This window comes from Chelon labrosus (genome assembly GCF_963514085.1).
Source record: "Chelon labrosus genome assembly, chromosome: 22".
Classification (NCBI taxonomy): domain Eukaryota; kingdom Metazoa; phylum Chordata; class Actinopteri; order Mugiliformes; family Mugilidae; genus Chelon; species Chelon labrosus.
The window spans coordinates 19,397,942-19,540,084 of NC_140355.1; the positions used below are offsets into that span (position 1 = coordinate 19,397,942).

Here is a 142,143-nt window from a genome sequence, read left to right on the forward strand (position 1 = left end):
TGCTTTTTAGGTATTGTGAGACATGCTGAAAGTGACTTCCATTTGCGTAAATATGAACTCATGATGTGAATGCGGCATTTACTTTGTTTGGCTTGTTAGCATGCTAACATTCACTAATTGAAATTAAGAACAAAGTAGCATATGCTAACAGGAATGTCAGCATCAAAGTACAAGTCAAATAACAGTTAGAACCTGTTGATTGTGCTCGATGGGATCACCAAAGTTTTAGTTTTTGACCCAGATGTTTTTCATGTTAATCCGTCCCTTTTATGCAATCGAAAACAGCTAATGATCTGTTTTAGGTCCCGTCTTTGAGGTAACCACTGACTTCAATCCAATTCAGTGTGCTTTAAAAATCTTCTCACATAGTTTTGCTGTTGCAAGCGGTGGGACAGACACCGGTGGTTCACTCACGCCTTCTCCTTGTCCTTCAGACTGTGAGTTGGCTGCCAGACAGAGAGGCAGTAATGAGCTACGGCATGTTGTCAAAAACATTGTCTGTCATTTCATCCTTGTCTATAAAGCCCAGGAGCTGGTGACTAAAACACTGTATTGGGTGTGTTTGTGTCCATGTAACACAGGTTACACTGTCTGCATCTGCAATGTGTGGAGAGAAAAATAACAAGAAGTACTGGGTAAATTGTCGGAGAATGGAAAGTGCTTCATTTCTAGTCCAGGACACATCTACATGCATTGAAAACTACTACAGTATGAATAGATACCAGAGAATTTATTGACGCATTAATTTTTTTATGAAACATACGTAGGTTCTGGAGATTCTTTAGTGCACTTTACTCAGACTTTAACTCCGGTTAATTGGCAAAGACTAATCTCTCAACTGTTTGTAAATTACTGCCTGCTCGTGTCTGCAGCCATGGTACATCCACTCACATATCTATCGTATGCACGGCATGACAGTAAAATTAAAATGCAAACCAACTGTCCAGTGACAGATTAATTGGGATGTTGTCTTTGCATGCTAATACTGAACTTCACAGTACGTTCAGTCTCTACTGAAACAACCGCTGCTTAGGGTGATTTAATACGAACAGTGAATTGAATAACTGACAGTCCCACAGAGAATTAGCTCTGCTCTTTGCAGCAATTCTGCCCTTTTTTTTCTCTTATTTCCTTAAAGGGGAATTACTGTTTTTTACAACCTGGACCTTATTTCTGGCATAAAATACGATCGTTTACTCACCCACATAACTTTGGTGTCATTTGGAGTCGTTCGGACGATATTTACATCCGCATATGTCCATATAGTGGGAGTGACTGGGGCACCGAAATTACAGGTAAACAAGCTGCGCGGGGTTTGCGCGGCGCTCAGAGACGACATCATCCAGGTCAGAGGTTAGTAGGTCAATCTACAGACTCCGTATGATGATAACAGGTAACTTCGGATTCAACGGGGAATAGCACTAGTGTATCATAACAAAATATTGGTGAAATGAACGAGTTTCGCGGCAGATAATGCTTTATTTAGAGGCTGTGTTTCGGTGCCCCAGTCACTTCCACTATATGGATATACACAGATCTAAATATCGTCCGAACGATTCCAAATGACACCAAAGTTATATGGGTGAGTAAACGATCGTATTTTATGCCAGTAAAAAAAAATGTATCCCCTTTAAATCCTGTCTCCATAATATAAAACTATGGAAGAACCTCTCTTGTTTACACTGCCAAACAGTGGTGACCTAACCTGAACAGGTGGCTTTCATGAACATCTAGCAAGACAAATTATGAATGGGAATGATTCTCTTAAGGCTTCTTGACCAAAGCAGACCAGTCAAAGCTTTCAGTCATGTGTGTCCGCTGGTTGTTTTGCAGAGGAGTAGTTTTAGGCCTCGTCCACACGTACGAAAACGGACTTTTCCCTCTCCGTTTTCGAGGGCATCGTTTCAAGAAATATCCGCGTCCACACAGGTCCGTTTCAGCATGACCGAAAACGCTACTTCATATTCCAGGCCTATAGGTGGCGCTGTTTCAGTTTCAGAAATTCACCAAAAACGGAGAGGAAGAGGCGGAGCATGCGCACAAATCTTGAGCGCTGTTTACAAATCGCCTTTTTTGCTCAGCGTGGTGGCACAGGAGCATGATATTTTGCCCTAGTAACCCTAATAGGCTCAATATCTTCTCCAGTATGAAAACTAGCATGTAGTCCGCCATTGTTGTTGATGTTGTTACGAGACGTCTCGCGGGATGTGGAAGGCTGCTCGGGAGTGTGGCGATGACGTCATCGTTTTCCCCGTTTTCGCCGTCCACATAGAAACGCACGAGCTGCATTTGCGAATTTCTCCACCCTGGGACCCGTTTTCAGAAAAGTGCGTTTTAGGGCTATGCGTTTACAGGATACGTGTGGACAATCGGCCAAAACGATGAAAAACTTATGCGTTTCAGCGTTTTTGCGTTTCCGTGTGGACGGCCCCTTAATCTAATTGCTTAAATTTACTTGTGGAGACTTTCTGTCCCCTTGTGGTGAAAAAACGTGCTTACCAGAAAGTTACTTGAAAGGTGAAAGTTTAACACGTTTATGCGTTGCAGAGAAATTCACTGGTGTCAGATCAGGCCTGTCTCGTCTCGTACAGTGAAGGGGTGTAGCATCTTCACAGAGCCCAACATGAGAAGACCAAGTTGAAGCACTTCCCAGAGAGTGTATTTTTCTGTTATAAAGCCTATCGTTCCAGCCTCTTGTCAATTACGTTGAAGGACAGGTAGTAAGTGGATAAAACATTAAATGCAACGCAACTGGCTGAAGCTCTTCAAAGGTATCTTCAGCCTTTGAAGGGTGGAAGAGAGAGCCGACCAGCTAGGTTGTGTTTCTAATTAAACCTGTATTTTTACTCTCTTTTCGTGCAGGAATCTCTCTTGCTCTTGCTTTTATTTCCTCATCTGAAAACTCCACATGAAAAACAGCATAATCTTACTGCAAAACTTACAAGCTGGCTTTCACTTTAACTTGAACATGTGAATGGGTGAAGACTCCCGTGGTTCCCATATGCGACTCACGCCACGTGACTGGTGTCATTTGTAACTGACGCAAAGTGAAAAACCATCAAGGGACAGGCAGATTGGCTGTGACACTGCCACAGATGGGGATCTGTGACATTTAATGATAATAATAATAATAATAATCTTTATTTGTATAGCACTTGGGCGGCACAGTGGCATGGTGATGCCTCACACTGGTCGTAGGTGTGAGTGTGAATGGTGTTAGCCCTGTGATAGACTGGAGACCTGTCCAGGGTGTACCCCGCCTCTCGCCCAATGACAGCTGGGATAGGCTCCAGCACCCCTGCAGCCCTTCACAGGACAAGCAGTTACAGAAGATGAATGAATGAATGAGTCAGCTGACGTGATTTCCTCAGGCAGATCATTCCACAGCCGTGGAGCCCTGACTGACCTCTGATCTCTGATCTCAAGCTACGCGCTGGCCTGTGTGGCGCTAAAAGGTCAGCGATGTGGTCCGGGCTCATGAAGAGCTTTAAAAGTGATCAGTAGGACTTTAAAATCGATTCTAAAACATACTGGGAGCCGGTGGAGATCTGCTAAAACTGGAGTGACGTGATCCCTTGTCCTGGTTCTGGTAAAAAGTCTGGCCGCCGGCGAGTTTCGGACCACCTGGAGTCGTGAAATTGCTTTAGTGCCCAGACAGGTAAAAAGGCTGCGGTAACCCAGACGTGATGAAATAAAAGCATGTAAATTAGACTCTGTGTCTTTAAAAAGATAAAATGGGCCGGTCTTGGCAGCTCTGGTGGAGAAATAGACTTGGATGAACACATAAGAGAGAGGATAAGTCACATTTGAAACAGCAGATGCCTGTGTTTTGGGTGCACGAGCGTGTATGGCAAGGGCTCTGGCAACTTGCAGATCGTGTGATTTAAACCCCTTGTTCACCTCAAGCTTTAAAGGAAACTGACTGTGAACTACTGTTTTAAAAACTATATCGGCAGCGGCGGTGGCATAACTAAACTAAATAGCTTTGCATTCTGTATAGTCATCAGTTTCTGGACTGAGAAATAAAAAATAAAAGAGTTTTAAGACCTGAGTGAGGAGGGACACTGTCCTCAGCCACAATTATACACATTAACAAAAAGCTCTCCAGCACCACCTACTGGCAGATCCACAATAATACACTTCACGTTCATCAGTTATTATTTAAAGGGGATTTCTCTGAGGGCACACCCTGACCAACATGGAGGTATGTGAATTTAACAGTTAGAATTATGTGGGATTTTTGTTTATCCTTTGATTATACACTCCTGCAAAAGCTACAACACCTATAACTTTACTTTTCCTTGACAATAATAATCAGCAACCAGTGGAGTTTTTGGTAAAATTTATTTTGCAAGGGTTTAAGTGATACATGTTTTCAGGGATTGTCTTAACAATGAAGTCTTCCATCCTCCCCCAGCAATTAGGAGAGCACATGAAAAAGAAAATGCTGTTACTCTTCACACAAACTGTACAACATGTGAATATACTGTAGAACAAGGGATACAAATGTACACCTTGAGTACTCTTGGCTAGACTCAAACTCAACCCGTCGAGAATCGGACACAGACAAAAAGGCATACGTTCAGTACTGGTATGGTAATCCACCGCGGCTTTTTGTGAAACACGTCTCTCTAAAGTCACATTCAGAGATTTTTTAAACACATTTGCAGGGTTTGATTTCTTTAAAACTGTGTGCTTCAGTTCTCTGAACGCGTCCGCCTTTTTGTCGTCAGCAGGTGCTCCTCTGGAGCTTTCAAGAGGGAGATACATACATGCTCCAAAGACATATGAAGGCATTTCATACAATCAAATATACTGATTAAAAACAGTCAGTAAAACTGGTATTTTACATAATATCTGCAGAAGCAATCACAGGGACCAAAGCAGATAAAACGTAAATTATAATTATTGCAAAAGACTAGCGTGATGAAAAGAACAGCGCTATGTGCAGCGAGATGTGTGTTCGTCGTGAGTTATGTAAAAAAAAAAGAAAAAAGCATTTATACATAGATGCTTCTCTCTGTGCGGTCAAAGACCTTTCTTTTTGATTATAAAATAAAGAAACCAATGAAAAGGAATGTAGCAGAGAAAAGGCATGAACAGGAAGAATACAAAAAAGAAATAAAACAAGAGGGCGCTTCTGTTCAACCCTCATCTTTTGTGGTGTTATCCTCTAGATCCTCGTCACTGTCTAAATCACTGTGAAGCCTCTTGGCCATGGTATTTCTGCTTTTCTCCTCCTTAGTCGCCTTCTTTATCTGTACCGGTAACGGTTTCACTGGTTGCAGAAAGAGAAAATACAATGAGTTTGGTGCAAAGCACAGCATTTGGAACTTTGCAAGAAGAAGCAGGTCGTGTTTTTTAATTCCTCGTTTTTGCTTTCGCTCGTGGTCACGTGCAAAAACTCAGCCCTCACCTGCAGATGGAACAAACTGGTCTTCAGCTCCACCGCCATTATCGCTGTGACCGGCGCTAACCGCCTCTTTCTGTTCCTCGTCTGTGACAATTCTCTGTCTGGCACTCTCGAAAACAGACTTAATGACAATCGAATCCTCGTAGATCTGCAGCGGTTAACAAAACACACATAACACACACACACACACACACACACACAGATAATCAGAGCATGGGGTGTTTGTTCGCCACATAAAAAAAAATCCAAACCCGTTTACGAGCAGGACTACAGAATGGAAACTGTGAAAAATAGTGCTGTTGCTTTGCAAATGAAAGAATTCCTCGGGGTTCACCTGAGATCCCTCCAGGTTATAAGTCTGAGCATTGTGACACAGGAGGAAAATATCCTTTTCCAAATCCCCCACGCTTCTGTACTTGTGATTACGCACACGTTCCTGTGAAGCAGAATAAACCGTTTAATACATTCTGCTTCAAGAAAGGGAATTTTTATAAGGAAACAACAAAACCTCCCATCTTTAAAGAATAGTTTAGGGAAATGCGCTTGAAGCTAGAGCCAGCGGCTGGTTAGCTTAGCATAAAGACTGGAAAAAGGGGGAAAATCGAGCTTGACTCTGACCTTAAGTATCAAAATCCCCTTTGATTAAATCCATGTGTCCTTTCTTTATGGATTATCTTGTCAGTATATCCTAAAACTATTTCTTGGCTGGGCACAAAGACTCCCTGGAGTCATTTCTGGCAGCATGGCAGCCTCATGCGGAGGACAGGACTCCCAAGCAGGCTAGCTAGCCGTTTCCCTCCGCTTCAGGTCCTTATGCTAAGCTAACGATGCATTCACGTGTTATTTGGATGGTCACGTTCACGTGCTTTTCATTTACCAACATGGACGCTAAAGACTGAATGTGTTGGTGGATGTTTCCAGTATTTATGACAACCAAGAGCAAAAAAGGAAAGCCATGACGGAGGCACGGGCGGCACAGTGGTGTGGTGGTTAGCAAGAAGGTTCTGGGTTCAATTCCATGTGGGGCCTTTCTGTGTGGAGTTTGCATGTTCTCCCTGTGTCTGCGTGGGTTCTCTACGGGTACTCCGGCTTCCTCCCCCCCGTCCAAAAACATGCTTGTTAGGTTCATTGGTGATTCTAAAGTGTGTGAACTGTGTGTGTTAGCCCTGCGATAGACTGGAGAGCTGTCCAGGGTGTACCCCGCCTCTCGCCCAGTGACAGCTGGGATAGGCTCCAGCCCCCACGCGACCCTCCAGAGGACAAGCGGTTACAGAAAAATTAAAGAATGAATGAATGACGTGGACACGGTGTCTGTACCTTAAGCCGTAGCTTGCTGGGCATGTTGCGGCCACACAAACTGTGATTGGACCGAAAAAACTCTATCTCACATAGATGTATTTTGCAGTGGAGCGCAACACAAGTGACTAGATGCCGGAATAATCTGCCTGCATCGGCTACGACGTTGGGCGCGCCCTGCTTAGCTCCGTTTCTAGAGAACAAACTGAGCTTTAGGCGCTCGTGAAAGCTGGACGTGCTGCTTGCAGGTGACAATCTGTTGCATTTCACAAACATGGGTTGCCACGTTTCTGCAAGACGTTGATGACTTGATAATTTGGGCCCCAAAATAACAGTACCTGCTACACGACCACAGTTAATACCAACACATTGAAGCGGCGTCAATTTGATATGAAAAAGATTCTGCCCTAAGTCCTCAAGTTCAAGCCGAGTGAATCTCAAATCTACTTCCTCGCCTCTGTCAGTCCGACAGTACATGCAGAAATGATTATTCTGTATTTTTAAAATGCAATGCTTTACTCTGGATTCCATAAACCTCCCAAGATACCAAGATAAATGAGCTTCAGATGAATGCATACAGTATTTTATCTGTATATTAAACGCTCCTATCCATCCACCCCTATCCGTTTGATCTGAACGTCGCAGGCGGGATGACACTGAAAGGTGTGAATGCGCGAGCTCGGAGGCCGACACGTACCCTGATCCTCCTGAAGTCCACGGGCTTTCGGATCAGCTCGTAGTACTCGGGTACCTCCTTCTTAGAGGGAAGCTGCACAAAGCCTTTACTGATCTGACGTCCCAACCTGGAGGCACAACGTTAGGTTTCACATATTCCCTTTTTATCAAGTAAAAGGGTGATTACGGCGCCATTGTGTGGGTAACATTTGCAGTTAATAGTTGTGACTTATCTTTCACCCTTTTGTTTTTTACAAGTTACCTGTTAATATGTTATCAAAGGTGCCATTTACGGATATGTTTAATGTCAAAATAACAACTCTATTACAAGCGGAAAGGCATAGATTTGCTTAAAAATGTGTGATTTCTGGCTCGATGCAGGTATTCATTTGGATAAAACTATCCCAACTGTTGTCAGTACGTTGGGATAGTAAAATTAAGTCATGCTTTTAAGGACTTTGCAATGCAACCTTCCCAAAAACAGTCAACGTGCATGCATCTCAGTCCTACAGCTGCACCCGATACGTGACAGCCCTCACCCATCCTTGTAGTTGATGACCATGTCCACCAGCGTGTTCAGCGTTCTCGTGAGCTCAGGCGGGTTCGGGGGCAGCTTCTCGGCCGGTGGGCGTCCTCGCTTCCTCTTGACCTTTTCGCCGGTTTCCTGCGCGCCCTGCAGCTCCTTCTCTCCATGGTGATCGCCTTTACGCTTCTTCAGGCCGATGTCGTCTTCCATGTCCTCCAGGGAGCCGTTCTCTCCTGCCTCAGGCTGCAGGAGGAGCGGTGGAGCAATCTCAAACAAACTTACAAGGGTAAAGGAAAGGGTGGATGACACTCTGGATGATAAAAACACACACACACACACACACACACGGGATAAATTGTGCACACAAAAGCCCGCACCGTCCTTTTCTTTTTTATTGTCGTACTACTTGCTGACAGTAAAACTAGTGAATGGGAGGAAGGGTCCCATTCAAAAACACTTCCTTTGACTGACAGCTCTCTACAGCTGCTGCACACAGTTGTTATTTTTTTTTTTCCAAAGACAGAAACCTGAAGCACTTCAGACAGCAAACTATAGATTATCAGTCTAAAGCTCTCAAATTAAAGCACCTCCTGTCCCCATCTAATTAGCAGCACTGGCTGCAATTCAAGCATTTGGAATTAGTATGGCTGATGAAACAGGAGTTATTTATTTATTTATTACAACAGCATCTGAATTTGCATGGGCGACAGCGTCTCGACTGCTGTGCTGTCCCTGCAAATAATTTCATCTGGAGGCTCTGATGTCGGCGGACGTCAAATAAATAATGCAAACAGACCTGATGAAGGCTAAAGCCTGTAGAAATGCCACAACGCCATGATTATTATGACTATTAATCCATGCTCTGCTGAGGCGGGAGCATGACTCGAGGTGTGTGCTGTTTGACAGAGGGGTGCCTGCTGCAACCATTTGCATCGCTCCTTTTCAAAAGAAAAAATATCTGCAGCAGCAGCAGCCACTGTATTTCCCACAAAGGCAATTAGAGGCCAGAAACATGAGTATGCATGCAGCAAGAGCGGCTCTTGCAGCAGCAGCAGCAGCAGCAGCAGCAGCAGCTGGAAGGAGAAGGTGAAGATGAGGGAGGAAACAGGGGAGACATCATGCCGTCCAATCCGAACAGAATACTGATGCATCAGTCACACAGGATCACACAGTGCACACATCAGATTTCACATCAGATTCCAATAATATAAAAAAAGAAAGAAAGAAAAGAAGCATGCACTTTGAAGCGGGCAATGTATTTCTCAAGGACGGAGAGTGGAACAGCCACAGTACCAGAGTGATTACTGGGAAATAATAACAGGCGCTCCAAAATGCGACTGGTGATGCACTTCCATCCAAGAGACATGGCAGAGGACTGACTAAGAGGAGACTCTGGAGAGGCAACAATAGAAATCCTGCTCATCATCGCTCGGCTCAAATGCAGGCTTTGAAAGCCCCGCTGCTCCCTCTCTCTCTCTCTGTCTCTCTCTCTTCCTCTCTCCCTCTCTCTAAGGGGCTGCAATCGTTCCAGCGGAATACTGGAGGGATAGAGGGTAATCCTCAAAGATGTACAACACAGCTGAGAGCCGCCTGATTGACTTGTGCATGTGCGAGCGGTGGAAGGGTGTCAGCGTGTGCATGTGACGCTCCGTGCCTGCGCTATCTCCTAACAAGCCTGCCTCTTCCCTGACTAATCTGGCAAAGATTCCCTCTCATCTGTTACAACACACACCTACACACTCCCTCTCTCCTTGCTCTCGCTCACACACGCACACGCGCGCACGCTTGTGCACGCACAGACAGACACGGATAAAGTCTCTCTCTCACACACACACTCCTTCACCCCCGCGGCGCGCACACGCACGCACGCACACACATTTTCATCCGTCTCTTCCTTCTCTCTTTCCAACCCCCGCTGCGATGTCACCCCCCCCGGCTGAAATCCTTGAGCCCGAGAAGAAAGACATGGAGGAGGATATTTACCTGAGTGCAATCTGCAGGCTGGCTATCGGGATCGGCTGCAGCTGTGGGGGAGAGAATTAGCAAGCCAGCATAGCGGCGAGCTGCTAGTCTCTTCATCAGCTGATCACTCAGAAGCAGAGCCCAGAAGGGGGGAGAATAAAAGCGCTATGTTTTCATATACAAATCAATGGGCTGGGGGAAAATACAAATGCCATACCCATCTCCTGTCTGCAGCTCTCCGAAGTCTTTTTCCTGACTCTGGAAGGCCCCGAGCTTCTCTCCCTCTGCATGTTTTTAATATCGACTGTTGCCAGACAGGCTTTTTTTCCCCCCTCTCTCTCTCTCTCTCTCTTTCTCTTCCTACCCCGCTGTTAAAGTTATCGGGTCCATTTTTATTCCTCTAAATGTTGCGTTGCATTTTGGAGAGAGCGAACCATTTTATTTTATTATATTTTTCATTTTTATTATTATTTTTTTGTTTGTTGCTGTTGTTCGTAATGTGCAGCAGCGACGTTGGAAACACGAGTCCACCTCGCAGCAACATTCATGGCGCACGGCGAGAGCACGTCTGGAGCACGGTGCGGCCTTAGAATTCCAGCAGGGTGATTAATGCATAAATGTTGACTCGGATTACATTTAATTCCTCTGCCAAGACAGAAAGGAACAAACATCTCTGCAACACTGGGCTGCCGAGCTGGAAACAATTGCAGTAACACAGGGGAGCGTTTTTTTTTTTTTTTTTTTTTTCTTCTTGGGGAGGGAGGCTGATGTTCAAACACATCTGGTTTTCTTTTTCCAACTTGTTGTGCAAAACGCTGCTGGAAAAAACAACACATGTTAGAGCTCACACCACAGGAAGGCACACAAAAGGAGAAAAAGGAAAAAAAAAAAAACCATAGAAGCACTCTCTTGAGTGTTCTTCAAACAAGGCCGTAAAGATAGGCACCGTCCTTTTGTATTTGTAGAAACTTGGCAGACGCGGGACCTGAGCTGCTGCAAATGGAATTTCGGTGGAAACGGAGAGAAAATCAAGAAGCCTGGGAGTCAAACGGGCCTCCGGCGCTGCCCCGGTGTCACGCGGTTCAGTCAATCTTCTAGCAAGCTGGCCAAGGCCATTTGTCACTCTTAAAGCGCGTACGGAGCCTGTTTCTTCCTCACGGAAAGTTGATTTCAAGTGTCTGAAACATTAAATATTCAGGACAGAGTGGGGAACAATCAAAGGGTTGGATATTAATTCATGATTAATGCACAAAACACTTCAGTCTGCTTTGGGCTTGTGTGCGGTTTGCCCCCAATAACTTAAGCAGAGGAGCCAGTAACCCGTCTTTTCAGACTAAACCTTCGAGGATTTATTTTTTTGTTCCTTCTCTCTTTGTTTGCAGCAGAAACATCCCGTGAGCTGACATGTTGCCGCCTTTCAAAGTGATACAGTGAGCTGCAGGGCGGTGCTTGAAAACCACGAATAACAAAAATCCCTTTATGGCCAAAGCACAAGAGACATAACATTTTGACCACCCTCCTAATATTGTGTAGGTCTCCACTTGTGCCTCGTGACTCATCAGAGAATGGACATGGGCCTTCTGAGGGTGTCCTGTGGTGTCTGGCAACAGAATGTTGTTAGTGGGAGGCCTTTGGGTCCTGTGGGTTGAGGGGATGAGGGGCCTCTGTGGATCATCCCACAGATACTTCACCATTCATTCATCTTCTGTAACCGCTTGTTCTGTGAAGGGTTGCGGGGAGGCTGGAGCATATCCCAGCTGTCATTGGGCGAGAGGCGGGGTACACCCTGGACAGGTCTCCAGTCTATCACAGGGCTACGGCCAATTTAGAATCACCAATGAACCTAACCAGCATGTCTTTGGACGGTGAGAGGAAGCTGGAGTACCCATTTTTTTGGTTAAATTTACCAGTGGACAGACAAAAGAGCAGGGAGACTCTGAGGTAACTGCATGTTCTGGCAGCTGCTTCTTTTGCTGCGAGCACGTAAAGTGAAAGGTCGCTGCAATTTAGGAAGCAAGACATGTCTTTCTTTATGTACGTCATCAAACCTGTGTAAGTTTAACAGAGACAAAACTGACAGGCGGTTTATTATCTTATGAGCTTATCTGCTTAATATGCTGTGTTGTAATGTGTTTTATCGCAACGTCTGGCAATGATTGGTTCATGCATAAATCCAAGACAATTTTCTCCCACGGAAAACAATAAAATAACCTCAGTCTTAGTTTCAGTTTTATGATTTGGCACAACACCAGTTATCACTAGTTATCTTTATTACCTAACGTGTAACCTAATATGGGCGAAGGAGGGCTGCTTTGTGTTTTACAGCGAAAAGAAGCAGAAGATGGATCACAATTAAAATTGCAGGAATCTCTAAAGACATGCTGCATATTTTGCAGGGCTTCCATATTAAATCATGCACAACCAAATTAATAACAAGGATATAATAACGATGGATGTCACAAACGTTCAGTAATATATACCGATCAGCCATAACATTATGACCACTGACAGGAGAAGTGAATAACACTGACCATCTTGTGACAATTCAGTGTTCTGCTGGGAAACTTTTGGACCTGGCATTCATTGGTGTGGATGTTACTTAGACATGTAGCATCCACCTAGACCAGACCAGGCACCCCCACCCCATAGCAATGACACTCCTTGATGTTCAGCAGCCATCCCCAGCAGGATGCAGCCTGACACAGGCACACACACACACAAGACGCTTTAGGAAAAACATGAAGAACAGCACAAGGTGTTGACCTGGCCTCCAAATTCACTAGATCCCAAACTGATCGAGTATTTGTGGGATGATCCACAGAGGCTCCTCAACTCAAAGCCCCCCCCCACACACACACACACAGACACACTAACATTATCATGTTGCCAGACACCACAGGACACCCTCAGAAGGCCCATGTCCAGTCCCTGATGAGTCAGAACTCTTTTTGGAGGCACAAGCAGAGACCTACGCAATATTAGGAAGGTGGTTATAATGTTACGCCAGATTGATGTGCAGGCTCTAGCATGAAATTGCAGCATGCATTTCAGCTTCATATGACATTCAATAACAAAAAGAAAAAACAACAAACATATCTAGACTTTATCTGCATCCGATCTAATGGAGAATAAGGTTCTCTGCTCGTATAATGGGCTATATTAAGCGACTGAATTAACCTCAGACCTCAAACGGAGATATCGCGTCAGAATTATGCCGCCAGGAACCACTTGCTCAAAACTGCCAACTGTTACCATGGCAACAGCCATTTTTTTATTTTATTTTATTTTATTTTTTGATGGTGGTGGTGGTGGACCTTGTATATCATTGTGTTTTACCGCCGTTGCTGAGAAATGACTCAGACTGCTCTCACATGCACACAGGAAAGAATGGGACACAGGGATCTGCTGGGGTAGGAGAGAGAGTGACACCATCATTTTACACCTATATACTGCCTTTGAGTGAAATCTTTTCTATAGGCAACACTTGAGCAGCACCTTTAAGAGCTCTGGAAACAGAAATCATGTAGGTAGATGCAGATGCATACGCAATAGTGTGTATTTAACATACAGTGCTCTTGTGTGCAAGCTTGACTGTTCACATGGACCTGCAATAAAATGATCTAATACGTGTTTATATGCCCCGCAACCGTCATTAATCCGTCAGAATAGAATTTTTTCATTTGTGCAAAGGGGTTCTTCCTGCTGCGGATCGTCACATCTGCCAGAAATAGAACGGCAGAAAAGTTTATTTTTTCCCCCCCAGGTTTATTGGCGAGATGGAATTTGTTCCGTCGTAACAACTGGTGGTTTTTCTATCTCTGTGTTTCTGTCAATCTGATGTTGACCCCACGTGGGGAAAACATGCGCAGAAAGAATGGATTTTAACCAGAGAGGGCAATAATCAGATTAGGTGTTTACATGGTTATTAAATGTGAATATACACTGATCAGGCGTAACATTATGACCTCCTTCCTAATATTGTGTAGGTCTCCTTTGTGCCTCCAAAACAGTTGTGACTCATCAGAGAATGGACATGGGCCTTCTGAGGGTGTCCTGTGGTGTCTGGCAACAGGATGTTGTTAGTGGGGGGCGGGCTATTGGTCCTGTGGGTTGAAGGGAGGGGCCTGGAGGGGTGAATTCGGAGGCCAGGTCAACACTTTGTGCTGTTCTTCATGTTTTTTTTTGTTTTTTTTTGTTGTTCCTAAAGTGTTTTTGTGTGTGTGCCTGTGTCAGGCTGCATCCTGCTGGGGATGGCTGCTGAACATCAAGGAGTGTCATTGCTATGGGGTGGGGGTGCCTGGTCTGGTCTCGGTGGGTGCTACATGTTTAGATAGTATCATCAATGACCATAGTCCGGTTGATTCTTCACACGGAGCCGTCGTAGAGTTGTACGGCCTGAAGGACAAACAACCTCCGCAATCTGTCCGTGGAGCAGGACAGAGACACATCTATCCCTGACTATGGTGTTGTGTAGAGGGTGGTGGACATCGTTCATGATTGATCACATGAATGAATTGCAGGTCCAAAAGTTTCCCAGCAGAACATTATCTTGTCACAAGATGGTCAATGTTACTTACTTCTCCTGTCTGTGGTCATAATGTTGTGGCTTCTTCTGTCTGTTCTGATGAAGAGGAATTTGTGTTCTGACCGTGCTATCATTCTGATCAGTAGTGAGAAAACTAGTGTTGATTTAAACAGTCACTGATGAGTCTCTCTGTTGTAGGATTGATGCAGAATTGAGTCATCACCCGACAAACTCGCTTCTCTCTTCACATTAAAGGGCGCAGGTTATTCTGGATGTTTGAGTGTTCAGAGCTGAAATCCAGCCAAGAATACTTTGATTTGCTGGGATCTGAAAGTCAAGTCGAGACATGAAGCCGTGTTCTGAAAAGGTGCTCTAAAATTTAAAGCGGACAGCCCTTACGAAACAGTCGGAGCTCTCTGAAACCAAAGAAACCCTGCTCATATTGAAACCTGTTTAATTAGCCATATACGAAAGGGAAAGTGAAACAGTTAAAACATTTTAATGACAGAAGGGCTTTGCGATTAATGATGAGAAAACATTCAGCTGTCAGACCATCCAATATGACGTACAGGCCACCTTAAAGGAGTCAGTCAACATCTTGGGGAAACAGGCTTATTCTGTTTCTTGCTGTGAGAAGATGAGAAATAAACCACTCTGTTCATATTCTCCTGTTGCTGATTGGAATAGCTTGGAAAAACCAGGTGGAAACAACTAGCCTGGCAGGGCTCAAATGAAAATCTGGCTGCCATCTCCTCTAAAACTCATCACTAATTATATCTTGTTTGTTTCCTCAGTACACAAAGAACGAAGTGCGAACATGCTCGACGGCCAACCAGAACTACTTACACTCTACTGGCTCTAAACAAACAGATGTAAGAATAGCATTGATAATCATCTGACGCGCAGCAAGAACACAGCATTTCCCAACAGTGTTGAAGCGTTTATTAGCATCCCAAACAAATCTCCTGTGAATCTTAGCAACAGATGCACAACACGATATGTTTAACCTCCAGGTATTGAGCTTGATATAAGTGAAGCGTGTTTAAAATAAATATGGGTTAAGAAAGTTCAGCTCCAGTTTTAAAATTGTACTTTTTCAATGAAAACAAAAATGTACAGTCAAAGGGAATAATGACGATATAACATCTTCTACCTGCTATGAATATAAAACAGTACATTTCTCTGCTATGCATAGATAATCCTGCTGAGTTATAGTATAATGTCAGACTTGTGTGCATGCCATTGGAGAGTAAGTAGCCTTCTGTCAAACGGTGAATTTGATTCGGGTGTTTTGACAGTGAAATCACCTCATGGATAAGATACATGAAGCATCCATTCAGGCTCTGACAGGTCCCCCTCATTCAAAAGACATTTCTTCCACCAGAGGAAGGGTGAGACTTTCCACTGTGACGAGCAACGGCCTGTTGACATTAAAAAAATAAAATGTTAATTCTGAATATGCACTTTATTTGAGTGTTAAAGGGGAACTACTGTTTTTTTACAACCTGGACCTTATTTCTGGCATAAAATATGATCGTTTACTCACCCATATCACTTTTGTGTCATTTGGAGACGATATTTAGATCCGCATATATCCATATAATGGGAGTGATTGGGGCACCGAAACGCAGCCTCTAAATAACGCATTATCTGCCGCGAAACTCGTTCATGTCACCAATATTTTGTTATAATACACTAGTGCTATTCCCCGTTGAGTCCGGTGTTACCTGTTATCATCATCCAGGGTCTGTAGATTGACCTACTAACCTCTGACCTGGATGATGTCATCTCTGAGTGCGGCACGCACCCATGACGGTCGGCTTGTTTACCTGTAATTTGCTACTGCTAGTTTTTTGCAACATGGCTGAATATTTTTCAGATTCTGAGGTTGTGGACGACGACTTAGTTTATGATGGACGTCCATACCGTTTTGAGCCAGAGTATACGGATGAGAAGCTCGCTGAAAGGAGGATGCAGAGAGGCAGAGAGAGGAACAGCTGGCCGAAGAACAACAAACCGCTGCAAGTCTGTGAATAGATAACAGGTAACTCCGGACTCAATGGGGAATAGCACTAGTGTATCATAACAAAATATTGGTGACATGAACGAGTTTCGCGGCAGATAATGCGTTATTTAGAGGCTGCGTTTCGGTGCCCCAGTCACTCCCACTATATGGATATACGCGGATCTAAATTTCATCCAAACGACTCCAAATGACACCAAAGTTGTATGGGTGAGTAAACGATCGTATTTTATGCCAGAAATAAGGTCCACATTGTAAAAAACTGTAGTTTCCCTTTAAGAATTAAGAATGGTGCGCTCTTAATTATAGTTTGGACAGATTTTAGGGTGCAAAGTCAAGATGTCGCTGACCCATTCATCCATTTAGACGGATGAAATCATTAAATGTGTTCATCGGTAAAGCTGGGGCTGGGGCAGAGTTTGCTTATCCTGTGCCAATGCGCCACATGAAACACAGACGTAGGGGGGTAATTTCTGAATCACATGACATCCCCAGGTAAAACCAATTCCGTGCGAACAGGGCTTTAGTGCGAGAATGTTAGCACCACATACCCCTGCGTGTCCCCTGGAGAAGTTGGCATGAGCATAAAGGAGCACCGCAATGTCATTGTGTCCTGCCTCTAGTGCGATGGACAGGGCCGTGCTGTCATCCTGTTAACACACAAAATCAGCAACAATATCAGAAGTTCTGCTGTTGGCGCATAAGAAAAACAACTTACACGTCCTTGTTTTTCTCGATATAGAATTAACGGAAATGGAAATTTGTTGCTATTCGTCTGAAAAGTTCTCAGCTTGAAGGCACGAGCGTCACTGGAGCTGCACGGAGGAGAGGCAATGACTCACATACACTGTCAGTCAGGGTGGCGTCACACTCCGGCCGTGCCAGCAGAAGTTTAACGATGTCAGCGTGGCCATGCTCGCTTGCACACATCAGCGCGGTGGAGCCCTCGTCGTCCTGGATATTGACCTCCGCCCCCTGCGCCAGGAGCGCCTGCACCACATCCATCCTGCCGTGGCTCACAGCGAGCATCAGAGCCGTCTGACCAGCCTGAGCAGCAGAAGGCAGGGGTCAGGCACAAGACGTAGGGTTAATTATGCCGAGTCTACACATCTCAAACAGTTCAAATATAGACACAAATTTATATCTTGTCTGTGGAATCAAACACTTTCTGTATTCTGTATATCATAGTTATTTTCATAGACAGATTATTTTAAACTAACTTTTTTTTATATAATATATTTAAATATATTATTATTTATTCAGCAAAACATGAAAATCTCAAAATCTTCTCTATAGAGTAGCCCATATTAGATCATAAATGACAATAAGTCATAATGATTAATGCTAGCTCAGGTTTAAACATGGGAAGTTTTATAATTCTGTACAATTTGGAGCTTTTAGGAGTAAAAACATAACCTAGAAACTGCAGTTGCAGATATTTCCTCCTGGTGTTTTGCCCAGTTTTGGAATTAAATGGTTGTCACGGTGCGAGTTGCAGCATATTAGTCTGTCATTATCTTCACAAATGAGCAAACTGGCCCCAAGTTAGTGGATAAGATAAGCGAACAGCTTGGAGCTTTGCACTGCAAAAATAGCCCAAATCATAAAGAAAATCTGCTTCTATTTGTATAAGCCTGTTTTGTTAATACCCACAGCAGCAACTAAGACACAATCTGGATAAACAGCATCTGCCTAGAGGACGTTACCCCGCCCATTACGTGGGAGCAGGCTGACCTGGCTGGCCTTGGCATTGACGTCTCCTTTTGCGAAGAGCCGCTCCAGCACTCTCATGTTCTCTGGATTTTCCACAGCCGCCAGAGCGGCCAGCATGATGGGCGTATAACCTGCCGTGTTCTGCTGATTCACATTGCACACCTCTGCAGCGACGGTGGTCAGTTGGTGGAAGTGGGAAGACCCGATAGAAAAAAGCAGAATGTGTATTATTTATTTATTTAAAGGAAATACTTTACTGACTGTACCACATCTCAAGTAAGTACAGAAATGTCAATTAAAATCTGCCTACACCAAAGATGAATCTCTTGTAAACGTGTAGATTCACAGAAGAAAAACATGTCAGCACTTTAATTTGAGGATTACTCAAAGTGCTCTCGGATAGCTGTGGTTTTACTGCCGCCGTGCCATTTAAAGCTCTCCAAAACATGCATTTGGAGGGCTGAACTTACACTAAGTGCACAATGTGAAGCATCAAACTGCCTTAACACACTTACTCAAACTTCTCAGGATTTTTGCAGACATTTTAGATGCAGTTTAGCTTGCCTTTTAAAGTCAGCTGTTATATCAATATCCATTTCTATTCAGCCTGCACTTGCCTCAGACAGATTTGGGTCTAACCTCTGAAAGTTGCAGTAGATATTTCAGATAGAAGTAAGGAAATGGGACACCCGTTCTGTGTTTGCCTGGTCAATATATATTGATGAAAGTCTCTGAATAGCCGGGCCCTGAATTATACTGGGTCCCTTGTAAGCCAATTAACAGCCGGAGGGAAGGTCGGCACAGTTCTTTATCATTTAAAAGTGGATATCTCAACTACATATTTATTTCCCATTTTAAAAAGGTGATTTTGGAAAACTTTCACCGTTAACAAGACACACTGTGCATGCCCTTTTCTGGTACGTGTGATATATATTTTTTTATCTTATTCTATCCACCCTGTTGATTGATGTTATGTGTCAGGCAGTGGCCACCTTCCCTGTTTATTAGGAGTTGATTCCACAACTGATTCCACCTGAGAAGTCTGACAGGGGCCTGCCGATTGGTTGGTTCGGCCCCGGATCATCCAATTACGAGCCAGGGCCTACATTAAAAGGGATCCAGCAACAGGACTCCAGTCTCTGCTTCCTGCTGCTTTATTAGTCGACTTTTATTTTGATTTTTGTTGCCTACCTTGTTTGTTATCGAGATGTTTGGACCTTTGAGTGCAATTTATGTTAGCTATGGTGGAAGGTGCAGACTATAGGTGAGATACTGGTACCAAATGCACCTCATCACATAGGTAACCCTTTGTTTATGCACACTAGGATTATTGGTTGGTGCCACCTGTGTTTTTGGTTACACCTTTTAGCAGATGAGATCGTTAGGCCTTCCGTTTGTTGCTTTCAATATGGAGAAGTTTGTGAGCCAGGTCTAGTTTTGTTATATTACTTGCATTTATTTGGCATTACCACATGGTCCAATCCTTCCTTTACATCCAGACTCGACTTCATTGTTTGTCCTGTGTTCATCCCTTAGGGACATAACCGTAGAAGAAGCCATTTCTTTTCATCTATATTTTCAAATTTTCTATTTTATCTCATGATACACAGAGGATTTTACTCTGTGTTGGCACACTTGCCCCCCAGTGGCCACGTGGCAAACATGTGCGCACCAGAGCGTCGACTGGCTGTGCATTACTGCAAAAACTACTAAAGTACTTTTGGAATTGCAGAGGGTTTAAGAGCAGCAGCAGCAGCAGCAGCAGGATCATTCGTCTGCAAACTTTTTATGTTCCAGCTAAGTGTACATGCCCTCTGAGTGTTAATGTACCTGCATCGAGCAATGTTTTGACAACTCCAAAGTTGGAGTGAGACACGCTGTAGTGCAGGGCCGTGTTTCCGTTGCCGTCAGCCATATTAACTATGTGTCGCAGAACTGAGGGGGAAATGACCCGAAACGTAGATAAGTAGTCCCTTAGGGTGTCAGGAGAAGCCGACTTGTGGCTGGACACGGAGAACCACTCTTGCTGGAGTGTGTGTAGACAATCCTGCTGCAAGGGACAAAAGAATGGAACACATAATAATGTTTGTGTTGCCATAAAATGCCTTGCTGTTTTCAGTAATGGACCAATTTGGACTTTGTATAGGTAGGAAAATCTTATAATTACAGGAATAAGACTAAAAGAACACAGACAAACGCCACAATAAAGCAACGACTGTAAACATCTCACAAATAACATCATGAAGGAAGAGAGAAAGCATGTTGACAGTTTTGTTAGTATTTCAAGTTTTATAATGAAGTCTGCCTTGATTTCCCTTTTGAATGTACTTCCATCTATTTACCAAATTACCCTGAGAGTGAGGAGTCTCTTCCACTTAGAAAAGTCATTATTCTCGAGTTCAAGAAAATACCACAGCAGAAAATTACTCCCAACACAATCCTATGCTTTTTGCCTCGAATGCTCCAGCCGTTTATTTCTATTTCTTTGCACTTAAATGCACTTGAAGACACCCTGGCCCAAGTGTCCCTCCACACCCATCAAGGGACGTACGTGCACAGGACCACACATGCTGCGCATGTTGACCCTGAATCCCTTTCTCGCTGATTATAGTGAACAAAACATACCAATTCCCTGCTGGATAAAGCGGCCTCATCACTCAGGTGCATCTTTAAGGCTTGACAAGCAGAAAACATCCTTTCACTTAACTTACACCTGAAAAAAACAAACAATAAAATAAAAATTATAGGTTACTAGGCTCAAACTTGGGAGAACTTGTGAAAGTTTTGGACTCACTCACACACCTCTGTTGCGTATATAATCTTGCAGACCCTTTCAATCCTTTGCTAGAGCCGTCTTTTCCCTTTCTTGCTTGGACTCCATCTTGAGGCGCTTCCCTTATTGTTTTATTTCCTATTCTTTCCACCGCACTGTGCTCATAATCTGACACGGGGTCCAATCTGAGGACGAAACACACAAGTTTAATACACTAAATATATAAGAATCCAGCTGTAAAATATTAAACATTACACACGTACCCTGTAGTCACCCTCATGAACTTCATACTCCTCCTGATGCTGCTGCAGCACTGCTCGCCGTTTTGTTTCTTCACTACAGAAAGTGGCTTCCCGGCGTTAGTTGACCTCTCTAGAAACAATCACACAGCACTTATATAAAACATGTAAAGTAATATTTACAAACCAACCAGGTCAATTAGGGCAGGGCGTGAGGATCATAGACTGCATAAAGATGGGACAGCTTCAAAAGTCAAAGCAAGTAGAGCTCCCCCTGGTGGTTGGCTACAGTATAGATCATAAGCTCCACCCCCTCCATGTTAGCGGATGGGACTTGAGCCAAACTAAAACACTAAAATACATGTCAAATCATTTTTTTTCAAGGTTGGTTTCTGTCATTTTAGGTAGTTAATATAATATTGATGCATGTTCAAGTGTCGAGGTTTCGTTTTAGTTAGTTTCGTTTTAGTTAGTTATTTGATGCGATAAAAACAGGATGTGACATAATGGTGACTACAGGTTGCCATGCCAACTGCTCCGTGAAGCGAGAGTTGTAAAAAAATAATTTAAAAATAAGTACAGTGTATAATCCAACATTTCTTTGTAACTGATGGAGGTAGAGCAGAGCGTATTATTAATTAAATGAAAAATGCGAGTGAGTCTGGTGGAGGTGTGTCAGTTTGGCCAATGCAAGGAAGTGGCAAGACATTGTCCATATTTATATACAGACTATGGTGAGGATATCCGTGCAAATCTGAAAGCCTCATTTGCAAAGGCGAGTATCCTCTGACACCAGTTCCTCCTACGAAGCCGTTCAATTTTAGACCGGCGACCACAAACTACTATGTGGTACGAGGCGCCTTCCAAAACCAGTCAACATTCCAAACATTGCAAGTGTATCCCTCAGAAAGTTAACCCGCCAAGCCAGAGACAACCACTTCCCCTGAAACCTACTGCAAGTTTAAACCGGGGGGACTCGGGAGCGGTTTCAAAGTAAAATATTTTTAAACTACTTTTATTTTTTTTGCAGGGAAGCATTCTTATCCACCTACTGATGTGCTCTTACAGTTGTGCACAAACAGGCCGTGATTACCTTCCTGAGCCGAGGACGCCTGCTGTTCTAACATCTTGATCATTCTCTTCACGTCTGAATCGGTGTCGCCTTGTTGACAGATTCCCGGATTGGCTTTGTCGCTCTTGGAAGGATCGACTGAAAACTGAGATGGGGGCTGAAAGTCTCTGTTGGCTGCAGGGAAATAAGATGATATTGCAGATTTAAATAAATACAGCATACATTTTTTATTAGCACATTTGTGACACCATATGTAGTGTTTGACTATCAGTGGAAATCTGGAGGAATGTTTTGGATGAATGGGCTTGTTCGCAACTGCACAGGTGGTGTGATACGCGTTCCTGCTCATTGCAGCGAGGAATAATTTAAATGTTCATATGGTGTATCTTTGAATGGTGATGATAAAACACCAGGAGACATAGCAGTGTATTAGTAAAAGGATTGGAAAAAAGTCTGTCCAATGTAAGCTCGACTAATTGTCTATATGTATAATTGCCTCAAAGATGCATATAGTACTTTGTGGTGAAAGATGTTAAATTAAAATAACTGCTTATTAAAACTCCACGCCTCTACAGTTTTACCTGTTGGCTGAGAATTGCTGAGCAGCTTGGGGCTGCTGTTATGATCATTGGAGCCCTCCGTGAGCAGGTCCCCATGCTCCCTGAGTATCCAATGCATCTTCTCAATGTAATGGTTCAACTCCTGGTCCCACTGGAACTGTGTGGTTTGCTGGACAGTCGGTCCAGGTGTACTGGGTGAAGCTGACAAATCCCGTATTCTCCCTTCCCCTACACCGATGCTCTTCGTCTTGATGGGGTCGGGTAGGTGAGACGGTCCAGAGGCCATATTTCGAGTTTTCAGTCCGACCAGAAAATTCTCATTAATGTTCGTAAACCCGACACCGGTGTCTCGAGTTACCTTGATCACTGCCTCTTGCGTTTGTCTTGAGATGCTTTGTGCTGGATTTGCGGTGCCTACACCAACCGTACGGGTGTCCGTGGCGCATCTGGTGTCCCTGACCCTGTTCCCCACGCACACGGTCCGAGTGTAAGTGTGAGCGGTGTTGGTGTGCTTGTCCTGGGTGCTGAGGAGTGTATTCGTGCTGGAGTCTGTGCTGAAGGCTTGTCTGGTGTTGGTAAAGCGAGACACTGAACTGGAGACGGTGTTGGTGCGCTGCGAAGCTGTCTGAGGGGATGCCATGATCCCCAGATCAACTCCTCTGACTGGATCTGTGGCCATACCTCGAGAAACAACTTGTTTTGCCTCACAACTCATCATATCAACGCAACAATTCCCACAAGGCACTGAGTGACACTTCATCATTTCTTTCTTAGACCAAAGATTCTCCGCTGGCATCTCGGTGTTGCTTTCTGCATCACATACCTTTGTCTCTGTCCCAACCCCTTGTGTTCTTGTAAAAACCTGGATCCCCACGGCCATTTCCCTGGTCACCACTCGCTCCCTGACCTCCCAGTGGCTCATGGGTTCATCTGGTCCTGTGCAAACATTCTCCATCTTAGGCTCACAAGACACTCCCACTGTTTTTACCTCCGTTGGCTCTCCTGTGCCGGCATCACGGAGCTCTGTGTGATTACCCACTCCTTGGCTTTTTGTGTCTGGCTTCGCCTCTGTGCCTGCGGTGGCAGTGGACGGTCTGGCAGAGCAGGCCTTGTCAATTCGGCTCCTCACTCCTGCGGACTGAAGCTCCAGTTTTAGCCGGGTCAACTCTGTCTGGAGAGCCGATTCTTTCAACTCTGCTTCTAACTGACAAATTCGCTCCTTCAAAGCAGCATTTATTAGCTGTTGGGCATCAAGCTCCGCCTCCTGTTCTGTGTAAATTCCAAGATTAACATCAGACACTTCTGTTGCTACAGACCTTGTCTTTACTTCATCGGTGCATGTGTACTTGTTTTCTTTTGAGGGTTTAGACGGTGTGACAGTAATCTCTTTGTCAGTTCCAACTGCGACCGACTTGACAGGTTTCTCATGCAGAGGGCTTTCACTTTTTCCACGCCGTGCTTGAAACTGTCCACCTTTGATGGCTCTTTCCAAAGCCTGCATCTCTTCTGCGAGTTGCCTGAACTCATTAAGATCACCTTTCCCTTTCCTTTTGAGTTCTTCTTCAGTATTCACCTTTTTGTCAAGATTAGACCCTTCCAAGCTATATGATCTTTTACAGATCACATCATTTATGCCCTCACCGTCACTCTGGTTCTTGAGCTGAGAGACCAGTTGCCTCTTTTCCTCCTGAAGAACAGAGATTTTTACCTGGAGGATAGGGATGATTTTCACCTGCTCCTCCAGCTCTTTCAACCTCTGCAGAGCTACCACCATCTGGTCACGGACGTGCTGCAGGTGCATGGAGCCGAGACTTGAAACCGGGGTAGTTCTACCAGAGCTCTGTGGGCTTAGCCTCAGGCTACCTGTGCTGCCTCTACTGCCCAGGGATGAGCCAAGGTGTGCATGCGTATCAGCTCCAGCGTCGGAAGGCTTGTTCCCATTGTTGTTCTGGTTATACGCACCCAGTCCAGTAAAGGGTGAGAGTGACCCAGGGGAGCTTACACCACCAAAGCTTGCAAGTCGTCGACGGGGAAAGGGTTGAGGTGGGGTCTGGTTCATCGCCTCCTGAGTCAAGTGCCTGTGGGTCTCCACAATGGGCTTCTCCATCACAGGGCTATGTCTTTGTAAAGCAAGAGATCTTGCAGCTGGCTGAGGCTTTGACTCTGTGAGCATCTGTGAGGTTGTTGGGCTTTCAATCCTAGAGGGTTTGTTGTCCGATGAGGAACCATGCGGTGGAGGAAGAGGAGGTCTACCTCTAGCGGTAGATGACATGCCCAGTAATCTTGTATCATCACTGCCAGACGATGACAAGGATTCTGCAGAATACCACAGGCTGGACGAAATGCCACTCTGCGTTTTTTCCACATTATTGACGGCCGCTCTGGGCCTTCTTTTGAGGCTTAGCCGCTTAATGGTGGCGCCGTTCTGGAAACTGTCCACAGACTCGAGGCAATCAACGCCCGACTGAAAACCGCAGTCAATCTCCAGGTAGTTAGGAACACACTCTTCAGAGCTTGGATCTGTTAGAACAACAGCAAAACAGTTTTATTTTATCACTCTTGCAGGAGAAGAGCAGTAAAAAGGAAAAAAAAAATACATGTGATGAAAAGCTAAGAACATCTTGCGTGCATGGTAAGGTTAAATTTAAAATGTATATAACTATACATTAAATTTAAAACAACAATCAACAAATATAAAAAAAAAAACATATCACAGAGAAAAAAATAAAATTCCTTATTCTAAACACTTACCTCAGTATGGTGCGAGTCTAGAGCCGTCACCTCAAAATGTTTCTGTCTATAATCTCCCTGAGCCTGTCCCACAAGAGGAGGAGGGACGGAGGAGGACTTACCAATCGTGTAGAGACTGTTTTCAGTAGCCACTTCTCTCCAAATGGTATGTGTCTCTACATAGACTGAACCCACTCTATAATTACTCTGCAACTCTCCCTCTAAATCCCTGACCATTCCCTTGGCAAGTTATCTTAAGCGCAGACATCCTCCAAGTGCTTCAGTCAGTGAATAAACAAAAGAAAATCTGAGCAAATGCTCAAGACAAGACAGTTAGATTTCATTATATCTCTTTTTTAAAAGCTTAAAGTTGACGCTGAGCTTCCCTTCTTTGCAAAGTTAGGTTGAAATTCCAATATATAACCCCTACTAACAACAAAGCTGGGTACATTTTGTGCATTACATGCAGAAATGTAAAAAAAGCATGTAATTTACTGGAATATAATTAAGAATAGTTACCTGACACACTTCTCAGGATGTAACTGCCTTGAGCCATGAACATGTTTCATCCAGTAAGAGCTTTGAATAAGACTGGAAATAAAAGAAAAAGACAGCAAATGTACTTCTTTTCTTCACATCTTGATTATTAGCTTCTTCTTTTTTTTAATATAAATTCCTGCTGCATCCCCCGTATAATCTCTTTCTCCCTCCGAGCTCAGAGCCAGCAGTCAATAACGGCTAACCTTGGAATGCTTGCATAAAGGAAATGCAATACCGGGTCATGACACATTATAGTTAATTCTGCAAAACTACACAGCAAAAGCAAAAGCCCAAGCCTCGGTGCACAACAGTGACTCGCTGCGACGCTGCATATCGTATCAGTTTCTCATCAGTAAGCACCTTCTGTTTTCAGCATGTGCAGGTTTCAAGGAGGCTTCCTCTGCTTCCGTCTTATTTAACCGCACGGTACCAACTGTTCATAAGTCAGATGAAGTGCACAAAGGGAAAAATATAAAAGAAAAAACATGCCATTGACCAAAATTACCAAATCAAGATACTTTTAAAATGTTATGTTATTTTTCAGCTCTTCACAGACTTAAAGATTAATCATAAATTTGCCAGAGAGATATGAGATATAAAATAACTCTCTACACTGCCGTCTCGAGCAGACATGACATCAAGCCTCATGCAATAAATCCAATAAGTTCAGCAACTTCTCTTTAGTGTTAGCCGCAGTGACCCCGGAGGACTGTTTCTGCAGCCCTCAGATGAATGTTCCAGAGCGATTCGGGAAAACTCATTTGAAGAATGCAGAGTCAAAGACGCATGAAAAACAGAATCTGGAACTAGCTTATAAACTATGAATGGGTCAGCAGAATATTTTAAACATTATTTTTTTTATTTATTTGCGCTTTTTGCTTTCTCTGTTTTACATCAAAACACTGTACTGCTTACATCAATGTAATTGTTTAAACATGTTTTATCTTTTTTTTTTTTATGCAGAGCAGCTCGTGTAATCCCAAACAGCTCAAATATCCTCATTCATTTCACACTTGGTCAAATACAAGAACGTAGCAGCTCTGGCTCTATTTTATGCTGAAGTTATCACGGAGGACAGAGATAGGATACACAAGCTTTTGTGCACGCCACAATTTCTCCCCGTTATGAAATGTTTGGGTGTAATATCTCATGAAACAACAGAGCCAGTCGACTCAAATGAAGCCGCATGTGCCATTTGTTAAACAGTTATTGCCCAGTGTGGCATGTGTGCAGCGTCTATACAAATATTCAAAACGCCGTCACTTATGTAAGCAAATGTGCTTTTGTTTACGGCAGAAATAAATCCGGGTTGCAGTTTCCATCAACATCAACCCAGACTCATAAAGTGAAGAATCTGAAGGATTTCTGACCTTTCCGATATAATGTTATCATTATATTCTATTAGGCATCCGAGTGACTTCTGGATCAAGAATGCTGCTCCAACTAAAACAAAAAAAAAATCATGGCACAACATTGTTAAGGACTGCATTCCTAGTGAATACATTACATGCATGCTTCACTCCAAAATAGATGCTTTCAATAAGGTCTGGGACCCTTACTTGCAGCGTATCGGGCCCACGCTGTCATCCTCCTTGCTTCGTGGATTTCCCAGATGAGCCTGGCCTGTCTTTGTGACTATCTAACAAACACCTTCTAGCCTTCCTATGTTTGTATGCTCTGTATTGATTGTCATCTGGATACTGCCTCGTCTCGCTTTCAGTAGATCGAAAGAGAGGAGGCTGCATGAAAAAATGTGCCCACTGTCATTTATTCTTATTTTCATAATTATTTTCTATTTAATGTACCCACATTCTGCTGTTTTTTCCTCTTCTTGTCGTGTCTGAGCGGCTCTGAGTGTTTTCAGAAAAGACATCTGAGTGAAACTTCATAATTAGAATATGAATTTCAGTAGGTCACAGTCACTCCGACCCCCAAAATCAGTTTAATTAGTTCATCCCCGTGTCCAAGAGGATTCGGCCTTCAAACTAAAGAAATTGCCTCAAGTCGTTCTTGGCATATCGTGTTCACAAGAATGTGCCGGAAGGACAGGCAACCTGAGAAACACTACGCCTCCAGCAACAACCGTCCCGGGTCAGAGAGGCATACTAAAAAGCAACAATGCATTAAAATTGGAGGACAGTCTCATTTTTTAATGAATGTTTTCTGCGTAGTTTAAGTGTCTTCTCTACACTTGAACTCTGAAACAGTTTCATATAACTGTAGATGCTGTTTTAGGGATTTAATGGTTAATTACAGCACATTTGTTGCAAGGCTGATGAGCTTTTTTGTATTTGTATTGCATATTTGTTTTATTGTACGAATAAGTACAATAAAACAAATACTATTTTATTATTTTAATAATTATGTATTGGTACAATAATTGAAATAAGCTCATGCTGACATACTAACTGTGCTTAGGTTTCCAGTTTGGGCCTAGGACAGACACAAAGATTGTAAAAAGAGAATATAATATAATTCACTGCTTAAATAGAGTATAATAACAAAAATAAAAGGTGTTTTGGTACATAATTTTATCTCAAAGACCAACCAAACCACATAACCTTTGGGTTACCTAGTAATATGTAATATAAGGGATATTTTTATATGTATACGGGTTTTAATTTAGCTTTTTTGTAAAGATATTTAGCAAAAACCTCCTGAAACCATGCACTTTACATAAAGTTTCATCCTTAAATAGCTCTACAGAGAGTTATTCCTTAGAAATAAGATATTCTGTCACGCTGAAATACGACATTATAGAAAAATGTGACCATAACACATTGACTGAATGTTGCTTAACCCTGACGCCTTGTGGTCATGCAAAGAAAATAGGCTACAAGACTCAGATGAACATGATGCTGGTTTATAGCTCACACTTTAATGTCAAAACTGACATTTTTTTCTGTTTTCAAACAGGAAATAAATAAAACCACCTGTTAGCCTGCTTTAGCAGCAGCTAGCTAACGTGATGAGAACTCACCTGTGCACCAGGAGAAGGTGGACATTACAGCATGCAGACGTTTCAAGTAATGTCACGCAGTTAGGTAACGTAAAATAGTTTAGTTTGCACATTTTTTTTTTCTACCTTCGGTTTCCAGTCCCCTGTTTTGTTTATGGCCTATAAACGCTGCTCCTGTAAAGTTTTCCCTGTCCTAAGAGGAGAAGAACGGGAACTGCGCATGCGCGGAGAGCTGTCAACGTGCACAACAGGTGCTCCTGGGAGTCAGTCAGGTGATGAAGAGTTTTTCAGTGAAATATTGATGAAGCCTTTTCTTCTGTTGATTCGATTACACAGACAAGAAAAAACTGAAAGCTAAATAATTTGTTTGGTGAAGAGAGTTCTGTCATCCTTGATCCTGCAGTGAAAGTTGTAAGTTGTCTGAGCTGGTTCTGAAAGTTTAAGGTTCAAATAAAGTGACTGATTTCATTTGTGTAAAACTATAAAACACTCAAATGGATTCAGAAAAGTGAAGAGCAGGACATTTTATGTCTCTTTTAGAACTGCATCTAGTCCCAGACTATTAATATTCAACACTTTTAAGCTACACAGCGACATCGTGTGGGCAAAGTGTAGAACTACACCAAGTGGCATTCACAAAAAACAAACATTTTAAAGTTTTGTAAATATTTAAAATATTTTCTGACTATAAAATCTGTTCTGTAATGTTTGAAACTCTTACTAACTGGTCTGTAAAGCTCATTCATTCATTATCTCTAACTACTTATCCTCTAATCTATCCCAGCTGTTATTGGGCGAGAGGCAGGGTACACCAGTCTGTCCCAGGGCTAACACAGAAAGAACAAAGCAACCATTAACACTCACATCTACACCTATGGCCAAGTTAGAATCACCTATTAACCTAACAATCATGTCTTTAGACTGTAAGAAGAGAACATGCAAAGCACACAGAAAGCCCTAGCCTCGCAAGCAACGGGTTTCGAACCTTCTTGCTGTGAGGCATCAGTGCTAATCACTACATCACTGTCCCACTCTGGTCTGCAAATATGTTTTTTTTTTTTTTTATCATTAACCTGAAAAGATAAAGACTGGTGAGTGATTGACCATCACACATTACATCATAGTGGTGGATATCATCATACCGGGTTAATTCTAGCTCATGACGTGACTCCATGTTTTACCTTTTCATGTTTGTGTCTCAGACAGAGACCATAAACTAGGCACACCGACTTGGAGGCAGCATGCACCTGCAAATACTTATTAGCACATGTAAAATTTAAGACATCAAAAAAAAACAGGGACTGTGATTTGAACTTTGCACTTCTTCAGGATCATGCAGGGAAGGCATGTTTGACTGGAGCTGAGGTAGTCATTTCCAGCACAAGCAGACTTTTACTTTCTGAGTAATGGGAGTCTGTATTAGTGTTAGCGACTGCATATTTTGGCCTGGAGTCTTTTACCTTGGCAAAACCGTAAGTAGTTTGGCAGCCGTGAAACTAAACAATCAGAATTTGTTAAGCGCTTGTCGAGCTAATTATTTCAAATATGATCTGAAAAACGGAGCTCTAAGAAAGTGCAGTAAGAAAACAGGAATTAATCATTAATCCGGCGCTGTTTGAACTCTGAGACTCAGACTAAATGATCATTCAGTTCAGAATTCAACTTAAAAGCAGACTGAGAGACGTCACTGAATCGGAGACTTGATCAAGCCAAGGCTATTGTTACTTTCAAACAAAAAAATGCTCCCTATCTTTGAACTTTGCTCTCTTGAACCCACGGTCACAGAAGTGATCAAGCCAACCCCTCGCTGTTTAGATAGGACACCTGTGATTGGCTGGAAGAGTTGCACACCCCTGTACCTTCCCCTATCTTTGTTCTAGAGTCCACCGTTTAAACGCTTACCTATTCCACTTACGCCGGCCAGGTCCCAGTCCCAGTCCCACGCCTGACAGCAACATGTCTGAGAGAGGAGCCTTCGACACCAACGTGCTGACCCTCACCAGGTTTGTTCTGGAGGAGGGCAGGAAGGCCCACGGAACGGGGGAGCTGACAAACCTGCTCAACTCCATCTGCACCGCTGTCAAAGCCATCTCCACCGCTGTCAGGAAGGCTGGGATTGCTAACCTGTGAGTGTTTTTAAAGTTTTATTCAAAGACAGTAACAGAAGCAAAACCATGCACGTACTGCTTCGGAATATGCAGTTTAATATCAGTGTCATTTTACTTGAGCAAGTTTTAACTTCCTTTCTGATTCAGTTATTTGAGTTTAGTGTTTTCTTGCAGCGGCAAGAGAATCAGTGAACAATTTTAACTTAGGGCCCCTGACCAAAGGTAAACCATGCACATGTAGCGCACAATCCCCACAGGTCAGAAGTCAACAAAATAAAAGATTTTCAGAACTTTCTCACTGGAGCACTGGATGATAGCCTTTGTTGTTTATTATCCCTGAATTGTGTTTAAAACGGAACTCCTCTTTCCTCCATCGCTAGCTATGGCATCGCTGGGAGCACCAACGTGACCGGCGACCAGGTGAAGAAGCTGGACGTCCTCTCCAATGATATGGTCATCAACATGATCAAGTCCTCCTTCACCTCCTGCGTCCTGGTCTCAGAGGAAGATGACAACGCCCTCATTGTGGAACCAGACAAGAGCGTATGTTCATGTTTGTCTGATTTATTTATTTATTTATTTGTTTAAATGTTAAAATAAAGTCTGTTTTCTCCCACCACAGGGGAAGTACATCGTGTGCTTCGATCCACTGGACGGCTCCTCCAACATTGATTGTCTCGTCTCCATTGGAACAATCTTCGCCATCTACAAAAAGGTCAGCGCCTCTAATACTGCGTGTAGATTTCAAACACAGTGAAGTCATTACATCAGCCTATTGTTCAGCATTACTTTCAGCTGTGGTTTAAAATTATTTTTTTTTCCTCTAGTCATATTCTCAGTCATGCTAACAGCCTTGTCTGGCAGCTGGAATCTCTTGGGGGTTTTTTGAGATCACAAGCTCACACGAGAATCCATCTTGCCAGGCTTCAAGCTGTGCAGTGGCGAGCCTAGGTTCCTGGGGAGGGGGGGCAAAAACATCCAAGCTAGGGAAATCTGTCCTAGGGAGCCCTGATGCACAGTTTATTCCTCCGCGTCAGCCCAGACCCTACGTAGACCCTAGTGCCGTAACCTGACGTGCACCTCCCCAGAAATGTAACTACATGTCACTGTGACGCAGACCACCAAGAGCTGTGATTGGTCCGCTTGGTAGTAGTGTGCTTCCGCTTTAGTATTTCCAGCTGCTTCTCCATCTCCACAATTTTCAAATTGAGGTCTGAGGAGATTCAGAGATACAAACATTTGTACGACTCGTCTTTGGCGAAAATTTCATTTGCCATTCTTGAAAGCGAAGCAGGAAGTAGAAACCAAAATGGTCCCTACACACCTTCGACTAGCATTTGGGTGGTGTTTTTACAGAGCAAGCCAAACTGACGAGCGCACACGTATAAATGGCTCACATTGGTGTAGGTTACATATGTCCCACAGTACTTTAAATGAGCCTTTTGGTGGAGTTATAGAGTTTCGTCAATGCACTCTAGGGCCTTTATTGCAGGGAAGTCCAGGGAAGGGACGGGAAGTCCGGCTCATTTCAAAGATTCAACTCTTACGGCTCATTTAAATCTGGCTCCCCTGTCTCTCTATCGCTCTGTATGTACCTGGCCTGTACCACTACACTCGCTGTGCCCCTTTTCCTTTTTTAACACAATGGTATGATTCTAGTCTGTCCTCACATCTGAATGGTCGCCTGGGGTGCACATCAAAGTAAGTCCCGTCCCTGTCTGCATTCTCAGGAGAGGCCGAAGGTTCGGTTCTTCCCAAAGGGAATCGGCTCTTCTGGTTCGCTACAAAGAATCGGCTCTTAGAGTCGGCTCGTTCGCGAACGACACATCACTACTTTATTGACTTAAGGGGGATTATGGTTCGTGTCCTGATTGTGGCTGGTCCACAAAGGTGCAGACCAATCAGAATTGTGTGAGAAACTATGCGAGCATCATGATGGTTGCTCTGATATTTCGTTTGTACTGAAGCATAAAATATATGTATGTACATACAAAAGTGAATTGTGAATATTTATAATTGGGAGCTGGTATGTCTGCTGATTTGTTGATCTAAGTGGTTGAAGTTTGCCTACGATAGACGGCGGAAGACAGATGGTTCATCCAGTCACTGTCATGGTTTTGAGTTTTGAATGTTTTCTGTGACCCTGTTTGGTTTTCTTTGGTGTTTCTTGTCTAGTTTTTCTTCCTGTGTTTTCCCCACTATGACTGTTGGATTGGTTTCTCCTTGTGTGCTCCACCCTCACTAGTTTCACCTGTGTCTCGTTAACCCATGTGTGTATATATGTACCTGCCTTTACATTTGTTGGCTATTAAGTCATGTCCGATGTTACTCACTCTTTTGTCTTGCTGTTTAGTTCCTCATGTTCTTGTCTTGGTTTTTCGTCTTCACCAGATTCTTTTTAGACTTGTTACCCTGCCATCCCTGCAAGAGCCTTAAGTTCTGGTTTTTGAGATTTTATTAAAGTCATTGTGTTACCTGCTCCTGCCTCCCCTTAGTGTCGTGCATTTTGGGTCCTCCCTCCTTTGCTACTGCACGTCGGACCAGACAGTCACATACTAATGATGTTTTTGAAAGTACCTGACCTTTTGCACAGTTCCCAATGAACAACTTTCCCAATTGACGTTTGCGATAACGTCATCTTAGCAGCCCGTACCTTTAGGGACAGATACGTGGTCTGTTGGTCAGTTCAGGATTAGATAAGAAGAGTTAGACTGTTGTGAAATTCTGTTCTGAGGTTGTTGGTCCTCAGAGGATGAAACATAATGACTTCGGTGATTGCATGTCTCCTTTGAGTGGAATTGCATGCAAGACACAGTCCGCATTAACAGTTTTATCAGTGTTGGAGCTAATGTTAACATGCTAACATATGAAAGTGACAAAAATGAACCTGCAAAACATCATGTTAGCTTTGTCACTGTACGAGGCTTTCAAAAAGCAGGATTTTTGTCCTCACACACATTTAAATGTTTAAACCCAGATGTTACCTGCCGCAGTGATCGGACATGAGATGTGCGCCACAGCTCTGCAATGCAATTTCGACATGCACTGTTGCACTTGTGCCCATTTATCTGTCACATCTCACTGGTTCCCAATATGTCTTTCTAATTTCCAAATATTTTTCTACATACGTACTCCACAGACCACAAATGGGGAACCGTGTGAGAAGGATGCTCTGCAGCCCGGAAGAAACATTGTGGCGGCAGGTTACGCCCTGTACGGCAGCGCCACCATGATCGTCCTCTCCACCGGTCAGGGAGTCAACTGCTTTATGCTCGATCCTGTAAGACTAGCTGCAATAGACGAAGTGTTTCATGATCGTTAAGAGTTGCTGCAGTGCTATTTTTGTCATTGTGTATTTAATGACATTTCCCCCGTGCGTCTTTCTTAAGTCGATCGGAGAGTTCATCCTGGTGGATCGAGATGTGAAGATTAAGAAAAAGGGGAAAATCTACAGTTTAAATGAGGGATATGCACAGCATTTTTATCCAGATGTGACAGAGTACCTACAAAAGAAGAAATACCCAGAGGTGAAATAGGCCATTCTAGTTGCACAATGTCTTAAGCAATATTCTGTGAAATATGAACTGGATATAACGATTCCTTTGTTTGTAGGACGGTTCTGCTCCATATGGCAGTCGATATGTTGGTTCAATGGTAGCAGATGTTCATCGTACTTTGGTGTATGGAGGAATCTTTTTATATCCCGCCAATGTCAAGAGTCCTAAGGGAAAGGTGAGATGATGGAACTTCTACAAATGGACGTTTTGCTTTTTTTGAAAAAAATAAAAATAAAAATCCAATCATCACTTGTGTTCTTCATCCCCGTGCTTTTCAGCTGAGGCTGCTTTACGAATGCAACCCCATGGCCTTCATCATGGAGCAGGCTGGAGGCATGGCCACAACCGGAGCCATGAATGTTTTGGACATCCAGCCCACCACCATCCACCAGAGAGTCCCTGTGGTCCTGGGTTCCCCCGATGATGTGCAGGAGTATATAAACATCTACAGGAAGCACAACAAATGAGGTACTCAGCTATCATGATACGCCAATCAGGCATAACATTACGACCACCTTCCTAATATTGTGTAGGTCTCCCTTGTGCCTCCAAAACAGTTGTGACTCATCAAAGATTGGACGTGGGCCTTTCAGTTTGGGATCTAGTGAATTTGGAGGCCAGGTCAACACCTTGTGATGTTCTTCATGTTTTTTTGAGTTGTTCCTAAGACATCATCCTGCTGGGGATGGCTGCTGCCATCAAGGAGTGTCATTACTATGGGGTGGGGGTGCCTGGTCTTGTCTAGGTGGGTGCTACATGTCTAAGTAACATCCACACCAATGAATGCCAGGTACAAAAGTTTCCCAGCAGAACACTGAATTGTCACAAGATGGTCAATGCTATTTACTTCTCCTGTCAGTGGTCATAATGTTGTGGCTGATCAGTTTATGCATCAATAATCTAACCGTTTAGGACAATAAATGTGTTTTAAGTACGTTGTACTTTCTTAAGTTCAGCAGGTCAAGTTTGGTGGTGAGCAACATAAATCAGAACTGACGACACAATCCATGGATTCAGTCAGGACATTGATTGTGCTTTTTACTCATTCCATCTTAAAGCACTGATGAAGAAACCAGAAGACTGACTTGATCCCTGCCTCACACTGGGCAAATTCCATCTTGACGCCTGTGTTTTTTAAATAAAGACAAACCGAAAGATGCTTTGTTCTTTACTGAGTTTAGCATGTGTGCGTGGATCGCCCGTTACTGTCTTTATTTAAGGATGGAAAAAGTCACATTCTACATCCAAAACTAAATTATCTGTACGACTTATCACAAGTCCCGTAGAACATTTTGGGCCGAGGTATAATTCATTCCACATACTCACATGTGGAAGACGCCAAGTACAACAACGGTCTGGTCCCAAGTTCTCGCTCGCAATCTTTCTCGGCGACGGTAACGAGGGCAGGGTCTGCCTTTTCACATTCTACGCCCAGATTTGATCTGACACTCTGGGAATGAAACCAATTCTCTTCTCTGCGGGCCCTGATCTCCCTGATTTTCAGACAGTTTATCCAGTTTTCGTCTGTGGACAATGCCTTCCTTTCATAGACATAATGTTATTTGGCCAGGCAGGTCTGGATAGCTCTGAACAAGTAAAAAGGACATTGTTTCCCAGAAAGCTGAATAACCAGATCAGTGCTGTTTTCTTGTTGAAACAAACCAATGTGAACATACTCTATATAGTATTTAAAATGCTTTTAAGATGACATGTACAATTAGTTTCATAGGTTCATTGTTTATGACTAAACTAAAACACTTTCAAAGCACCCTTTAAAGGGAAATCTGTAATAAATTAATCAGTTAGTGCACCTGGATTTCATTATATATACCTTGCACTGATAGTAAAAGGAATAGTAATCTAAAAAGCTTGATATTCAGTAGAATAAAAATCGGATAGAAAAACCCTCCATAGGTGGCCTTAATCTCAGTGGAGTTGCTCTAGAGGCCGAGGCTAACAGGTGACATCTTGACAGACAGCTGAGAACCTGTCGGGAAAAACAAACGTCACAAAATGTGATGCTTTAAACATATTTGTTTCTGTTTTGAAGTTGGGACATTTTCACATTGGTGTCTGTGGCGACAGACTTCCTTTTGGAGCCAGCCTCTAGTGCCCATTTGTGGAAATGCAGTTTACATATTTGTTTTCTTTCAGAGTGGTCTTGGACAAAAATCAACAACCCCGTGTTGGCAAAATTACTAAAACTCCTAGTCTTGATGCCAGGTTAAGGAAGAGCCAGGCAAATAATCCAGAAATAACATAAACTCTTCAGTGTTTGTAGATAAACAAACAATATGATTGAAGGAATCAGTTTTTCGGCGCTATTAGGCAGATGTTTCCCCTCATTATTGATAGATAGATAGATATATAGATTGATACATATACTTCATTGGTTCCTAACCCTAACCGATCAGGCATAACATTATGACCACCTTCCTAATATTGTGTAGGTCTCCCTTGTGCATCCAAAACAGTTGTGACTCATCAGAGAATGGACATGGGCCTTCTGAGGGTGTCCTGTGGTGTCTGGCAACAGAATGTTGTTAGTGGGGGGCCTTTGAGGGGAGGGGCCTCTGTGGATCATCCCACAGATACTTGATCAGTTTGGCCAGGTCAACACCTTGTGCTGTTCTTCATGTTTTTTTGGTTTTTTTGAGTTGTTCCTAAAGAGTTTTTGTGTGTGTGTCTGTGTCAGGCTGCATCCTGCTGGGGATGTCTGCTGCCATCAAGGAGTGTCATTGCTATGGGGTGGGGGTGCCTGGTCTGGTCTAGGTGGGTGGTACATGTCTAAGTAACATCCACACCAATGAATGCCAGGTCCAAAAGTTTCCCAGCAGAACACTGAATTGTCACAAGATGGTCAGTGCTATTTACTTCTCCTGTCAGTGGTTTTAATGTTGTGGCTGATCGGTGTATGTTCCGTTATATATAAGTTAAAAAGTAAATATAAATCTGAAATACGTAATAAGTATGTGAATAAATAAATAAATAGAAGACAGTGCGTAGTACAAGTTGTGGAAAAATGGTAATATGCTAAGCTAAGCTAACATTCTAACTGACAGAAACACAGCAACTAAACATATACACCTCAGGATCAATAAATTTTATATCTTAAATTGTGGAACCGTGTCTTCTCCATTTACAGCGTGTTTCTTTTAGACTCTTTCTCTCTCTCTATATAGTTTTTTTTGTTTTGTTTTTTTAGCTCCTGATTATTTCTGGCATGAGAAGCACAGTCTGGCTTAGCTTTAGCGGTGCCAGAAATGTTTCAGCTCTGCCACGGCACTAATGATCCATAAGAACACGCTGAGAAAAACGAAAAGATCCAACAGAAGGCTCCCAATAAAAGCCTCATTCGCTCAATCAAGTTTATTTAGGAAAGTTAGAATCTGCAGAACGACGAAGCCCCTGCAGAGTCAGCATACGCAGACGTTATTAGGGGAACTGCCCCGTAGCCTGTAGCGTCCAACAGAGATTTAAAGTCTAATATGCATCTTAATGAGCTTTTAATAACACGATAATAACAGAGCCGAGCGGAACACTGACCACTGATGTCACTTGGAAACTTTGCATTGAAATGTAAAATCTCCTCCGAGGGCATGATGGAATTTTTATTACCTCTTTTTACTCACGCCTTGGCAAGTTAGAGGCTCTGGATGTGAGAATATCGTACGTGAGTCACGTAATAGGTTAAACCCGAAGCAGATGTTTGACCAGAGATGGAGGGAAAGCTCTGTGCTTTTGAAACAGCTCTTTTGTGTACATAGAAGATGTAAAATCATGTACGTAGCCCCGGTGCGCTGGACAGGACCCGTACCGCCTGGGGGTCGCCCCTCGGAAGTCGAGCCCCTTCCTCTTTTCTTAACGTCTGTCAGCGCCGGCGCTCGAAGGCCTCGGGTGCCCACGAGACGCCGACACGCTTTCGGGCGCACGTGTTTATTTCGATTTTGTTCAGACTGTGCGTGATTATAGGTTGCAGAGTCAATATTTAGATTTTGCAGGAAAAGCAAATCCTGGGCCTGTTTATTTTCCCCCTCGCTACTGTGTGTGGCTCGTGTGTGTGTGTGGCTCGTGTGTGTGGATGTACAGAGTGTACGTGTGTTGGCTCACGTTTGAGGAAAGGATGAGATGACACATGTCGGTTTGAATAGTCACAGTTTAGGTATTCAAATTCATTTCAGGCTCGCGTTTAAGGAAAAGCATTTCCCCATCCCAGTTGTTGTTTAGATGAATCACTGACTGACTGTCTCTTATCAGATAATAAATAAATCAGTCAATGTGAGTTGATGTGTCATTGGTTGATTGGGACAGTAAGGATCCTTTTGTAATATACGCCGATTGGGCATAACATTATGACCACGGTGAACAGTTCAGTGTTCTGCTGGGAAACTTTTGGACCTGGCATTCATTGGTGTGGATGTTACTTAGACATGTAGCACCCACCTAGACCAGACCAGACACCCCCACCCCATAGCAATGACACTCCTGTCACGACCGTACAAGGCTTGAACCCAAATCACACAGTCCTTATATCCGAGGATGAATAAAAATCGCTCAACAAGAAGAATATAAATGAAAGAAAACACAAAATCAGCTCAAATGGTGGAAGTGGAGGTAGCGGGATCAATGCCTGCATCATCCATATCTTCTAGCAAGAAGGTCCCGGGTTCGAATCCATCAGCCGACTGGATCCTTTCTGTGTTTGCATGTTCTCCCTGTGTCTGCGTGGGTTCTCTCCAGGTACTCCAGCTTCCTCCCACCGTCCAAAGACATGCTCCTTAGGTTCACTGGTGTTTCTAAACTGGCCGTGGGTGTGAGTGTGAATGGTTGTCTGTCTCTCTGTGTTAGCCCTGTGATAGACTGGAGACCTGTCCAGGGTGTACCCCGCCTCTAGCCCGATGACAGCTAGGATAGGCTAGGCGACCCGCGTCCCTCCGGAGGACAAGCAGCGGTTGCAGAAGACGAATGAATGAATGGATGGATGAAAACACAAAATCACTCACAATTAGGAAAAAAACATAATCTAAGGTAAGAATAACAAAGTATCGAGCAATCAAGGAAAATAAGGACCTGGCAAGACGAGGCTGGTTCTACTGGCACGAGACAGGACGAACTGGCAATGACTACGGGAGACACAGACAATATATACACACTGAGGTAATAAGGCATCGGGGAAGACAATCACAACGGCGGGAGCATGCAGGAAGGAAACGAAATAAAAGTGGAAATAACAAACAAAATGCAAAACATGACAAGCCTTACTTTTTCAGTACAACATGCAGGATGCAGCCTGACACAGACACACACACAAAAACATGAAGAACAGCGCAAGGTGTTGACCTGGCCTCCAAATTCACTAGATCCCAAACTGATCAAGTATCCGTGGGATGATCCACAGAGGCCCCTCCCCTCAAAGGCCCCCACTAACAACATTCTGTTCCCAGACACCACAGGACACCCTCAGAAGGCCCATGTCCATTCTCTGAGGAGTTTTGGACCTACACTATATTAGGAAGGTGGTCATAATGTTGTGCCTGATTGGTGTAAATAAACATGTCAGATCGTTTTAGTTCCTGCACCACTGTTAAACGCAGCAGGTCAGCACCTGTAGTCTGTCCCGCTGCAGTCCTTCCCCGTCTGACTGACATCATGTCCAGACAGGCTCTGTTTACTTTACACTCTGATGAAGAGTGTTATAGCGGTGCGTCTGTGCCGTGTCTCCGCAGCTGACAGCTCGTTCGACAACATCAACAACCTCGCCCCCTCGCTACCCATCCCAGTTTGGGTCGTTCCGAAACGGAAATGACGAACGAGACGCTCCAGTTTTTTGCAGGAATGGGAGAAAAAAAAAATTTAAAATGGAAACAGTCAGTAAGCAAGGGTGTTGATAGCCGGTTCTGACATGAACCGGTTGATCCTGTGCGTTTTTATTGACGTCACATGAGCACTTTAATTCATCCATAACTTAAGTTTATAACCGAACGTCTGCAATAGTTCACCAGTCAGTGACTTCTATTATAAACAGGATTTTCTCTGTCCCGTCGGCGTGTGCGCTTTGAGAAGCTTCAGTCACGACGCCACGTAGTAGATCTGCCATCTCGCCCTCCTGTTTAACCGGTCGGAGTGGCTCTTTTTTTCTCGGCGCAGTGACAGTACGCAGACCCAAAGAGCCTATGTTTAAATTAAACATAAACTCTGTCTCTCCCAGACCACCCTGAGCGGGGCCGACTGCTAATCCAAATACCGCCTTAACATTTGTCCATAGAGGGTCCATATTTGTACCTGACGTGTCCTACGTCGGCCGATCTTATTTTGAAAAGTTTTTGTAGCTACGCATCGTAAAACCAAATGTCCTCACATCCAAAGGTCTCAGGTTCAAAGTGTCATGTGAGATACACTAGTCTAAAACTGGAACTTGAACTGATCTTAAAGCAAATTAGATATAGAGGCACCATTAGTGCAATTTACAGTGTAAAGTCCATTATACGCCAATTATAGGCTCTGACCTGGTCCAGTAACCTCTGCTCATGCATGAGAGACCTGTGCTCATGCTCACTTTGTCACTGCAAAAAAATCTAACAATGGACCCGTGCATCCACGTGCACGGAGCAGCCACAACATTAAAACCACTGACAGGAGAAGTTAATATAACATCAACCATCTTGCAACAATTCAAAGTTCTGCTGGGAAACTTTTGTACCTGGCATTCATTGGTGTGGATGTTACTTGGACATGTAGCACCCACCTAGACCAGACCAGGCACCCCCACCCCATAACAATGACACTCCTTGATGGCAGCAGCCATCCCCAGCAGGATGCAGCTCAAAAAAACATGAAGAACAGCACAAGGTGTTGACCTGGCCTTCAAATTCACCAGATCCCAAACTAATCAAGTATCTGTGGGATGATCCACAGAGGCCCCTCCCCTCAAAGGCCCCCCCACTAACAACATCCTGTTCCCAGACACCACAGGACACCCCTCATAAGACCCATTCTCTGATGAGTCACAACTGTTTTGGAGGCACAAGGGAGACCTACGCAATATTACGAAGGTGGTCATAATGTTATGCCTGATCGGGGTAAAACAATCTTGCGCATCCTATAATAAACTCTTGGCTTCTGCGGCGAGAATCTTGTTCTTGCTTGTTACATCCGAGGTGGTCTCGAGAAACAGTAGTAACCGAGCTCTTTTGTGGTATTTGTGTATAAATTTGGGGAAAGTCCACTCCGATTCTCTTGATTTATCACATGGTGTCACGGATGGGGACAGACGGAGCAAACCGCCGATGGCGCTGCGCCTTGCAGTGGGTGGTGTGTTTGGATTAAAAGCATGCATGTGGTTACTGTCACTGAAGATAGCCTCATCTGAGCTCCGACCACAAGAGTCTTCTTGAGCTTGAGTCAGTATTTACTCCGGTAGTAGGACGTGTGTGTGTGTGTGTCGCAGTACAGGCCTCGCTGACATGAAGAAAGTATCCCAGAGGCTTCTCATGGATTTATGTTTACATTTGCATATGTTTGACAATCTTCCTTTTCTCGTCTCGGACCGCTTCTACACTGAGCTCGACTGAGCTACACCTTTCTCAACAGGGGTTACGCCTCAGCGGCTGCTCACATTCGCCCAAATGTCAAAAATCTGCCCACACAGTGTCTAGCCCGAAGCTTCCAGGAATACTCCGCCAGAAAAATCTGCGAACAAAAGTCCTTGAAATTCAAACAGCGTCCTCCGTTATGCGCTGCATTGTGAGCGCTCAAAGGAAAATATCAGAGGAGCCGTATAGGTCGCGTCTCATTTTCTGTCTCCTGGAACAGCGGCTACGCTTCGGGACGGGGCTTAACATTTTTGCCCCAAACTGGCAGGACACCAGACAGACAGACAGACTGACAGAACGACAGGCTGAGGTACAGAATGTACCAGGAAAATGAAAAACTGTCATGTGTCCTTCTTTGCAAATGTTCAACTGCACTGTGTATGTGTTTACATTAACAGCACAAAGACGCTTTCCAACTCTTACAAAAGTATCTGATCAAGTATCTGTGGGATGATCCACAGAGGCTCCTCCCCTCAAAGACCCCCCCACTAACATCATTCTTTGGGCCAGACACCACAGGACTCCCTCAGAAGGCCCATGTCCATTCTCTGCTGAGTCCTGTCTTGGAGGCACAAGGGAGACCTACACATTATTAGGTCATAATGTTATGGCTGATCAGTGTATATTCATAAATATAATGTAGCCTCCTGAGAATGTTTAAAGAACTTCCTGCAAGAGTTACTTGTCTGGTCAACGTACTCTTTCTGTTCAGCTCTTTGGATGTTGGACGGCAGTTTCCTCCTTTTTTTTGTTGAATTCCTTGATATAGAGAACAAGGAGTACTCTGTGTTAAGGTCATGGTGGCATACCTGTCCCTGAGCAGCTATTTCCTCTTGGAGAGATACACGATCACAGTCTGGAGGGGAGAGGTTAAAAAAAAAAAAAACTAAAACCACTGTCTGCCTTAAAGCCTCTTTTTCTCCTGTAATAACTACACACCTCCTTCTTTTTGACACGGATACCCTCGGAGGAATTACCTCAGGGGGAAAACTGTGTCATCTGGCCCACTTTGTGCCGTTATCTTATCAGCGCCACAGAGTTCCTCTGTGCTGCAGGAATCCAGGAGGGATTCAGTTTTTCTGCGAAGGCCTAACACGGATTTTACTGCAGGTGTCATCAGTCTGCTACTATCAATTACCTTCCTTTGTGATGGCAAAACCAGTGTCTGAGTCTCTGTCTGGAGTTCAGGTCTCTGCGCCAATCGGTTTAACATCCCCATGTGCATTCTTCCAGAGTCTTTAAGAGGAAAAAGAAGAACCAAAACATGAATCTTTTGTGTCTTCACTCCATGTCGCGTTAGTGTTTTCCACAAAGCAAGCCAAAGGAATCTGTCCTACTGACGGGAAACCAGTGCAGCAAAACTATTACTATCTGTTCATGCCCTGCTTTTAAATGTTTAACTTTTTAACTGTCTGGGTATAGTTTACAGCCAGAGTGACCCCCGTCTGAACTTGTAGTTCTGATCTCTTCTGTGAGGTTCAAAGACAAATTCGTTTTCCTGCTGTTCGCACGGCTTCCCCCCAAGAGGGATGCACTTAGTCTCAGAGCATGTGGTACCGTCCTAGAACATCTTTGGTGTTTAGAAGAGGAATCTGACAAAAACACGGGCAATGTGCCTGCTGATTAATCAAGCTAACGTGCTGAAATCTAGCTGGAGTTCAGCATCGTGTTTGATTAGCATGCTAACAAACGCTACTCAGTCCTAGACAAATGAAATGGCCCAGGCTGTAGACACATTTTTCTTGAAGGGTAGCCAAAGGAAAAGTTAGGATGTATCCAAAATCCGGGATTAATCGTCCAGGAATGTAGAATAAAAAACAGAACTTTATCAGACATATTCAGGAAGCTTCATCTCCTGGGAGCCGTGAATGCCTTTGAAAACTTTCACATCAATGCATCATATACACTGTCTGGCCAAAAAAAAAAAAAAAAAAAAAGTCGCCACCTGGATTTAATTAAGCAAATAGGTACGAGCCTCCTATTGGATAATTACTGCATGCAATGAGTAGCTTCTCATTTCTTAAACAACCATGTTGAAAGACACATCCTGTGGTCGTGGAAAGTCTCTTTGAGAAGGGTCAAATCATTGGCATGCATCAAGCAGAGAAAACATCTAAGGAGATTGTAGAAACTACTAAAACTGGGTTAAGAACTGTCCAACGCATTATTAAAAACTGGAAGGATAGTGGGGAACCATGGCATCAGGGTAAGAAGAGAGGCAGATGAAGTGATGCACCCATCATGCCTAGTGTCTACTGTACAAGCCTGTGGGGGCAGTGCTGTGATCTGGGGTTGCTGCAGTTGCTCAGGTCTAGGTTCAGCAACATTATGTTGCTCAAAGAATGAGGTCAGCTGACTACCTGAATATACTGAATGACCAGGTTATTCCATCAATGGATCATATTCCAAGATGACAATGCCAGGATTCATGGGGCTCAGATTGTGAAAGAGTGGTTCAGGGAGCATGAGACATCATTTTCACACATGGATTGGCCACCACAGAGTCCAGACCTTAAGCCCATTGAGAATCTTTGGGATGTTCTGGAGAAGGCTTTGTGCAGTGGTCAGACTCTCCCATCATCAATACAAGATCTTGGTGAAAAATGAATGCAACACTGGATGGAAATGAATCTGGTGACGTTGCAGAAGCTAAATGAAACAATGCCACAGCGAATGCGTGCTGTAATCAAAGCTAAAGACGGTCCAACGACATATTACGAGTGTGGGACCTTCTTTTTTGGTAGCGACTTTTGTTTTGGCCAGGCAGCGTAGTTGTTAACATATTTCATGCCACCCTGACTTGCTGCCAATCTTTTGGCTTTGCTAAAATCAGAATAAACCAAGTGATTCCTCTATTCTTTCAGGGGCATTAACTGAAAACCAAACTGCTGACTTAAGGCTCTTTTAAGGTACTGCAGGAACCTAACCTACGTACGTAGCCTACGCCGGTGCGAGCCATTTATCTGTAACCACGCCATCCAAATGCTAGTCGACGCCGCGTCTTTTTTGCCAGTTGGGTTCATTTTTGTTTCCACTTCCTGCTTCACTTTCAACAACGGCGACCGAAACTTTCGCCAAAGACGAGTCGTACAAATGTTTGTATCTCCGAACCTCCTCGGTTAACCTTTTCCTCGATGTGGTCCATCTTTATTTATTGATCCAAAACAATCGAAAACTGCAGAGATGGAGAAGCAGCCTGAAATACTAAAGCGGAAACACGCTGCTACTAAGCGGACCAGTCACCTTACCAGTTACCTTTCTGGGGAGGTGCATGTCAGCTACGGCGTTAAGGTCTTGATAAATCAAATGGTCCACGCTGTAGACACATTTTTCTAAAGAATGGCTAAAGGAAAAGTTCCAATATATCCAAAGTTAGGATTAATGGTCCAAGAATGTGGAGGAAACTGATATATTTCACTAAAAAAACAAAAATCTATCAGATACATTCAGGAAGCTTGATCTCCTGGGAGTGAATGCCTTTGCAAACTTTCATATCAGTGCATCAGACACTTGTTAATATATTTCATGCTACCCTGGCCCGCTGCCACTCTTCTGGCTTAGCTAAAATCACTATATTCCAGGGGATTTGATGATTCCCCCTATTCTTTCAGAGGTTATTACCAGAAAACCAAAGTGCTGCAGCGCTGACTTAGTCCAACGTGATACTTATTATGTTGCATATTCATGTCCCAGCTATGCACAGACCACCAAAATGTTTTCTCACCAAAGTCATATGAATTTTTTCGCTTTCATGTAAGAAAAAAAATGCCAACATATCTGAGACAGACATCTGAGACGTTTCCATGAGCCGCAGGAAAAAAAAGAAAAAAGAAAAAGAGGAAAAAATGCAGGCAGAAAAACACTTGGCAGCTTTTTAATATTGACTCCTTTTCCTTCTCTCCCCCTCCCCTCCCCCTGTTCCCTCTCTCCCTCTCTCTTTCTTTCTCTGTCTGTCTGTCGCTCTCTGGGCTTGGAAGCACTTGAATACGAAGTTCAGTGAATTGTCCTGGCAGCGCAGCTTGTGTGTAATGACTTCTGACAGCAGCGGAGACAAACTGAAGAGCACGTCTGTCTCTGCACGAGTATTTACAAATCTGCTCCGGGGGAAACCGCATTCCAATTCTGGAAACACGATTACATGCGAGGAGTCGCCGTGAACAACCACACGCAGGGGATGTACATGTGGAGGTGCTCGTTTTGAAATAATATACGCGAGGCCGCCCTTCCTCGCGTTTCCTCCGTAGCCCTCCGATGAAGTTCGGTAGAAAAAGTAAAGAATGTACGTGATGCATTGGAGTCGTTTGAGAGGTGCAGTTTAGGGGGGGAAACAGTTGCCTGCTCCATCGTACAGGCCCGCTGGCTCCACTGAATCTGGCCGTTGTTCTTATCTGGCCGCCGTCCAACACTGATGGGATTCTGGTTCTGCTACGCATTATGAACTCCTTCTTAAAAGTGAAATGTGGCCAGGGTGTGTTCTTTAGTTTGCTCTCAAAGAAAGCTTTGTGAAAACCCTTCTGCTTTGGAGAATTAGAGAAACTTTGGGCAAAAACAAAACGTTTAAGACTTCAGCCGAGGCACAGCGCCCATATATATATATATATATATATCTCCAAGTGGTCTGGGATGATGTCAGGTTCTTTATTCTGTATTTAACAGAGACCCTTGAGCAGTTCACCATTTGGGCTTCCTCTAACCTTTGATGTCGCTCCAAATTGAGTCCGCAGTCAGCCTGTTGCACTGGTATGCCAGCTGGGTGAGGCGAAGGAGGGGGGCGTCGTTTTGGCTTGTTTGCCTAAGAAACTCCTCTGCACTTGTCTTGACTCCTCTTTAATCTCTCTAATTGGAAATCGGGGGGTCCGAGGGTTCCCCCCTGAGAGCTGCCAGATCTTTGTGGTCACGGTTTGGTGATGTGACGGGGTCAGACGAGCGCTGTTATCCAAATTACCGAGCGGGGTTTTTTTTTTGTTTCTTCTCGACACTTTGTTCTGGTGCCCTCGGAGCCCCGACTGATCCGTTCTTTCACGGTGCTCGGTGTTTGTTTACACGGCGTGTGGCTGCAGTTGTTATTCCTCTTCACACCTTTCCACTTGCTAAGCCTCATTGTTAGGAAACAGGAAATACCCCTAACCAAATGGCACAGTGATGGATCTCCCACCGCTGCTTGCTTACACTTGCACGGACACAGATGAGCCTTTTTCTCTCGTGTTTTTCTCGTGTGAAGGCCTCTGGTACTTCCCCCCCCCCCCAGTGCTCGGAGTCTGGGAATCGCAGTTCTTAAATCTCCGAGCTGTCATGTCTCTGCTGGTGTGTTTGCACAGCATCCGTGGGTTCGCGCGGCCCGGCGTATAGCATGCTTCGTTTCATGGTGGAAAGGCAGGAGCCCTGCATGTGTTACGACAGCTGTTGTTTCTGCCTGCAGGGAGGCAAGAGAATCCCAGTGTTTTGCAGAGATACTCGGAGTAATTGGATCCAAGTCTCACTGCAGGGATGAGCAATTATTAAAGACTCAGATTGGGAAATATGGATTATTTTACATGCACATATCTATCTATACATCTATTGAATTTAATGATGTGACAGTCTTGGAAAAGGATTTGGGCCTTTTGTTCAGAATTCTGCCTTTAATGTAAGATTTTTCTGAGTAATCCTGAGATTTCTTTTCATTATTTACTTCTTCTTTTGTTCATATTTCATGCCCCGGCCCTAAATAGTACCAATTAGCAGAAAGTTTCCTCTTGCTCCGCTTTAATAACAGCCCTGTGCGTCACTACCCGCCTGTGACGACTGAATCCCAGCAGTTTTATCGGACCAATCGGACGGGCTTGTTGCGGAACCCTAATCAGCCCGACGCAGCCCGCATTACAAAGCGTCTGCAGTCGGGGGAGTGGATGCGGGTCAAAGCGCATGAGTGACTCCACAAACAGCCAGATATCGCGGCGCTCTTTGGGAGAAACATCTCTCGTGTTTCTCTCTCTCTCTCTTTTTTTTCTCCTCTCTCAAGTTTTTCTTTTCTTTTTCCAAAACTTTGAGTCGTCTCTGAGTCTGCCGAGCGACACACGCGAAGCATCCTAAACGCGATCGAGGAGTGGAAACTTCGAAAACACTCGGAAACTTCAGAGATCGCACTATGATTTGCTTGTTATGGTCATCCCTGATGAGCAGTTGCTTACTTTGTGGCGCCTCGTAAAGTCAGCAGCTGTGACGTGCTACGAAACCATCAAGGAGCGACTCTTTTTGGCACGGCTCGGTGGGAACTACAGAAGCTCTTATGAAGTCCGACGCTTTTAAGATTCATTCTTGGTGGAAATGGCAAGTCGTGCCTCAATAATGGGGCGGGCAGTGGCTTTGATATGCAGTGTATTGATTCTAATCTTCGGGTTCTGCCTCGGTTCTCCTAACCACAGCCATCGGCTGGTCTGCTGGAAAGCCATCCTCAAGTGTCACGGGGAGCCGGAGTGCCATTACGCTTATGACCAGTACCTTTATGCATGCGCGTCTGTCATCAGCGGCCATCGAAAGAAGTGCCCCAGCCACTGCATATCCTCTCTGATTCAGCTCAACCTGACCCAGGGCGGCCCGGCTCTGGAGGACTGCGACTGCGCCATGGACCCGGTCTGCAGGAGCACCAAGCAAGCCATCGAGCCGTGCCTCCCGCGGACCAGCACCATGGGCTGCACCGAGGCCCGGGTGCAGTGCGAAATGGACCCGTCCTGCAAATCCGCCATGAGGGATTACTTGTTCCACTGCCGAAAACTTTTCGGGGGGCAGAGGTGCACGGAGGGCTGCCGCAGAGTCATCGCCAACATGCGCTCCATACCGAAAGCGCAGCAGCTGGACACTTGCGTGTGCGACGGCATCGAGAGGAACATATGCGAGTACATAAAAGTCAGCATGAAGACTTTCTGCTCCGATTCCACTGACAGGTTCGCGGGGAGTGGGTTTTCAGACTCCGAGGAGGACTCCGAGTACGATTACATCGACCAGGGAGATAATAATCCATACGTGGAAAGCTCAAGTGACTCCCCACTTCGTCAGACAGCTCTAAATGTTCTGACCACCATTTTGGTTTTAACCAAATTTATGTGAAAAGCTGCTGCCTCTGAGGACAGTTTAAAAACTCAGTTATCTTAATCAATGTGAATCAAAACCCACTCACATCCCTGAGAAGTGTAACCATCACCTTTTTGGACTGTTAAATTCGACTTATGCTACCTGTCAACACAAATTCATTTAAAACAGGTCATTTTCAGTGTATTTATAAGCCTGTGGATAAGATATAGAAGGTTATTAGTTCACATCCAACAAAATGAGTATGTTTAAGATGATGGGGCCAACTTTTGTAAGCCAGCTGCGTAAATGTAAACTGTAAAGTATATGTGTATAGAGCTGTTTATCGTCAAATGTGTGTGTACGAGTGAAATTTGCACTGTATGAAAAGGTGAGCCCCGCTCCTGTACTGCGTAAAGGAAATGTGTTTTGTCTTAAAAGTGCCTAAAATGTGTTTAATGTGATCACACGACAGGGGGGCGGCCCCGAGAGCCGCTCCATCACGAACCAAAGTCGCCGAATAAGCCGCTGTCTTAATCCCAGATCATGCATCTGTTAAAAAGAAAAAAGAAGCTCTTAGGAGAGATACACTTGACCCTGTAAACGTGGATGTTTGCATTAACTCCTGAATGCTGTTCAAACAGACCTCCTCCTCCTCTCGGGAGGTGGGGAGGTGGAGGGAGGAGGGGGTTTGCAGCACAAATGGAGCCAAGGAGTCGGTTTGTTTATCTTCACTCCCGTGTGTTTGTTAGAAGCCCTTAAAAAAAAAAAGACCATAATGATTTAAAGAAAAAATTACATGTCTGTGTTTGGGTGAGTGGGGATATCGAGTGTCCATTGTGAACGCAGACCTCTGAATGTACGTGCACGTTAAATAAATACCACTTTAAGAAAAAAAAAAAACGATCCCTGGTTTGTGATTTGACGGAGCGTGGTCTGTTTATTTTGCTGCACACCTCAGATTGACTCTCTGTACTATTATTTTATCCACGTGAAATATCTACGAATGCTCCGTAGCCTAGCTGAGTCCTCTCCTGCCGCATATTTTCCTCCAGTTTTGACGATTAAACTGTGATTTAAGTAGATTTCCATAATCATTCCATCAATTTATTGGCTGAAGAGCAACAAAAAGTCAAATCTGATGCACTTTTAGTTTAACACGAGCCGTCGTAACAGTTGTTCCAGTAAATAAAAAGTTGGAATAAAAAATTTTGTCTGAATGTGTCTGAAAACCAAACAACTTTATGTGAGAACATAAGCAAATTAAACGTGGAGACAGTTTCAGTCACATTTGCAATCTGATTACAGCGACTGTGCCCGGTGCCTGTGTCTGCTTACATGCATGTTATTAGTCAGTCGGGTCTCGGTTCGTGCAAAAAGAAGGAGAAGAAGAAGAAGAAGAAAAGCCCTCCTCCTTCACTCTAGATGATGGGTCTTGAAGCCATCGGCGGCCGCCATGTTGCCTTTCACTGGAGAGAGATGGGCCCTCCAGCCCATTGATTGGAAGAGGAGTCGAGTGGCACTTCTATTATGGAGGTGCAAAACACACAATGGCGCGGCGGCACAATGTAGGGGCACTTCATTCACTCTGTTTTCCCTGTGTCACCCCCTTTATCGGGGAGCGGGGGGAGCACGAGGAGACGGCCATCCCACAGGAAGACAGAGGAGTTTATTTCTGAGTCCCAACTCCTGCCGACGCCGTGCGCACGGGTTTCGGTGCGACTCGTTTTTTCCCCATGAAGACAGCTTTCTTTATTATAGTTCGAACCAGTCCAAAATAATACACCCTACAATGGCACGGACTGCTTGAAAAGCGCCAGCCAAATGATGCAGTGAAGGCATTTCTGGGCCTTTGTTAGGAGAAGCCAGAGCCTGCCACTGTCCCTTTAAGAAAGCAGGCCCCCGATCCAACCATTAATAATTGTAATGCCTTTTTATTATTGTGGAGGATAATGAAGGGATGAGAGTCATACGGGGGCCCCAGACAATACATTGCCCTGAAATGTTTTCAATTAACTTTTGGCACCAGAGGAAAATAGGAATGTTGTGTTTTCTTTCCCATGCCGAATCAGAGAACAGTCGACCGGGGCTTTTGGTGCAGGGGAGCAGAACCTCATTAAAACTGCCTCATCATAACTCAAAGTGTTGGCCAGCCTCCCCTCGGGCCCCGCCTCGAGTCATTCGTCCTCTAGGTTACACTACAGGAAACTTTTTTTATTTACAAGACCATCTTCCCTCCTCCACAAGCGATGCTCGTGTGTAGTTTGACCAGCCGTGATATGTAGCTCTCACGATTTTCCACAAAAAGATATTATACACAAATACAGGACCGATCTTGGAACGTGACGTGAATTCTATTCATTTTCAGACGTCGCTCCGCGGTGAAAATAGCTCCCTTCCTCCTGAAGTCTCGGTGGAAAACATTTATTTTTATTTTTTTCAAACTGCTCGGCCGCCAGACTGACTTTTTCCTGTTGAGCCTATTTTGATCGCTCTCAGTCTTGGTATATAGAGAACTGCTTCTAATTCAGTTATTCCTGCTGTCTGTTTAACGTCTACCCTAAAAATAAATTTAAAAAAAAAAAAAAAAGAGGAGGAAAAAAAGACAGATTTAAGCTTAGAGAACAACGGCTGGTTCACCGCAGCTTTTTAGATACGCAGCATATTCATTTTAAAGCTTTAATGCAGATGCATGTCTACTACATCGAAAATGTTCGACGTTAAGTGGCGGAAGGGTCAAAAAATACAAACGTAGGCCATGCCCGTGCACGTTTGTGTCATTGTTGGGCCTATACTTTTGCCCCTGTTGCAAAACGACTGAACAAATGGACCAAGCTGTCAGTGTTTCTTTTTATTTAACTATCTTACACCTATTTTTCTTTTTACAAGCTGTTTTCAAGGGTGTTTTTCATGTGCAAGGCAGAATCTTGCAGATGCACGTCGAAAATGTTCGCCATCAAGTGGCGGAAGGGTCAAAAAATAGAAGTGTAGGCCGTGCTCGTGTGCATTTGTGTCATTGTTGGGCCTATACTTTTGCCCCTGTTTGCAAAAAGACTGAACAAATGGACCCGAGCAATTCCCCTTGTGGATCACTAAAGCCTATCTCAGGCTACGTAGTCCACCCTGCACTCCTCCTTAGTATTTAGCAAAATGTAGCTGCAAAATGCACTTTGATGGAGCTAGCGCAGCGCCAACATTATGAACATTGGTGATGTTGCAACACGTGCTCTCAGCTTTGGACGTATTTTGCTGTCTTCAAACAGAAAAGTTGAAAAAATTACTTGATTTGTGCATCAATAGTTGGTCACATAGCTTGTTTTAACAGCCATTTACTTGTATTAAACTCTTATTTTGCACAACGTTTGCTCATTTGAACCTCAGAAGCCAGTTGGAGAAAATTAGGAATGTCTTGCAACCGTGCACAAAAGATAAATGCACTAATTCTAAAAAAAAGAATTGATAAAATATCCATAAACTGTGTCAGATCTGCAAAACCCAAACATATAAACCACAAATTTGGCTGCTGTAAAACACTTTAGCGCAGACTGGGAGAGGTCGAGTGATTTATTTATCTGTTTTTCCAAATAATTAGACTTTTTAACTCGTTTTCGGATTTTGGCGACAGTTCAGTTTCGACCCAAAAAATAAACAAACTTAGCGAAAGCAAAGTGAAGTGAATAAACCCCAGTGACCCACAATAATTGGAGGGCGATGGGGGGGAGGGTGGGGGCTCGTGAAAAAAGGCAGCACCCTCGGCTTTGGAGAGGTGGGAAAGGTGGAGGAGGGGTTGATTTATGATAGAGGGTTAATGGGGGAAGGGGCTGCGCTGGGTTGAATGTCAGGGATTTTCGAGCCTCTCTGAATTATGATGCAAAGAGGGGGATGTTTAATCAGCCAATCGGGCGTGGGCTTTCCAGGGCGGCTGGAAGAGGAATTGCCCCTCGGTTCCCTCCCCTGTTTTACCTCCTGCAGTCTCGCTAAAGACCGAGTTTTCAAGGAGTGAGAGAGGGAACACAAAACACAGCTGACAAGGGGCATAACTTCATTTCCACGGTGCTGGGACAGCTGTGTGGAGTAATCCGCCGTAGCAGGCTTCTAAAACTTCAATGCCTTTAGTGACCCGGGGAAGCGGGGAGGGAGGGGCGCGGGAGGGCAGCTCCAACTGTGTGCAGGCATTTAAAGAGTGCGAGGGGGCTACTTTCACACTCCTCCAAGAGCTTTTGTTAGAAAAATATCCCTTACCTCTTGAAAAGCAGACTCTGTGTTTATGAGATCAGGCGACAATGGCAGGCATTCTGAAAGCAAACGGGGAATTTATCTTCCAGCTGGTCCGAATGTGGAGAAATGAGCTCAGTTTATTTACTCGGCTTCTTTATATTTAACGCATGACGGAAGCAAATTTATTTATGACGCTGCAGTCTTTCAACGTGCACGACATTTAGGCCACACATTTGGATAACAAGGTTTTTAAACTGGCTTTAAAAGATGTATCAGCTCGGCACTATTATTAGAAAATATGATGAATTCATTTAACGTCGCATGTTTTAAAAGGTTAATCTCTGAAATGTATGTTTAAAGCGTCTAAAAGGGGCAAAACATGGCTCTCAGACATGATGGAGAGTCTCCTTCAAGTCCGTTGAAAGTCTTGCTTTTTTACCGTACGCTACGTGTAAATATCTGGAAAAATATCCGGAGTATGAGGCAGTCTATTGATGGAGGGGGGTTCATTATTCTGTGTAAACTGTTCTTCTGAATCCTTAAGAAAGAACAAAACATTTTAGGCTAAGATAATGGCTCGAGGCTGGGTTGCTGTCTGCGGTGAATGGGGTCTCCCTGGAGCTCAATAAGGTCCCAAAGTTTTACTCTATTATAGCTGACAACCCAAAGGCCAGGGGCCACCACCCCCAGTGGTTATTTCTCAAGTATGCATTCATCACGCCCCCCCACCCCCCACCACCACCACCACCACCACCCCACTACACACACAGGCACACACACAATCTTTTGGACTTTACTCTATTTAAGTGATGACAGAAGCTGAGATTCCCAGAAAGCCTACAGAGCAAAGAAGATGTGCTCAGGTCCTTAAAAAAAAAGTACTACACTATGAGAAAGACTGCCGTAAACGCAGTGCAAGTGTCGTTATTTGCTTTATGCATTGTTTGGCTTACATATTCCTAAATGCTATAGCGGTACACTCACTGCCAGATCACTCTCTGCTCCCTGCTCTTGGCTTAGCAAGGCCTTCAGTGGCGCAAGGATGTCTGGTCAAGCCGTGCAGTGTTGGCGCTAAATGACTGAATTTGAAAACGGAAGGCCAAACACGGAAATCAAAGGCTGCTAGGCTCAGCAAATATACAGGTCATCCCTTTTCCCCATTGTCCACCAACGTCAAAGCAATAGCCCCAAGTTGATTTTGATTGATGATTGATTTTACCACTGACAGTGAGTAGAGTCCCAAGTTAGGCAAGAAAGATAACATACACTGCTGGGAAACTTTTGGACCCTCTGTTATCTGTTGCATCATCTCCTCTGTTCTGTTCTCCTATGCTATGCTATGCTATGCTAAGCTATGCTGTGCTATGCTATGTTTCGTTCTAATTTTGGTTTTGGTCTTTTATCAATTTTTGGATTTGTGTGTTTGGATTTTCCTGCCATCCCTGCAGGCTGCGGCGCCTTTTGTTGCTCACATTAAATTCCTTTCATTGCCAACTCCTGCCTCATCCCTCTCCTGCCTCATCCCTCTGTGTCCTGCATTTGGGTCCAACTTCACCAGCAAATGTGACACATGCATTATATGCATATATATATACATATAATAGTGTTTTGTGGATTGGAGCGTATTTTAACCAGCCCCTTTTCTCAGCAGAGTTTTGACATGTTATGGTCGGAAAAGCATGTGTTAGTAATAATATTAACAATGGCTCTTTTCTGTTCAAGTGTCCCATTACGCCATAACATTGTGACAGCGAGCCAGAGTGCACTGGGATCCTGAAACCGAAGAAGAGGAACGGAATTCAGCCATCTTTTTGCATTTTTTGACATTTCTCCTGTTATCTCTGTGTAAACTGAGAGTATGTTTTCTGTAAAGCATGTATAATTCTAAACTAAATCTGCAGAATATTAGTATATAACCATAAGGAAAACAGAGTGCACATACATATAATCTCTTCCTTTATGTTGTGTTCATGTCCACCACATACATCCCTGTCCACTGGATGTCGTGCTTAGTGTCAGTTTTCTCTCCGTCCGTGCGGTTTCTACTCATCTGGTTCTCATTTGCACAGCACAACCAGCTGGAATGCGTCGCTGCTTTTAAAGATGAGTTATTAGCCCATTAATACTTACTTCAGCCAACGCTATATAAGGGAACCAAAGCTGAATATGGGTTGCAGTCTGTAGTCTGAAGGCTTGTTTGGATCTAATGGCCTGGTTCCTGTTTAAATATGTTTTTTTTTCTGTGAATGGCATGATCGAGTTTTGAATGAAACTGTCTTGAAATTTTTGAATTATTATATTATAATGCATTGTTAACTTGATGATGTTCAGTGCAGTGAGGAATGTATAGACTTGTACAGTGGGGGAAACCAAACAACCCATCCACACACACAGGTACCAACACAGGCGAGCCAGTTGATCAGGAGATGACTCAGCGGTCCACCTGCGGCTGAAGGACAAAGGACACTCGTTTGAAGATAACAATGTCCAAATATAAGAGAAGACAGAGGAGTAAAGGAAGCCATCTATGTCAGATTGGAAAAATCTTCTCTAAACAGAGGAGGTGGACTGAGATTTAATCTGCCATCTATTTACAAGCCCCCAAGAAATTTCAACCCCATTCACACCTTGAGACTGGAGACTCTGAGTGATAATGGATCGTTAGAGCACCATTCACTGGGAAAGAGGACAGGGACAAACAGTGCCCCCCTTCAACGACAGGTAAATATCTAACTGTTAGTGGACATTAGTTGCACCAGTTTCTGGTTGTTAACAGAAACAAGTCAAGCAAGTTTCTGATGGGTTATATCCACAGAGTCTCCTATTTAAATCTCAACTTCCCACCAGTCCCTCAGAACCAAAAGAAGCTACTTGGACGAGTGGCGAAACTCTTTTTAGATATACCATTACCTTGGTGACTAACAACCTTCACAGACATATTTCTACGAAGATAGACATGGAAAGAACTTGCAAATGCTCAGGAATTTAAATTGGCGCTGGTGTTTATATCATACAAACAAGTGCACCATATTCTCCACTAATTTAAATTGTCATCGTCGGCTTAACAGTAGTCTTGACTGCTAGACTCTCCTCTGCACGGAGGTCTGTCCTTCAGTCCTTCTGTGTTGCAGCCGCGTGTCCTGGTGCGTTTCCCTTCACTACAGCTGGACCAGGGGGACCAACATAACCAGTTGCCTTCCTGCACAACAGGTGGTCTTGCGACTGCAAAACATTGTTCACATACAGGGGGGAAAAAAATGACCATAAAGTGATATAAATTTTCCTAGTGGATGAGTTGGGAATCTGTGCGTTCACGCTCTTACCTGCGTGATCAGCTTTATCGGTCTTGACATTCTGGCAGGCCCTGCCCTCGTACAGGTCAGAGCACAGACACACACAGCTCCCATCGAGCAGAGTGAGAGTACCTCCGTTGTGACAGGGCTTACACTTGCACGTGCTATATTCTGCCGTGTACTCCGCTGTGGCCTGCTTCAGGTTTGATATCCTGGTGTTGGCATCTGGCATGTCCAGTGGAATTAACATGTGGATCGGCTCTGGCTGTTTAAAAACAACATGATATGAGCATTATGATTAGAGGAAAGAATACTTTTTACGTTTACTTGAGTTCATTTGTGAAGAAGAAAAAGCTACTCTACTCATAGACTGTATAAATATATCTTTATAATATAATATAATATAATATAATATATTATAATATCTATGTTGTATTGGGCTACACGCCATTTGTTACTCTTTATACTAGATATGCCAGTGGTACTTCTTTAGTCTGCGCTGCACGTAAAGATAATCGCCAAAGTTATTAGTTGTAGAAGTTGGGAAAAGGTTTTCAAAAGTTTGTCCAAATTATTCATATAGAACAGTGGAAATCTTACAGCTAGCACTAGATGAAAACTCAATGCTTCACTAAAGTCCCGAGATTCACTTTTCCAGTCTATCATTCCTACCTCACTGCTTAGCAGCGCAGGGGCATCTGGGATGGTCGCGGCCCATGCCTGGAACGTCTCGACATCCATCGTGCCATCCTTATTTAACTTAGCTCTCATAGCAGCAGCCTTTGTTATAGTCCCTCCCTTGACTGCTGTCATCACCTGGTCCACCACTGCTTTTCCTTCCTCGCCAGCTATGTAGGCAGCAACAAGGGTCAAACTTTTAATGACTTTGCATAGTTGATCCATCAAGCAAACAGAGCATCAGTGTACTTTATCGTCATTTAAAAACAGTGATTAGGCGGGTTTGACGTTGAGCAATGGTCGAAGGCTAGGTTGTGGTTGCTTACGCATGGCGCTCCTTTGGTGCTATGCAAAATTTTGCAGATGCATGACTAGTAGACGTTCGCTGTCAAGTGGCGGAAGTGTCAAAAAAAAACAAATGTGGGCCGTGCTCGTGTGTGTTTCTGTCATTGTTGGGCCTAAACTATATTTTTGCCCCCGTTGGAAAAAAACTGAACAAAGCACACCTTTGTACCGAAATGAAACCAGTTCTTAAAACATTTCGTTGCCATTGTCCGTGCCCCCCCCCCCCCCCCAGTTCTTGTGGTGAACCTTGCTGTTGTCATTCCTGTCAGTTCAAGATAGCCTATCAACCAATCAGCATTCCACCTACACATTTCGTCATCATCCAGGGGTTTGCTTGTTGGAGGACTGCATGCGAGTGTGTCCTTGCAGCTTCTGCTTTGATTGAATTCCCTAGTGCTATTCCCCGCTGAGTCCGGAGTTACCTATTATCATCATCCGGGGTCTGTATATTGACCTACAGACCCCGGATGATGTCTTCTGACCTGGATGATGTCATATCTGAGCGTCGCGCGCATCTGCGACAGTCGGCTTGTTTACCTGCAATTTGCTACTGCTATGGTTCGTCCACAACCTCAGAATTGGAAAAATATTCAGCCACGTTGCAAAAGACTAGCAGTAGAACATTACAGGCAAACAAGCCGACTGTTGCGGAGAGATGACATCATCAAGGTCGGACGACAGATTGATTGACCTACAGACCCCGGATGATAATAACAGCTAACTCCGGACTCAACAGGGAATGGCACTAGCGTATGATAACAAAATATTGGTGAAATTAACTAGTTTCGCAGCAGAAACACAGCAGTTCCCCTTTAAATTGACCTTTCGACTACTGAAAGGTTTTTTAAAATTCCCTTTTACATGGAACAATGGTTGTGGATTTTTCCTGCCATGTCTTACAATGTAGCTGTGCAATAATGGCCAGTATGAGATTGTTCTACTAGGTTTTACTAAGAAGTGTGGGTGTGATCATCGGTAACACGGAGAGCAGACCTGTTTCCTTTGTCGTTATATCTGAACAGGGATTAATTGAGATGTTTCCTTTTCCTCCACGCCCACTCACGAGATCAATGCCGGCGTGGATGCCTAATTTGATGCAATCTTGAACCATTCTCTCCGTCAGCTCTGCAAGAATCAAGAAGATAAAGGGGATGACTGCAGTGAACACACACAGTACAAAACAGTTGGTTTGGAGCAGATGCTGGGGTAGACATACTTTTTTCCTTGATGCTGTCCTGGTTGAGAGCGTAAATCAACTCATATTCGCCGCCAGACTTCCCATTTCTGGTGTAGTGGGTTCCGTAGTCCTCCAAGAAGGCAAAATAAATGCCCTTCTCATACAGCAGAGGCAAATACTGGACGTGCTCCAGGAATTCATCCGCCACCTTTAGCTCACGGGAGCGCATCCTGTAAGTGCTCAGCTGCACTGTTCCCTTTACCCTCATGAAGCTCATGTTCTGCATGTGCAGGGGAGAAGCGTGCACATTTTTGATCATCCTTGACTGCACTTTTGCCATAAACTGCTTTCAAATTGTGTTGTGATGTACTTGTTAGTGTGGGACATTTACCTTAACGGTGGAGTACTCTGTGACCTCCTTAATCATTGATTTCCTTCCGTATCCAAAGTTTGCACCCACATTTACACTAGCATTGATTAAGGACTTGCATAAGGACGGCTCAGTCAGGGTGAATTTGAAAGAAAGTCCCACATCAATGTTAAAACTTTTCTCACTCAGCAGTTCCCTTATGAGGCTATTTTTGTCCTCGTAGATTTCTCTGGAAACCGTTTCCTCCACTAGAGTCTGAGAAAGACAGGAACCCAGCGTATGAGGTGACAAGACGGAATTTCCGCAGACTTTGCCGAGATACGCTCATCGTCATTTCACAAACAAGGAAAATGTTGTGGCTTTACCTGATAGTTGAGCACACCGACATTCCAAGGAAGCCTGTCATACTTCCCAGTGGTTGGGTTCCTCACTCGATCACACCTCCCGTTGAAGTAATCATTGTAGAAGGGGTTCATTCGAGGATCTGCGCCCAAGATGTTGATTCTGCGCATGCATTGACATAGTGGTCTGAATTTGGAGGCCAGGTCAACACCTTGTGCTGTTCTTCATGTTTTTTTTTAGTTATACCTAAAGCGTTTTTGTATGTGTGTCTGTGTCAGGCTGCATCCTGCTGGGGATGGCTGCTGCCATCAAGGAGTGTAATTGCTATGGGGTGGGGGTGCCTGGTCTGGTCTAGGTGGGTGCTACATGTCTAAGTAACATCCACACCAATGAATGTCAGGTCCAAAAGTAGGACAGGGCTGTTTTTTAAGATATAGGCAAAATGAACCCAGTGATCTAAATAGATAGTTTCTATTGTTAAAATAAACTCCAACAAAATTCACATTATCATATTGTTGTTATGAATAGGCCATCCTCTTGTAGTGGCTCCCACTTTCTTCCTTCGACCAAGTCTTCCTTTTAGCTTTATATTTGTGTTATCGGCTATTTGGTTCCAACTAAATAAGATCTTATAGGGGAACTACTGTTTTTTACAACCTGGACCTTATTTCTGGCATAAAATATGATAGTTACTCACCCATATAACTTTTGTGTAATTTGCAGTTGCACGGGAGATATTTAGATCTGCATATATCCATATAGTGGGAGTGACTGGGGCACCAAAACGCAGCCTCTAAATAACGCATTTTCTGCCGCGAAATTCGTTCATTTCACCAATATTTTGTTATGATACGCTAGTGCTATTCCCCGTTGAGTCCGGAGTTGCCTTTTATCATCATCCGGGGTTTGTAGATTGACCTACAGACCCTGGATGATGTCTTCTGACCTGGATGATGTCATCTCTGAGTGCCGGCTTGTTTGCCTATAATTTGCTTCTGGTAGTTTTTTACAACATGGCTGAAAAATTTTCCGATTCTGAGGTTGTGGACGAACCACAGCAGTAGCAAATTACAGGTAAACACGCTCAGAGATGACATCATCCAGGTCAGAAGACAGGCAGATAATGCGTTATTTAGAGGTTGTGTTTCGGTGCCCCAGTCACTCCCACTATATGGATATACGCTGATCTAAATATCTTCCGACTGACTACAAATTACACAAAAGTTATATGGGTGAGTGAACGATGGTATTTTATGCCAGAAATAAGGTCCAGGTTGTTAAAAACAGTAGTTCCCCTTTAACTCTTACCCATATCCTGCTGTCCTGCCTTGCTCATTGTTTTCCAGTTGTGCCTGTGCGCAGGGTCTACGCACAGGCTCACAGTCCTCATCTGACCCATCTTCACAGTCGTAGTCCCCGTTGCACATTAATCTCTTCTTAATGCAAGTTCCTGTGCAGAGATAAGGGGGTTCAAATTAAAGGAATAAATACAGGGGTAGTGTAAGTGGCTGAAAAGAAGCTGAAAGTACCCGACTCGCACTGGAACTCGGTGTCTGCGCATATAGGTGGAAGCGGAGGCTCGCATTCATCAGTGGTTGCGCAGGACTCCCTCTCCCCTAGTGATTCATGGCAGGCCTGACCCCCAAACTGGCCAAATATTTCTACACCTCGGGAACGCCTCTGAGGGTCAAAAAAAAAAGAAATCAAACATCACTCAAGCATCTGCCCTGATTTACCTGAGTTGTTGAAGTTTGAACGCCTTTGGTTAGAGGGCCTTTTTTGACTGTAGAAGAAGTCTGAATGGACTCACTCTGGTGCGTGAGCAGGGATCGCAAGAGGTCCACTCTGACCAGGGGCCCCAGACGCAGTCCACAGGTACTGGATCAGGAATTACAGCTCCCCTGAAACACACACATATTAGCTCCCACCTTCAATTCCCAAAGCACGGGATTGAAAAATCCACTTAGTGTTATTCAAATGAAAGAAGAAGCGTACATACACCCCTTGCCAGAGAAGTGCCAGAGTTAGACACAGGCTACAGAAGCCCAGCTGGAGGGCGGTCTCGGTCCTCATGATGCACCTTTGAACAAATTAAAATGGCGTTGTCCCTCTTCAGTCTTTTAAGCTACGTCTCTGTTAATGATCACCAAACTGGACACAGAACACCGAGAGGGAGGTCCCATCAGAGTCAATACTTTAGGTTTCAGATGCAGCAATATTGATTCAGTGCTCTTAAATCAAAAGCAGAGTCAGTTTGAGTCAAAACATCTTACTCATCCGGTCTGTTGTCAGTCACAAATCAAAAAAACACTTTTTCTCATAAAACGCTTTCACAACAGGGTTAAATTACATTTTCTTACCCGTCAGATGAATATACCTCGATTTCTGAAATCCGAATGCTTGTGTGTTACAAGAGGTATTAGAATGGATCTACTTTTTGTACCGTACTTCCCGATTACTGACACACAACGTCGTAAGAAAGTAAATTCCTGTTTTAGAACTCCACCGAGAAAAGGGAAGATGGAAACAATCACGGCGTTTAGCAAAGACAAACAGCAAAACAACTGGTACACAACGTCGAACAGCAAAGACGGTTACATGCTGTGTTGTGTGGGTGAATATTAAGTCTGGAAGCAAGTATAAACACGTAAAGCGTAGATACAAAGAGAAAAAAAATACAATATAATAAAATAAAAATCAAAAAAGCAGGAAGGTGAGATAAAAAAAGAAAGAATATAAGAAGAAAACACTGCAAATTTGGTATTTTGTGATGATATAGGGATAATAGTGGTAATATTAGAATAATATTTCACCACTTAATACAGTATTAGTGTAATAACCATGATTGTCGCACAGATATACAGGAGAAGAAGAAACAAACAGACGAACAGAATATATCCTTAAAGTTTAAATTGTGGAACAGGGAATAAGGTCCATAGGTAGAGATGTATGTGACAACTTCTATATTTTAACAATACATAAAAACAAACAAAAACAGTTTATACTCATGCATTGTGCCTTATTTATATTTTTAAGAAATCGTCTGCTTACTGGAAACCACCTGATTTGTGTGTTCCCGGATTTGGCAAGGTCAGGCAGATCACTGGAGGCAGGACTGCGGTGAAGCAAAGCAAATATTTAAAGAGGTAGTGTTCGACTCCTGGCATGAAGCATTTAGGTCGTGGCCCCAGCTTTGGGGAACTGAGTTTCAAGACTATTTAAACCCATCTACGTACAGAATTTGAGCTATTTGCAAGAACTACACAAGTCTGTGGAGACTGTGCTGTAGTGCAGCTCTTTGTCCACTAGGTGGCAACATCGAACAAGTAACTGCAATATTTAGTAGCGAGGCTGTGTCTTTCATATATTAGCAACACACTAATATGGAGTCTATATTAACAACATATAGTGCTTATGTTGGCGTTAATGCCCTTCTCTGGTGTGTCTGCTTTCTCTTGTGCATATGTTAAAACGAGCCTTGCACAATGCACAGGAAGTTTTTTTGAACTGTTGCACCCAATGATCTGTCATGTGATCCGTGAGGCTTGTGCTGAGTCTGCAGAACGTTGTTCTTCAAAAGGAGGGAGTGCAGTGTGTAAAAATTAGTTTAAGACAAAAAAGAAAAAAAGACGAGTAAAAGCAGGATTGAATTTAAAAGCAGCAGACGGGGCACGTTGTGTTAAAATTAGCCGATCCGGTGAATCATTATTTACGGATACAGGCGCAGGAGAGATCTCCGCTTTTATCCATCTGAAGGGGTGAAGCTGACATTAAATTTCAGATTATTCAGCATACCGACAACTACGTTTGTGCTGACTTAAACAAACACAGCAAGACTATTCCCTGGTGCCTCCAAAGTCAATGTGGGGGCTGCCCTGTTATGTTACTTTCCCTGTATCTGCAAGCAGAGCTGGGGTAGTCTTGGGGCTACGTGGTCACGGCCCGATGGAGAGGCGCAAATATGTGCTGAAGTCACCACTTTTATGAGGTTCGGCAGCTTCCTTCCCAGCTTTCTCAGGAAACCAGAGGGTAGGTAAGGTGCTTGGCCAATATTTCTCCTGACTAGAAAGGCTTCCTGTTTCGTGGGAGGGGGTGGGTGTTGGAACTATGTGGAAACACTATGTGGAACAGCACATTGCCCAGTTTTACTGTAATTTGCACACTTCATCTACATCATAAAGTGTGACATTGTTCGATGACGCTGCTTCCTGCTCCTGCCACCACTGCCTCGCGTCGTATTTTTAGACTGAAATGCTCGGGGAGCCGTGAGAGGGTTAAAGAGCAGAGAGCGACACAAAGGATAAAATCTAAGGCTGCCTCAATTATGGACGGGAGATAAGTGGCTATCTTAGGTTCTGGCTGTGGTGGCAGCCGGTTCCAGGATTCACGCCCTGAAACGCTTGATGTTTGGATTGTGGCCTTCCTGCCATAAACGGAGGAAAAGAACGCTTCCCATTAGATTGTCTCCGTCAGCATTCTGTCACAAAAAATGAATCCTCTAATGTTGCCCGTGCAGACTTGTCCTGTGCCATCTGTTTCTTGAACACCAGAACTCACTTCTGCGCCTCCCATGCAAGCCTAAGTGAAAACGTAGCATCCAGCACGGCCTCCTGTGTGAAAGTGTGCGGTCGCGCTGGGTGAGCCACACACACACACTCATCGGCCGTGAACGAATGGCATTCACAAGAACAGGGAAGTTTTACCAGACATCATCAGACAATGATGCCAAACCGGAGGGACACGTCACCAAATCTTACTGGAACATATTTTGCACTCCCTGATTTACAGTCCAGCAGAAGTGTTGCACAAGAATGAGACAGTGCAAACAGCCCCGCGCGTGCTTGCACGGATTAGTTCTATTGTTGTGCGAGTACAGCCTCACTGATAACTTTTAAATGTTTGAAAAGAGGTCACGAAAAAAATATTTTTTTCGCCAGTGGAATGGAGACTCTCAGCTGTGTAATCTGGCTTCTGAGCAGCTCATCTCCTAAAAACCAGCCTCTGTCAGCAGAACACAGGATACAAAGCCAGGAAAGACATCCTTCCTCTGCCCCTTCTTCTTCTCTCTCTCTCTCTCATTGCTCAGCTCTAAGCCTACAACCTTGTACATCCATCTTCTCAGCATAAGACAACGTTTATTCCTGTTTGCAGTCCTTTCTTTTGCATTGTGAGAATAGGTGCAGGTGTGGTTGAACTCCTCACGTGGTAGCAGGTGAGGCATAATGTCCATGTCGTTAATCAGGGAGAAAAATATTATGTTATAAAACCTTAGAACACGGGAGTTAAACATACGGTCCGTGGGCAAAAAGCGGCCCACCAGAGGGTCTAATCTGGCCAGTGTCTCTGTTGAGCGGCATTCATATTTTTGTGAAATGTGAAGTGAACGCATCATTTTTCCAACTGTGAGCGTGAGTTTCATTCAGTCTGCAGGGAAATAACGACGTTCACCCCCATTCAGGAAAAAAAAAATGGAAGGTTTTGCGACAGCTGCCAGCCGACGTGTGATTTATGGCCGCCTCCGGCACCGCAGAAGCAACGCCTCCGGCACCGCAGAAGCAATGCCTCCGGGCGCCTCCGGCACCGCAGAAGCAATGCCTCCGGGCGCCTCCGGCACTGCAGAAGCAACGCCTCCGGCACTGCAGAAACAACCCTTCCGGCCGCCTCCGGCACTGCAGAAGCAACGCCTCCGGCACCGTAGAAGCAACGCCTCCAGCACTGCAGAAGCACTGCAGAAGCACCGCCTCCGACCGCCTCCGGCACTGCAGAAGCAACGCCTCCGGCCACCTCCGGCACCGCAGAAGCAACGCCTCCGGCCACCTCCGGCACTGCAGAAGCAACGCCTCCGGCACTGCAGAAGCAACGCCTCCTGCACCATAGAAGCAATGCCTCCGGCACTGCAGAAGCAACGCCTCCGGCCGCCTCCGGCACCGTAGAAGCAACGCCTCCAGCACTGCAGAAGCAGCAGTCAGTGGTTATTCAAAAAAGCAGAACAGATCCTAGCGGAAAAAAATATCACGGGCTGGGTATGGATGGGGAGGTCCGTCAGAATGTTCATTTGCCCACTTTTTTAGTTAAAAGGCGACTTGTTGCTCTCCATTGGTTTGCTTTTGTCTTGTTTGTCTTGTTTTATTTTTGCCTCAGGTGTGCGGAGTTGAGCTGTCGCTGGTCGTTATGCTGGGCCTGGGCTGCCCTCTCACTTGAGGACTTTCCACTCTCCCACTCATCGCCAGATCTTCAGTTTACCCCGTGGTAGTAACACTAGAACCAGCTATTGTCGCCTAGCCTATTTCCTTTGTGCCCAGTCCGAATAACCTGCTTTTCTTTGTTTGCTCCAGGTGCAGCCCACGCTCCAGCCTTTTTCGCCGGCCAGCTCCTCCTAATCTTTTTGTGTCTATTTGGAACTCCGCTCGGGTTTTATTGTTCGTTAAAGTCCTTGTCCTTGAGCCTGAACTCTTGAGTCTCGCGCCTGAACATAACACCGAGACCCAGGACTAAACCGCAGACAGCAATGTGCCCAAACTGCAAATTGTATGTAGTAGTTTATGGCTTAAGCAAATAGTTTTGATCACATGTGCAGAAATCTTGTGATTCTGTATGAATGCAAGTTGACGTTGTTCTTCACAAGCATAAAACAGACTGGTGAGCTGTGAACTCGAGGTCAGCTGACTGGCTTTGGGACTGTATGGTCTGTAAGGCTGCATCTATGTACAGGCTCGTCTGGAGTGTGCTCACTGCTCTCTGTGCCTAAAAATTATTTGCAAATTCCTTGCATGTGTATATATACACCGATCAGGCATAACATTATGTGTAGGACTTATGTGTCCTAATATTGTGTAGGTCTCCCTTGCGCCTTCAAAACAGTTGTGGCTCATCGGATTTAATATTCGTTGAAGCTTTGCACTGTAGCACGATTAACGGGATGTTGTCCTGCTGTTACGGTAGACCCATGGATTCATGGTTTCCAGAGAATCTGGCGTCATGCACTGAACTTTGATAATGTATGGACATGTTGTTCTCAAACCAACGATACCCTGAAAACTGCAGGAAACTATCTCGGAGGTGTTGAGATATCTGCATGGGAAAGGGTTCACTGTGTCTCGGTGTCCCCGCGATAAGGTCCCTGTTTACGTCAATACGGCCGGAGCACTGTAAATTTTCAAGGATTGAAACTGTCAGAGGTTCAATTGCAACAAACACCATTTTGATCCACCAGTAAAGAGCTGCGTTTAAGCCGCCACCAGACCTTTAAAAGCTGTCCGACGGCTCACCAGCATATTAAAGAATCCAAGGTTAGAGAAGTGAAACCCTCCACTCCGCAAGAAAACTACAACCCTGACATCAGCAGTGATGTCAGGGTTGTATTTGTGCTCAGAGTAGATTTGATTTCCCAACAGTTTGCTTGTGTCCTCTATCTCTGGCGCGGTGCCCGTCCCCGCCTGCGCTAACTAACTGGGAAGATCTCATTTAATTATCCCAAAACACACATCTATTGATGCTTATGCAAACACGAAACAGAAACTCTTCCTGTGAGACTCCGGGATTTGACTTTCTTGCCTGGGAATATCCACAAAGTGCTTGAGACTGCAAACACGAAAACTGTCATTACGCGAGCAAATCACTACACGGCGTCAAAAGCAAAATAGACATTTGCACGAAGGAAGTTGACGACCCGTTTTCAGACTTTACAGCAACTGAAGTGAGACTAGTGCACAGCAGAGGAAATGTCATGCCTAAACTTTCAGAAATTGTGCTGTGTTAGCAACAGTTCAACTTTGGCTCTGGCTTCTCAGTCCGCTCTCATTCCTACGTTTCATAAAATAAGGCACGGCGTTTTCCTCTCACTCATGTGTAATATGAATCAACAGTCACCTGATATTGAAGACTTTTAGCGTTAGAAGAGAATATCTGCATAAGTTTTGGCCTCCCGGGTAAAACTCCTCACCACAAACGTTGAGCAACAAAGATTTCTTGCTTCATCTCGTTTGCATCGGCCAAACTCTGGCCACTTTCTCACCAGACAGACACAAAAGTAAATGTTTTTCAGATCACATGTTTTACAAAATGTACAATGACTGCACTCTGTTTTTTTTTCTTCTAACAGTTTAAATGATAGGTTATTATAGAAAATGAGCTCTCTGCGAGGACTGAAGAGGTCTGTTTGTTTTGTCGACTGTCATTTAGTTAGCATGGCTCCCCAAAGGAGAACCTGTGTGCCGTGATCCTTTCTAAGGTCCTAGGATTTTTAAAGTTAGTTTTAAAGTAACACACTTTCAGACAAAAAATATATGTTTCGGACGTTTATTGTACGTATTTCCATTTTTATTTACTATTGTAGTCACTGGTAAAAAATGGAAAACAACACTAATATAGTATTTGAAGCTGATTCTTTAGAAGTTAAATAATTGCTCCCCCTGCATGTGGAGCATTTATTTGGACTCGACTTGGAGATTTCTTTTCTTTTCTGTCTTTTTTTTGTCGTCCTAGCTCTTTAGCTGTTGAACGCTCCATTATCTTGATCTGTATCATTAACTGCAGCCGAGGTACTTCTACCTGACCTTATTTTCACGCCACTTTATGCTTTCTGATTTAGACTTTATTGATCCACAAGGGAAATTGTTTGGTCACAGTAGCTCAGTTGCACATAAAAAAACACTCTTGAAAACCATTATTAAATAAATTAAATTAAATTAAATGTACAATATTTACATATGTACAAGTGTGCAAGAAATAGAGACAGAAGTAAATATACACTACATACATGGAGGCTAAATAAGGTGCAATATTTATCACTTTTAATTGTAACTGTTATTGCACTACAAGCTTTGTTCATCTCAGCATGCAAACCATATCAAATTCTGGGCAGCATATAGCCTAAAAAAAAAGTTAGCTGATTATTAAGGGTATTATTCTGTATTTATTTTTTATTTTTGGTACTTTAAGTGCTATCAACCGGTCATACTTTTACTTAAGCAACATTTTCAGCGTGAAAAATGACTTGATTTGCGCAACAAATACTTGTAGAACAATATTTTTTGATTCATTATTTAATTTTTTTTTTGCAGTGTGGAACTTCTACTTGAACACTTCCTCTAACTGCTAACGGCTAACTGTGTCTGTCAGTTGTTTGCTTTATGTCTGAAGTGACTTAGAGCTGCAGGGCCTAAAATCAAAACAACGTGCTGAAAGACAGAAAAACTAGAAAATATTTCAAAATAAAAGCTTCTGTTCTTTACATCCAGCCAATTTAATAAGAACACAGATCTCAGATCTCTTAAATATGTCTTTTTGTCATGGTTATACTTTATGAAATATTAAAATAGTTAAAGTTCCCAAATCCAAAAGGTAAGCAAATGTTGCAATGGGATAAAAATAGGACCCCAGAGACTAACACAGTGTTTCATAATAAAAGCTTCTCTTCCAGACACTTTAATAAGAGCAGACCTAAGATCTGTTTAATATGTCTTTATGTCACGTTTATACTTATTAAAATAGTTAAAGTTCATATACTTGATGAAAGTCCCCAAATCAAGGGACCTACAAAATATTTCAAAATATAAGTTTCTCTTACAGACACTTTAATAACAGCACAGATCTCAAGTCTCTTAAATATGTCTTTTTTTTTTTGTCATGATTACACGTGATGAAATATTAAAATAGTTTAAGTTCAAATACTTGATAAAAGTTCCCAAATCCAAAAGATGAGCAAATGTTGTAATGGGATAAAAATAGAAGCCCAGGGACCTACAAAATATTTCAAAATAAAAGCTTGTCTTTCAGCCACTTTAATAAGAACACAGACCCCAAATATCTTAAATATGTCTTTTTTTTTTGGTCATGATTATACTTTATGACAGGGGTCTTCAACGTTTCCCAGGCCAAGGACCCCCAAACTGATGAAGAGATGGAGCGGAGACCCCCTACTTATGCAAATGTGTATTTAAAGACATTTAAATTTATGAAAAAAAAAATTTCACGACCCCCCTGCAGTACCTCCGCGGACCCCCTAGGGGTCACGGACCCCCTGTTGAAGACCTCTGCTTTATGAGATATTCAAATAGTTAAAGTTAGTGTTGAACGTTCCCAAATCCAAGAGGTAAGCAAATGTTGTAATGGGATAAAAATAGGACCACAGAGACTAACACAGTGTTTCAAAATAAAAGCTTCTCTTCCAGACACTTTAATAAGAGCAGACCTAAGATCTGTTTAATATGTCTTTATGTCACGTTTATACTTATTAAAATAGTTAAAGTTCATATACTTGATGAAAGTCCCCAAATCAAGGGACCTACAAAATATTTCAAAATAAGAGTTTCTCTTCCAGACAATTTAATAAGAGAACAGATCTCAAGTCTCTTAAATATGTCTCTTTTTTTGTCATGATTACACGTGATGAAATATTAAAATAGTTTAAGTTCAAATACTTGATAAAAGTTCCCAAATCCAAAAGGTAAGCAAATGTTGTAATGGGATAAAAATAGAAGCCCAGGGACCTACAAAATATTTCAAAATAAAAGCTTGTCTTTCAGCCACTTTAATAAGAACACAGACCCCAAATATCTTAAACGTGTCTTTTTTGGCATGATTATACTTTATGAGATATTCAAATAGTTAAAGTTAGTGTTGAACGTTCCCAAATCCAAGAGGTAAGCAAATGTTGTAATGGGATAAAAATAGGACCACAGAGACTAACACAGTGTTTCAAAATAAAAGCTTCTCTTCCAGCCACTTCAATAAGAGCACAGACCTCAAATCTTTTAAATATGTCTTTTTGTCATGATTATACTCGATGAAATATTCAAATAGTTAAGTTCCCAAATCCAAAAGGCAAGCAGATGCAATGGTTTGAAAACAGGACCTCATTGTTAAATAGGGCAATGCATTAACAAAAGACCTATGTCTTTTTTTTTTTTTCTTCCTCTTTGGACGTTTTTTTTTTTTTTTTTCTCGAACTTTTTTTCATGACCCACTTTACTACATGACCGGTGGTGATATTTTCCTCGGTGCGCAGAGACAGAGACCGCCCCCCGTCCCTTACCCCTGCCCGTTGAGATCTGCAGCCAGTTAGCGCTGTCAGCCAGTCAGGGAGGGAAGGGTTAACCCGGGAGCTCGCAGCGGTCTCTCCTTTCTGTCCACACGGCATTTAGCGGAAAACATCTGACTCTCGCTCGTTTTCCGAAGCCCCGTTTGATTTTGGACTCATCCTCGTCGCTGCGGACTGGGAGGCATCGCGGCAGCAGAAAGTCACCGTTCTCTCCGGGGCAGGACTTCCACCACGTCGCTGCGCGCTTTCAAACAGGTAGCTCATTGTGTTGTTTCACTGTATTTTCCATCCGTGCATTAATTAAAGACCTGCTGGAGTGCATGTAGTGTTTTTAAAACCACATAAAAGACATTTAAATCAACAAACAGTTGGGTTAAAGTTGTTTTTTTTTATTCTAAAACAGAATTTTTCTCATCATGTGTGAAAGATAAAACTTATTTTTGTGCCCTTTTCTCTTTCTGACTCATTTAAAAGTTATTTTTTTCAGCCTTTGTTGAGATAACAGACCATTTGTCCCCATTTCCAAGTCTCTCTCAGAGTTCTGTTTCTTCCTATGTGCCACGCAAACTTTTAAATCTGGACAAACCTCCCCCCTTTTTTTTCTTTTTTCTTTTGAAACTCCTGCATTATTTATTTCATCCACACATGGTAGTTCTAGAGCAAAAGCACTTTTCATTTCTTGCACAGAAAGTGTCTGCATGCCCTCTGTGTTCGCAGTGGGCCTGTGGTATTTCACCATCTCATTCACTTGCAGTCTGAGTCATTCCCTGATTTCCTCCAGATGTGCAGCAGTTTACGTTTCCTGACGGGGCCCAGGATTGTGACATTTCTGCCCCTCGCGCTGCCGCTATTCTGCTGACAAACATAAATTTACACTTCTGCGGCCGAGTGTTGTTTGTGCTGTGACACTGTGGGGGGGTGTTAGGGATGCTGATTTCTTTTTTTTTTCCCCCCCTTGTCATCTGGTTGAATTTTGAGTTGTTTAGTTGTTAAAACGTAATCCTTTAACTCAAATCTGCAGTGAACCGCTTGACATTTCAACCTTTTTCTTATTAGACTCTCCCCCGGCTGGTGGGACTCTGACACCGCCGTGGTTACTGGACGAGCGCGATCATGTGTCGTGTAGATGATGAGGGGAGGGGGATTGCTTAGGTGCCTTGTCTGTGTGCAACAGGGACGTTCATGTGTGTCAGCGACAGCGCGCCGAGCCGCTGCGAAAGCCGGTGCTGGCAGATAAAGTTTTTATTCTTTTACAGTAGCCCTCGTGATGCACTCCTCTCACCTCACCAGCTATCTCTTGACTGTCATGTCAGACTCTGATAACGGTCCGGATCCGTAGAGGTCTAGGTTTTGGCACAAACCTGGAATGCACCCCTGAGAGTTCACATCTGTTATCTCATCCTGTGCATCTCTCATTTCCTTTACGGATCAAACCTACCATCCAGCTTTAATGATTTCTTCATAAGCAATAACCCCGGACCGGATTAGGTTTTTGGCATCCCTGCACATCCATGATGGTAAATTTGGATTTCTGTGACTCATCTTACCTGAGTTCCCCAGCTATGTAAGAGTAGGTTTCATAAACCGCTTGGAGATCAGAACACATCAGTGGGTAAATTATCTTTCTAAAGGCACCAATTTCCGTTGGTAACTGCTTAGCTGGCCATCACGAGGTCTTTTTGCTCTGCTAGCGTAAGATTAACCCCAGGTAATTGCTCAACCTTTGCCCGTTTCCAACCTTTGCTCCGCCTTGAAGACATTCCCAGGCTGTTTATACGGGTATTCCAGTCGGTGCAGCCTCTGGAGCTGGTCATAAAGGTACGTGGGTCCCGCAGAGGGATAGATCAGGCGGTGGTTGGGCAGAGCAGAAGTCTTGTTTTATTTATTTTTTTATTTGGCTGAATGGTTGTGGCCGTTATGGTCACTCTTAAATCATAACCGTGGAGTTAAACCGGTTTGCTGCATCTATCATAGCTGAGGCGATGTAGGTGACTATTTGCTGCAGTTGCATCCTCTGTAATCGACAGCGTGGCTCATGTGACGGTGCCTTGTGCTTCCTGCATTGTAAGTGTAGATGTATCCATGGCTTTTTTTTCTTTTTTTGTGTGTGTGTATTGTTACTGTTGATATGCAAATGCTGTCCGGTAGCATGATGCTTTTATTTGGAACTACTGACTCATTTTTATTGACCTGACAAGTCACGTGATCCAAGTGCTCTTCTCTCTACCTGTGTGCAGTGATGCCCAGCTACCCTGAGCTAAATTAATAAACAGCTCCCTGTGATGGGTTTGTGTGGTGGCTGGTTTTGCCTAGGAGTGGAACGTAGAGAATAATTTACTCCTTTAATGAGCCAAACAGCTGACACGGTGTGTTTAAAGCAGGGTTAACTATGGGGTTTTATTGGTCATAAGTCTTGCTATGCTTCTGCCTCTGTTTTCTGCCATTGTAAATGTTTACTGTGCATCGTTAAGTAACGTGATCGCTTATGATTTGCAAAAAGAAAAAACAACTTTTCAGCAGCTAAGAAAGTATTGCGTCAGCAGTGCTATGTATCCCCTGTCCAGCTTTAGCAGGAAAGAGTGCCATCAATCTGTCATCTCCTCCTTGTTCTTCTCTCCCCCCACACACGCTGACGCTTTTTTCCTTTTTTTGTTTTACTCTCTGCTCCAGACAAACAAGAGAAGCATGTGTGGGTGTTAGAAGAGTCATATGCTCGGTTGACCTCGCTGCCCCCGTCGTCCGCTTTACCTCTGATCATCCGCTAGTCCCGAGAGGCTCACCACTCCACACCATGTCCGCGGAGGTGGAAAACAGCTCTGCCGATCCCAGCGCGGCCCCGGCCTCCAACACGCCTCCCAACTCCCCCTCGACGCCGTCCAAAGCCCCTTTCAGGAAAGAGAAGAAGAAAGGTGAGGCGTAGCGCACGAGCATCTGGCACATCAGCCACAACATTATGACCACTGACAGGAGAAGTGAATAGCGTTGACGTTCTTGTGACAATACAATGTTCTGCTGGGAAACTTTTAGACCTGGCATTCATTGGTGTGGATGTTACTTAGACATGTAGCACCCACCTAGACCAGACCAGGCATCCACACCTTATAGCAATGGCACTCCTTGATGGCAGCAGCCATCCCCAGCACAGGCACACACTCAAAAACACTTTAGGTGTTGACCTGGCCTCCAAATTCGCTAGATCCCAAACTGATCAAGTATCTGTGGGATATCTGTGAAGGTTCTCAGTCATCCAGGTCATGGTATATCCAAAAAAGGTTCAAAAAAGGCAACTGGACTTGTAGAGTTTTTTGAGAAGACGTTTCACCACTCATCCAAATAGCTTCTTAAGCTTCTGAAGAAGTTCTGAAGAAGCTACTCGGATGAGTGGTGAAACGTCTTTTAAAAAAACTCTACAAGTCCAGTTGCCTTTTTTGAAACTTTTTTTGGATATCTGTGGGATGATCGACAGAGGAGCCTCCCCTCAACCCATAGGACCCAAAGGCCCCCCACTAAAAAGGAAGGTGGTCATAATGTTATGCTTCATCGGTGCATCATAGATTTATTTATTTATTTTCTTCACAGTTTCAGAGAAGACAGATGAATACCTGCTGGGCAGGTTTCAGGGGGATGGTGTAAGGTACAAGGCTAAACTCATTGGCATCGATGATGTCCCAGAGGCCCGAGGAGATAAGATGTGTCAGGACTCCATGATGAAACTTAAGGTATGACATTAAGAGTACAGGAATTTTTAAATCTGTAATGTTTTTCAATTTTGTGCTGGAAAAGTCTTTAATATTTGCTTGAATTCAGGGTATGGCAGTAGCTGCTCGGTCCCAGGGCAAGCACAAGCAGAGGATCTGGGTCAACATTTCCATGTCGGGTATCAAGATCATTGATGAGAAATCAGGGGTGAGTTCCGCCCGTTTCGTCCACCCCTCCCCCGATGCATTTTCGAGCTGAAGGCAACAGGAGTCATTCGCGGTGCTGACAAATTCTCCGTCCTTGTTGCGCAGGTGATTGAACACGAGCACGCGGTGAACAAGATCTCCTTCATCGCCAGAGACGTAACGGACAACCGGGCGTTTGGATACGTGTGTGGAGCGGAAGGACAGCATCAGTTTTTCGCCATAAAGACTGCGCAACAGGTAACAGTTGACGGATGTTAGAAGAGAAAAATAGAAACTGCAAAAGACGACAGAAAATACACGCTTGTCTTTCTGTCACCGTGCAGGCAGAGCCCCTGGTCGTAGACCTGAAGGATCTCTTCCAGGTCATCTTCAACATGAGGAAGAAGGAAGCGGAGGCCTCGCAGAAGGTAGCTGACTCAGAAGCATTTGACTTCACTCTGGAAAAAATGTCCTTTTTTTTTTTTTCTTCCTTTCTGAGAGAAAAGCATGTTGGCGCGGTCATCTGGGAGGAGTGACAGGGCTCAGGCTGCTGAATGTCAACACTGCCTCTCTGTGTTTTGTCAGTGAATCACAGCTTTTACGGAAAATGGCTATGAATCATTAACAGTCTGCCTCTGTTTACAGGGTGAAAATGGCAGCACGGTAGTTGAGGTAAGCACTTGGAAGCTCTTGTTTTCCTAAAACAGTTTCTCTCTAAACCTTTTTTTTTTTTTTTTTGACCTCCTGTTTTTCTTTTCCAAATCTCCAGAATGGAAACGATGCGAACAGTGGAGCAAAAGCTGCCCAAGTAAGAATTCCTCATTCTAGTTTAACAATGAGTGAGATCTCACAGATTTCTTTTTTTTTTTTTTGTTTGGCCTAACACAGTATGCTCCACTTTCTTTTTGACATCCAGCCAATGGAGCAGCTTGACCTTTTTGGAGACATGTCGACCCCTCCAGACATCCGGGCTCCGAACGTAAGTGTTTAGCGAATAGCGCTCTCTTTATCCGGGCATCGCAGTGGAATTAATAGTATTTATGCCAGCTGTTATACTACATGTGCTTTCTGTGTGTCTTATGAATTGCAATATGCACAAGATTTTTTGGAGCAATAGTTTTGTACTTAAATCTGACTTCAAGACAAACTGCGCCTCCCTCCAGATCATTCCGTGTGTGTTTTTAAAGTGAGCTCGATTCTGTAAAGACTCTGTTCGCAAATTCATCTTTTCATTTTCCACATTATTAATAATTATATTAATTTATACTCTTTTACGAATTGTCTTTACCAATCTCATCGTTATACATCGAAACGTTAAAGCTGCTACAAGTGGATTTTTATGCAGAGTATCCAGTCAAGTGTCAAGCGCTGACTCTATAATATTTCCAGTGCAATGCTGCTGTTCAAACTCAGCAGCAAGTTGATGCACTCTGGCCTGTGGCTCACCATCGGGTTTAACATTAAGAGTGATATTTCTGCAGGTAGCAGCTTTAAACGCTCGTGCCTCCTCACCCCCATGTGATTCATTGTTCATTTTGTTAACACGTGTTTTATCTTCTTCTGCAGAATCGATTCCTAAATCTCTTTTCTCTCTCTCTCTCACTGTCCCTCCCGTGTTAACCAGGGCTCTAATGATATTCTCTTGCTGGACTTTTCCGCTGAAGTTGACAGCAATCAGAATTGCATAAAAGGAAACTCTTTTGTCGCTTCCTGTGCCGCCAACTATAAGACAGAGAATCCCTTTTCCTCGACTTTTGGCTACTTCCCAGCCCCAGACAGTGACCCTTTCAGAGACGACCCCCTTTCTAAATCGCCCGCTCGGTTGCCCCCCAATAATGCGCAGATCTCCGGCACTGCTGGCAGCACTAGTAAGACAATTATTAACGGTGGCTTGAATGGAGACTCTGAGCATCTCGGTCAGCAGATAAATGGGTTATCCAGTAAGACCATGATCCTCGCGCTCAGTAACGGACAGTGGCCACTAGGGGGCAAAATAACTCAACCCGGCACAATTACTATGATGGACGGGAACGAACCTGGACTAGCTCTGTCAACGAAAAACCCATTTTTTGACTCGCCTTTGACGACGTCCCCCGTCTCTAACGGCGTAACTCGGCGCCCAGAGCCGCCAGCGACTCATAGCAAGGACTCGGTTGTCATAAGCCCGCCTCCGCAGAGCTCTAAGTCCGGACGAGGTCGACGGAGTGCAAAGGTGAAGTCACACAGCCAGCCAGATGAATCACAGTGCATGTGTGGTGCTGCGCATTCGGAGCTAACACCTCTCGTTTCTGAGCCGTTTTGGGTTGCGCACAGGTGTCTTGGCGGGGGTGTGCACCGGGGTTTAGATGAGACGCAAGGCCTGTGAACGCAGAGCTGCGGGTTTTAAGGACTTGTTTGGTTCGGTTGTGTCTTTGTGCATGCACATGTGGTCACATGCTTCTCTAACCGGCTTGAAAATTGACGTTTTTTTTTAATTGTGCTGCTATCCCTTTGTCCTCTCTGCTTATAATCTGTCTTTCCTAACATTCATGCTTCAGTGATAAAAGCACTGGTAAGTGGCAAAGCATGCACACGCACCAATGTTAATGTAGTTTAATGTATAATCTAACCTTTAAATGAGGTTACTTAATAGTTTTGCTTCATTTTTTTGTTATTAGTCCACATCCAGTGATCTTTTTGGAGCAGAGCTCTTTGCTGCTCCCACTCCATCTGAAGGATCATCTGCTTCAGCTGACCTTTTCAACAGCACACCCGCAAACACCGCTCCCTCCTCTTTAGCTGCACTGGGTAAGACACAATATCAGATCCCTTAAACAAATCAGCTTTATGTTTCATTCCTTGTAAATTTTCAATGTTTTCATATTCAGAGAGCCTTCACTTAGGTGCCCCGGCTACCACAGGCATCCCAGCTGTAAACATGTGGGCCGCGACCACTGCTGCACCCTCCATGTTCTCCATGCCAGGAGTGCAAGCGGTCCCAGGGATGCCAGGGGTTCCAGGCGCTAGACCCGCCTTCCCACAGCCATCTGCCTTCGGTGGGGTACCCATACCACCCACAGCTTGGGGCCACCAGATGCCGCCGCAGTTCGGCGCCGCTCCCCTCTCCCCGCCCCACCTCGCTTGGGGTCAGCCGGCCGCCACCAATCCTTTCCAGCCCGGCGCATTCCCGGGTATGGGTGACCAGCAAGGCCCGTCGCGCCCTCCTCCGAGGCCGCCCGCTAATAATGCCCCTCCGAAAGTAGAGAACAGTGCCTTCACAGCCTTGGACCCACTCGGAGAAAAAGAGAAGAAGACTGGGAAGGACATGTTCAAGGACTTCCAGCTTGCCAAACCCCCTGCCATCCCAGCGAGGAAAGGGGAGCTTGCTGCAGCCCCCGGGGGCAAACAGGAGGGGGCGTTCGATCAGTACTTTTCCAGTAAAGTGGGCCTGGCTCAGGATGTTGCTGATCACGATGACTTTGTTATCAATGAAATCTCAACAGTGGTGAATGGTAAACTACAAACAGCTTCGACTCTACTCATGATTTTGCAAGTCACTGTGTTTTATTCCCTGTTAGACTTCTAACTAACTGTCATCTTGTGTTTATGATGCACTACCACACCAGCTCCTACTCCAGCTGCAGCCCCAGCCCCAGCTTCAAGCTTTAGCTCCGACATCTTTGACGCCGCCTTCTCGAACAACTCTGCGCCGTCCCAGGGACAGGGCCAAAGTCAGGACATATTCGATCAAGCATTTGGGGCCCCGGATTCCAGTCCATTTGGCGTGCCACCTGTAGCTGTGGTACAGAGATTTAATCACTGGCACATTCTGCTTTTAGACGGCTGTACCTTTCAGCGATTTAAACTATTTAATGATTTTCTCTCGATCTTCTGACAGAATGCTTCTGTGGGTCAGAACTCTGCTTCAGCAGCTGCTTTTGGGGACGCTTTTGGAAATCCCTTTGCTTGACCACAACTTTGTCCATAAGTAAGTGTGTGTTCATGTTTATTCCTCTCTTAAGATAAATATAAATTTTAAAAAAGACTGTTTTTAAGTGTTTTTCTTGTGCCCTCACAGTTGAAATGGAGCCACTGGAGCAAACTGAGATCTTCGCATCCAATAACACCTCTGGAAGAGAAGCTGCTCTGTGCAAGACAATCCAAAAGATGAACTTTTCTAACTCTCGTCCCTCGCCCACCCACTTCTTATACACCTCCACCTAAGATGGTGTTTTTTTTTTTCTCCTCCTCCTTCGTTCCAATCAGTAGTTCCCTTATTCCTGAAGACCACTGATCCGAGAAGTAAATGTTTTTGTCATGATCTGCTGAAGAAAGAAAATGCGCTGTGTGTGTATGCGTGTGTGAGAGAGAAGGCATGTCCAAAGACGTCCACTGCTGATGCTGTCTCTGTCTGTTAAAAGAAATAAAAGAAATCGATCGTAACGCTGAGTGGTGTTGGCATAAACGTTGCCTTCTTCGGGTTGAGTTTGTGAGTCTGTTTGTGATGCACCACATGTGAAGGTCACAGGTTGGATTCCATATATGAAGGGCATTTTTACCAGATGCCTGCTGAATAAATGCCATTTATTCATTTTACGTCTGAAGAGAGTCTCTACAGGATCACTCTGTGTCAAGGTAGCAGGTGTCGGTGTCCAGCTGGTGTTCCTTTTGCACCAGTAATTGTATTTAAGTCTTTCAAAACTATGGCTTAAGTTTTCATTACACACTGAACACTTAATTTAGACCTCAGTTTTTCACATTATTGCCTGTGGTGCTGGAATTATGTACGCTTTAGTCCCTGTTTTTATAAGATATCGTGTGAGAAAATGCTGCAGCGTAATTCGGCATGAGGACTCTGAACGCAGCATGGACAGATGAAATGTTAATACTTACACTTGCTTACTTGTAAATCCTGTAATTTGGTTTCCACAGAGGTTTCATTGCAAATAGCTGGATGCGAGGTGCAGAATGCTGATTGTCGCATGGAAACATTATGTAGAAATGAATGACAAAACAGCAAATGCTGGATATGTTGTACATGTAAACATCTGCATATATTTTACTGCTGTTCATTTCGAGGACATGCTCTGAACAGTATATAAGACGTAAGCACGTAAGACGTAAACATACGTCCATACGTTTATTTGTGTAAACGTCCCTACGTATATGTTTACGCCTTACGTGCCTACGTAATTACGTGCTTAAATTTGTGCTTCCAGCGGTTCCATGGTGTAATGGTTAGCACTCTGGACTTTGAATCCAGTGATCCGAGTTCAAATCTCGGTGGAACCTACTTGCTCCGATACCTTTAAGTATCGGTGTTATAAGACTACTTCCTGTTCTTTCTGTGGAATTCTGCCTTCTAGTGGCGAAACAGTGTCATAACCATAACCCACAATCAAACTCTTCCTAAAATCAAACTTTACCATATAGCTTGAGTTGTTTTTTTAATTGTGTGGTTGTATGAATCCTAAAAGTCAAAAAATAATGCCGCATCAACTCAATGCATATAGCCTTCATTCAAAACCCTCTAGCATAGTTTGTGTTTACTCATTCCAAACAACAAGTACAACCAGATTTCTTCCCAAATAAAGTGGCGGCTCCGAGTTTTTCTGATGTCTGTGAACGCGGCACGTCATCCGGGGTTCCATGGTGTAATGGTTAGCACTCTGGACTCTGAATCCAGCGATCCGAGTTCAAATCTCGGTGGGACCTGATTTTGGAAACGGAACAAAAACTACTTAATATAAAAAATAAAGAGCAGTTACTGAACGATGGAGTCCACAATCATATTGTTGCATTTTATATTGGCATAGTTTTGGCAAGAAACAAAGAAATTACATCAGCTGGTCACAACGTGCCTGTTTTGAGATGAGGTTTATTGGGGGGGAAAACATTTAATTAAAGTCCTCATTTAGACTGCCTTTCTACAAAATCTATCACAAATTAATTTCTACTCACGCTTTAGTCCAAAACCTTTAAATTACTGGAAATTTTAAAGCAAACTCAGGCGAACGCTTGCACACAGACAGTGAGCTCTTGCCTCATCGCGTTCTGCTGCGACCGGACTGCATTTCCCAGAACCCCCTTCGCTCACGTAAACACAGCGTCAATAAAAAACATGGCGGTGTAGTGTGTGCATGGGGTCCGCTATTCGCCACTCCTCGTCGATAAAAGAAAGCCGAATTCTCCCCGGGGACGAGCTATTCTGAGACAGGTACGTTGTCAGACGCAAAGTAAGACACGCAGACGCCGAAAAATATATAAATGTAGTTGTCTCAGCTTCATTTACGTTTACAATAGCACGGTGCAACTCGCGGAGAGTCACTTGTCATGCGAGTTGGAGACCAGCTTTCTGGACTTTTCGACTTCTTTCATCTATTATTGGCTCGTTTTGTGAGCTGTTTGAACTAGTTTTAATAACGCGTTTGGGCTTAGTAAACGTACGGTTGATTATATTTGTGTTTTACGATGATTTACTGTCAACGCATGTCGACTGTCAACGTCCCCAGCCCTGTCACTTAACCTCATGTCTGAGCTGTGCACACTAGCTCTTGACGGTTAATTGACGGTTGGCTGCAGAGTTGCTGTAAAGTTTCCAAGTTGCAGGAAAGAGAAGTTTTTAATGCTGCATGTTTATATGTTACCACCCTCAGAGCTAGCAGTAAAGACATTTCACAGTTACTAACCTTAATCTTGCCACTACTTCAATTTGCAAAACTATTCAAATCTCACATAGCATGCACACTAAAAGGATCAGATTGACAAATTCTTTGGGCAATGTTTTTTTAATCACATTACAAACATTATCTTTACATTTGTAGGTCCTGTTTGTCATTATACAGTGAATACGATGTTTAAACATGTTATATTATACCATATTTTCATATCTTGTGTGTTGCACAACATTATGACCACTGGCGCGAGAAGTGATTGATCATCATGTGACAATATAATGTTCTGCTGGGAAACTTATCATTCATGTGGATGTTACTTAGACATGTAGCACCCACCTAGACCAGACCAGGCACCCCCACCCCATAGCAATGACACTCCTTGATGGCAGCAGCCATCCCCAGCAGGATGCAGCCTGACACAGACACACACAAAAATGCTTTAGGAACAAATTCACTAGATCCCAAACTGATCAAGTATCAGAGGTCCCTCTCCTCAACCCATACGACCCAAAGGCCCCCACTAACAATATCCTGTTGCCAGACACCACAGGACACCCTCAGAAGGCCCATGTCCATTCTCTGATGAGTCACAACCGTTTTGGAGCTACAAGGGAGACCTACACAATGTTAGGAAGGTGGTCATAATGTTTTTCTGATCGGTGCATCATAGATTTCTTTATTTTTTTTCTTCATAATAATAGAAAAGACAGATGAATACCTGCTGGGCAGATTTCAGGGGGACGGTGTAAGGTACAAGGCCAAACTGATTGGCATCGATGATGTCCCAGAGGCCTGAGGAGATAAGATGTGCCAGGACTCGAATTCACTAGATCCCAAACTGCTCAAGTATCTGTGGGGTGCTCTGGAACAATTTACACAATTTTATACCACGTGATTAGCAGTCATGTTCCAGTGTCGCCCACCAGGGGATCACATAATGTGTACCTGTATCACAAAGTGGTTGAATTATTCATTAAGTAAAATCTGTTCCTATTTGTCTTTTGTCTCTTGACTGTTTTCCACAGCATGTCCTCTCCACATTATCCGAGTACATTCTCAGGGTTTCCTTTTGTTTGTAAGACTGACGCAGCCTTTACTTTGTGTTTGTTGCCAGGTCGAAATGTTTCGTCGGTCAAGATTTAGTGTGCGTCCCAATGTCAGTACGGGAGGGAGAGCGGCGGCCGCATCTCAGGAAACCCCTTCAGCAAGTCAGGAGGCCGGTGAGACCCCAAGAGACGCCAACGAGAGCAACAGTGCTACTCCTGTGGTAGACAACAAGGCTGATTTGACCACAACAGAAAAATCTCCAGCTCCAGGGTGAGTGACAGGAAAAGTGTCTTCCAGTTATTTTATTACTACTTTTCGTGTGTACGGGAAAAATACTTTTTGTCTTATTACGGTTTAGTGATGGCAGCGACCAGACTGGGGAAGGTTCCAGCTCCTCAGCAGCAGTCCAGAGAAGGAAGCGATTTTCTATTAAGCCCAAAGTCGCCCCTGGACGGGCCGCCCTCGCACGAGCGGCAAAATCCCCTGCCAAGGCAGTAGCAGAAACTCCTGGTTCTGGCTCAGACCTCGACAAGCCAACAACATCCAGCCAAGCAACAGCAGCCCCTCAGGGTCTTCAGTCGCCGAGGCGACGAAGGCCTTCAGAGGAGACCAAACAGCCCACAATACAACCTAAACCCGCCACCCTTTCTTCTGAAAGTTCAGGACTATCATCTGTCCCTCTAGCTGAAGACTCGCTAGCAGAAACCCCTCTGCCAGGGGACAGTAGCAAAGAATTGGAAATTCTCTCAGACACTCAGGTTAAAGAAGTTCCTCCCAGACAACCTGAAGTACCACCATCTCTACCGGACAAAGAAGCTATTGAAATATCAGAGAAAGCCAAGACGCTTGTGTCATCTAAGAGTTTGCTTTCACAGACGTCGTCAGCGTTCACCTTGAGCAGGCTCCTGAATGACCCATCAGATTTACACAGGCTGGCAAAGGCCCAAAAGCTCAGAGAGTTGCTCAGAAAGGAGATGTGCAAAGACAAGGTGAGCAGAGATCATGTCTGTGAACGCAGCGTGTTCCTTCTATCTATCAGTATTTACTTTTAATATTAATATATATTACAATTCATTCAGTGAAAGGAGGGTGTCGTTTCTTGTTGCAGAAACTCAAGAAAATTAAGATGTTTCCCAAGGAATATACTTTAGATCCTGCAAAAATGACCATGAGTGACCTCATCCGTTATCTTCCGACCTCCAACCCCATGCCGTAAGTGACCGTTTCCTTAACCGCGTGTTGCCTTCATCTCTTAGGTTTTATATTGATTGTTATGGATGTTACAAGATAAGAAGACATTTTGCAATTTTTTCCAGATCTAGTTTGGAAGACTCGGCTCAAGAGAATGAGTTTGTGGTCCCACCGTCCCCAGTAAGAGAGGAGTAAGTTTATGATCATTATTTTTTTAAATCGCCTTTCTTTATGGGATTTCCCTTTCTTTCAGTGCCTTATATAGACTTTGTTTAGACTTAGACTTAGATAGACATTATTGATCCACAAAGTGCTTGGTCACAGTAGCTCAGTTGCTGCACATAAAAACAAAACAAAAAAAACAACACTCTTAAAAACCACTAGTAATAAGAAAAATAGGTGTAAGACGGTTAAATATAATATAATAAAATAAAATACAAGATTTGCATAGGTACAAGAAATAGAATTAAAAGTAAATATATATTCTATACACAGGAAGGTGCAATAATATAGATGGAAAAGCACTGACGTGAATAAGATGGAGTGTTTTGTGTACATAAAAAGTTTTCACAGTTGTTTTCAGTGCAGTCTTCCCTTTGATAACTTGTCTTCGTCACCATGTATCACATGTGCGTACTACCCACTCAGTGGCTAGTTTGACACGAATCACGCTGAGCACTTGACCAGAAACAAAATAGTGGGCCTTGCTGACCAATAAAAGCAGACTGGACTTTTTGGAAGAGGGGGTGTTAAAGCGGCTGAGGGTGAAAAGAGGTGCTGAAGCAATGTTTTGGAACATTAAACCATGCAAACGTGAGTCACGTGTTAACAGCATAAATGAAAAATGTCGTTTCTGATTTTATTTGGAAGTTGGGGACAGTTTCCACAGAAAAAATATACCTCCAATAATGTTTCTGATTAATGACATGCAGAACTTAACTGTCTGGCCTGATCACTACTTCTTAAACTCGACCATCTAAATGAGATTTAATGATAGAAAAAGTCTTGAGAACGCATGTAATTTCAATTGATACCTCTTTCTGCAGGTATAACTCATGTGGACATACGGTAGTTTACTTAATGTACATGTTGAGCGCATACCCTGCCTGATGTTTGCCCTGTATTCCCCACAAGGTCCCCAGAGCGAGCACAGGAGCCTGAAGAACTCCCTACCGCAGTAAGCTCCAGAGAGGAGGGAGACGAGGAAGCAGAGGAAGAGGACGACGATGCACTCATGGTTCCTCGGGTCAAAGTAGCAGAAGACGGCTCACTGATCATTGACGAAGAGAGGTCAGTGGAGCTTTGTAGTCCATGTGATTGTACCTTGTGATATTAGACCCTTCTGTGGCTTAATAATACCCTTTCAATCTGTGTCTCAGCTTAATGGTGGAAGTGCAGCGAGCCAAAGGGCCAAACCCAGCGCAAAATCGAGATCCCATCTTTGAGCGTGGCTCCACTACAACCTACTCAAGTTTCAGGAAAGGGACCTATTCCAAACCCTGGTCCACTGAAGGTGGAACAATAATATAGATACTCAAAGCATTATAATATTTTCCCCAGCACATACTGTGATTTTTAATTGATATATTTTCTTTTTTTATGTTGGTTTTCATCAGAGACGGACATGTTCTTCCTGGCGATTAACATGGTGGGGACGGACTTTTCCATGATCTGTCAACTGTTTCCACACAGAGCTCGATCAGAGATAAAGGTCAGTGATGAGTTCCGACATGATAATTAAAACACGACTCTAGAATTGTTGTATACATTAATTGCATTGATTTGAGCTTTCAGAACAAATTCAAGAAAGAAGAGCGAGAGAATGCCTGGAGGATTGACAAAGCTTTCAGTAAGGCTTCAGTATGTTTAGCTGGTTAAATGAGATTAGATTAGATTAGATTAGATTAGATTTTGGTGACTATATTTTAATCCTCCATGTACTGATGATTGTTTTTTTAGAGGAGAGGCGAAAACTGGACATAGAGTACTTCTCCAAGCTGCTGGAGAAAATTTTGGAATATCAGAAAAACAAGAAGAAACTCAAGTCCCTCGCTCGGAAGAACTCGCCCAAGAAGAATAAAAAGAAGGAAAAGGGTAACTATCTCCCCATGCCTTTTAATCTTCCTTTTGTCTGGGCTACAGCTCTGAGCTCTCCCTCTCAATTTAAAAAACATTTTATTGCCATTCCCCCCTTCCAAGCAGTCAAAAAATCTGCAAAGAAGCGAGATGATGTGCAGGAGGGAGGCGAGGCGAATGAGAATCAAGTTCCTGACTTGGAGAAGGAAGGAGAGAAAGAGAACGAGGACCTGTGTAATGAGGGAGAAACCCCTGATTCTAAGCCTAAGAGGAAACGCAAAACGAAGACCAAAGCAGACGCTTTGACTGAGGAACCAGATGGAAAGAAGAAGAAAACGAATGATGGATCAAATGAGCAAGGTACAGGAGCGCAAAAAGTGTTTCTGTTAATATTTTAACATCCCAATTGATTCTTGTTGTTTTCCACATTTGTTACATAATTGTGTTTTGCTTTTATACTCTATTAGGTGAGGCGGGGATCCCTGAAGATGCTGAGGCAGCTCTTCCCGAGGACCACCAGACAAATTCTGACATGTAATTAAACCTCAAATCGTCTTTTGTGTTAAATATTTTTGTTTCGCACTTCTGTTAGCATTAAATTTCCTTCTTTTTTTTGAAGGTCCGAAAAGATTCAGGAGGAGAATACAGACAAGGACACCTCAGTCAAGCCAGCGAAACTCTCACGAGGAAGAGCACCAAAACCGCTCCTGCCTTTGGGGCGTAAGTGGGGTAAAAAGCCTCCACCTTCCACAGAGGAGGCCAAAGACACTCCATCAGATAAAGGGGACGAGAGCGTGGGCGATGGTGCTTCCAAAGAGCAGGTAATTTCATTTTTTCATTTTAGTGTACACCCATCAAACGTTTCTATAAACTGTGTATTTGCATCACTGGGAGTTGCGCTAATATTTTAGGCAAATGATGCATCACCTTTAAGCCAAGCCAATATGAAGAAATCCGGTAATGATGACATTTCCTCTGAAGAAGAGGATGCCACTGTTAAACCTCTGAGACCTACCAGGTACAGGCTCTCTCTAAAACTATATAAAAAACGTTTCCTTTCTGGATTTATTTGTGAGTAACTGCCTTTTTGTTTTAGGTATGGAAGAGTTCCCAAACCCACCAGGCTCTTGAATTACCCTGCCAAAGAGGATGCACACTCCTCAGCATCTGAAACCCTTCCTGCTTCACCAGCGGGGTCCACTTCTTCTCCTGCCAGGCTTAAACCCAAACCCACAGCCAAGAGGGCAGTGTCATCAAAGCAGCAATCGGCCCCGAAGTCCAAAAAGCCCAAACTGGTCACGCTCAGGGCCTCTCAGTCAGAATCCAGCGATGACGAGATTGAAACGCCGTGGTTGAATGAGGAGCTGGTGGAGGAGCAGCAGCTTGCATGTAGCCCCGGTAAAGACAGCAGTGCCCCTGTGTTCGTGCCTGCAAGCCTCCACACCCCTCAACCTGTGATTTCAGAAGTGGATGAGACCATGGTGGAGGTATGAGAGTCTGTTCACACCCCAATCATATCCTGCACAAACCCATACCACTCATCAGTTAAATTTTTTTCCCCCATAATTTGTGTGACAATTATTTTTGTAATTTGTGTTTGTGCATGGTTTTCCATTCCATACTTCAAACCCTCCATTCTGATCCTTTCCTCACCCCAATCTCACTCATAGCTTGATATCTTGGCCAGTATGCCCGATATGTTGGGCATGTCCCAAGATGGACTGTGCCCTAATTCCTCTTGTGAGGAGGCACATGAGGCAGGCACAGCAGAACCATGTGAACATCAGTTGGACCTACTGGTTGTAAGTGTTTAAAATATGATATTAAATGATTTTCCCAGTTACACCTATTATTTTTAAGATTCTTAACATCCAATCGTAGATATTGTGGGACTTTTTTTTCTGGCATTGACTTCCATGTATTTAATGCATGTTTTTGGTTAGCATAATTTCTAATTTAAAGTGGCAACCTTCAAGATCTCCTTCTTCCTCTCTTTGGCGGCACCTATACTCAACAAGTGGCAATTGCAGATGTGTTTTTGAACCTGACTTGCCAGAGATCTTAACAGTGTCACCGGAGTCTTTCACTTGGCACCTGGGCAATATCCTCACAACATTAGTACGATAGTATATCTTCGAGATTGATAACTTTTACAAGGTTTAGCACTTAAAATGTAGGATGAAGTTTGAACAGTGAATCAAGCAGTCTTGGTTTTTCCATGTTTTGCTGAGCTCCATGTAGTCATGGCAACCCTTTTGTATCTAGATGGAATCAAGTGACAAAGATAAAGGAAGCAAATGACAAGGAAGTGTAACTGGGGCTAGTCTATTACATGTTCTATTGTGAGGGAATCTTTTGATGTCGCTCAAAATATCCGTGTTTGCCTTGCAGGATGTTATAGACTTCCTTTCTTCAGAACACACAGAAGGTATGTTGAAAATGCATTTTGAGTACTAATATAGAGCTTCATTATAGATATTCATGGTTGTATTTTCCTTTCAGTAACTGAGGACGAGAGCTATAACGAGGCTGCTCAAACCCTGCTGACCATCGGCAACCTGGCTCACCTGTCACAGTCGGCACAGACTCAAACAGTCATACAAGAAGACGGAACAGGTTAGAGACACCAAATGGTCATGCATTTAAAATATGATTGAATTTATTTTAAATTGTAGTTGATATAAAATGTGCCATTTTATGCCCTTGCAGTGACAACATCAGCTGCTGTGGACGAAACCAGTCAGTTAGAAGAAGAGATTGCATCAAAACCTGTTGCTCAAGAGGGATGTGACACTACTTCTGTGTCTACTGCTGCTGGCCAGGAACTCACAGAAACATCTGTTGCCAGTGTTGAACTGCAAAACACCATAACAGAATGTGGTGACATGCTTATTGTTAACACAAGCGATCCGAAGTGTGATGAGCAGAAGACTGTTTGTGATCCTAGCCCTCAATTGCATTCAGAACCAGAGTGCTTAAATCAGGATTCTCCACAAGCCAAGAAGGGACGCTTGTCTAAGGTAAAACCTAAGCCTAACCTTAGCCGATCCTCAAGGACTGCACAATCAAAATCCCAACAAGAGACATCAGCAGTAAGGATAGCTGAAGAGAGCCACTCTCAAGCTAGCCTTTCTCAAGCCAGTGACGCATTAGCAGCTGCTGAAGAAACAACTTCAAAGATTCCAGACTGTGCTCCAGCTTTGGTGAAAGATGATGTTTCCTGTGCTGCCAAAGTAACTGATGATTCTGACAGTCCGAGGAGGCTTTTTGATCAGGCACAATCAGATGCAGCAACAGCTGATGGGAATTTCTCAGAAATCCATAGCCTCTGTCATTCTGAATCTCAGTTTGATCCCAGCAAGGATGAGACGAGCAGAGACACAAAGCCAGCATCTGAATCCTCAGATGAAAAGCAGAAGTCTTGTATCGGAACACCTGACACTGGTTTTAGTAATCCTGGGACATCTGACTCAGCAGTTATAGAATTTGGACAAGGCTCATACACAGATTCAGTCCCAGTGCAAGAGAGCAGCAACAAACCGCCTGCTACAGAAGATTTGTCTCTCAGTCAAGTAGGAGAGAGTGAAGTTGGCACTGCTTTCCAGTCAAGAAGGGGTCGATTGCCAAAAGGCAGACCCAAGCCAAACCTACCACAGACATCAAGAACTGCAAGGTCTAAACCTCACAGTTCTGTAGAGGAGGACTCTGGTCCAACTTCAAGCCCAACGTCCCACAAAGAATCAATAACAGAAGTGGAACCACAACCGACAGGCACCCCTACTCTTAAAAAAGAGAATGAAAGCACTGATCCTGCTTCACCTTCAAAGGCATCACTTAATTTGGACTCAACTCTTACTGCTACAAAGGAAGCATCTACAAATGAGGAGAAAACTGCATGTGTTGAACTTGTTAATCAGTTAGAATTAGGTGCCACAACATATGAAAACCAGGAACTCTCTAAAGCCCCGTTTGAAGCTAGTAAGGAGCGGGAAACCAGAGACACAGGGTCAACCTCTGAATGCACAGATGAAAACCTGACTTCTCACATTGAAACTATCAGTAATAATGTAGTGACACCTGTCTCAGCCGCCACAGAATCACAAGGTGGACGAGGGTCAAATGTTCTTTCAGGCTCAGTCCAAGAAGTCGGAGCTATGTTTGTCAAACCTGCTGAAGAGTTAACAGTCCGTCAAGAGGAGGGTGAAGGTGCATCTGCTTGTCAACCGAAAAGGAGTCGATTGCAAAAAGTCAAACCCAAACCAAACCTACCACAGACGACAAGAATTGCAAGGTCTAAACCTCAATCCACAAAAGAGGTTGCGGAGAAAGACCCGATCTCAGCTCCAAATCCCCAGTATCACAAGGAAACAATAGCAGAGGTGGAACCACAAACAACATACAGCCCCACTCCTGAAAAAGAGAGTGAATGTGCCGATCCTTCTTTGGTTTCAAAAGCTTCACTGAATTTAGACCCAACTCTTGTATCCATAGACGAAGTGTGTACAAATGAGGAGAAGACGCCGTACGTTGAACCCGCTGATGAGGTAGAATTAGGTGCCCCAGAAAAGCAGAACTTCTCTGAAGCCCAGTTTTTACCCAGTAGGGAGTTGGCGTCCATAGACACAGGGTCAACCTCTGAATGCACAGATAAAAGCCTGACATCTCATGTTGAGACCAGTAATAATGTGGAAACAACCGACTCAGCAGTCACGGAATCACAAGTTGGACAAGGGTCAGATATCGTTTCAGGCTCAGTCCAAGAAGTCGGTGGACATCCAGCTATGTTTGTCAAACCTGCTGAAGAGTTAACAGTCCGTCAAGATGAGGGTGATGGTGCATCTGCTTGTCAACTGAGAAGGAGTCGATTGCAAAAAGTCAAACCCAAACCAAACCTACCACAGATGACAAGAACTGCGAGGTCTAAACCTCAATCCACAAAAGAGGTTGTAGAGAAAGACCCGATCCCAGCTCCAAATCCCCAGTTTCACAAGGAAACAACAGCAGAGGTGGAACCACAAACAACTTACAGCCCCACTCCTGAAAAAGAGAGTGAATGTGCTGATCCTTCTTTGGTTTCAAAAGCTTCACTGAATTTAGACTCAACTCTTGTATCCATAGAGGAAGTGTGTACAAATGAGGGGAAGACGGCGTACGTTGAAACCGCTGATGAGGTAGAATTAGGTGCCTCAGAAAAGCAGAACTTCTCTGAAGCCCAGTTTGTACCCAGTAGGGAACTGGCTTCCATAGACACAGGGTCAGCCTCTGAATGCACAAATGAAAACCTGACATCTCATGTTGAGACTATCGGTAATAATGTGGAGACAACCGACTCTGTAGTCACTGAATCACAAGTTGGACAAGGGTCAGATATCGTTTCAGGCTCAGTCCAAGAAGTTGGTGGACATCCAGCTATGTTCGTCAAACCTGCTGAAGAGTTAACAGTCTGTCAAGAGGAGGGTGAAGGTGCATCTGCTTGTCAACCGAAAAGGAGTCGATTGCAAAAAGTCAAACCCAAACCAAACCTTCCGCAGACGACAAGAACTGCGAGGTCTAAACCTCAGTCCACAAAGGACCAGTTTGTGGAGAAACCTCACAGCCCAACTTCTATACCTGAATCCACTGACCACCCAGAAGTAGAAGCTCAGCCAACAAGCGATACCACCCCTCAAGAGAAATCAAGCCAGATCATAACTCCCGGTCCTGCTTCAGTTTCGGTACCATCACTGGATGTATGCCCTACTCATAAATCTCTCACAAAGGAATTATCCTCAGCTAAGGAGTTAAAGACAGATGTTGGATGTGAACCAGCCTCAAGCTCAGTGGTCTCAGACCAAAATGTACCTCAAAGAAAGCGGTGGTTTCCCAAGGTTAAACCAAAACCTAATTTAGGATCTTCCACAAGAACTGCACTGACAAAAATGCAGTCTGGCAATACCACTAAATCCTCAGAACACAAGGAAACCACCTCTTATGTGATAGCAGAAAACAAAGTTGGGGACAATAACATTGGACAAACAGATCTGGAACTCACAGAGAAAGACATCAAGCACTTGACGATGGTACATTGTTCATTTGATGCAGAACTCTCTTCAATAAATGTTGGACCTGGGGATTGTGAAAGAGTACCTGATAGCAGAAATGATGAAGTTACGTCCTCAGGTATGGTCATAAATACATCAAGGGTTGCTGAAAAGCAGTCTGTGTTAACAGAGTCAGTCCTTGAAAGTAAAAGCACTAAAAAAGTTGAAACGAAATCAACACAGGACAAAATGTCAAAAAATGATCCAGAGGAAGCTAGTCCTTCTTCACAAGAGGATAACAAGCTGGACACGTCCACCACAGAGTCACATACCCAACAAATAAATGATCCCACTCCAGTTTCAGATGTGGAGTCTTCAAAAGATGAATCCACTGCGTCGACTACTAATGCCAACCCCGTATGTTTGGAGAAAGACTCATCAGTCCAGAGGTAAGCCATGAGTTCCGTCTCAACATTCAGGTGTCCTCAAAATGTAGCTGACTGTGTAAATAGTGTTTTAAGTGAATTGCAAGTGGAAATTCCTCTTGTAACTATTTTTTTTTTTTTTTCTCCCCACCTACGGTAGCAATGAAACAGAGTCGGAGTTGACTGACTCCAAGAACTCAAGAAAAGCTCCTCAGGCTCGTAGAGGCAGGCTTATTAAACCCAAGCCCAACCTGGTACGCGCCGGTCGCCCTCCACAACCTCGGAAAGTACAGAACACAACAGCAGAAGAAGGTGTGGCCCCTTGAAAACACAGTGCTGGATTGGCGCCCTTTGTAGCTTTTGTCTGATCAGTCATTCTTCTTTTCCACAGAGTCGAGCAGCTGTTCAGGGGGCGTGGATGCCTCTGTCGACCACAAACCTGTGTCTGAACTGGGACCTGACATTCAGCAACCAGTAGGGAAAGTCATAGGTGAACTTAGAAGCCAGGACTCCCCTGTAAGTGATGCTGGGTCCTCTCTTGGCTGCTTGGCACAGGTTACCAAACATCAAAGTGAACATGACTCCCCTTCAAATGATGCTCAAGCCTCTCTTGGATGTGTCACGGAAGTATCTACTACCCAGGTAAGAGAAATACTCTGCTGTAGGATTAAACTTATAAGCATTTCAGATGACACAGAGCAATACTGATTCATCATGTGTCGGCTAAAGGCTGTCCACATACATTATTCATGGCTTTTGCTATTACAGCTAACTCCACCTAGGGCACTATGCAGTTGTCTGTTTTGTGGAGAGGCTGCAGAAGAGTGATAATTTCTTTGAAAACAAGCATAACTCATTGAAATTGTTAGCTAAAAGCATTAAATTATAGTGGAAATAACTAAATATGTAGAAGAAATGACTGCTAGTAATGTTATTGGTACTTGTACAAATGCCAATTTGACCATAACTGTATGAAAAGGTTCTTTTAGGCTCATATCCACTGGAGTTTAACATTGATCAAGAAGATCTCGCCACTATCAAGGTTCCTCAAATATTTCTCTTAATCCTAGAGTGAATCAACATCAAGCAAAGAAGGGATCCAAAGTTTTCCTGTATTATTCCAAGAGAGTAAGTCAGTCATGTATTATCCTTCAGCCACATCAAATTTATTGTTTTATTTCCTGTGGATTTGGCCTCAAACCTCGTGTCTTTCTCTCAGTGCTGCCTGAACAGGTGCCTTCAGATCCCAACGAACCATTTTTCATCCTCTCTCTGACCGAGATCCCGGTCTCCTCATCGGGCGAGGTGGTGAGCAGTGCGAGCGAGCACTTCTCTCATCTTCCTGTATCGGATGCATCAATACAGCAACCAGGGTTCGTCTTTTTTTTTAATCAGCTAGCCACCCAGGCAGATATTGTTTTAGTTTGGTGTCTGATTCTGCAGCCTTCTCCACCCCTCTGCAGTGTTTCTGGAGAGAGTTTCGCAGCAGGAGATGGGTCTTTCTTCTATGTCCCCATGGAGGACAGCAACATGATGGACCTCATCAATGTAAAGGATACGGAGCCAGACCTATCTACTTCGATAGTAAGTGAAGTAGAAAAGCATTTGTTGCTGCGTTTTTATATAAATTATTTAATTTAATTTCTCGCTACTCCACCAGGTTCCTCCTATGGAGCATCCAGTGGATCCACATGGTAGAATTACTACATTATTTATTGTCATATTTAAGCTAACAGTTAATGTTGTGTTATTTAGAGTTAACTTTGATTTTTTGATGGAACAGGAAGTGTGACAGCGCAGCCACCAAAGTCTCCAGAAGCTGTAGACGAAGGTGAGATTACGAAGCAGAGACGTGCAGGCCCTGGAAGAACAGGTACGCTGATAAATATCTGCTCATGCTGTGCCGCTCTTAGCAAACTGCATTCGAACAGCTTTTCATCCTGTGCCACGTCTCCTTTAACCAGCCAAACTGCAGGTAAAGTCCAGAACTGCACGGAAGAAACAAACCAGCAAGACCGAGACTGCCGAGGAAGGAGAGACGGTCCCCTCCAGGACTAACGCCGCCCAGGACTCGGAGCATCCTGGAGTTTCCGTGCAGCCGGAAGCTTTTGGGCTGCAGAAAGGAAGTCATGTAGACGCTGATAAGAAGACAGGTGGGAAAGACCCTGACACCAGCTCAGGAGCACAAACGACACAGAGAACGAGGACTAGTGTTCGGAATAGGTGAGGAAATCACAATCCTTTACTGGAATCTGAATCATTTGACCAGTGTTTTTGCTGTTGATCCCATAAAGTGACAGTTGCAAGGAGACAGAGTCAAATGCAAATAGAATAAAATAAGTATTCCCAATTTGGTCTGAAGTGTTTTTTAACTAATATCCTACAGAAAACCCAAAGACTTCCCGTCCTTCCTCTCTGAGACAAACAACACTGCTGCTTCAAGCGACCCTCCACCTGGCAAAGCAGCTTCCAATGAGTCCGAGGGTAAAACTCAACATGCAGAATCTTCACTAGCCTCCGAGTCACGTGCGGTCAGCCTTACATTACCAACAAAAACAGAGCTGGACTTGAAACAGACGTCTGACCTCAGTCCCAGCAGCTCAAATCCGAGCACTTCACAGGGTACAGCTGAGGTAAGGAGGTAGATGGAAGCTTTGAGGGAAATACCCACCCACACTTAATTATTTTTATTTTTTTTGTAAAGCTCTTTGTTTGTCCTTCATTCCAGGCTTCAGCTTCCCAGCAGAGCGAATGTGTGGAGATCGGCTCAGTGGAGGAGGAGCCGACCAACGTCTCTCAGTACTTCTTAAGTGACATTTTTACTGAAGTAGATGAGGGATGAGAGCGAGTCAGAGAGAGAACAAGCTTTTTCATTATTGTTTTTGTGTTAAGTTAATTTTGTACAGGCTAATTTATAACTATATTTTCAAAAGCGTCTGTTGTTTGACTGAAAGAGTGGCAGCTTTTGTTTCATCACATGTAAATATTGTACAATATCAGTTTTTTTTTGTTGTATTTGTTCCCAACTTTCTAGAACGCAACATGTGCAGTTGTACATTTCACTGTGTTATTCTGTTAACTCTATGTCTTAATTTAGAAAACAAAACCTGGTTTATTAAAAAGGAGTCCGCTGAAAACAGAGGCGAGCAATCTAGAAAGAAATCTTCCTGCTAATTATCATAGATGTGTTGTACTGTATATAGTGTAGCACTCAAAGAGTACCTGATACAGTTATGGAGCCGACGATAAATATATTTGATAAATAAAAAAATACACACAACGTGTTAGTCTGCCTTAAAGGTTACATCCTCTAATTTGTGAATAAAATTAATTTCTCCACTAAAAACTGACTTTGTGAAACTTGTCATGCACTGATCAGCCACAACATTATGACCACATATGACAAGAGAAGTGAGTAACGTTGACCATCTTGTGACAGTTCAATGTTCTGCTGGGAAACTTTTGGACCTGGCATTCATTCATGTGGATGTTACTTAGACATGAAGCACCCACCTCAACCAGACCAGGTCCCCCCACCCTATAGCAATGACACACTCCCCAGCAGGATGCAGCCTGACACAGGCACACACACAAAAACACTTTAGGAACAACTAAAAAAAAAAACATGAAGAACAGCAGAAGGTGTTGACCTGGCCTCCAAATTCACTAGATCCCAAACTGATCAAGAAGTATCTGTGGGATGATCCACAGAGGCCCCTCCCCTCAAAAGCCCCACCCCACCCCCTTCCCCACTAACAACATTCTTTTACCAGACACCACAGGACAACCTCCATGTCCAGGTCCATGTCCGTTCTCTGAAGAGTCCCAGCTGTTTTTCTGTTTTGTCAAGGGACAAAATATTAGGAAAGTGGTCATAATGTTATGCCTGATTGGTGTACCTTTTATGCGATAGCGTGCTTTCGTAGTACCACAAATTATTGCCTCAGATGTCGTACAGTTAATCTGCTACAAAAAAAGAACAGCCTCCCAATTGTAATAAGCCTATTTATTGCAGGGTGACTGGCTTTGTGAGAAGTATTTGTAGATTTAAAGGTAAATGAATATTTTATATTATTACTTATATTTTATATAAGTAATAACTGGCTCTTTTTTATAATTTTTTTTAAGCCAATATAAATCCATGCTTACATGCAGTATGCTGCATTTAGGACTACAGTGTCTGAATCACTGTACACTGCCACGTGTGGAATAAAAGACTATAATGTTAGAGACTGTAATCCTGCTGCAGCCTCTTGTGGGGAGGCTTAAGACTGTTTTGATCTCTCTGTTGAGTAACTCTGCCCGCAGGTCCACTCTTGACAGATTAGTCCACTCGGTGCACTGAGACCGGAGCAGACCTCTGAGAGGGAACATGAACGACAACACCCAGGTGAGTGAACGGGAAATGACTAAACATTGACTGTGTGTTGTTATTTCGTTTTACTTTCACCAAATCTACTTTATTAATATAGCTGTCTACAGTTTTTAATCTCATTTTAGACATAAGGAAAAAGTCTTTTCTCAAAATAAGCCTCATGTGACTAAATATCTTAACATCACCCAGTAATTGATGCTATTTGAAAGCATATTCTTTGGACAAAAAAATAAACAATCGGCACCCAGAGAGCCTTTAGGACATAAAATAAATGAGTCGTTAAAACGTTTCTTTAAATCACTTGTTATGTAATTATATGAGCTGTTATTTGGCTTTAATTCAAACATACCAACAAGGCTTAGGCTCTGAAACCATGTCTCAGTTATGCAACAGTGTTCTTATCCCTGAAGCTTTACTTCATCATGTATGATGAATGGGTTGATGCACAAGGAAAGCTTCAAGGAGGTGTGACAAAGAGTGATTCAAGCAAATGGTTAAGAAATTTATTGTGCAGCTTGCCTGTAAACGCTATTCTTTAATTAAGTGCAGGCTCTTGAAGCTCATTAGTTGTGAGGCATGTTGTTTGGTAACATGAATCACTCAGTTTTTTTACTATTATTGTTTTGTGCAACCCATGCGTGTCTATTATATATACACTGCCTGGCCAAAAAAAAAGTCGCCACCTGGATTTAACTAAGCAAATAGGTACGAGCCTCCTATTGGATAATTTTTATCTTTCAGCTGGCAACAAGTTATTTAACCCCAACTAGTGCAATGAGTAGCTTCTCATTTCTTAAACAACCATGTCTAAAGACACATCCTGTGGTCGTGGAAAAGATGTTAGTCTGTTTGAGAAGGGTCAAATCATTAGCATGCATCAAGCAGAAAAAACATGTAAGGAGATTGAAGAAACTGGGTTAAGAACTGTCCAACGCATTATTAAAAACTGGAAGGATAGTGGAGAACCATCGTCTTTGAGGAAGAAATGTGGTCGGAGAAAAATCCTGATTGACTGTGATGGGTGATCACCTAAATGTTTGGTGAAATCAAATCAAAGAAAAGCAACAGTAGAACTCAGGGCTGTGTTTAATAGTGAAAGTAAGAGCATTTCCACACGTACAATGTGAAGGGAACTCAAGAGATTGGGACTGAACAGCTGTGTAGCCTTAAGAAAACCACTAATCAGTGAGGCTAACTGGGAAAAAAAGGCTTCAGTTTGCTAGGGAGCATAAAGATTGATCTCTGGAGCAATGGAAGAAGGTCATGTGGTCTGATGAGTCCAGATTTACCCTGTTCCAGAGTGATGGGGGCATCAGGGTAAGAAGAGAGGCAGATGAAGTGATGCACCCATCATGCCTAGTGTCTACTGTACAAGCCTGTGGGGGCAGTGCTATGATCTAGGGTTGCTGCAGTTGCTCAGGTCTAGGTTCAGCAACATTATGTGTCCAAAGAACGAGGTCAGCTGACTACCTGAATATACTGAATGACCAGGTTATTCCATCAATGGATGTTTTCTTCCCTGATGTTCACGGGCATATTCCAAGATGACAATGCCAAGATTCATGGGGCTCAAATTGTGAAAGAGTGGTTCAGGGAGCATGAGACATCATGTTCACACATGGATTGGCCACCACAGAGTCCAGACCTTAACCCCATTGAGAATATCTGGGATGTGCTGGAGAAGGCTTTGTGCAGTGGTCAGACTCTCCCATCATCAATACAAGATCTTGGTGAAAAATGAATGCAACACTGGATGGAAATAAATCTGGTGACACTGGAGAAGCTTACAGAAACAATGCCACAGCAAATGTGTGCTGTAATCAAAGCTAAAGGTGGTCAAAAAAAGACAGAAAAATGTCCAAACAAATTCAACTGGAGACTGTCCAAGCATCAAGAGAGACTGTCCTGCAGTAAGCTCATTAGGAAACATGCTATCAACTGGATTATCAACAAAGAATTCCACGAAAGAATGACATATCCAGTATGTGGACTTTGGAATAAATTTAGTATTATTTTTCCATCAATACAAAAGCAACAAAACCTGTTGTTTCAACTTAAGACAATGGTAGCATTGTCTACTCTTACCGTTTCTGAAAATATAAACCTTGGCATTACTTTGTGTCCTGAAGTCAGTTTCCTCTTAGGGATCTGTTACCTGGAACTACGTCCAGGGATTAAAGTGATGCAGTCTGGGCTCTTTAGTGTGTCTAAAGCTGGAAGGCTCATAATAACACAAATGCGTAGTTATCCATAGACGATAGTTGATCAGATTTTGCAGCTGGGGCGGCTCTGTGACCTGAAAGGAAGCATGCCTCAACCTCTCAGTCAGTTTCGTCCTATTTTGATTGCATTATTATTTATTTATTTATTTATTTATTTTTGCAGGATGTCGAGGTGCTGCAGCAGATCGAGAGGGAGGTGCGGATGCGGGAGGGGGCCAGCAAGCTACTGGCAGCTTGCTCTCAGCGGGAGCAGGCACTGGAGGCCTCCAAGAGCCTGCTGACCTGCAACGCCCGCATCCTGGCCCTGCTGAGCCAGCTGCAGAGGATGAGGAAAGCCCAAATCCTACAGAGAGTGGGACGCAGGTCAGACGGAGTGAAAGCGTTAGGCTGCATGTGTGGTGTATTTAGTAGATGTGTGAGAAGCATGAAGGAAACAGTTGGCATGTTCTTGCAGAGATTGTCATGTCATCTACTCGCCACTAGAGGGCAGATACGATGCCTATTTAAAGCTTTACATGAAGATTTGTGGGTTTATCTGATCTGTTGTGTTTACAAAGCACTTGTGTAGCTTACATTTCCCACATGCATACAAGGATAAGTTCCATGTATAGGCAGTTGCATGTGTATACAACTGATTAATGATCTATGCCTTCTGCTGCAGGCCATCTGAAGATCTAGTTCCATGCACAGGCAAAGTAGCACTCTCAGGTGAGTGTCAACAAAACCCTTTGACACAGATTTATAAAAAGTACCCCAACTTCTATCTGGCTCTTATGTTTTATAATTTGCTCTCTGCAGACCTGCGAATCCCCCTCATGTGGAAAGACTCGGAGTACTTCAAAAACAAAGGGGGTAAGTCAGAGTGGCAGGATCAAGGGAGCCGACGGCGACGGCGTGAACGTCTACTGAACTCCTGGGGATCAAGAGGAAAAACGCTGCTTATAAAGGGCTTGATAGCTCTGATACATATTTTATAACGCAGTCCTTTTATATACAGAGTGACACTCGCTGAATATCATCACAGAGGGATAAAACAACAACACTTCAAACTGCATTTGATCAGTTCTGTCGCCTTTGCTTGCAGAGCTACATCGCTGCGCCGTGTTCTGCCTGCTCCAGTGTGGCACAGAGATCCATGACACAGATCTAGTGATGGTAGACAGGACTCTAACCGACATCTGTTTCGAAGACACAGTCGTATTGTGAGTAACCTCTACTGCAGGGGTGTCAAACTCATTTTTAGCTCAGGGGCCACATACAGCCCAATATGATCTCATAGAGGGCCGGACCAGTAACACAGTTGTGTATTAACCTGCATATAACGACAAAACCAAATGTTTCCCTTCGTTTTTTTGTAGCAAAAAGTACAAGTAAGTGTAATTTCTGTTTAGTTCTAGGTCTCAGTATTGTTATGTCCACAACTCCTACTAAAACTGTGTAAACCTTAGGAATAGCAGCTACTTTTATTGGAAAAATTGCAGTTAATGTCTCCAATGTCATTTTTGCAATTTGACATTTCATCCCGTGGGCCGGATTGGACCCTCTGGTGGTCCGGTTTTGGCCCCCACTTCAATAAAAACACATCTCCATTTGTGCACGAGCAGCGACAGGGTAGGTCCGGGCTTTCAGCTCCGCGTCGAGCTGTACAGCAGCTGCGCGGTGGAGGATGTCCCCCAGGGGCCTCTGGGGGCCCGGAGGCTGAGCCTTCTGGGGAGCTCCCTGGGAGGCTCCTCGGGGAAGAAGATCCGCGCCGCGTTTGAGTCTGCGGGACTTTGCGGATCCGTCCCCTGCGGAGGAGACGCGAGGCCCGGGGGCGTGTCGGCGCCTCTGTCGCACGACCAGTCCACACCGTGAGTGTGACGACCCACAGACTAAGACAACATATTTATGGTGCCTTTTAGGTAAAAATGAATGATTTTGTCAAATGCTTTCTGTCTGAAGGGGGCCTAAGTATAACCTGCTGGCTCACACGACTCTGAGAATTGAGCATGTCCAGGAAGGTTTTAAGACCCATGATTTAATTCTTGCAGCAACAGGTGAGTCTCCTCGTCTCTCCTCTCTTCTCCTCATGAAAGAATCAACAATAACCCTTTTCTTTTTCTGTTTTTTTTCCAGAGGACACTCCGTTCTGGTTGCCTCTATACGGGAACATGTGCTGCCGCTTAGTGGCTCAGCCTCTGTGCATGACTGAGCCGGTGATAAGTGGCCTACTCCAGGTCAAGGTGACTACCTCACCTCGCATATCATCCCATCTTATGATTTTCTTTTGTTTTAAACGTGTACCATTACCATTCACAGTCTTTCCTCCCCGCCCTCACTCAGACTGAAGAGGACTTCAACGACTGGGAAGACGTCCACGGCGTCCTCAGGGGGCAAACCCTTCTCTGCTATCAGAGCCGAGAGGACCTGGAGTCTGAGGACAAGCCTCTGCTTGTGATCCCCATCAAGACGGTTGGTTTCCAAACAAGCAGCGCCTGATGAATAGAGAAACAGATGTGTCTCGTGTCGAGTACAATGGCACGTTAATTCCAGCAGAGTGTACTGAAGAATTAAGAAATGTAGAGGTGGACGATTCAGACATGAGACCAGATAATACAAGGTAGAAAGTATTATGAAGGTCCCCACATAGAGATTATAGCTGTGCTTCACAATATTTTTGTGGGTCTTATTGTACTTTTACTGAATTTATTTGAGAAATGTAGTTGCTAATTAAAAATCAGAGTAAGCTTGTGCTCATAAACAGTGAGTAAGCTTATAAAAATAGAGTGTATAATTGATTTAATTTCATTTTCTGTCACCACTTGTCCTCTGGAGGAGTGGTTTTCAAAGTGGGGGCCGTGGTCCCATGGGAGGCCGCCAGGGGGCGCTAGGGGGGCCTCAGACAATTGGAGGGAAGATAAGAAAAAAAACTGCAAAAACTGCAAAAATAAAATCTAATTATGTTTAATCATTATTATATTGTTATATAGTGAATAAAAGTAAGAAAAAATATTCTAAAAGTTGATGTTTCTTTACATATTTTGTAGCATTGTCTGTGGGTTTGCAAAGGGGGTTCTCGGCCAGACCCTAATGCTGTTTGGGGGGCCTTGGCATGGAAAAGTTTGGGAACCCCTGCTCTGGAGGGTCACAGAGCCTATCCCAGCTGTCATCGGGCGAGAGGCGGGGTACACCCTGGACAGGACACCAGTCTACCCCAGGGCTAACGCAGAGAGACAGACATTTCTATAGTGTATAATAATAAACACAGATATTTTAAACTTGAGATAATATCTCTTTTTCAAAAGGGTTGTGCGTACAAGAATACAAACGTATGTTTTCAGCTAAAGAAAAGCGTCAGGTCCATGTGCAAATACTTCGTATCAGATCTTACCTTGTCAATCTAAACATATTTGCTTTTAAATAAAACTCTCTTAGGTCATTTATCTGTCACCGCCCGAGATAACAAAGTACAGACTGAGCTTAGTCTATGACCCAGTGATGACACGATACCAACATCTTTGTGTCAGTGTTCCTTGACTGGGTGTGTGTGTGTGTGTGTGTGTGTGTGTGTGTGTGGAGGCATTCCTGAACGAAATCACAGGCCGTCTCCCAGCAGTTATCTGGTTTCTGTCACAGAGCCAGGATATCTGGAAAGTCAGGTTCAAAGACACGCCTGCGAATCCCACTCGTTGCCGTTTGTGTCGCCAAAGAAACGGAGATCTCTGAGATCACTGTAAGAGAAAGTGGGAAGACTGAGATCAGTGTGGTACAGTTAATATTAAACAATGGGATTTTATATTGTAAATTTTTAAAGTAGAATATGTAAGTTCAATTATGCCATATCATTATGACCACCTTCCTAATATCGTGTCGGTCTTCCTTGTGCCTCCAAGTGACTCATCAGAGAATGGACATGGTCCTTCTGAGGGTGTCCTGTGGTGTCTGGCAACAGGATATTGTTAGTGGGGGGGTCTTTGAGGGGAGGGGCCTCTGTGGATCATCCCACAGATACTTGACCAGTTTGGGATCTGGTGAATTTGAAGGTCAGGTCAACACCTGCTGTTCTTCATGTTTTTTTTAGTTGTTAAAGCGTTTTTGTGTGTGTGTCTGTGTCATGGCTGCTGCCATCAAGGAGTGTCATTGCTATGGGGTGGGGGTGCCTGGTCTGGTCTGGGTGGGTGCTACATGTCTAAGTAACATCCACACCAATGAATGCCAGGTCCAAAAGTTTCCCAGCAGAACATTGAATCGTCACAAGATGGTCGATGCTATTTACTTCTCCTGTCGGTGGTTTTAATGTTGTGGCTGATCGCTGTACATATTTCTGTTATTCCAAAAAAAAAAAAAAGAAAAAAAAACTCTTCAGGGGAGTTATTAATACAATAGTGTTACAGTCTCACCCCGACTGTTTGAAGCAGACTGCAGTCACAGGTTTCCTCCTGTTAAAAGGAAGTGTTGCTAAGTGTTGGCTCCAGGGGGAATTGTTGGGTTTCTCTCTATAATATTTTGAGGGTTTGACTTGACATACTGTATGTCACGATTTGGCACGACGATGCTAATAAAACTGAGCTGTTTAGAGGAACTGAACCCCACAGAGCGCTGACCCAGGCTCACAGGTGCTTGATGCGATGCAACGTTTGCCCCCATCTTGTGACATTGGTCGATGTTATTCAGTTCTCCTGTCTGCGGTCATAATACCGTGGCTGATCGGTATAGATATATAGATAGACAGATAGATGGATAGACCTTGCATTATAGTTTGGTGCCTAATCACAGCAAGAAAAAAAGAATAAAAGAAAATAAAACTATATTTATGTAAAGTTCATATGCATATAAAGTTTATAACATATATTTAAAATGTGTTGTCTTGGATAAAGGAGCTGTAGAGTTTATGCGGCTTAGTGCAAATAGGAGCCGTGGCATGAGGAAGTGTTCACAGCGTGAAGTCAAAGATAAGATGTTACATAGTCTTGCATGGATTCACTTTGCTCATCAGGTCCTCCACACGGGTCTTAACTTGACACATATTGATCTGAATCTCAAGTTCCAGGTCACCTTCACTTATTTGGAGTACTTCAAGTATAAAGTTTAACGGACTTCTGTTGATAAATCTGGAAATATACTTCGTCTGCTTCAGATTTACTGAAAGATTATGTAATTTACTTTTGTTTTTTTTCAATAGACAACTGATATTTAAGCCGTTCTATTGTTGTGAGTACCTATAATGTCTTAGTTATGCGGATGTGCCACTTCTTTGGTACTTTGCCATTAGTATTTAAGAAAGAAATCCGACCCTATTACCTGTCTGATAAGATTGATGTGTGCTTTTTAAATTTTTTCTTTCAGGATACCCTCGTGTGCGTGCCAGAGGCAGATCCTGACCTCGGCCAGAGTATAGACGTCAGCACACAGAGTCACGGTGAGGACGTGACATACAGGCTGACCACGCGCACGTCTGAAGACACGCAGCGCTGGAAGGACGCCCTCTTGTGGCACGTCTACAACATGAGTGAGGCCCTCAACAGCATTATTTTAACTGTAAATACTCCCGCTGTCCAGTTTACTCTACACTTTTGCAAAGCTGCTTATCTTTGCAGGCTGCGGACGGGTTTCGTGTTCCCAAGTAAGTTATTACAAGAAACCTTTGTATGCATTATGTTTCTTTCAATAAAATTCAGTGTAAGTTTAGACAAGAACAGGGCGTGCACTGAACAGACCCAACACCTTTCAAAACAACGGAAAGAGCAAATGCTTCTGTCAAGGTCGCCTAATCCCCTTAATGCCTTATTGTTGTGATAGCACAATTTTAATTTGGTGATGCACACCTTCACTAGGGAACAGACACGCAGAGCAGAGATACGCAGAGATCTCAATCTGTTCTCGGGTCATGGCCTGATCTTCCTCCACCCCTCGGCAGATTTTTTAAATATCATGACAGTGATTCAGAAACAAGATGAAACGACAGGAACAATACTCATCATCAAGCAGTCTATTCAGGAGCCCTGCTATAAATATCAGCCTATTGTTCTTTCATATTCTGATTCATACTTAATGATTATGGAAGGCGTAATCTGCGCTGTTAATAAGTTGAATTAGTGTTTCATAAAAAAAGGTCTCTGTGTTAAATATGCAGGAAGATGGTTGGCTTAGATAGATAGATAGATAGATAGATAGATAGATAATAAGAGAGATAGAGAGAGAGATAGATAGATAATAAGATAGATAGATAGATAGATAGATAGATAGATAGATAGATAGATAGATAGACAATAAGAGAGACAGAGAGAGAGATAGATAGATAGATAGACAATAAGAAGATAGAGAGATAGAGAGATAGATAGATAATAAGATAGATAGATAATAAGAAGATAGATAGATAGATGGATAGATAGATAATAATAAGATAGATGGATGGATGGATGGATGGATGGATAGAAAAACATATATAAAATACAAAATATATATATAAAACATATATAGATATATATATAAAATACTAAGTATATATAACATATACAAAAGTATATATAAAAACATACATAAAAATACAAATATAATAAAAATACGTGTATATAAAAAAGTATATATAAAACATACAAAAGTATACATAACATTTACAAAAACATGTAAAAATATATTTATATAAAATATACAAACACACATATATAATGTAAAATACAAAATATTTAGAAAATATACATAACAATATAAAATAAAAAATATTATAAAATGTACAAAAGTATATATATAAACTACTAAATGTTATAGAAAATACAAAATTGTATAAAAATACAAAGTATATATAAAATATACAGAAGTATATATAATATTTACAAAAATATGTAAAAATATATTTATAAAATATACAAAAGTGTATATGAAATATACAAAGATATACAACTTACTAAGATATATATGCAATAAATATGGATATGAAGATATGTAGTGATATAAAATGTATAAATATCGCTTACAATAAATCTGTCTAATGACAATGTATGAGTATATGTACGAAACTATACCAGATATATAAATACTGAATAACATATTTGAGATATGTAGGATGTGTAATTTCTAAAATATACAAGCTATTAAATATGTCATACTGTATACAAATATATAGTAGCAGCAAGTCGTATGTAGAATCAGTCAGTCCAGCAGGGCAGAGACAGCAGCCTGTCACTGAAAGAGCTGGTTATGTTGTCGTGTAGAGGGCGAGGTTAGATAAGGGACAATGGTGGTATCAGAAAATGAAATGAGAGGACCAGCTGGAGGTTTTAAACACGTACGGCTTACCAGATGCTTCAGAAGCTGTGTGCCCCAGATACCTTAAAGCCCTGTGTTATTACTAGTCCACATTCAAGACTCACTGAGATACATAGTCTGAATTCTGAAGATATTATAATAACAACCATGCCGCCATTTAACGTGTGATCTCACGTCTCTGGTCTCAGGGTGCTGTCAAGCTGTCGATTGTTTTGAAGCGAACAAACAAACACTCGTGAGCAATCCTAACTGAATTTAATTAAGAATACAGTCGAGTGGTAGAGCAGGACCGACAAACGGAACTTGACTCACGCTCAGCCAAGCTCCCGTGCTCGAAAATGGTTAGAGGGAATATTAATCTGGCTTTGTCTGTATATTTTTAAATGGCACAGAATATTCCTGCAAGGCCACATTCTTTAATGACACGTCTGCATGATCAAAAAAAAAAAATAAAAGCCTGCCTGTCATTCAAATAGGCCATCGCAGGGAGAATATTTCTCTAATGACGGGGCGAGATCAGATAGGGCTTTGTTGATCTGTGCTGCCTTATCTCGTCAACATGAAAACATTTTTATGACCTATTTATCAATCGACAGGTGGCGAATCTAAAGATTATCTACCGTACCTGTAGGTCCTTTCTCCTCAGCTCAGAGTTAACAGACACAAGATGATGAGACGATTTATTAACGGCGTTACGGACAACATCTGATATGTGACGTCTTCTGAAGGAGCACAAAGACAGACTGCTCTGGAAAGGAGGAAGGCGTCAAGGGAGGGGTGTTTACAACTTTAAATAATAGATACAAATATAATGTATTGTGTTCCAGACAATACCTTTTTGTTTGCACCACTGACGTAGCCAAGACTCTTTTACATTTGTGTGTCAATGAATCTCAGTAAACACAAAGCAAAACTGTTTGTGTTTACTGAGATTCATTGTTGTGAAGCCACGCTGGAATGCAACCACGTCCTGTTTTCTTTAATCGTCCTTAACATGCCCACAACCTGTTTAGCTCCACCTGTGCCTTGTACCATATATCTAACATAACCTTTGTAATACGTACACCGATCAGGCATAACATTATGACCACCTTCCTAATATTGTGTAGGTCTCCCTTGAGCCTCCAAAACAGTTGTGACTCATCAGAGAATGGACATGGGCCTTCTGAGGGTGTCCTGTGTTGTCTGGCAACATGTTAATGTTAGTGGGGGCCTTTGAGGGGAGGGGCCTCTGTGGATCATCCCACAGATACTTGATCAGTTTGGGATCTAGTGAATTTGGAGGCCAGGTCAACACCTTGTGCTGTTCTTCATGTTTTTCTTTTTAAGTTGTTCCTAAAGCTTTTTTGTGTGTGTGTCTGTGTCAGGCTACATCCTGCTGGGGATGGCTGCTGCCATCAAGGAGTGTCAGTGCTATGGGGTGGGGGTGCCTGGTCTGGTCCACATGAATGTCAGGTTAAATATTAATAGTAATAATTGCACATAAGTGTAAATGTAAAACCGAGAAAAATGAAAATAGAATATAGACTGTAATATAAAATATAGACTGTAAACTTGAAATGTAAACTTAGAGGGGGGTAGCTCGTATATATATATACACATTTACAGTGTGTATATATATTATCTGTACTATATATATAACGTTTATAGGAGAAACATTTAGATATTGTTTAAAATGTGTTGTCTTGGATAAAGGAGCTGTAGAGTTTATGCAGCTTAGTGCACACTGCAAGCAGGAGCCATGGCATGAGGAAGTGTTCACAGTATGAAGTAAAAGAAAATATGTTGCATGGTCTTGCATGGATTTGGGGTGGAGGGGTGCCTGGTCTGGTCTAGGTGGGTGCTACATGTCTAAGTAACATCCACATGAATGAATGCCAGGTATAAAAGTTTCCCAGCAGAACACTGAATTGTCGCATGATGGTCAGTGTTATTAACTTCTCCTATCAGTGGTTTTAATGTTGTGGCGTAACACTGTATATTAAAAAGGGCGCAGTCATTATGCTAGACATACAGAGACATTAGCCTCAGGCGGGTTTCGTTCTGTGCCATCATCAGGTTGTTGTTTTAGTCTGACCCACATATCATCCGTTTATTTACAGCTAATTGCAGGTAATTGTTATAATTGCCAGATCGCAACAATGCCTCATTTAATGCCTCATTGATACATTATTAAAATTCAAGCGAAAAAAGCTTGTGGTTCTTCATAAGAACCGGTGATGTCACTGGTTCTCGAAAGGTCCTTTTTTTTTTTTTTAATAATAATAAAATTATATTATTAAGTCCCTGCTATAATGCAACAACAGGTATGTGCTCTTATGGCTCCACTTTGTATATAGACAACATACCTTTATATTAGCAGACTTCTCTTTTTTGGACCTTCTTGTTTGTTTGATTTTCGGTAGCAAATTATAATAGATAGATAGATAAGATAGATGAGTTAATTTATTCAATTTTTTTCTCTGCTTATAATATTTATATAGATGGATAGATAGCAAATGCAACTGCAAATTCCTTGTGCGTTCCCCTGATGCTATAGGGGTAGATTCCTTTCTTTCTTTTGCTTTGCATGTCTTATCTTTCCTTGCAAAGGTAACGCAGACAAGTTATTATTATTTTTTTTTAAATTTAGTGTCGGATGGTAGGACCTGAGCAAAAAGACGGTTTGAATTTCACAATCACTTATTTAATTTCTTCAAGTTTGTCCTGAATTAAGGGCGTGACCTTGTGTTTGATAATGCAACATAAATTAGATTCTACGCACCTCAGGGCTCTTACTGTCACTCTTCACGCCTCAGTGACGTCTTACTTGTTACGAGGTGTTTGCAGGATGAAATAGCGTTTCGCGTAATCCTTTTCTGTTTAAAAAAAAGGACTTAAAATGGATTTACGAAATCTCGCTGCAGTTGCCCTTGCAGAGCGCACACAAAGCACGGTTGAGAAGAGGTCCATCAATCTGTGATCACAGCAGTATTGTAAATGCACAGTGAATGAATGGATGAATGTGCCACTCCCTGGCCTGAACTTGGGTGTGTTTGCTTGTGAGCAGCCTTCGGTTTGACATTTAACTGTTTTTACACTCTTCATTTGACTTCGGAAAGAAAGTAGGGTTTGGACCCTAATGCATCCTGAAGATTACAGAAAAATCAAGTTAAATATACAGTTCAATGACAAAGTGCACTGCATTTACTAAGATGTTACTGGTGCAGCAATGCACAAACCCACATTGACAAGTAAAATTAGAGTAGTCTATATACTTGGTATTCACCTGTTTGTATGACAGTAGTTACATTTCCCATTATATCACTCTTTAATTTGTAATAAAGAGATTGTTTAATTGAATTGCAGGTACATACAGTTAAAGATTAAACTACTATTGCTGGTATTACTGATGTGTCTTACAAATTAATCCTTTCTACACTGTAAGAGCTACGAATGTTTGCGAATTGACATTTTTCGCAAACAAATGCAGAAAAAAATCACAAATATTTCACAAAATTTTTATTTCAAGGGGAACTACCGTTTTTTACAACCTGGACCTTATTTCTAGCATAAAATACAATCATTTACTCACCCATATAACTTTGGTGTTATTTTCACTCCTTCAGGAGATAATTAGATCAGCGAATATCCATTTAGCGGGAGTGATTGGGGCACCGAAACGCAGCCTCTAAATAACGCATTATCTGCCGCGAAACTCATTCATTTCACAATATGTACATTTACATATTTTTCGCGCACCCACGACGGTCGGCTTGTTTACCTGTAATTTGCTACTGCTATGGTTCCTCCACAACGTCAGAATCGTAAAAATATGTGTCACAGTCACTACCACTATATGGATATATGGACGATATTTAGATCCGCGTATATCCATATAGTGGGAGTGACTGGGGCACCGAAACGCAGACTCTAAATAACGCATCTTCTGTCCGAATGACAAAGATTACAAAATATTGGTAAAATGAACGAGTTTTGCCGCAGATAATGCGTTACTGAGAGGCTGCGTTTTGGTGCCCCAATCACTCCCACTATATGGATATACGCGGATCTAAATAACGACTCCAAATGACACCAAAGTTATATGGGTGAGTAAACAATCATATTTTATGCCAGAAATAAGATTGTAAAAAAAAAAAAAAAAAGGTAGTTCCCCTTTAACCTATACACTGTTCATGTTGAGAATACTTTGCACGCAGGCAATGGCCATCGGAAGGAGCCCATGGACATCTAGTCCAGCTGTCTTCAGCTGTTGTTTGTCTGTGAAATAAAAGTTTTATTGGGTTGGGATCAGGTGATTGACTTGGCTGTTGCAGAATGTTACCCTCAAAAACTCCCGGTTGCTTTCATAGTATGTTTTGTGCCATTGTCTAGCTGTACTGCGAAGAACCCTTTCTTCGTTTGGCTTCTGTGGTTGAGGTGGATCTGTTTTACATGGCCAACATTACTTACTGTTGCAGAACTGGTTTGGCTTTTCATGTTTTGGCAAATCTAATTTCGCCTTCCTGTTCTTGAGGGTTGTTCTTTGCCATGGGTACTGTCCTGCGATCATCCACCATTTGGATGTGGATGTGGGTATTAAAAACTGAACTTTTCGGCAAACATTCATTATATAACTGTAAGTAAAAAATTTTATGGAAACTACAAAAACATTTTCAGTCATCCATGTCATGGTATACCCAAAAAACAAAGTGAAACTAGGGCAAGTGGACTTCTTGGAAACCTTTCCCCACTCATCCATTCACATAACCGGTTAGACATATTAAAGCTTTCAACTCCCCACCAGTCTTTTCCAACTAAATATACTTCTTGGAAGACTGGGGAAATGTCTTCAAGATTTCCTACAAGTCCAGTTTCAGTTTGAATTTTGGATACAAGCATTGAGATGCGGCAACCTTGCCGTCTGTCGTAAGGGCAACCGGGCAGAGTAATTGCTGATAGTATATTTATTGCTGGGAGCATTTTTCTCATTCATCTTCTTTACAGTTGACTGCTGATACTGTTTGTTGCAGGCCAGTGGAAGCAGTGCTGCGATAACCTCATGAAGATTGAAACGCCGAGCTCCAGGAAATCCATCACGGTGAAGCAGGGATCTCTATACCATGAAATGGGTAACGTAACACAAGCAGAGTGACACCTTTGTCATGTGCTCAGGCTGCTGCTCCCGGGTCACGTCAGTCAACTCAGACCTTAACAGCTTTTTTTTTTTATTGGTTTACTTCAAGCCACCGACATCAGTTATTACACGACACATCTTTTTTTTTTTTTATTTATTTGCAAAAATAGATTCTGTGTTCGCTTTCAGCAGTTTTAAAGTCTGTTTTTGTACCACACACCAAGCCTATATTTGCCTTTGTTCATTCCAGCGAGGTACTTCATCACAGACAACTGTTTATGTTTATTCGTGTCAGATTTAATTTATTAAAGGTGGAGAGAACTTGCAAAGCAGAGGACTGTCACGGTGATGGATTAGAGCTACATTTCAACGAAGGGAGAACTATTGACACAGGGATAATTCTCTTTCAGAAAAGTAGCAGTCAGATGATCCAGTCTTAAGAATAATAATAATAATAATAAAAGACCAGCAACTATAGATTTACTCTGAACTGTGAGATTATCTGTGGTTAATGACTCTGCTTAGGGATTTACACATTATACGGAAATGAAAACAGAGAAACAGGAAATAAAAATATGCAAAAATCTGAAACTGCATACCACGCACAAATAGAGTTGCTGGTTACTAACTATTCAGTGTTCTGCTGGGAAACTTTTGGACCTGGCATTCATTGATGTGGATGTTACTTAGACATGTAGCACCCACCTAGACCAGACCAGGCACCCCCACCCCATAGCAATGACACTCCTTGATGGCAGCAGCCATCCCCAGGAGGATGCAGCCTGACACAGACACACATACAAAAACGCTTTAGGAACAACTAAAAAAAAATATGAAGAACAGCACAAGGTGTTGACCTGGCCTCCAAATTGACTAGATCCCAAACTGATCAAGTATCTGTGGGATGATCCACAGAGGCCCCTCCCCTCAAAGGCCCCCCACTAACAACATTCTGTTGCTAGACACCACAGGACACCCTCAGAAGGCCCAGGTCCATTCTCCAATGAGTCACAACTGTTTTGGAGGCACAAGGGAGACCTACACGATATTACGATATTAGGAAGGTGGTCATAATGTTATGCCTGATCGATGTGTATATAAATATATATAAAAATATATGGATGTATCAATATTCTACAGCTTATTACCACATAAGATAAGATAATCCTTTAATTATCCCTCAGTGAATAGTATGCCATGAATTCTGACAATAGATTTTGCAAACATTTTGTCTTCATGTACAGAAAGCCGGACTGGCTCACCTAGCCTAAATGTAGACAAACTAGTTTGGGTAAATAGGAGGCTCCACAGGACAAATAAAACAGCCCAACAATGACCTGGGACAACAAGCCAGACACTATTGACGTGAATAAGCCATTATCGCAGACACCTGCTGACAAAAAAGTCAGTCATGCCGATCAAAACTTATTCGGCTGAGTATACGGTGCGCGCCGCAGAACACTAAGGGTGATATACTATCTTAGCATCTAAAATGTGGGCGTGTTGTTGGAATAACATGTTCCCTTTGAAAGAACATTCCAATCGTTGAAATATGCTTCATGGAAAAAAAAACAAAATTTCTCGAGTGCAACGAGGTCAAGATGACGCAGAAGGAAATGCGAACATCGGTTATCAGCTTATGTATCGGCTCATGTGTTTCAACTCTCAAATCTTTTAAATATCTGATATAGGGTTTGATAGCTTAGTGATTCCTGTTTCCTTCTTCTTCTTCTTCAGTAACACCCTCCAGTCACGGAGAAGGTCCAGTGGTTCCCGATTTATCCATCGAGATCCGCTCTTTGCTCTCCTCTTACTACAAGGAGAGGTAGGCCTTCCATGACAGAGGACACCCTCCCACTTCTCACCTTTTCACCTCTTGCATAAAATCGCCAGTATGTTTCATCTTCTCTCTGGGTATTAAAAGAAAAAAAAAAAAAGTTTTCTCCTAACACACACCACGACACACATAAATCACTCGTTTGTTGTCACAGTTGAGCGTGCCTTGCGTTGTAAGTACAAGCAGTAACACAATGAATCCTACTGTCAGTAATGTGCCACACAGAACAAAACAAATGCCTGTCTCTATTTGACTCACCTGCAAAAAGAAATTGCTGAGTGAAAAGTCAATTTCTTGCCCTCATCCTTCAGATGTAGGTTTTCTAATGCATATTCTTCCGTCAGTGCTTAAAAGGAAAAAACATGCCAACAAAAGAGATAAAGAGATTAGTGCTATGTGACATCCCGCAGTTTTAAAACTTGTATTACATCCTATTTCAACCCTCTTTATAGCAGCAGTGCTATGTAATATGTGCTCAGTGGAATTATGTCACAACCGCAGCGGAATTTACAACCTGGACCTTATTTCTGGCATAAAATACGATCGTTTACTCACCCATATAACTTTGGTGTCATTTGGAGTCGTTATTTAGATCCCCATATATCCATATAGTGGGAGTGATTGGGGCACCGAAACGCAGCCTCTAAATAACGCATTATCTGCCGCAAAACTCGTTAATTTTACCAATATTTTGTTAAGATGCACTAGCGCTATTCCCCGTTGAGTCCAGAGTTACCTGTTATCTATTCACAGACGTGCAGCGGTTTGTTGTTCTTTGGCCAGCTGTTCCTCTCTCTGCCTCCGCATCCTCCTTTCAACGAGCTCCTCTTCTGGCTCAAAACGGTAAGGACGTCCATCATAAACAAAGTCGTCGTCCACAACCTCTGAATCGGAAAAATATTCACCCATGTTGCAAAAAACTAGCAGTAGCAAATTACAGGTAAATAAGCTGACCGTTATGGGTGCCACCGGCGCTCAGAGATGACATCATTCAGGTCAGAGGTTAGCAGGTCAATCTACAGACCCCGGATGATGATAACAGGTAACTCCGGACTCAACGGGGAATAGCACTAGCGTATCATAACAAAATATTGGTGAAATGAACGAGTTTCGCGGCAGATAATGCGTTATTTAGAGGCTGCGTTTCGGTGCCCCAGTCACTCCCACTATAAGGATATACGCGGAGCTAAATAACGTCCGAACGAGTCCAAATGACACCAAAGTTATATGGGTGACTAAACGATCGTATTTTATGCCAGAGATAAGGTCCAGGTTGTAAAAAACGGTAATTCTCCTTTAAAGAGAGGTTTCCTGCGCAGGTCTTGATTGACTTTAATAACAGGTTGGATATTCAAGTCAAAGCACATTTTTTATTTGTGTGGAAAAAGCAGTTAGTGGCACAGCTCACAATGTTCTCTTTCATGAGCCCATCAAGCTCAGCAGTGATGTGACTTTAGAGGCGACATCACAGCTAAGCAAGATAAATACTTCTTGTGCTCCAACGCATAATGGTCCCCTCATGCAGTGTTGGCTTTGCCATCAAACACCGGCCGATTATTTGACATCTTGCGATGGCGAGCAAACAAATGTTACAAGTTTAAGCCCACGCACAATGCGCCCAGGTGTCAGAAGAAACTGATTTCGCTCTGGAGCGCGGCGGTTTGTGTACCGAGAAAGGCCAGAGATCGGTCGAAAGATGTCTCGGAGAACAGGTTGTGCTGCCGAGTGAGATAGTTGACATATGAGAGGTAACAGCCGAAGATGATGACTCAGTCCGGCTCTTACAATGATGGCTTTGTGTAACTTGTATGTGTTTTGTTTTTTTTTTTTTCTTTTTTCAGTGCCACATTTCCCCTCCCCCACACACAGATTTCAAAATTGAATGTAACCGCAGTCTCAGTGGCTCTTGGTTAGACAGTAGTTAGAAAAACACCTTTGTATGCAGTGAGCTCAGATGGGTCTTAGCAGAGATGATGAGAATTTTTGACAGCCATCTTCAAGTTAAAACAGTGATGCAGTCATTCATTCATTCATTTTCTGTAACCGCTTGGGGGCTGGAGCCTATCCCAGCTGTCATTGGGTGAGAGGCGGTGTACACCCTTGACAGGTCTCCAGTCTATTTCAGGGCTGTTTAGAATCACCAATGACCCTTAAAGCATGTCTTTGGACGGAGGGAAGAAGCCGGAATACCCGGAGAGAACACACGTAGGCACAAGGAGAACATGCAAACTCCAAACAGAAAGGCCCGAGCTGGCCGATGGATTCAAACCTAGAACCTTGCTGCCTTGCTGTGAGGCATCGGTGCTAAACAACAGTGATGTAAGCATTGTTCAAATGTCTTCAGATTCAGAAAACTTTATTTGTTCCCGAGGGTGGCAATACAACACGTAAACATGACTTGTTGCGTGTACCGTAAGATAGATTAAAACAACAAATCAGTTCCCGCAAATGTTGGTTATCAATCACTCGTCCCTGCTTGCATCCTCGCCACAATGATCAGGCGATATTTTGTGCGCCAAAGAACCACGTCCTCATACCAGCCGAGAAAACAAGATAAGACATTCACAGCCCGGCTCGCGGTTTTGACAGACACTCGTATGAATAGTTCCAACAGTTGGGGAGGAGTAAGGCATTCTCAGAATTTTAATCTGGCTGTGTGCCACCAGGAAACAGCGTCCTGCCTAACAATTTTACCAAAACCAAAATAGGTGGGGACTGGTAGAATACGGGCTTCTTTCAGGAAGCTACTGTCTTTATTTATTTGTTTTTTAACCTTGTAACACTGTTTCTTGTTAACTGCCAACTGTTAATTTCTTTTTTTTATTTTCACAGTTAGTGATGGTGCAGTGGCAGTGGAGATGTCAGAAACTCACTCTCATCCGCTGTTCTCAACCACCTGCCTGGCCAAGGAATCATGGACATGACGACTGGTGCTCTTTTAAATCTACAAGGAAGCTACTGTACTGTACTCACTGTTCTGATTGATCTCTTGCGTGAATCTTAACTGATCCAACTAACATTAAAATAACGGTGAAAAGTGAACAAAGTGTGAGCTTGGAGTCAATGAATATCTTGTGCATTTCGAGAGAAACCATTTGAGCATCTCATATTGCAGCCAAAGCCTTCAAAGCCTTTTGCTTTGCCCATTTGCCCATTTGCACCCGGTTATTTAGCCATTTACCCTCACAGCTTTAGTGTGGCACCCTCACCGCCCACATCTTCCATTAGAAAAGACTTGAGGAAGCTACGTGATGCTGTATGAAGAGTGATGACGGAGATGTGCCCAGAGATTTGTGGTGGAAGGATGGGTACATGACCTGAACATGAATGCAATTTCCTTGAGGGAATTTTTTCAACTCTGGCACAAATGCGCACGTCAGCACAAGAATTCTTGTGATTTTTGTGGTCCCGTATCGAGGTGACCGACTTTAAAAAGCACATAATGCCCCCATAAACATAATGTAAGAAGTCCAAAAATATCAGGAGAATTTCCTCAAGTGTCCGTTTCTACTTTGTGATGAGGTTATTAGAATTTGGTGTTGAAAGTCACTGTGACCTCTCATAACTTGACAAGTTATGGGCTAATCATGAAATAGATGATACAAATATCAGATACAATACTCTTGATCAAGTCGTGACATTTCATGTGTCAAAGGTCATCTTCACTGTGATGTCATAATGTTCCGCTTCTACACTTCAGATATGAGTCTAGAGCATAGACTGTATATAAATATGGACAACGCATCCCCACTTCCTTGCAATGGCCAAACTGACGCCATTTTCCCAGGGATACGTGCGGCGCCATCTTGTGACTTTGGAGCCCGAGTCTGTGCAGTACGGTCCGAGAGTGGAGCCATGCGGAGCCACGATATCGATGACCGGACCACACTTCCTCCAGACTCATTCCTGTTTTCATTTAATTAATGCTACGCTCTGCTCTACCTCCACCAGTTACAAGGAAATGTTGGATTATATATGGTACTTATTTTTTTATTTATTTATTTTTTTTAACAACTCTTACCTGTCCCACGAGACCCGTTTACAGAGAGGTTGGCATGGCAACTCGTAGCTGCCATTATGTCACATCCTGTTTCTATAGCATCAAATAACTAACTAAAGTGAAACTTATCCAATGAATTGACACTTGAACATGCATCAACATTATCCTAACTACCTAAAATGACAGAAACAATCCTTGGGGGAAAAAAAATGATTGCCTGTGCATTTTAGTGCATCCGCTAACATGGAGGAGGCGGAGCTTATGACCTATACTACATCCAGTCACCAGGGGGAGCTCTACTTGCTTTCGGCTTCACTTTTGAGGAGCTGTTCCGCCGTCCATCTTTATCCTGTCTATGGTCTAGAGCACAGGTGTCAAACATACGGCCTGCGGGCCAAAAGTGGCCCACCAGAGGGTCTATTCCGGCCCGCAGCATGAATTTGCAAAGTGTGAAAATTTCATATAAGACTGCAATCTTTCAATGAAAATAACTGCTATCGCTAATTTGTCCACTGTTTTAGTAAGAAACGTGGACAGAACACAACACTGAGACCCAGGACTGAACAGCAGACAGCAGTGTGCCCAAATTGAACTTTTTTTGAAATCTTTAAGAAACCTAATTTTTTTTAAAGGACAGTTCATTAAATGTAAATATTCTCATAATTTACTTGATCTTCTTTGCACTAAAACAGATGGAAGAAATCTGGAGTTGTTGTTACTGTAGGTTATTATGCTATTATCTTACTGGTCCAGCCCACTTGAGATCAAACTGGGCTGTATGTGGCCCCCGAACTAAAGTGAGTTTGACGCCCCTGGTCTAGAGAGACATGGAAATAAACTGCAGCTTCACTGGTCGGCAGAGGCCTACAACCCTGAGGTGGTAATTCTAGTTTTATTATTTTCCAGTTTTAGTTGCAGCTGGATTCATATTGTTGTCGGTCTTCTGTGTCACATAATTCGATATAAATTGCACACCCACTTGCCAGTGTCTTCAGCTTAAGCTTAATTACTTCAACCAGCCACACCTGAGAAGATCGGATTAAGGGCTTTGTTGAAGAGGCCTAAGAGCTCAAGATTTCTCACCTGTTGCCTTTTTGTTTATTTTAACTTAAATAACGGTGAAAAGTTTATCCACTTTAAGTTGTGGCCATCGTAAAAAAAAGCAAGTAGTTGAAAAGAAGTTGGCTAAAAATGCGTGAAACAAAATTAGGGGATACATTTTATTTTAGGTTTTATAAATAGTCAAACAGACCGGGTCGGTCGGACATAAGCTGCACGGTCGACGGGACAATGCATTTAGCATTGTTGTCTCCGAACACCCAGGTGTGATTCCAACCTGATATCATGTACAGGTGTAGACTCATTGGTCTACACTCATTCCACACTCATTACAGGCAGCTTGTCAAATGCCGATCACTGACTGTTGACGACAGAGCTGTTTTGGTCCTGGTTAAAAGACACGCTGCTTATCAGGAGTTTGTTGTGTAGACTGAAGATGCTGTAATTTCACCACATTTAGAAATTGTCAGACACTTACTATATACAAAGTAGCTCATTTATTAAAAATGACTGATAAATTTACACATGAACAGAATATGTAAAAAAAATAAAATAAAGTAATTTTAATTCTATAAAACCGATTAATCTGTAATCCAATTGATTAATTCCAATTAGTAACTGCTCTCACAGAATTTGTCTAAGGTGCATTTGAAGCACTTTGCCAAGACCTGCCTGTAGTATCAAAGACCAGTTTAATGAACTAGTATAACCTGTAATAAATGGAACTATTGTGAGTAATTACCATTGCATTTTTCCTACGTAATGAAACCGTAATGTTACCAGTTTATTCGATTAAGACAACTTGACTTATACTGGGGTATGTCTTAAGATTGCTATTACACAAAAAGACCAAAAAAGCAGTGGCAAATTGGCAAATTCTGTACAGCGCATGTCTACAGTCAATACCCTTGAATATACGCCAAACAGAACAGATAACCATCTCGAATAGATTCTGCTGCATACATAAGGTACAAACTAGCTAACATCTGTGTCAAAGTAAACACAAATCAGTCTTTTTATTTAGGCAGCAATTAACACAGCTATGGAAAGCTACTGTCAGACTCTAAACTAGCTGTTGTCACGATCTGTGCACCATGCAGTTACTGAAGTAAAAATGCAAGAAAAATCAAATACTTGTCATTTTGTCCCAGACTTCTGTGTCACTGTACATGTGTAGGGTGTTCCTCAAATTATTTGGGCAACTTCTGCGTCACCGCCAAGATGACAAGTACACTTTCATGCACAAAGGTAGCCATGAGAGATGGCATTTTTAACCAACTTCCCAATACTTTGTGTAATTTGGAAAGTAAATAATTGGGTGCTACATGACTAAGTAAGATCCACATGAATGAATGCCAGGTCCAAAAGTTTCCCAGCAGAACACTGAATTGTCACAAGATGGTCAATATTATTTACTTCTCCTGTCAGTGGTTTTAATGTTGTGGCTGATCGGAGTGTATCCCATATGCAGATTACTGTATTTTCTTCTGTATCTTATTCTAATGCTGCTGTTTCATCCTGAATTGCTCCTACAGGGATCAGCAGGGGGACATGATATCTTATTATCATACATATCAAGTGTTTAGATGACTCATCTGTGGGAATACTGACATGAGCTTTAGCATTTAGTGTCGTGGTTTTGGATTTTGAACGCTTTCTGTGACCCTGTTTATGTTTTTATTTAGTAAAATTGGTTATTTGATGTTTCTTGTCTTGCTTCCTGTGTTCCCCCTCTCTTTAATTGTTGGATTGGTTTCTCCTTGTGTGCTCCGCCCTCATTAGTTTCACCTGTGTCTGGTTGGCCCCCCTACCTATATACATGTGTATATATAGCCCTGCATTTCCCTTTGTTTGCAGTCAGGTTGTCTGTGATGTTACCTTTGTTTAGCTGCCTGTTATATTTCCTCTCTGCAGTTACCTCTTTGGGTTTTTTGTTGTGGTTCGTCCTTGGTTTTTGGTCTTCAAAAACCGAGGTGCTGTGTTTAGATGCTATCCTTACAGTGCCTTATATTCAGTTTTTCGTTTTTAGTCATTTTGTTGCCTCCCCTAATCGTCTTGCATTTCGGTCACTCCCTCTCTTGCTACTACCCGTTACATTTAGGTCTCGCCGTGTCTGATAAAATATTGTATACAAATAAATTCCAGTGAAATCCAGCGCATGACTGCATTCCACCAAAGTAAATACGGCATAATCAAAATACGCCATATTGTGTAAGACATGAGGGCTTCCTAAATCTGATAATGTTTAGAGTAAGTCAATTCAGCATGACACATAAGAATAAGTGTGTGTTTTGATTTTTAAAATGCAAACAAAGTGTAAGATGTAAGATCGACTACCTCGAGTTAAGCCAACAAACCTGCTCCGTGAAGACATTAAGACTCCTGTCCTAACGTGTTCATGCTGGGTTTTATCTTTCTGAAACCTCAATAATGCACTGAATCAGATAAGGAATGAGTAAACAGGTCAACAAAGCAAACCCAGGAAGGGGAATCAGCTCCGTGAGCCTGTACTCACCGGGCATTGTTCCCTCTGTTAATGGTTTTAAGCTCAGTTCATATGAAAGTCATTTTTAGAACAGGTGAACCGCATTAATTGCCCCTGCACTTTTGTCTCGCCGTTACGCAATTCGCACTCGATGAAAAGTGTCTATAGTTGCAGGGATGGGAGTGTCCGTTCTGCTGCCGTCACACGTTAAAATTCCACACATCACGGCTGGAATCAGAAGACAGTAATTACAGCATTAACAGTGACAGAACAGAAGGCAGAGGGTGTAACGTTCATGCATGACTAATAAAAAAATGAAGCACGACTGAAGCGTCCTCTCTTAGTTCAACTTGTTTTCTGGTCCTTTTACTCCTCAACTTTGTAAAGTGTTGACAAAGCTCATAAGAAGCACATTTAACATTTGAACATACAAGTTTAGAAATGTCTTTAAGAGGAATATTAAGAGAAATGCGTTCGCTTGTGAAGCTGAATTCGAAGACAGGCATCCAGAAATATTGGAAAGATAATAAACTGTCAATTTTTTTGGTGTCACAAATAGTGAAATGGGGATAACCTGAGTGCAGTTGATGTGTGTCAAGTGACTATGGTATAAAAACCCCAGTTTCTGGGAGGTCCAGTCTCTGGTTCATCAGTATTCCTACTACAATTTAAATATGAAGACAAAAGAACACTCCAAGCAACTCAGAGAAGGCATCATTGAAAAGTAAAAGCCAGGACAAAAAGATTTCCAACTCACTGGACGTTCCACAGAGTTCAGCTAAATCCACTGTCAAGAAATGGAAGGAGTACGGCACTCGTTTAAATCTGCCTAGAGCTGACCATCCTCACAAACTGAGAGACCAGGCAAGAAGAAGACTGGTGAGGGAGGCCACCAAGACACCTACGACCACTCTGAAGGAGTTAAAAGCTTCAGTGACTCAGATGGGAGAGACTGTACATACATCAGCTGTTGCTGCCCGGGTTCTTCACCAGCCGAAGCTGTATGGGAGAGCAGCAAAGTGTAAGCTCACATGAAATCTCTCCTAGAATTTGCCCATAGGCATGTGGGAGACTCTGAGGTACTTTGAGATCTTTGATGTAAAGTGCTTCATAAATAGAATTTATTATTATTATTATTATTATATATTATTATTAATTGGAAGAAGGTTCTTTGGTCTGACCATCAGACAAGACAATATGTTTTGCGAAAACCAAACCCTGCACGTCACCACAAACACACCATCGCCACTGTGAAGCACGGTGGTGGCAGCATCATGCTCTGGGGATGCTTCTCGGCAGCAGGCCCAGGGCGGCTTGTAAAGGTAAGAGGGGAACATGAAAGCAGAGAAATCTTGCTAAATCCTGGAGGATAATCTGACTCAGTCTGCAAGAGAACTACGACTTGGGAGAAGATTTATTTCCCAGCAAGACAACGACCCCAAGCATACGGCAAAAGTAGCACAGAAATGGTTCAGAGACAACAAGGTGAAGGTTCTGGAGTGGCCCAAGTCAATAAAATTGAATTGAATTGAATTGAATTGAGTTTTATTTATATAGTGTCAATAACAATACAAATCGTCCCAAAACACGGCCTGAAACCCCCAGAGCAAGCCTGAAGGCGACGGTGGCAAGGAAAAACTCCCTTTTAACAGGAAGAAACCTTGAGCAGAACCCAGCTCATATGGAGGGAGTCAAAGCCCAGATCTCAATCCAGTCAAGAATTTGTAGCTGGAATTGAAAAGAGCCGTTCGCACCCGATCTCCAAGCAACCTCACAGAGCTTGAACTGTTTTGCAAGGAAAAATGGGGGAAAAACTGCAGTGTCCAGATGTGCCAGCCTGATTGAGACATATCCACACGGACTCAGAGCTGTAACTGCATCCAAAGGTGCATCTACTAAATACTGACCTGAAGGGGAGAATACGTTTGCAATCATTTACTTTAACTTAGATTTTTTTTCAATTAATTGACAATATTTTGTAAAAATTTCTTTAGAGCAAATTTTTTTTGAAAGAGCCAAATTATATTGACCATGATGTCATGGGCATTGTATAAACATAATAAAAAGTACTTTTATTCTTAGAAGAGATTCCTTTAGGTGTAGAATTATGACTAGAGGACACTCAACAAATAATTCATGACACTTATTTATTTGAATTTGAATTGAATGTACATAATAATTAGCAGTGAATGTACAGAAATGCAAGCAATACGTCTGTACATAAAATAGAAACACATGTCAGCAGCGCTCGTTCTCTTCGAATCAAGTTCTGCTTCATTACATGAAGGATTTATTATTTAATGAATTATATTTACACTTTTTGAATCGGGTTGGTGGGTAAAACGAATTATGTACAACATAAAGAACGACTGAGGATATTAAGAGTCAGCTTTCACATGGTGTTGGTGTGTCAGTGTAATTGTCTGAGCTGTTTTGGGTTTATTTTTTACGAAGAGCTCGAGAGGATTTTCTTCAGCTTAATGACTTCCTCGGGGGTGAAGTGAAGCAGAGCAGACGGGTCCATGTCCGACCTTATGTCCGACCTCATGTCCTCCAAGTAGAATTTAGAGTTTCGTTGAGCTCTGACGGCATCTATTTTCATTTGGATGTCCTTGTTATGGGCTTCTTTGTTGTGGGTCTCCCAGAAACGCGTGGGATTGTCTGACTTGTTAATATCTTGCTGGTCAAACGGACACACGTCCCGGCTGGCTGCGTTTTTCAGTATGCCCCCTGAAGGTAAGGGCTTGTAGCTGCTGAATCCATTCTGGATGGCGTTGTGGTGGCTGCCGGCTGTCTGGGTGGTTGCTGTTGGCCCGGGCACATTTCTCAGCCTTAGATCCTCAGCTGAACTCTGGTCCTGGGGACTCATGTGAAATGGCAAGTTGGAGAGGAGTACGTCTGCGCTGGGCCAGCTCCTTCGTGTAGGGCTTTCCTCCTGAGACGTAAGAGGAGGCTCCTTAGCTTCATGCATCGCGGCTGAGGATCCACACGACCTGAGCCACTTGTGAAACACAGACAGCGGTACCTCAAATACCATATTGTCGTCTTTTTCCCGAGGCAGACTTGGAAGTAAGTGGCTGAGACCAGTGTTCCCTCCTTCTGGACTCCCCTCTCTCTCTTGTTTTGGCCTAAAGTCTGTTTTTGAAGAGCGGTCGACTTGGTCAACATCTTTTTCTGTTCTCTGCGTCAAAGCAGAGCCGTAAACGGGGCTGCTCGACGCTGTCACAGCCGTGAGGTCGACGATCTCGTCCTCCCTCGGCGTCACGGGGTACGAAACGCACGTGGCTGCGTCGCTGGGCTCGTCGTCTTGCCCCTCAGATCCGTCACTGCTCGTCGCCTCCGCGTGAGGATGGGCGTAGAGCGTGGAGGGTTTGTTCAAAAACTTGGGGCTCTTGCTGGATGACGGCGGGGCAAACGATGAGACGGGGTTGCTGTTAGTCTCCCGGGTCGACGCTTTAAAGCTGAGGTTCAGGGGCTCGGCCAGTCCGGATGTGGTTTTGTACTGCTCCGCCAGGTAGCGCAGGCGCTTCAGCGGCTCCTTAACCGGTTCCGTTGAGTTTAAATCACACGGATGGAAAGGAAATTGGAGCTTGGGGGCAAGGGAGCTGTGTGGCGTCAACACCGAGGAAGAGATGGGGAGATATGGAGGCAGAACTACGTGGCTTGGGTGATAGTAGGGAGGGAAGTGGAGCGGCGATGCGAAAAGACTCCCATGTGGCTCCGACTGGAGGTTATGAGGACCCTGTTGGAAGAATAAGAAGTTCTTTAGAAGTTGATCAAAGAGCTTCATGAAAAAAACATTGCTTGTGAGATGGATTAGGGTTAGGGTTAGGGTTTGGATCGATTCCACTCTCACTTCTCTACCAGAATCAGGCATAACATTATGACCGCTGACAGGAGACGTAAAAAACATTGACCATCTTGTCAACATCTTCAGTGTTTTGCTGGGAAACTTTTGGACCTGGCATTCATTCATGTGGATGTTACTTAGACATGTAGCACCCACCTAGACCAGACCAGGCACCCCCCCCCCCCCCCATAGCAATGACACTCCTTGACGGCAGCAGCCATCCCCAGCAGCAAAAACATAAAGAACAGCACAAGGTGTTGATCTGGCCTCCAAATTCACTAGATCCCAAACTGATCAAGTATCTGGGGGATGATCCACAGAGCCCACCCCCCCAACAGTCCCCCACTAACAACATTCTGTTGCCAGACACCACAGGGCACCCTCAGAAGGCCCATGTCCATTCTCTGATGAGTCACAACTGTTTAGGAGGCACAAGGGAGACCTACACAATATTAGGTCATAATGTTATGCCTGATCGGTGCATAATCAATATGAGACATAGTTGTCATGACACATTCAAGCCAGTTGCTTGGCTTATTTTCCATGCAGGCAACAGCGACTACCCATCCACCTATTGGCAGGAAGTCAACATATTTCACTGCAGAACAATCCTCCATCTTTCTCTTTTCATTTAAACGTAACATGATACCAACCTGGTGCAGCGGCATTGACAGCAGCTTGCGTTTGGCCGGTCTCTGTCCGTCGTCCTCTTCTTTGGCATAGCTGCTGTAGTGGAAGGGCTTTGGCTGCTGCTGGGGCAAGGTGCTTATCAAAATGCCTTTCACGTGGCACTCGTACGGCAGGAGCAACCTAGGCAAAGCATGACATGCATCAGATCCAGCAGCTCACTCGCAGCCTGATAAATAACCGCGGCGCGACTAAACTCACTTCTCATAGTGCCGGCGGGTGCAGGTGGCCGCGCTGGTGCTTCGAGGATTTCCTCCGAGCGTGTTGTAAACTTGCTTCCACAGCTGCTGAGCGGTCACCTGGGAGTGATGCAAGATATTTTATTCACTGCTCGTTGGATTTAGCATGAGTACTTCTACAGAATATGAGTTTGGCTGTTATCAGTATCACAGATCACTTCCTCCACACCTTGTTCAGCTTCGTAAGATAGAAGAACATTCATGTTTTTCTCACTATCAAAATTAATATTACCTTTATGATTATTAAAAATACTACTAATAACAATTATATGTATGTTAAAGTAAATTTAATTACCTGTTGGTAGCCTCCCAAGTCATTGACAGTCTTGAACATCACAAATAAATCAACTGGGGGGAAAACAAAGGAGAAACATAATGAAATACACTCCTTTATTAGAATGCAACCAGTTGGATTTTCTTATATAGTTATTTGATTTATTTGGAAGGTCTGAATGCCTGTGTCAGGTTCTCAACATTACTTTGGCTAAAGGTCAAAAACAGATGACGATGAAATGCTACATTTTAGAGGCTGGATATAAAAGGTTTAGATATAAAAACCAGCCTGTGTTTTAAGCAAATCCTTAGGCCCAAACCCAAGTCCCTAATTCCAACTGGTAAAATAATCTTCCTTTCAGCTAACTAATCAATTATCATCTGTTTTAATGGCCAAACGGATCAATGTCCGTGTGTCTAAATATGTTAAAAGGAAATGAAATGTATAAGTACTTTGTTTGAAGCCCAGATGTGGGATCCTCTCTATCGGCGTATCTCTCTTCTTCATGAACATGTAGAGATCCTTGAGGAACTGCTCCTCCGTGATCTCCTCCAGCGGCTCTTTGCCTCTCTCCTCTTCTCTGCGCGCCATGTCTGCGTGCACCTGAAAACCCAGATTCCGTTTAGCCCATCATCACATTCTCTTAAATTGGAAGCACTGGCGAACGTTCTTCAGCGAACACACCCCCGGAGCTGGGATTCTTGGGTGGCGCTGCGTCGCTTGTTACGAGGCCACGTCGCCTTGACTGATGGCTGGCAAACACGTCCAGATTTCTGGACCATATGTCAGAGTTTAAGCCCCGGGGCTTAACCCTGCCTCTTTAGACAACATGCCATTCGTGTGAGACTCAAAAGCTGAATCAATGCGCTCTTTCATTGGTCCAGTTTCACCTGTTGTACCACACCGTTATGAATTAAACAGACGGGTCAATGTGTGTGTGATAAAACACTGATTTAAGTTTTTTTTTTTTTTCCATCAAAGTTGCAGAAATTAGAAGAGAGCTGCTGCAGGTCATGCTACCGCAAACATGAGCAGTGACCATTAGAAAGAAAAGAAGAATCACAGAGCAACTCTATTCTGGATTCCACATTAAGAAAAACATTTATCCTCACCTGTGTTTCCATTGGCAGAATAAGTATGGTTGCGATTATCTCATTGCCCTGAGGATCAGCCTCTGCTGTGCACAGGTTGGCAGTCCCTCCAACGGATTTGAACTAAATGAAAATCACTACCGCCGCTTATTAGTGTCTCGTCACGTCAGTAATGCGCGAGTGTCTGTGTGACAGTGTTGTGAGAAAGTAACTGAAGGGGGGTGTTTACACCAACGTCTTCTTGCTGAGATTTCTGTCGTCGAACCAGTTCGACTCGCTCCTGAGCATGCGACAAAAAAACGGTGTACTGGAATACGCCTCCCATATTGGCAGAATAAAGAGGAAACCGGTGGAAATTATCGCAGACCATATACTTCCGACATTTAAAACCCTTCCTTAATTATGTCATGAATGTGTGACTTGATGAGGGGCCCCCTCACAGCGCATTATGATGATTCACTACAATGGACAATACACAGAGAGGCTGGGACATGTTGCATGAAGGCGATGGGACCTTTTCATTGTTTTTCAATAGAAATTTTCAATTGCATCAAAAAAAAAAAGGCGTTATGACACAATGCATTACGTGTATGTGCATACTTTTACTCCGGGTGTTGGTGCATACTTTCAAACTAATTATTAAAGGTTTCTAAAACAGGAAAAGTGACATTTTCTCTGTTGTCAACTTCAAGGGGAACTACTGTTGGAGTAAAATACGATCGTTTACTCACCCATATAACTTTGGTGTTATTTGGAGTCGTTCGTCAGATATTTAGATCTGCGTATATCCATATAGTGTGAGTGATTGGGGCACCGAAACGCAGCCTCTAAATAACGCATTATCTGCCGCAAAACTCGTTCATTTCACCAATATTTTGTTATGATACTCTAGTGCTATTCCCCGTTGAGTCCCACTATATTTATATACGCGGATCTAAATATCTGAGGAACGACTCCAAATAACGCCAAAGTTATATGGGTGAGTAAACGATCATATTTTATGCCAGAAATAAGGTCCAGGTTGTAAAAAAACAGTAGTTCCACTTTAAGTAAACATAAAAAATAGATTTTTTTTATTGAGTTTTAAGGCAAATAAATTGCACTTTAAATCCTCCTTGTAATTGAGTACCGTTAAAAATAAATATTCCAAAATCACAGTGAAAATGACGACATGAAAAATGAAGCTTCCACCAGTCCCAGTCCCATGATTGACTGTAATAATCTGATCTGAATTTTAATCCTATTTTTAATGAACTGAAATGTCATTTCATCTTTTGGCCATCCCTTATTGGTTCTTTGGTATTGAGTCTGGCCTCAGCACTCTCTCAATCTCCCTTCTTAGAGATGAGGCTCCAGAAAGTAGCGCAAATTACTAATTTTAACCACAGGATTATAAAATTTACCTTTTGGCGTATGGAAAATCTAAGTATAGATTATGAGATCCAAAGGGTGGTGCTGTAAACAATGCAGAACGAATACCACAATACTGTTGTTGAATGACGATGCCCTTTCAGAATTCATTCCTGGATGTGGCGGCATGTTTTTCTTAGGCCATGCACGACATCCTTCTGCCATGAGGCCTTCCAGTTCTGTCTTTGTTGGTTGTTGTCGATGATCATCTCACGGGAATCGTCCGGGCGTGGCACCGTCTTTATCAAAACACCGTGCGCTCTCGCTGTGCCAACAGTTCAAATGTAGGTAGGCTGGAGGATACTGGAGGAAAGATTGATGGCTGAAAGTTATTTTAATCCCCCTTTCGAAATTCAATATTGTGAAAACAGCCTGCAGAGGAACGATCTCAGCTCTGTCACTGCTGACTGCAGGTGATCGGTCACGCGGTGTACAGTATGTGCGCTGAAATGGCATCGGTATCTGCGAAGGTCTGCTGACGGTGATTCAAAACTGGACCCTAAACATGTTAAAAGGCGGCTTCCCTCAGAGGTCAGCTAAAAATCGACTTTATTGTGTTTATAACAACTGCTGAGCAAGTAGAATAAAAATAATCAAACTCAGTAATAACAGAGCCCCGAGCAATGCAAGACAAACACAATACAGGTCTGTACATGTATATAGGGGTTATGGATGTGAAAGGTCTTTGAAAGGTCTACTGGAACTGCCTTACATTTAAAATACTAATGTCGACTACAATACAATACGACCACAGTCCTACACATCACTCTGCAGCCTTTTACTCATACAGGTTTGAGCTGCTGTGAAAGTAGATTCCACAGCTGAGCTATAAACTCCAACAAGACCCACAAGTGTCAACATCACCCCCTCCCCCAAGACATTGTCATATTAAGACATTTATTTGACTACATATTCCCAAATTTGCCTTATTCCCCTGATGTTTTTTCAGTGTTCTTTGTGATCAACTATGGCTAAAAATTTAGGCCAATGCAGAAGTCCCAGAGCCTGCAGTTCCTCAGATGGCCACTTTAGGGTGTCTCCATAACATTTTGGTCTCTATTGCTAATTTCTCCATTCATGACAACTGTGAAGTAGGTGATTTTTTGAAAATATATCTCACCTGGTAATTTTATAAACGTTTTTTAAAGCAATGCGAGATTAATGGAGTGGCAACTCTGAGCAAAAGGCTGCTAGCTGCCTGCCGAGACGTCAACTTCCCGCCTTAGCCCCACTGATGCACCACCTCTTTGCCCATCGTTGAATTAGTTCCAGTCAGGTGAAGTCAGGCATGGCCAAGCTGGCGACGGCTGGTTCCACCACAATGAGCTTCAAAACAGTCTTTAGGATTCGGGTTACGTCAAGGAGCTGCCTGTTGCCAGTTACCAGCTAGCTAACCTCCCCCAAGAACTACATACCTGAGAGACGCAGCAAAGTCTCTTAGTTCTTCAACAATGTGACACCTGGACTTCACTGTCGGTCCACTTTTCCATGTTTTGTCCCATTTTTTTTTTTTTTAACATTTCACCAATTGTTTACATGTTTGTTTTTTTTAAAAAAAGACAGCTGCTGCAGCTGTGCTCATGTGTCTGATCATTCACCACCAAAGTTTCATCTTGTGTTAGGAAAGCATCTACCACAAAGTAGGAGCTAAAAAAAGACCCTAAAAAAATGATTTCTGCTGGTGCAGTTGTTCTCAGTTCCTGCAGTGTGGACACGCAGGAAAGAAGGATCTTTTTACGACAGTGATAGGAACTAAGTTCCTGCAATCTCCTATAGAGCACCTACAGAAAAATGTCACCATCATACACCGATCGGCCACAGCATTAAAACCACTGACAGGGGAAATCCGGATTTATAGGCAGAGCAATAACAAAGATCTATTTTTACATTCTCACCTTTTTTTAATTGATCATTGTTGTGATCTCACATGACGGGCGACAATTACATGCAATTACCTATAAACAAGAGGATGGTATGTAGATCAAACTGAATACTTGATGATAGCACAGAACAAAACCTGCCTAAGGCCTGAGGCTAATCTCTCTGTATGTCAAGCATAATGACTGCGTCCTTATAGTATACACAAATCAGCCACAACATTAAAACCACTGATGGGAGAAGTTAATAACACTGACCATCTTCAAGGATTCAAGGATTCAAGGATTCTTTATTGTCATTACAACACATGTTGGTACATGGGAAGGAACGAAATTGGTTTCTCTGGTCCCGATTCAAGTTATAAGTAAATAAAAGTATAAATATAGAAAAGTATAAATATAGAGAATAAAATTAGCTATCTAAGTATTGTACAGTGTATAGAGTATCAACACTAAAAGCTAACTGCAATGAATGATCAGTGATATTCAGTGTATTCAGTGTATCTTGTGACAATTCAGTGTTCTGCTGGGAAACTTTTGGACCTGGCATTCATTCATGTGGATATTACTTAGACCTGGCCTCCAAATTCACTAGATCCCAAACTGATCAAGTGTCTTTGGGATGATCGACAGAGGCCCCTCCCCTCAAAGCCCCCCCCCCCCCTACTAACAACATCCTGTTGCCAGACACCACAGGACACCATCAGAAGGCCCATGTCCATTCTCTGATGAGTCACAACCGTTTTGGAGGCACAAGGGAGACCTACACAATATTATAATGCTATACCTGATCGGGGTGTATATGTACTACATTTTCTTTGTGATTAAGAAATCAAAAGTCAGTCATCGAGAATGACACAAATACTCCACAGTCTGAATCATGCATGAGTTTCTCTCAGGATAAAAAGTGAAAGTGGACTATAGCGTCTGTTGACTGATGTTTTAACAATCATAACAAATACCTTTAACGGGACAAAGCGCAATGAAAACATTCCTCCGTAATGACAGCCCTGAGAAAAGACTTCCATGACCTGGCTTCATCCAGTGGCGATTCCAGTAAGGAAGTCTGCTCAGAGTAAACACGCCTTATGCATGACATAATGACTGATATCTCCCTCGGTGTATGAATTCCTTATTGTTGCATGGGAACTAATAAAACTTGCTGATCGTAAATCATTGTTGTTTGATTGTCTCTTGTGCCTTCTTTTGATATTTTATCACAGATGGTTGCACGTTGGAATTCATGTGGTATGACAGCGTCCGGGTTTACTGAATGAGGAAAGAATCTCTGTCAGCGATTGTACCACTTACGGTCATGTGGATCACAAGATAAGAAAAAAAAAAGTTATTTATGTCTTGATGCTCAATCCTCTTGGGTCTGGTATGTCTACAGAAACTATTTAAAACAAAAAAAACAATTAGACTTGCTTGAGTTATTTGAAGAGTTTCACCTTTTATCAAGACTTCTGCGGTTCTAAACCGTAGACCGGTGGCAGTCCTGAGCTTTTCAGCCGCTTCTTGTGCATATGTGAGGTTTGTTTAACGTATTGTTGACAACAGCAATGGGGCTGTTCCCCCAGCCGTCACCACTGTTGGTATTGCCAGGGTCAGAGGTCGCTCTTCTCTGGCTAAAACTAAACAAAAGAGAGAGAGTGTCACTTGTGGTTTAGGTGTAGCTGAGAGGAGAAAACATCCTCATCAACCTGCTCAGGCTCCATGACCTGCAGTTATCCAATCCTCCCTGAATGCATCATTCTCCAACTTGCTTGTGATACCTCTTACATCACTCAGCCGCAACATTATGACCACTGACAGGAGAAGTGAATAACATTAACAATGCAATGTTCTGCTGGGAAACTTTTGGACTTGGCATTCATTCATGTGGATGTTACTTAGACATGTAGCACCCACCTAGACCAGACCAGGCACCCCCACACCATAGCAATGACACTCCTTGATGGCAGCAGCCATCCCCAGCAGGATGCAGCCTGACACAGACACAAAAACGCTTTAAGAACAACTAAAAAAAAACATGAAGAACAGCACAAGGTGTTGACCTGGCCTCCAAATTCACTAGATCCCAAACTGATCAAGTATCTGTGGGATGATCCACAGAGGCCACTCCCCTCAAAGGCCCCCCACTAACAACATCCTGTTTCCCGACACCCTCAGAAGCCCCATGTCCATTCTTTGATGGAGGCACAAGGGAGACCTACATAATATTAGGAAGGTGGTCATAATGTTATGCATGACTAGTGCATCTCCTCTCTGTTTTTCTGTCTCTACCCGGCCTCAAGCAGATAGGTCCCCCATATGAGCTGGGTTCTGCTTAAGGCTTCTTCCTGTTAAAAGGGAGTTTTTCTTTGTCGCCGTCTTGTCTTCTTCGTGTTTGTTTTGGGAGTTTCATGCCCAGCTTTATAAATCGCCTTAAGACAATTTCTATTGTTATTGACACTGTGTAAATAAAGTTTTATGAAAATAAACTGAACATTTTTGTGTTGTTGTAACAATGGGTATAACACTAAACAATGACATCACACGAAAACCTATAACCCACACCACTGCATACCAAAGGGTGTGTCCAAGTCAACAAGCAGCTAATACCACACGCAGTAGCAGCTGCATCTATTGTGTAGACATATTGTTCGGTGGCAGCAGGCCTGACTAATTACGCCGAAAGTGGGACACCTGAACACAATGTGTCTTTTTACTAAGGCCATGTTGTTTTAGCTGCACCGCGCGTTTCTCTCAGTGGAATGTGAAGTGTGGGTCATGTTAGCGCTCAGCGATTCTTTGCATTCAAAACTGAATTGCGATTTGACAGCTAGGGCAATTAGCAAACATAGTTTAGAATATATAATATAGAATTAGACTGCAGATTGTGTGTTAAATACATGCTGGTAGCCAGGTATCTTTCTCATCCTTGCATAAGAAGAAAGAGAAAAAGTAATATTCTGATGGTCTTACATGTTTAAAATGTTTTACACAGTGAATATTGGACTAAACCCTGACTTCAAAAATTATATCAAGAATCAAATTGCAATGTTTTTTGGGAAAAGTTGCAACTAGAGTGTCTGCAACTTTCAGGTTGGATGCAAGCAACTTGCAGAGAAGCAGCGAGGGAAGGGCACTGATGCCTCATACACCGATCAGGCGTAACATTATGACCACCTTCCTAATATTGTGTAGGTCTCCCTTGTGCCTCCAAAACAGTTGTGAGTCATCAGAGAATGGACATGGGCCTTCTGAGGGTGTCCTGTGGTGTCTTCGTCAGGGCCTTTAGGTCCTATGGGTGGATCATCCCACAGATCAGTTTGGGATCTAGTGAATTTGGAGGCCAGGTCAACACCTTGTGCTGTTCTTCATGTTTTTTTTAGTTGTTCCTAAAGCGTTTTTGTGTGTGTACCTGTGTCAGGCTGCATCCTGCTGGGGATGGCTGCTGAACATCAAGGAGTGTCATTGCTATGGGGTGGGGGTGTCTGGTCTGGTCTAGGTGGGTGCTACATGTCTAAGTAACATCCACACCAATGAATGCCAGGTCCAAAAGTTTCCCAGCAGAGCACTGAATTGTCACAAGATGGTCGATGTTATTCACTTCTCCTGTCAGTGGTCATAATGTTATGCCTGATAGTTGTCATGTCATTGTTTAAATCCACTGTTGATCTGACACGTACGCTGTTAAGTCAGAGCATGTGTTACCTCTTTGCAATAACGGCAGGTCAAGATGTACAAGTACTCTGTGTGCACCGTGCACGCAGAGTAAATTCATCCCTTGACTCCTCTTTGTTCCACATCCATCCCTCCCTCTCTCCCTCCCTCCATCTGTATCGCCTTCCCGCGTCTACTACAGCTGTCAAACAGAGATGAATAAAATGTAAATGTGGCGCTCGAAACAACGCGGGTGCCGCGCAGCTCCCCGAGATCACACACGCTCCTCTGTACCCGACACAAAGGTGCTTTAAAGAAGAGTGAGAAACGCCTCTGTGGAATTACTTTAAAATTATATTAGACTACAGACAAAACACAAGGTTGATTGATCGCTTATAAAGGCGGCTGTGTGTTTTTTTTGTGACCTTTTTTTTTTTTTTGTCCTGCAAAGTATCATCACAGAATTTGAATCCTGCAATTGTGCGCTGTGTAATAATAAATCAAACACGGATCAGTTTAAGTCCAGTGGATTAGGTTTACAGATTTGTTTACGCAACTGTGCATGAGTCACTATATTACAGCAATTTAATTTAAGATACAGCTTATAATATGATCCTTATTTACAAAAAAACTGAGTCAGCTGCTAATATGTATGTGGAAGAGATGGTCGGGCCTTAGTAAAGGAAAACTTCTCTGAATCCAGACAATAGCGGATGGAATGGGGATCAGTGAAATGACAGCTGACAGCAGCAGGTGAGAATGTATTTAAAGTATGACAGCAATGAAATGATGGGCTGTTTGAGTTTCTATGGAAACTCCCTTGATTAGAGAAGCAGGAAGAGAGAGACAGAGGGACTAGTGAATGAATGAGGATAAAGCTCCTCTTCCTGATCGAACTAGTCCTGCTTATTCCAGGCGGACGTCACCAGCTGGCTCGCTCCGAAACTCAGACACAGGATGCAGCTTCTCGGGTTCAAATCAGGTAACTCAGACCGGATGACGAGCAGGTTGTTCAATACGTTAACCATGAATCATGAGCTGTCAGTCGGATATAACAGGATTTACAAGACAGGGACACAACTGACATTTAAATCCAGAACCTGAAATGACAGTTAGTTATTACGTTCTGGTGTCAGTCAGGCTCCACCACTCCCTTATATTAACCAGAAGAACTCAGCTGAAAGGATGGTGATTTTATTGATAAAGTAAATCACAGTAGAATGAGCACTGAACCTGTTTTTCCCTTCATAAAAACATAGAAATCTGCTCAACCTTTTCCACTCAAATGCAACTGTGGACGCAGAAAGTTAAAGACACTAGAGACACAGGATATACAGATGCAGTTCAGGGGACTGAGGATGGAAATGGTTGTAATTCCTACAGCTTCCCTTGTCCAATCTGGACGTGAACACATTTGAATTAAAGCTAAGAGTCTGCACCCTATTTTTATTATAAAACTTTATCTTGAATATAATAGTCCTCATCAACCTGTCCAGTCTTCGTGGTCTTCGTGGCCTCCTTCCTGAATGCATCATTCTCCAACCTCTTATATTCAGTCATTACAGCAGCTAACTCACCTGCGATAGAACAGCTGCTGTCCCTAACAGCTTTATTCACATTCATTATCAAACTGTCCTCCTGACTACCAGTAGTTCAAATTCGTCCTCTGCGGAGGACATTTGTAAGCCTGAATATCTCCCACCCACTGCATACTACTGAATTAACTCCTTTTGCTATCGACGGACGTCATTTAGGGATTTTCAATTATACCAAATGTGACGGGGTGGGGCTTTGGTACCTTTCTCTTTCTCATTAAGAAATGTGTCGTCCGTCAGTTATATGACATCTTCAAAATAAACACGTTTCCAGTATTCTAATTGCCTTGCAAAGACTGGGGAACTACTGTTTTTTACAACCTGGACCTTATTTCTAGTATAGAATACAATCGTTTACTCAACCATATAACTTTGGTGTTATTTGTCCTTCAGAAGATATTTAGATCTAGTGGAGCGCAGCGTATATCCACATAGTGGGAGTGAATGGGGCACCGAAACGCAGCCTCTAAATAACGCAATATATCGTTTATTTCACCAATATTTTGTTATGATACACTAGCGCTATTCCCCGTTGAGTCTGGAGTTGCCTGTTATCTATTCACGGACGTGCAACGGTTTGTTGTTCTTTGGCCAGCTGTTCCTCTCTCTGCCTCTGCATCCTCCTTTCAACGAGCTCCTCATCCGTATACCCTGGCTCAAAACGGTAAGGACGTCCATCATAAACGAAGTCGTTGTCCACAACCTCAGAATCGGAAAAATATTCAGCCATGTTGCAAAAAACTAGCAGTAGCAAATTACAGGTAAACAAGCCGGCCGTCGTGGGTGCACGCGGCACTCACAGATGACATCATTCAGGTCAGAAGTTAGTAGGTCAATCTACAGACCCCGGATGATGATAACAGGTAACTCCGGACTCAATGTGGAATAGCACTAGCGTACGATAACAAAATATTGGTGCCATGAATGAGTTTCGCGGCAGATAATGCGTTATTTAGAGGCTGCGCTTCGGTGCCCCAGTCACTCCCACTATATGGATATACGCGGCGCTCCACTGGAGCTAAATATCTTCCGAAGGACTACAAATGACACCAAAGTTATATGGGTGAGTAAACAATGGTATTCTATACTAGAAATAAGGTCCAGGATGTAAAACATAGTAGTTCCCCTTTAAAAAAAAAAAAATTGCAATTCGATAATATTTATTTTTCCCGGTAGTCAGGAGGATGTCTTGTATTTGTATCATCATCAGATTCTACATGTGCGCTCTTAGTCAGATGGATGTCTATCTTGTTCCTCCTCTCCTCTCTCTTTTCCTGTATCTACCCGATACAGTTTACAGTTTACTTACTGTTATGCAGGTGGGTTCCTCCATACGAGCTGGGTTCTTCCCGTTAAAAGGTAGTTTTTTCTTGCCACCGTCGCCTTCGTGCTTGCTCTGGGGGTTTCAGATCAGATTTTGTAAAGTGTCTTGAGACAATTTGTCTTGAGACAATTTGTGTTATTGATGCTATACACACACACACACACATACATATACGTATATATATGAATCAGAATCAGAATACTTTATTAATCCTTCAAGGAAATTTTTTCGTTGCTGTTGCTCCCATGAAGTGACAGTTGCTAGTTAACAGAGCAAATACAATAGAATAAAAGTAATACAAAAATATATAATAAAATAAATAAAAAATATATATGTATATATCGCTACAGGACTTCATTCATACCATTCTCAATTCAGCTGTACAACTCACTTTTCTGTAACAGATAACTCCATGTTATTACTGTTAATACGCATTATTGCACTACTTCTGTCTCTAATTCTTGTACATTTGTTTATATGCAAATTCGTTGTTACATTTTTCCTTTTTTATTTACTTTTTAATTATTTTATTTATTTTTTGATTATTTTATTTATTTTTTGATTATTTTATTTATTTTATAAATATTATAATTATTTATTTAATTATTTTAAGTTTTTTAATTATTTTAATTTTTTTATTATTTTTTAACAATAAATCTATTTTTTGTTTTTACTTGTGGTTCTCGAGTGTTTTTTTTTTTTTTTTTTTTTCTTTCACGGAAAATGGAATCCACACTGTAAACATTCCTGTTTATCTTTCTCTGTGCTTTCCCCCCATCGCTGTATTCTTGTAAGGGAAGTCTTTGTCCCGGTCCTCAAAGTGAAACACCTTTTTACCGCTGAACCAGTCGAACCAACAAAGTCAAGTTAAGGCAGGAAATAATTCAGAATCTGACAGTTGTTTCCTGGTGGGACCTTCTGTTACAGGCCTTTCAAGCCTTTAAAACTTGTCTTAAAACCCATTCTTATTCCTTGGCCTTTAACCCAGCATGAGACTCTGTTTTTTCTGCTTTTGTGTAGTGCTTTTATTGTTTTTTATCGTTTTTAATAGTTTGTCTCACCAATGTACAGCACTTTGTTTCAGCTGTGGTTGTTTTTAAAGTGCTTTATAAATAAAGTTGAGTTGAGTTGGTTAAAGAAGACTTGAAGGTTCTGGGTTCTAATCCATCATGGCCGACTGGGGCCTTTCTGTGTGGAGTTTGCATGTTCTCCCTGTGTCTGCGTGGGTTCTCTCCAGGTACTCCAGCTTCCTTCCACCGTCCAAAGACATGCTGGTTAGGTTCATTGGTGATTCTAAATTGGCCGTAGGTGTGAGTGTGAATTGTTGTCTGTCTCTCGACCTGTCCCAATGCAGGCTCCAGCCCCCCTGCGGCCCTCCAGAGGGCAAGCAGTTACAGAAAATGAATGAATGAATGAATGAATGAATGAATTAAGTGGAATTGTGTGGCAAATACAACGATCTGTTTTAATAAACTATAATTTGAGGCCCAATGTATCTCCTCATTCCACTGTGACAACGTATAATACTGAATCAACTTTCATGTATATCAGATCAAACCTAAATAAAATATACTCTTATCTTTCGTGCTTTAGATTTTTGATTTCATAAACAGATGAGTCATTTACCAAACTAAATACCTGAAGGCTCATTTGAATGTTTCAACATTCAGTGGCAATGGAAAAAAGCTACCTGTCCAGTTTTACTCAGCGGACACGCCACATAGCTGATGCCCACATCCCCAAACACCACTTTGGAAAAGGGTCACGTGGACTTTTTACGGGTTGAGATTTTGCAGCAGGGTGCCAATCTTTCATCGGGGCAAACACCACTTTGAGGAATCTAAAATATGTCTGTCTGTTTGTTTGTCTGTCTGTCTGTCTGTCTGTCTATGGCAGCACGATAGCATCATGGTCATATGAGATGCAAGTCACAAAATGTGTACACGTGAGCAAATGAAGGCCAAGTTCCGGCATTTTGAGAGCGTCTCTAATCTTTTTTCTTTCACCATTTTTTTTTTCTCAGTACATAATTCTGTTTTTTTGTACTTTGCAGATACAAATCAGGAAGAACACTAGCACCCAAATGCATAGAGAGTCCTGCCCCGATCTCCTTGAAAAGCACGCACTGTAAAATGTAAGAGTTTTAACCTAAGCTCTTAGTGAGCTAGCACTGATTTCCTGCATCATTTGTTGATTGATGCAGTTGCTCTGCGATGATTTCTCTAAAGATCTCTCTGTGCTGCCCTGTGACTTTCGTTCTGCAATGTAGAAAATATGAAGAGAAAAGAACAATCTTTGATCGAGTAGTTGTGCCTAAACTTTGGATTGGTGCTTCATCTCTGCTGCACAGATTCATAAATTAGTCCCAGAGTCAGATCAATACTACGAATCATTTCTTTTTACAAAGAAATTCTTATAACAGGATTCGGTTCACTTCTTTCCAAAGCTTAACGACCTCTCAGGTCTCCCTCAGCAGAACCTCTGCTGAGTCTGCTGAGGATTTTTGTGTTTTTTTTTGTTTTTAGATCAGACTTTATCACAGTTTCCATCCTGCAGAACGGTACAGTACTTCAAGCTCCTCGTTTCTTTTGTTCTATGTTCATAGTGCAATGAAAGTCGGCTTGACTGCTTATTATCGTCAATCAGACATTGCTGTTTCAGGTGTGGCTCCAATTTGTCTCCGTTCTAAGCTGCAGTAACCAGTTCCTATTGTGTTCTGATCTTTTTGATATCTAATAAAGATGACATTTGTCACGATACAGCTGCAATTTTGAGATGCATACAAGCGAGTATGGGTGGAGAGTACAGGCAAGACCAGGAAGCATAACCAGGCAGAAGGTTACAGAGTACAGCGTGGGATTTAAAAAAAGTTCAACATGCGGTGTTTATGCATACGAGACCGTTTGGTATGTTATGCTGATGCTAGTCTTCAACTGAAGGATTTACAAAAAAATATATCTGCACCGGTGGTGTGCAGAACCGGTTTCAATGGTTTTTTGAAAACAAAGACTGAGGCTTATGTTGACAAAAGATGGCTGTGATTGTGCGTTGGTACAGAAGCACCTTTGTAACAGGGGATTTCTTTGTGTGTCGGTAAAAATGAGACTTGTGTATGCAAATCTGGGAGCGACAAATTCTACTTCGCTCAGAAAAAATAGCAGCTGAGAACATGTATTCAAATGTAAAAAAAAAAACTAGTGCAAGTTATTTGAAAATTGGGTCCATTTTTAAAATTCATTTATTGTTTTATTTCTTTTATTGCTTTCACCTGCACCGAGACACATGCAGCAGGTGAATTGTGATCATATTTGAGTGTTTGCAAACAACTTTGTCTTACATGCGGTGTTCCTCATAAAAAGAAATTCCACGGCTCATTGCTAAGATCAAACCAACGCGCTGGAAGCATCTCTTTCCTCATGACACGTCTGCATATCTTAGACGAACCACGTCCATCCTCGTTTTTCTTTTTTAAGCAGCACCGGTGGAGTGGCGGGGAAGCATGGCAGGAATGTGAAGGGCACATTTGCGTGCACAAGTTTGGGTCCTTGGCAGAGGCGGTCCTGGCTAGATTTAAGACCTGGGCGAACCATCCCTTGCAACCCCAAGCCCCCCCCCCCCCCCCCCCCCGCCACCAACACAACAATATATTATATTATTTGTATTATGTTATTATATATAATCTTAAATACAAAAAGGTAACAAAAACAGAGAAAAAACAAGATAAATAAATGAAATACAGTATATAAACACCGATGTAAATTGCACAAATCCTTCATCAACAGGATCTAATAACCATACTTGAAAAATAATAAAAAACTACATAAAAAAAAGATTCCTGCAGTAAACTATTTCGTATTTGACATACAAGTTTTGATTTGCATCATCCTAATACCATCTGAACAGTTCCAGTTATAGAAATCTGCATACCTTTATCTTTTGCCCGTTTCTCCTCTTCTTCTTTTCTTCTTTTTCTGAACTGGGCACCTGATGGCTTCTTTGGTCTTTTACTTTGATCCACGATGAAGATGAAGACGTCCGTTCACACCGTCCGTTCACCCGTCAATCAACCGGAGTTACTTGAGTCACGTAGATGACTTCACACATATATTTTTTTTTTTTTTTTTTTTTCATTTTTCACATAACCCAATTAATTACATGTAGGTATGGGTCTATGGGTCTATGTTAATTTTAGGAATGAAATACAATTTATTTGGAAGCAGTTTGTGGCCTGGGATCAGTCTATCCGTCGCCCCCCTCCCCCTTGCCTCTTCTGACACACACACAGCCTGTATGACTCTCAGCAGCAAGCTGACGTGACAATGAGGACGCCCCAGCGCCCACTCCACTAACTTGACATGGAAATGAGCGGTAGTCGAGAAAACTCGTAATCTATGCTCGCAATCACATAGATTGCGCCCTGGGCGGTCGCCCACATTGCCCATAGCAAAAACCGGCCCTGGTCCTTGGACATGCAAGTAAAGAACCAAAAAAATGTGAAAACCCCTCCACGGCAAGCACTACCGTGACAACAACTTATCTGAATTATGCAATATAACCGAGTGCGACAGGAAACAACACACGCAAAAGTTGACAAGCAGGGTAATTACCCAGGGCATTAAATGGATAGTTTCCTGGTGCATGCATTGTGTTTACGGCTAAACCGTGCCACTTCAGAAAACATGTTCACCCTCGGTGCATTGTTTGACACCAGAGAAGGGAGGGGGCATAAGTCGACCGCGAGTTATGCCGAGTGAAGACGTGACAACAATGAGCCCTTCTTTTCATTTCTTTGAACCGATGCCATTTAGTCTGTGAAGGCATCCACGCCTGTGCAGTCGGTTGCTGGATTAACCCCAAGAGAACCTGTTGGCCAGGATTGTAATATAATTACATCTGAAAGTAAAATAGAGTTGAAAGGATGTTTGTTTGGATACCAGTTTATATCAAGGAGGGGGAATGCAGTTATTAATACTCGTGTTTGCTATGGAAAGTGATGGGAACATGCAGTTAGGATCCCTCTTATTATAATTCACTGTGACACAGTTGAAAAGCATTTTAAAAAAAAAAAACATTTGCACTAAATTAGTCAAAAAAGTGTAACATTACACCTTGTCCTTCAACTCTTTTAGCCTGCCTTGCTTTTATATGCTCGCTCTGGACAATGCTGCTGCTGCATGTTGAAGGTTCGTTACCTCACCACACAGTGGAGCTGTGGTTTAAGGTTTCATGTCTCCTTTTCCTGCACCGAAACACCCATGTTGCATGACATTAAGAGCTCTGTATAGCACTCAATATGCCAAAATAAAAACCTCCCACCTATTGTGTGCATGTTTTGTATTTACTACCTCTTATACGTCCTGAGGTAGGCCACAAATGATTGTATTCCAAAATGTTCTTGTTACCCTTGCAGCTGATGTTTCTGATTCATTTTCTACTCACAGGTGTGTGTCACAGGTTTCTTCCCCGAGCACGGGAAATAAAAAGCATATTCAGATTTTACTTATGCGCCGTGAAGCCAGCAGACCTTGTCGTACTTGTAATGGAAGTTTTCCCACTGATAACACAGTTGGACCCTGCTTTTGTTCTGCTGTGACATCTTTGGAGAGCTAAATCAAAACACGGCCGCCTGCTCCGCTTGTCAGCTGGAATGTAAATTAAAATTTCAGAGGCAAATGGTTAGATTGACACCAGATATGTTTGGCGAACTGCTGCAAAGGTCATGCCAAAGAGGAACTC

The 142,143-nt window shown here is 43.0% G+C and overlaps 9 protein-coding genes across 13 annotated transcripts; 5 read left to right on the forward strand and 4 right to left on the reverse strand.

Moving 5' to 3' along the window:
• Positions 1-4,057: 4,057 nt before the first annotated feature.
• Positions 4,058-8,173, reverse strand: LOC311508211 (putative global transcription activator SNF2L2). Its single transcript, XM_084572902.1, has 5 exons — positions 7,924-8,173; positions 7,407-7,512; positions 5,748-5,849; positions 5,417-5,561; positions 4,058-5,278 (listed from the first exon to the last, which is right to left on the reverse strand). The coding sequence occupies exons 1-5, from the start codon at positions 8,118-8,120 to the stop codon at positions 5,145-5,147; spliced, it is 684 nt and encodes a 227-aa protein (XP_084429028.1). The 5' UTR covers positions 8,121-8,173; the 3' UTR covers positions 4,058-5,144.
• Positions 8,174-14,880: 6,707 nt separating this feature from the next.
• LOC311507847 (KN motif and ankyrin repeat domain-containing protein 1-like) lies at positions 14,881-25,181 on the reverse strand. 2 transcript variants are annotated; one of them, XM_084572378.1, is made up of 10 exons: positions 22,799-25,181; positions 22,239-22,391; positions 21,170-21,278; positions 20,936-21,091; positions 20,759-20,846; positions 19,964-20,183; positions 18,155-18,297; positions 17,267-17,467; positions 16,972-17,070; positions 14,881-15,818 (listed from the first exon to the last, which is right to left on the reverse strand). In XM_084572378.1, the coding sequence occupies exons 1-10, from the start codon at positions 25,047-25,049 to the stop codon at positions 15,759-15,761; spliced, it is 3,480 nt and encodes a 1,159-aa protein (XP_084428504.1). In that variant the 5' UTR covers positions 25,050-25,181; the 3' UTR covers positions 14,881-15,758. The 2 variants fall into 2 exon arrangements, 1 of the variants encoding a protein (XP_084428504.1); XR_014699741.1 differs by having other exon boundaries at positions 15,789-15,818; positions 17,263-17,467.
• A 5,736-nt stretch (positions 25,182-30,917) lies between these two features.
• On the forward strand, positions 30,918-35,785 carry fbp1b (fructose-1,6-bisphosphatase 1b). The gene is made up of 9 exons (XM_084572653.1): positions 30,918-31,132; positions 31,495-31,657; positions 31,737-31,829; positions 34,254-34,394; positions 34,504-34,641; positions 34,727-34,846; positions 34,950-35,139; positions 35,628-35,643; positions 35,730-35,785. The coding sequence occupies exons 1-7, from the start codon at positions 30,963-30,965 to the stop codon at positions 35,136-35,138; spliced, it is 1,014 nt and encodes a 337-aa protein (XP_084428779.1). The 5' UTR covers positions 30,918-30,962; the 3' UTR covers position 35,139; positions 35,628-35,643; positions 35,730-35,785.
• A 12,528-nt stretch (positions 35,786-48,313) lies between these two features.
• Positions 48,314-50,184, forward strand: LOC311508039 (growth arrest-specific protein 1-like). The gene has a single exon (XM_084572654.1). It carries the CDS (start codon positions 48,570-48,572, stop codon positions 49,347-49,349), a length of 780 nt encoding a protein of 259 aa, XP_084428780.1. The 5' UTR covers positions 48,314-48,569; the 3' UTR covers positions 49,350-50,184.
• A 6,405-nt stretch (positions 50,185-56,589) lies between these two features.
• Positions 56,590-62,167, reverse strand: c9 (complement component 9; the record flags this gene model as incomplete). The annotated part of the gene is made up of 11 exons (XM_084571703.1): positions 61,733-62,167; positions 61,544-61,634; positions 61,263-61,413; positions 61,042-61,183; positions 59,757-59,895; positions 59,413-59,646; positions 59,061-59,301; positions 58,838-58,969; positions 57,494-57,669; positions 56,852-57,086; positions 56,590-56,750 (listed from the first exon to the last, which is right to left on the reverse strand). Exons 1-11 carry the CDS (start codon positions 61,804-61,806, stop codon positions 56,590-56,592), a joined length of 1,776 nt encoding a protein of 591 aa, XP_084427829.1. The 5' UTR covers positions 61,807-62,167.
• Positions 62,168-70,819: 8,652 nt separating this feature from the next.
• On the forward strand, positions 70,820-79,086 carry dab2 (DAB adaptor protein 2). Of its 2 annotated transcripts, XM_084572541.1 has the most exons (15): positions 70,820-71,029; positions 73,445-73,683; positions 74,354-74,493; positions 74,582-74,680; positions 74,785-74,916; positions 75,003-75,086; positions 75,304-75,330; positions 75,428-75,466; positions 75,575-75,637; positions 76,283-76,870; positions 77,316-77,445; positions 77,526-78,149; positions 78,264-78,439; positions 78,536-78,625; positions 78,716-79,086. In XM_084572541.1, the coding sequence occupies exons 2-14, from the start codon at positions 73,566-73,568 to the stop codon at positions 78,605-78,607; spliced, it is 2,292 nt and encodes a 763-aa protein (XP_084428667.1). In that variant the 5' UTR covers positions 70,820-71,029; positions 73,445-73,565; the 3' UTR covers positions 78,608-78,625; positions 78,716-79,086. The 2 variants fall into 2 exon arrangements, with proteins under 2 accessions (XP_084428667.1, XP_084428668.1); XM_084572542.1 differs by lacking the exon at positions 76,283-76,870.
• Positions 79,087-80,732: 1,646 nt separating this feature from the next.
• LOC311508237 (uncharacterized protein) lies at positions 80,733-95,413 on the forward strand. Of its 3 annotated transcripts, none has more exons than XM_084572934.1 (29): positions 80,733-80,854; positions 82,429-82,631; positions 82,720-83,350; positions 83,470-83,573; positions 83,678-83,743; positions 84,687-84,842; positions 84,932-85,065; positions 85,169-85,263; positions 85,347-85,401; positions 85,512-85,646; positions 85,752-85,988; positions 86,096-86,162; positions 86,248-86,449; positions 86,540-86,646; positions 86,725-87,115; positions 87,299-87,430; positions 88,020-88,056; positions 88,131-88,244; positions 88,338-92,097; positions 92,234-92,385; positions 92,465-92,715; positions 93,144-93,201; positions 93,293-93,446; positions 93,537-93,657; positions 93,734-93,767; positions 93,857-93,946; positions 94,038-94,296; positions 94,460-94,706; positions 94,802-95,413. In XM_084572934.1, the coding sequence occupies exons 2-29, from the start codon at positions 82,435-82,437 to the stop codon at positions 94,913-94,915; spliced, it is 8,100 nt and encodes a 2,699-aa protein (XP_084429060.1). In that variant the 5' UTR covers positions 80,733-80,854; positions 82,429-82,434; the 3' UTR covers positions 94,916-95,413. The 3 variants fall into 3 exon arrangements, with proteins under 3 accessions (XP_084429060.1, XP_084429061.1, XP_084429062.1); XM_084572935.1 differs by having other exon boundaries at positions 85,755-85,988; XM_084572936.1 differs by lacking the exon at positions 87,299-87,430.
• An 810-nt stretch (positions 95,414-96,223) lies between these two features.
• On the forward strand, positions 96,224-112,860 carry LOC311507900 (rhotekin-like; the record flags this gene model as incomplete). Its single annotated transcript, XM_084572444.1, has 12 exons — positions 96,224-96,463; positions 98,834-99,033; positions 99,332-99,378; positions 99,469-99,522; positions 99,755-99,872; positions 100,275-100,520; positions 100,612-100,706; positions 100,786-100,892; positions 100,993-101,121; positions 103,996-104,158; positions 110,928-111,026; positions 112,769-112,860. The coding sequence occupies exons 1-12, from the start codon at positions 96,446-96,448 to the stop codon at positions 112,858-112,860; spliced, it is 1,368 nt and encodes a 455-aa protein (XP_084428570.1). The 5' UTR covers positions 96,224-96,445.
• Positions 112,861-122,471: 9,611 nt separating this feature from the next.
• On the reverse strand, positions 122,472-126,971 carry arid6 (AT-rich interaction domain 6). Its single transcript, XM_084572655.1, has 6 exons — positions 126,575-126,971; positions 125,915-126,065; positions 125,484-125,536; positions 125,151-125,248; positions 124,916-125,072; positions 122,472-124,154 (listed from the first exon to the last, which is right to left on the reverse strand). The coding sequence occupies exons 1-6, from the start codon at positions 126,584-126,586 to the stop codon at positions 122,859-122,861; spliced, it is 1,767 nt and encodes a 588-aa protein (XP_084428781.1). The 5' UTR covers positions 126,587-126,971; the 3' UTR covers positions 122,472-122,858.
• Positions 126,972-142,143: the final 15,172 nt, after the last annotated feature.

What these genes read in the sequence shown, in the direction of transcription:
- LOC311508211 (XM_084572902.1), bottom strand. Translation starts at nt 8,120, where the DNA reads ATGGAAGACGACATCGGCCTGAAGAAGCGTAAAGGCGATCACCATGGA. An exon ending in GTCATCAACTACAAGGATGG is followed by an intron (nt 7,513 to 7,923) that starts GTGAGGGCTGTC and finishes TTGTGCCTCCAG; the next exon opens with GTTGGGACGTCAGATCAGTA. An exon ending in TGGACTTCAGGAGGATCAGG is followed by an intron (nt 5,850 to 7,406) that starts GTACGTGTCGGC and finishes TCTGCTTCACAG; the next exon opens with GAACGTGTGCGTAATCACAA.
- LOC311507847 (XM_084572378.1), bottom strand. Translation starts at nt 25,049, where the DNA reads ATGTCATCTACCGCTAGAGGTAGACCTCCTCTTCCTCCACCGCATGGT. An exon ending in CAGCAATTCTCAGCCAACAG is followed by an intron (nt 22,392 to 22,798) that starts GTAAAACTGTAG and finishes ATTTCCCTGCAG; the next exon opens with CCAACAGAGACTTTCAGCCC. An exon ending in GGCGTCCTCGGCTCAGGAAG is followed by an intron (nt 21,279 to 22,238) that starts GTAATCACGGCC and finishes GATTGTTTCTAG; the next exon opens with AGAGGTCAACTAACGCCGGG.
- fbp1b (XM_084572653.1), top strand. Translation starts at nt 30,963, where the DNA reads ATGTCTGAGAGAGGAGCCTTCGACACCAACGTGCTGACCCTCACCAGG. An exon ending in AAGGCTGGGATTGCTAACCT is followed by an intron (nt 31,133 to 31,494) that starts GTGAGTGTTTTT and finishes CTCCATCGCTAG; the next exon opens with CTATGGCATCGCTGGGAGCA. An exon ending in TCTTCGCCATCTACAAAAAG is followed by an intron (nt 31,830 to 34,253) that starts GTCAGCGCCTCT and finishes CGTACTCCACAG; the next exon opens with ACCACAAATGGGGAACCGTG.
- LOC311508039 (XM_084572654.1), top strand. Translation starts at nt 48,570, where the DNA reads ATGGCAAGTCGTGCCTCAATAATGGGGCGGGCAGTGGCTTTGATATGC.
- dab2 (XM_084572541.1), top strand. Translation starts at nt 73,566, where the DNA reads ATGTCCGCGGAGGTGGAAAACAGCTCTGCCGATCCCAGCGCGGCCCCG. An exon ending in CTCCTCTTTAGCTGCACTGG is followed by an intron (nt 77,446 to 77,525) that starts GTAAGACACAAT and finishes TTTCATATTCAG; the next exon opens with AGAGCCTTCACTTAGGTGCC. An exon ending in AATCTCAACAGTGGTGAATG is followed by an intron (nt 78,150 to 78,263) that starts GTAAACTACAAA and finishes CTACCACACCAG; the next exon opens with CTCCTACTCCAGCTGCAGCC.
- LOC311508237 (XM_084572934.1), top strand. Translation starts at nt 82,435, where the DNA reads ATGTTTCGTCGGTCAAGATTTAGTGTGCGTCCCAATGTCAGTACGGGA. An exon ending in GAAAAATCTCCAGCTCCAGG is followed by an intron (nt 82,632 to 82,719) that starts GTGAGTGACAGG and finishes ATTACGGTTTAG; the next exon opens with TGATGGCAGCGACCAGACTG. An exon ending in CCGTCCCCAGTAAGAGAGGA is followed by an intron (nt 83,744 to 84,686) that starts GTAAGTTTATGA and finishes ATTCCCCACAAG; the next exon opens with GTCCCCAGAGCGAGCACAGG.
- arid6 (XM_084572655.1), bottom strand. An exon ending in ACATCTGGGCTTCAAACAAA is followed by an intron (nt 125,537 to 125,914) that starts GTACTTATACAT and finishes TTTTCCCCCCAG; the next exon opens with TTGATTTATTTGTGATGTTC. An exon ending in ACCCGCCGGCACTATGAGAA is followed by an intron (nt 125,073 to 125,150) that starts GTGAGTTTAGTC and finishes TGCTTTGCCTAG; the next exon opens with GTTGCTCCTGCCGTACGAGT.